The 141,540-nt window shown below is 33.6% G+C and overlaps 9 protein-coding genes across 9 annotated transcripts in view; 3 read left to right on the top strand and 6 right to left on the bottom strand.

The window, feature by feature from the left end:
* Positions 1-2,721: 2,721 nt before the first annotated feature.
* On the bottom strand, positions 2,722-15,053 carry LOC123657252 (sodium-dependent nutrient amino acid transporter 1-like). Its single transcript, XM_045592827.1, has 14 exons — positions 15,042-15,053; positions 13,815-13,910; positions 13,471-13,738; positions 10,156-10,369; positions 10,028-10,071; positions 7,674-7,821; positions 7,511-7,589; positions 7,026-7,129; positions 5,016-5,202; positions 4,234-4,410; positions 3,772-3,871; positions 3,512-3,691; positions 3,318-3,415; positions 2,722-2,895 (listed from the first exon to the last, which is right to left on the bottom strand). Exons 1-14 carry the CDS (start codon positions 15,051-15,053, stop codon positions 2,722-2,724), a joined length of 1,881 nt encoding a protein of 626 aa, XP_045448783.1.
* Positions 15,054-30,652: 15,599 nt separating this feature from the next.
* On the bottom strand, positions 30,653-43,714 carry LOC123657073 (sodium-dependent nutrient amino acid transporter 1-like). Its single transcript, XM_045592664.1, has 14 exons — positions 43,619-43,714; positions 37,919-38,059; positions 36,931-37,201; positions 36,573-36,786; positions 36,417-36,460; positions 35,955-36,102; positions 32,853-32,931; positions 32,185-32,288; positions 31,917-32,103; positions 31,658-31,834; positions 31,398-31,497; positions 31,116-31,295; positions 30,944-31,041; positions 30,653-30,826 (listed from the first exon to the last, which is right to left on the bottom strand). Exons 1-14 carry the CDS (start codon positions 43,619-43,621, stop codon positions 30,653-30,655), a joined length of 1,920 nt encoding a protein of 639 aa, XP_045448620.1. The 5' UTR covers positions 43,622-43,714.
* An 11,610-nt stretch (positions 43,715-55,324) lies between these two features.
* Positions 55,325-66,541, bottom strand: LOC123657250. The gene is made up of 12 exons (XM_045592824.1): positions 66,436-66,541; positions 66,018-66,356; positions 65,759-65,940; positions 64,224-64,610; positions 63,959-64,127; positions 63,232-63,395; positions 61,122-61,275; positions 59,924-60,075; positions 59,679-59,735; positions 56,985-57,069; positions 56,381-56,496; positions 55,325-55,492 (listed from the first exon to the last, which is right to left on the bottom strand). The coding sequence occupies exons 1-12, from the start codon at positions 66,539-66,541 to the stop codon at positions 55,325-55,327; spliced, it is 2,079 nt and encodes a 692-aa protein (XP_045448780.1).
* A 431-nt stretch (positions 66,542-66,972) lies between these two features.
* Positions 66,973-77,910, top strand: LOC123656816 (metallocarboxypeptidase A-like protein ARB_03789). The gene is made up of 8 exons (XM_045592438.1): positions 66,973-67,064; positions 67,140-67,369; positions 67,899-68,004; positions 69,171-69,382; positions 69,781-69,938; positions 70,674-70,793; positions 76,753-76,891; positions 77,801-77,910. The coding sequence occupies exons 1-8, from the start codon at positions 66,973-66,975 to the stop codon at positions 77,908-77,910; spliced, it is 1,167 nt and encodes a 388-aa protein (XP_045448394.1).
* A 618-nt stretch (positions 77,911-78,528) lies between these two features.
* LOC123657249 lies at positions 78,529-95,880 on the bottom strand. Its single transcript, XM_045592823.1, has 13 exons — positions 95,669-95,880; positions 95,378-95,588; positions 95,056-95,179; positions 94,851-94,957; positions 94,242-94,439; positions 92,266-92,472; positions 85,755-86,194; positions 85,594-85,608; positions 84,952-85,252; positions 84,358-84,597; positions 80,325-80,515; positions 79,704-79,842; positions 78,529-78,944 (listed from the first exon to the last, which is right to left on the bottom strand). The coding sequence occupies exons 1-13, from the start codon at positions 95,878-95,880 to the stop codon at positions 78,642-78,644; spliced, it is 2,688 nt and encodes an 895-aa protein (XP_045448779.1). The 3' UTR covers positions 78,529-78,641.
* A 1,776-nt stretch (positions 95,881-97,656) lies between these two features.
* LOC123657094 (nuclear distribution protein nudE-like 1-B) lies at positions 97,657-103,411 on the top strand. Its single transcript, XM_045592680.1, has 7 exons — positions 97,657-97,970; positions 98,057-98,210; positions 98,358-98,494; positions 98,614-98,750; positions 99,485-99,628; positions 100,076-100,158; positions 102,832-103,411. The coding sequence occupies exons 1-7, from the start codon at positions 97,897-97,899 to the stop codon at positions 102,940-102,942; spliced, it is 840 nt and encodes a 279-aa protein (XP_045448636.1). The 5' UTR covers positions 97,657-97,896; the 3' UTR covers positions 102,943-103,411.
* Positions 103,412-104,647: 1,236 nt separating this feature from the next.
* On the bottom strand, positions 104,648-108,206 carry LOC123656917 (phosphatidylinositol N-acetylglucosaminyltransferase subunit Q). Its single transcript, XM_045592530.1, has 7 exons — positions 107,504-108,206; positions 107,173-107,298; positions 106,958-107,093; positions 106,580-106,724; positions 105,808-106,000; positions 104,970-105,084; positions 104,648-104,866 (listed from the first exon to the last, which is right to left on the bottom strand). Exons 1-7 carry the CDS (start codon positions 108,059-108,061, stop codon positions 104,685-104,687), a joined length of 1,455 nt encoding a protein of 484 aa, XP_045448486.1. The 5' UTR covers positions 108,062-108,206; the 3' UTR covers positions 104,648-104,684.
* A 6,625-nt stretch (positions 108,207-114,831) lies between these two features.
* On the top strand, positions 114,832-121,941 carry LOC123657076 (putative RNA-binding protein Luc7-like 2). Its single transcript, XM_045592666.1, has 7 exons — positions 114,832-114,892; positions 114,981-115,075; positions 116,994-117,092; positions 117,295-117,513; positions 117,638-117,850; positions 119,435-119,625; positions 120,788-121,941. The coding sequence occupies exons 1-7, from the start codon at positions 114,832-114,834 to the stop codon at positions 120,921-120,923; spliced, it is 1,014 nt and encodes a 337-aa protein (XP_045448622.1). The 3' UTR covers positions 120,924-121,941.
* An 11,689-nt stretch (positions 121,942-133,630) lies between these two features.
* The window catches only part of LOC123657012 (protein PHTF1), a 14,929-nt gene continuing 7,019 nt past the window's right edge, over positions 133,631-141,540 (bottom strand). The window contains exons 9-14 of the mRNA XM_045592616.1: positions 139,274-139,452; positions 137,718-137,857; positions 137,229-137,457; positions 134,401-134,496; positions 134,078-134,320; positions 133,631-133,995 (exon numbers count right to left, since the gene is read on the bottom strand). Of these exons, the coding sequence (XP_045448572.1) occupies positions 133,846-133,995; positions 134,078-134,320; positions 134,401-134,496; positions 137,229-137,457; positions 137,718-137,857; positions 139,274-139,452 (1,037 nt within the window). The 3' untranslated portion in view covers positions 133,631-133,845. The remainder of the gene's footprint in view (positions 133,996-134,077; positions 134,321-134,400; positions 134,497-137,228; positions 137,458-137,717; positions 137,858-139,273; positions 139,453-141,540) is intronic.

Here is a 141,540-nt window from a genome sequence, read left to right as displayed (position 1 = left end):
TATCGCTTATGTTTTTTGGGAAAACACTAATAATTAACTTGTACGTGATAAGGTACTTATATACTTAAATAAATTAGGTGTGTAATATTAGGTATCATAAGCAGGCAACGAAATTAAATGTTTGAGGTTACTTGCGTATTTATTGAAACTAATGATCGCTCAGAGGTCGAAATTCGATCATAATTAAAAATTTTAACTAACGAAAACAAAAAAAAAAATGAAAATAAGGAACCTTTTTTTTTAATTTTCAATTTGACTATAGACTTTGACAATTAACAAAAGAGTATGATATACGTGTGTGTGTCAAATAAACGGTAGTGTGTAATGTTTATTTTATTATTTATTTATTTATTTATTCTTAATGTACACCGAAATATAGACATATAAAGAAAGATACAATACAAGATGTACAAAGGCGATCTTATCGCTAAAGAGCCTTTTCTTCCAGATAATCTTTGGGCACAGGGCACGATACAGTAGTAGTGGTTAGAAGTGTGCATATATTAAAGAAGAAAAATCAATAATAAATAACGTTAACCAAATTATTTACATATTTAATAATAAAAATACGAGGCATTATCAGACAAACGTAGATATAAACTACGATGTGATAGACTTACATAAACATAAAAAACTTATATATAAATATTTTAGTATATAATATATAATACATATTTACACACACACACACACATATATATATATATATATATAGTAAACTACAAACCACGACAGTTATGTCTTAATGAGCGACATATAAGACTTCTTAAGACGTTGCTTAAGGCAAGCTTGCGTTGTAGGTTGTCTTATTGAAAGCGGAAGCGAGTTCCACAGACGGACAGCATTAACAGTGACGAAATTGGAGTAGAAGGAGGTAAAATGAGAAGAATTTTACAGAAGCAAATTGGATTCATATCTAAGGGAACGTTAATGGGAATTGCAAAGAAACGTAAACCGTTATTTATAGTAATGAAGGATATAAGATTTAAAAAAAAACACAGTAGAGTAGAGTTAGTACGTGCGGCTATTCTTGCGAAGGCAAATTGGGAGCCACTTGAGTTTACTGCAAAAATGGGAGATGTTTTTTATTGATTTATTATATTTTCACGCATAATTAAAAAAAAATAGCATTCTGCACTCCATCTCCATATAAACTATAAGTGTGCGAAAATTAATACTACTCCGTCCACACAATTTTCTTAAAAAGAGGTACAAAGTCCTTGCTTCACGTATTAGTATACTGTAATGTAATATAAGTACGAATGTCTCCTGTCGACCTATACATTGTCTTGTTAGTAGCACTACACAACGTTTTTTATGCATTAAAGGGCGCTTAAATAGGGCATTTTTTTATGAAAGTTTCTAGGCGGATTGATTTAAGTAGGTAGTTGCCCATAGTCACCACGCTGGGCAGGCGGGTTGGTGACCACAGGGCTGGCTTTGTCGCACTGAAGACGCTTACCATTTTTAAGGTATTGTTTTATTTTATTTTTGATTATTTATATCGTTCACTGAAGGTGCGATTATAGGTGAAGTTAGTTGAAAGAGTTCTAGAATTTTGGAGAACAGTTTGCTCCTTTCCTTTTTACATCTGTCGTTGAGTGGCGTTTAATAAGACTGTATTATTCACGTGACAAATACAGTTATATATTGAACTATACGGCTTAAACAACAGAAACATGAAATTGATAAAATAATAGATCACTTTAACTTATTGCAACCCACTGCGTTTGCACAGTTTTGATCGGAGTTATAAAATTAAATAACATGTCTATAATATTTCTTATAAACAATACTAATAATATTCCATTTGTACTTATTGTCAATCTACAGTGAGTATAGTTTACATAACTATTTGTATCTCGGGTTAGGTGTAACGAATGTAATTAGTTAGTGATTAATAGATGGTATAATAAAACACTATCGGATGGAATTAATATCACAATATTTATTTCGAACTTATAAGTGTAATATTACTAGAATTAATATTTTTTGACTTAACAACGTCTAATAGATCGATGAACGCCGGTTGCTTGCACGAAAAAGGATGACTCATTTTCCCGTTACGCTCATTTTCCCGTTACGCTCATTGTCCCGTTGCGCTAATTGTATACTTGCCCCGCATCTATCTCTCTTCCATTCGATTGGCCTATGCGTCCGAGGAGATGTTTTGTTATGACGTTGTCACGTTAAACTATCGTCCGTAAACCAACTTTAGAGACAATCAATCTTTTTTATTATTTACAGATACATATATATTATATACATTATTTTTATGATAGGAGTTCCTTTATTATATGCCTGATGTGTCAGGCGCTAGAACGCTTCATTAGAATTTTGCAAAACTCGCTCAGAGTTTAGTGATAATCTAAATTCACTCAACACTTAAGGAACCCAACATTCACTGAAATTAACTTAGGGATCCGTTATGTCTGTTATAACAAAGGCAATTTTTTTTATTGTTAGACCAAGTCTAGCGTGTTGTTTTGATAATTTGAATACGGTGCCACATGAAAAACAATTTCTACTTTTTGTGGGTTTGACTTCAAGGGACTGGTTGCGTTGCCCAAGACTTCGTACAGAGCTTGCTTTAACATATTTAATAGATGCGCTTATATGGCTATAAATGCTATTTGTCCACAGATTAATTCAGACACGTTAACGTTTTTGAATAATCGCATATATTTAGTCTATATAAATACTACGCAAACAATACTAATACTACGCATGTCTTCTGTATCCACCACTCAAACTCAACAAAATGTGTTTAAACCAAGACGTTTTCATTTTCTGGCGCTCCATTTTAGCATTTTCTTTAAATAATATCCATTCACGTTTATGTTTTGCACTGCTTGGACCCCATGATGGTTTTGGTTTGAAAGATTTCTTGAGTATCTAGTAAGAGATAATAAAATGTAATTACAGTACAATATACGTCATACAAAGATAAACATAGAACCATTTTTTTTAATTTTTGAAGTTATACTTCTTTTGGCGCGTTAGGGAAAAATAATGCGAGTAAATTTTTACGTTGCGCGCGCACAGCGTCACAAAACAGCGGCACCTGAAGTTAGTTAGTCAACGAGGAAGAAGTTAGCAACGTGATGTTAGCTAGCCAATAAAGTATAATTTCTTACGTGCATACATAAGTACACACACAGTATTTTTTATCACAAACAAATCGGGTACTGTACTTTAGTGTGTCCAAACAAACTAAAGTTAATGCTGTAGCATTTACTTTAGTTACAATATACAACTATCTCATTTATTTATTTTCATATTATTTAATTTTACAACTAATACTTCGATAAACTTACATCTACAAAACTGCCAGCTGATCTGTATTTGTATATTGTTGCGAACATAAATATCGGAACTAGTACTATTCCACCGCATAAAATTAAGTAACCAGCAACTGTAAAAAAAATAAATAAATAATAAAACGTTAATTTTGAATGTCAAGCCTGCGAAGTTAATACTAACTGAAGCCAAGTTTGGTATAACTACATACCGTATCCCATAGTTGGATATATGTAGCCGTCTCCAAACACCAAAGCACCAAATGATGACAGAGCGTAAATGAATACAGTAATCATCAAAGCTGGCGTAATGAGGCCCCAGCAGCAACGCCAGTATATGGATGTCTTACGATTAGACATGTACTCAATGTCGAGGCAAAAGTTTTCAAGACCTGCAACAATAGATTTATAAATGTAGCTAATCGAAAAACTGACTATTTTATCAATAAGTATTTAATGAATTGATATTTACCGTAAATCCAGAACACGCCGAAAATTTGAACGATACCACAGAACAATGCAAAGAATGTTCCGCCGTAGTAGTCAACAATCTCTAATACGTACTGACCGCCCTAAAAATAACATAATATATCTATATTAAAATTAAAAAAAAAAAAAACTAATAATGTTTACGCATTAAGGTAAAACTATATAATAATTTAAACGCTGAATACTAATAACTGAATATAATTGCTCTTATGAAGTATTGAGAAGTAGGAATATCCGTAAATTTTCCGATTGATATTTACTGTTCACTGTAACTGTTATAACAGAAAATAATTATACAGTATGTATTATTTAAGTTCAATGAAAGAAAATTTTATTCGTTCAGTCGTTTGAATTGTAAATGAAAACGCAGAAAAGTAAATATATATTAAGTTATTGTTATTGATGTATAAAAAGTATCTATTTTTAAGGAATTTTTAATACTTACAGGTGTTACATAGACAAGGCCGAGGCCAAAACCGAATGTGCAACTGATTGCCGATATTATGATGGTCGGTACCCGAGGGAAAGCATCCAACAAGATAGTGTTGACAGCAGCTAATAGTGCCACAGCGGATCCTATTCCGAGAACCAACATCATCAAGAAGAAAAGAACTGAAAATAGCTGCAAACAATTTTTTTTTGTTTCAATTGTATGCAAAAACTTGTAGTTTTAGTACTTGACTGGTCTAAGCTATGATACATTTTTATTGTTCCTTATTAAATACAAATTTATCTTTAAAATGTTTCTACCCGTAAACTATAAATTCAAAAGTTGTAATTTATTCATTGAGCTAAAACATGTCTTAAAATCCTGTTTTCCTTCCTGATAAAATTTATCAGTAACAGATGTGCGAATTAAACTTCTGCCAACAATCCGTGAAAAAAGTCCTAAGGATATATCAAGAACAGCAAGAGGTTACTTTCAAAACTAGTCATCTCTATTTTTTCAACATTACACCGACGACAGCCGACAACACTTGAGAGTAAATTAATTTGTAATAAGCTATTGTTTTAAATAGGGATTAACTTAAAATTATGTTTGACAAATTTATATTTTGTTAGGATTGATTTAAAAGGAATTAAATGATACTCAGAAGAAGTGTCTAAAAATATGTTAGAAAAATAATTTTTGAATTGACCGCTTTTGAAAATTACCTCCTGATATTTCCTATATAGTGTTTGTGAATATTATTATATTGTAAGTGTATAATAGCTAAACAATTGTACCTGGGGTTGGAAAGTTTTAGCGATGGCATCAGGATACGAAATGAAAGCAAGACCAGTGCCGCCTGAACCAACTACTTCACCGACAGGTCTTTGCAGGACATGCGCTAAGTTGCCTAAGATGCCAAATATTGTGAAACCAGATAGTAAGCTGGTAAACGTGTCCAGAGTTGTTACGATCATAGCGTCCCTGGTAAAAATCATACGTAAGTAAATATATATGTATGTAATTACGAAAACAAAATATACTGTTATTTGAATTTAATAAAATAACTTTTATCAAGGATTTAATATTTGGTTTCAATTTGACTACATTTTTTAAATGTGTTGCCTTATAACTTTTACCAGATGTACCAATGTCAATGATTTATTTTTTTTACTGAAGAAACCTTTTTGATGCACGCTTGACTTGGGGATTAAAGTACTATTAGTACTATTAGTTGATGAATTTGTAACGCAAGTGTTTCGAAAAGTGTGATCGGGTGACTAAAACGGAAGTTGAGAGGGAGATATAAGTTAGTGAAGATAGAAAGAGAGAGAGAGAGAGAGTTACGTTTCGTATATTACTGTAGGAGCTAAAGAAGTTTAGTTTTTTTCGTTTTTTTTTAATGTGGATTTTGAGTTATCCCCAATAATACGTAATTAATTAACTGTTTTTTAGGCTACCTACGTTGATAATCTTCCCATTTTATTACTTGTCAGGATAGGAACCTTATCTAGGAGTACGCAATTAAGGTATATATGTATATCAAAATATTAATGAAGTCTAGGAAATCAACTAAGCATTGAATACGTCCGCAATCGATACTAATATTATAAATAGGTAAAGTTTCTACCTTTGTATATTTGTAGGAGGTAATCTTCGGAAATACTGATCCAATCATGAAAATTCTTTCACTAACAGAAAGCTACCCTATTCAGGAGTGATATAGGCTGTGATTTATTGTTATTGGACAAAGAATCAGTGACATATAATAGTATCTGTAAATCAAGTCGGAGAAATGCGGGAGAGATGAAATCTTTACTATATATTTGCATCGCAAAAATAATAATTAACGCCAAACGAAGTGGGTACGGGTCGGCTAGTCCTTCATAAAGTAATATAAAAAGTAGCAGAACTACGTTTTGTTTCTCTTTTTTGAAAAAAAAAAACAACAACGTGTGGCTTCGTGGGCTGCCGCGGTTAAGCTATTGCATAGCATTTTTTATCAACTTATGCAATTATAATTATTTATTTATTTTTTATTTATGCAGTATTTTTTTTCTTTGATATTAATTCAAGTTACACTTTTTGAGCATGGTGACCGATAAGAAAACAATTTTTTTTTCTTTTATTGAATAAATGAGAGTTAATATCGTTTAAAATACTTTTATTATCTTACAATACATGGAGCAGCTCGTCTCGATCTGTGTGAGCTTCGTACAGTCGTACCATATTAGATACCATACACGTTAAGCGAACGCTCGGCCGAGCTACAGGATAGGCGGAGTAGGAGCTGTTAGATTTTATTTTCTTTACGGAATTTCTTGATTCGGTCGCCGCGCTCAAAGCCCGCGATAAAAGCTATGCAATAGCTTAAAAATAGGAATTGCGTACCTACTCTTACAAGTAGATACTATTGAATTAGAGTATGCGTTTACAATGATAATAGTATGCGGGTTGTGCATTTCTTTTATACAACTAGATCGGCAAACAAGTGTACGGCTCACCCAATGCTAAGCTATTATCGTAGCCTATAGAAGCCTGCGACACCAAAAGCAGTGTTATTTAGCTATGATTTTCTGTAAAGTCGAGGTACTTGCCCAGTCAGGCTGCTCCAGGTTTTGAGCGGGATATTTCCTGCTGTGCCCTATCTTAGTAAAATTTATGTTTCTGCTATATGCGTGGTGTAAATAATACAACAAAATCAGTTCTAAATTTAAAAAAAAAGGTCTCTATGTTTATAATATTGATAATAAAATTAAATATTTGTGCAACGTGTAATAAAAATAAAAGAAACATTACTGACTTACCTGTAAACATTCTGTGTGAAACTATTATAAGACGAAAACATAAGGATTGGTCCTGTGCATACTGTGAGTGAAAAAAATACTTGTGTAACGGCTGAGTACCACACCTAAAATAAATATTTTAATTTAATAAATATTTACGGATTATTTTTATCATTGCATTTCAGTAAATTACAATCTGTATTTTCAAAACTTTAACGCAGTTTTAAAACAATTTAAGGGACTAGGGACGTAGCTCGCCCTTAAAAAATATGACAGCTAAATAATAATGATATCAAGCAGTGTTTTACTCCTGTGGCGAGAAAGGTGAGCAGAGCTCCTAGGGAGAATCGGGGTGGGGTCGACAAAGCGCTTGCTATGCCTTTGGTTTTGGTATGCTTTGGTATTGCAGGCGTGTATAAGCAACGGTAATCGCTAACCATTAGGTGAACCGTACGATTGTTTGCCGAACAAGTTGTAAAAAAAAACAAAATTATAAAACAACTTACACTAAGTTCAAGTAACATGTCCCATTGCGGTGTTATAAAGAATAGAATGCCGTCACCAGCTCCGGGAAGGATAGCTGTACTATAATAACAATAAAATAGCTCGTTTATTATTTTTATAAGTGCAACAACAATAAATAATAAAATATTAAAGGTATTCTTTTACGTTATCAGAAGAGTTGTCATGATCACATAAGGAAATATCGCCAGGAAGTAAGCTGCTTTTCCAGAACTTTTGACACCTCTGGATACAATTACGAAGATCACAAACCATGATGCTAGCAGACACAATGTTAAGTTCCACAAAGGTAATCCTAAAATACATAATTATAATTAATACTTTTTTATTATTTCTATTGATTTATGTTACTTATTTTATATTTGTTTTACAAAACATTTTTATCTTTTTTAGCTATAACCATCTGAATATGTAAAATAATGGTAATTTAATATAACCAAGGCTTGTGTATACATATGTTAAAATAAGTAAGAGAAGTTGTCATTTATTAAAAGAAGTGAAACTTTAATTATATAATTATGTAGAGCTATTTTAGATAAATTAGTATAAAAATGTCCAGAGAAAATTAATAAAAAAAAAACGGGATACTACGAATTAGTTTGATTAACAATGTAATGTAAATTGTAAAACTAATCTGATTTAGTGATATAAGGATAGAAGAATTTCGTTGTTTCGTGAATGTATGCAAATATATATAATAGAGGCATATCTCTTACTGATTCATTTGATAACTTAAATAAAAAAAAATTAAATACTTTGCCACAAAAAGCTAAAAATTTTGCACCAAATAATGTTTTTAGTACTTATATAATAATAACAAAACTTAGTGCTAAGCGTAGTCGCATTCAAGTTAGCAGATGAAAATAGTAGAACCAGGATCTCCTGTAGCTCTTGGGGGGATTGGGGATTGGGTCGGCAACGCGCTTGCGATGCTTCTGGTGTTGCAGGCGTCTATAATCTACGGTAATCGCTTACCATCACGTGAGCCGTACGCTTGTTTGCCGAACTAGTGATATAAAAAAAAGGATTAAATATAGCTTACACAAAATAATGTATTAGCTTTTGAGTCAATCTATACAATATATTATTACTTTCTTTTGTTATGTCTCGACACGAAAGCTATATAGGTACATGTATTATTTTAAAATACTAGCTGACTCGGCAAACGTTGTCTTGCCGCTAAACGTTATTTAAAAATAGGGGTTAGTGGTAGAAGGGTGAAAATTCAGTATTGTATGTATTTTTCAACGCCAAATCATAATAAAATAAAAAATAAATAATTTATCTAAAAATTAAAAAAATATATATTTAGGGGTAGACTACCCTTAACATTTGGGGGGATGAAAAATAGATGTTGTTCGATTCTCAGACCTACCCAATATGCACACAAAATTTCATGACAATCGGTCAAGCCGTTTCGGAGGAGTTTAACTACCCGAGTAGAAATTTTTTCGTCTTCCTTAGAAGGACCGGACCAGGCATGCCTGATCAGGACTAGATAAGGCATGTAACGCAGATGATTGGTCTGGACCTGATCAGGATGAGATGAGATTTCCTGATCTGGACCTGATCAGGAAATCTCATCTCATCCTGATCAGCGGGTTCGGTTCGGTCCTTTTAAAAAACACGAATGTATATTTTTGAAAAAATTGTTTAACAAAAAAAAAAGCGAATTGATATAAATATGTATTAACATAATTATTATAATATTTATTTCCGTTTATTTTTTCCAATGTATTATTTATTTATGTTTTTACTTTAAATATTAATTATTTTTATTTATTTTTATGTTATTAATTAATTATTATTATTAATTAAATTTTATTTATTAACTTCTAATGATTAACTACTAACTACTATTTCCTATTACTTACGACTGCTCCACTGTGTAGAAATGGACTCCCTGCTAGATTGTCCTGATAACTGTATATATACTAAGTGCGCTTAAAAACATTAATAGCGCGATTCAGGCTCAGTTCGCGTCATTTCTTTCAGGCCATCCTCATCTGGACCGGACCAGGTCCTGATCCAGTATGCCTTACCATACTTGGTAAGATTTTACATCAGGCTAGCCTTGTCTGGACCGGACCTGGTCCTGATCCAGTATGCCTTACCATACTTGATTATATTTTACATCAGGCTATCCTTGTCTGGACCGGACCTGGTCCTGATCCACTATGCCTTACCATACTTGATTATATTTTATATCAGGCTATCCTTGTCTCGACCGGACCTGGTCCTGATAAAGCTTCCCGGATCAGGCGTACCTTATCCTATCCTGATCCGGTCCAGATACATGATCTGGTTGAGCCTGACCTTTTTTCTACTCGGGTACAAACACCGCGACACGAGAATTTTATATATTAGATATTTTCGAACAAAATGGGTGGGTATAATATTCCATATTGCTGCTTGTTGATTTATTTCATACAAATCTAGTGACATCAGATTCTCTAAATGCATTGTACATGCTTATAATTTTAACTATTTTGTAAACTTACCCAGACCGTTTTCGATTCCATCTAATTGTTGAAGTACCGTGCGCCTAGAAAGAAAAAAATAATTCAACTTGCAGAAAAGAAAAAAGTGTATATTAACGATTTCATTAATAACTTTTTTATAAACTTACACAAAATATAACTCAGCACTACTGGTCGAATTCTCATTCATTACGATATTTTCCGTCATTCCAGAAGGCACGCAATTGACCCATTCGGGTTCACAAACAGACCAAGGCAATGTTGCATTGAAGCTCATTGAGAAAAAGTATAGACATAGTGCTATGATCGAGACATAGTAAGAAAGCACATATACACTCGCCAAAGTTTGCGCGTAACCAACACCTGAAATGTAAGAGAAGATGATATGATGTATATATAACAAGTGTTAAGGGTTTTGATTATATAGGTATTATCATTTCAATAGTGCTTCCGGTCTACCGCGATAAATTTTAACATTTTTTTCCATTTAAAATTTCTCTACAGCCTAATACAGTCTACTATTGGACATTGCCTCCACAAGTTCACGCCAAAAATGGGGTGAACTCATGTGTTTTGCCCATAGTCACCACGCTGGGCTGGCGGGTTGGAGACCGCAGGGCTGGCTTTGTTGCACCGAAGACGCGTTTGCTCGTTTTCGGACGTCATCGTCTTTAAACTTTAAATATAACTAAAAATAAAGTTTGATATATATTTATACCTAGGTCATAAATGATAACAAAATTAAATCTGTGATCGGATTTTAATACTTTTAATACCAGTGCCGAAATATTTTAAAATGGTAAAAAGTAAAAAAAAAAAAAAAAAAATAGAAAATGATGAAATCCATGAGGAAGTGGGTTGAAGTTGAAATCGGCTTATCACGATTTCCGGCAATACCAATAGTCCTACTGAAAATAGTTGTGTTTGCACTTTTTTCCCATAACCTCAAAATTTATCCAAAAAATTAAAAACTGAGTAACCTATTATTATAATTATAAAAAAAATCCAAACAAAATATTCGAACATTTATACAAATAAATAAAATTGGAGTGTGTTTGGAATATTAAAATACCGCTGTTTACCAAATGCATATACCACACGGTACATATACCAAAATAACATTTTTTACCATTTTTGTCTGTTTGTCTGTCTCGTTGTCTGTATGTCTTTGTATATTTGTGTATCGGTGGGAGATATCTGGTGTAGTAAGGAGTAACTTAGGCTACTTTTATTTTAGAAATTTATTTATTTTATAACTCTGCGAACTGAAAATTAACTTTTATGTTAAAATCCACGCGGACGAAGTTGCGAGCTCAGCCAGTTTCATTATAAAGAAAAACTCATACGGTTATGAAAATATCGATTGTAAGAACTACTGTTGACTTTTTCTTGTTTAATTACATTGAGCATTTTGTACATATATATTGCGTCCCAGATGATAACTGTCCATTTATTGGAGAGACTAAGCGACTTAACAATTGGGGATTCTGGGAGTGTCTCGAGCGCGTCTAAAAAACATCATGGGGGTAACCTTGCACCTTGTGAAGTACTCCAACCATATTTGAGCCATTTATATAGTGTCGAATGTCTAGGGCAACCGAATAGATGAATATAAAAATCGATTTTAGAAAAACTCGAGCGCTACAGATTATTCTTGATGATTCTTCATCTTGATGTTGTCGTCGTTCTGACCCAAAATCTAAAAACTGTGTGGAGGTATTTTCCTTGATCCGACGATCCCAACAAAAATTTTCCCTTCGTATGGTCACACCCACCATGTAAACTGGCAAATTAATATTATTACGTCATCAGAAATACGAATGGCGTATAAACTTACTATTAATTAATACGTGAAACAAAAACTTTGTACCCGTTTTTACGAAAACTGCGCGGACGGAGGAGTATGAAATTTCGCACACGTCGTATTTGACACACACACGCATATACATATACTATTTTGTATACACACTTATAATTCAAATTAATTATGGTCGAATTACGACTAATATCTTAGTCGCTCGACTACCTATTTCTTTGTAATTACACGCTCTACCCACCGCTAAAGGTCTTACATCATATAACATTTTTTTTATCATCTAATGTTCACAATCCAATAGGTTCCCCCCGGCCCTCGAGTATATCTATATTTAGCTTTTGACCTCCATTATCATTGATAATTTGACGAGAGTAAGCGAGCTTTTCAACGTAGGAGGTTGATACCATAGCTTTAAATAGAAGTTGTTACTAATTTATATTGAAAGGTGATATCATGAATATGTATGTAAATAGGACAAAATTTAAAAAATGATTCTTAATTTGATTTTATTTTTTTAATTTAATTTAATTTTGATTTTGATTTTAATTGTAATTTTGATGCTTATTTTTTTTAATTGTGATTTTTTAATTTTTTTTAATTTACTTGTTTCATAATGCCCGTATTGATTTTTGATTTTTCTTTATTGATTACTTTTATTTTCTCTCTCAATGGCTGTTAATCAATTTATGGTAATGTTTTTGGAACGAAGTTCCTTACGGCAGGCTTAACATTTGGCTGAGCGACCGAATTGAAAAAAATGTGATACTAAAACCGTAAGAAAAGTATATAACGGAAGTGACGTAATATCAGTCACACGACTGTATAATATGAGGTTTGTAAAACTTAAATATTACTAGTAAACTTTTTTAAAATTATTTATGTAATTTTATACTGTCGACAAAAATAAATAAAGACTTATGTTCTTTTATTTCACTTATAGTTTGAATTATTATTATTATTGTGTTTGATTTATTTTATTTTACAGTATTTGTTAAAATCTAAAATACAAAGTTTCCTAAATACTTTTATGTACTTAATTAAAAACCAAGCAACAAATTAAAAAAAAATCAAGAACTAGGAAATATAGAAGAAGAAGAAGAAGAAATATACTTTATTGTGCATATTACAAGCTAACATAACATACATCTTTAAAAATAAAATTTGCAAAACAATATTATGCACAAAGGCGGTCTTATCGCTAGGTAAGCGATTTCTTCCAGACAACCTTGGGGTAGAGGAGATTTTAAAATAAAAAGAGTAGGGTTATCAAAAGGCAAAACAGAAAATTAAAAACAAAGTAGATCCTACAATCTCATAATACAATAATATATAATAGGTATATATATTAAATAATATACAATAATAATAATAATAATATATATATATATATATATATATATATATATATTAAAAACATATAAAGAATTAAATACACAAATAAATACACACCTACAAGAACTAGGAAATATATATAAAATTCAACATATTTTTTTTCAATTTGTGTTGCCCTGTTTCGGAGGAGTTTTTTAACTAACATTGTGACACGAGAATTTTATATACAATATTATATGTTATATTTATGGGTTTATATTTACAGTCATATTACCACTATAACATACTTTATAGGGATAGTTGTGTTATTATTTACCTTTCATCGCAGGGGCCAACGCCCACACTTTGACTTGGTTTCTAGAACCGAACTGACCTAGTACAACTTCTGCGTAATACATGGGCTTTCCTATTAGTATTAGTACTACTAGGTATGGGATGAGAAAAGCTCCACCGCCGTTTTGATAAGCAACAAAGGGAAATCGCCATACATTGCCGAGACCCACGGATGTTGCTATACAGGACATGAGAAACTCCAGCTGATTACCCCACATAGCTCTTTTTGGTACTCCATCTTCGTTATCGTCCTGTGAAATGTAATTAATTATTTTTTAACGAAAGACAATATAATAAATCGGGCATAAAATTAGTTGTGGAAAGTACCATTTCTTCTGTCTTTTCTTGCATGGCTGTCTTCGTTGATGGCTCCGATGATTGAATTCCTAAATTTACTTCACCGTTTTTACTTTTAGAGTCAGTCTGAAAAAGTGAAATTAATTATTCAGATAAACGTATAGAGAGCATAACATAACGTTCTCCATTTTGAAGATGTAAGCAACTTGTAGCGTCAAAGCACATTGGTATAATTTTTATTTATGTTATGACCTAATAGAGATATCATCAGTTCAGCCCATAGTAGTCCACTGCTGGACATAGGCTTCAACAAGTTCGCGCTAAAAATGACGTGAACTCGTGTGTTTTGCCCAAAGTCACCACGCTGGGCAGGCGGGTTGGTGATCGCATGGCTAGCTTTATCGCACCGAAGACGCTGCCTCCCGTCTTAGGCCTGTGTGTTTCAAAGCCAGCAGTTAGGTGGTTATCCCGCCATCGGTCGGTGGGTGGTACAAGGTGGTAGTGGAACTGTGTTATCCATTTTTTGTATATGTGTATATGTGTAATTCATTTTTTTTATTTTATATTTTTGTGTAAGGGTTAAATTTTGTTGAATTTTATTTTACGTAAGCAGTGTTTGTTACCAATATTTTTTTATTTTTTTTATTTTTTTTTTATCCCTTAGTCGCCTCTTACGGTTACAACACCCACGGAAAGAGAGGGGTGTGTATATTCTTTACTGCCGTAACCACACAGCAGGTATATAAAGTAATATATAAAGATATATATGCAGTTATTAATTTTCATTTAAGGGGCACCCCTTGGAAATATCTTAAGCTTTAATGAAGATTTTCTTAGGATCCCGTGATAATCCCATACAAAGTGCCAACGGAACCTTAATACTAATCCGGTGTCTACCCACCCGATCATCTGTCACAAGTTTGAAATATATCTTTAGGATCGTATGGTTATAGCAACAAATAAAAACAAAAGAGAAATTACGCTTCAGCCTGTAACATTCCACTGCTGGGCGTAAGCCTCTTTCCCCATGTAGTATCAGAGCTCCACTATATATCCACCACGATGCTCCAAGGCGGGTTGGCGAATATATTCCCTATTATGAGTAATGATCGCTATCGAGTGTACATTATAATAACTAGGATCGACGGCTTAACGTGCTATCCGAGGCACGGTGGGGAGACCCACAAGGACTGCACAAACACCTAGATAGTCACTCGGCCGGAACGCGCAACCGCCACGCGCATAACGCCAACAAACCAGTGTTGTCATCGTTGCGCCAACGCGTCGTCAAAAAGAAATTAATTAAATTCTAAATCTCGTAGAAAATTGCAGTATCAAAAATATGACGATGTCCAGGAATCTTTGTGTGCTAGTGTGACATGAAATTGACGCATAAATTATTTGATATCATGATGAATGAAATTCTGTTATCCTTTATATGCGTGTGTTTTTTGATACGGTATATCTCATATAATAAAATTTGTTATTCGGTAATTATTTTTATATTATTTATAATTTACCATTATGTATCAAAGAAGCCAAATCACTCCCATCGTTCAAAAGATTAGTTAAAATACATTACCTTAATACTGAGAGCGATTCCAATTAAATTTATTTATTTATAAATTTTTATTATTATTATTTTTTTTTTTTTTTATTTATTTATGGCGAAATTGATTGTAACTGCTATGAGATACTGTTGTTATATTTATTAGTTTATTATATTATATTAATCAAATGTATATATGTGTATTGCTTATAAGTATTAATGTGTAGATATTTGTATGTAAGTTTATTACAATATAACTGCACCACCTACCCGATCCTCAAATAAATTGTATTCAATCCTATTTCGGGTTGTCTGAAAGAAATGGCTAACTAGCCATAAGACCGCCTCTTGTACTACACATTCTTAAGTTGTCTGTATTATTATTATTTTGTATTTGCATATTGTGGTGTACAATAAAGAGTAAATAATAATAATAATAATAATAATTTTTGATAGCACGATATGATTATGTATATTTCAAACTTTGTCATATCTTCATTTCTAACCACATGCTTTATTTTATTGTAATGAAACAACTTTTTCGGATTTTATCGCGGTTTAAATGTTGTTTCATTATAATGAGTGAATTTCGCGTAAACATTAGAACACATATACCTAGTTTATTGCTTGTTCAATCAAAGTATATGATGTGTGTTATCGAGTTAGTTGTAGTTCGGAAGAGTGGACCACAATCACCCTAACATGAGATTTTAAAGTTTTTAATATTACAAACAGACACTTCAATTTTATTTATTTGCATAGATTTGGATTTCTAGCAAAGTGATGTTTCAAAAGCAAGTTTATAAAGCTTTGGATCTATTTTTAACCGACTTCAAAAAAGGAGGAGGTTACTCAATTCGACCGTATATAAATATATATTTGTTTATGTATGTTTGGGGATAACTCCGTCGTTTATGAACCGATTTTGATAATTCTTTTTTTGTTGAAAAGGAGTCCCTAGTCTCCTATCATGATAAGGAAACCAGGGTCTGATGATGGGATCCCAAAGAAATCGAGGGAAACTCTCGAAAATCTGTATAACGTTTTACTGGGTGTACCGATTTTAATGATTTTTAATTTAATCGAAAGCCGATGTTTATCATGTGGTCACATTTTAATTTCATCGAGATCTGATTACAACTTTTGGAGTAATTTGATAAAGCGTTTTTACTTGACTATTTTTTCGTCTACCTACGTTGTTATTACTTGTCGATATAATTGAAATCGGTTTTTCTTCGTTTGACTGCAAACACAATTATTGTTATAAATGCTTAAATACCTCAAAATGCGAATAAATATAATATGCAATATAGGTTTATTACATGTTGTTTTTATAATCGCTTACTTGATAATATGTTTATTATTTGATTGACGGCCTTTAGCTTAGTCCGTTTATTACGTATTTACAGTGATCAGGGTTTCGATTTCAGAACCATTTACTCTGTTGAAAACTAACTGCCCTTGTGGAAAGTTAGAAAGAAGTTATTAAAACCTTGATTAAGAAATTTGTGCAGCTGTTAAGAGTTCTTTTTAGGTTATAAATATTTAAGTAGAATATTTGTGCGGTTTTTGAGTGTTCCCCACGGAATTCTTTAGTCTCCTATTCCGCGGACATCTTTAGTAAACTCTTAATAAGTTTATGAGAATGAAAATTAGGATCATGTTCAATATTGGTAATTTTGAAAAAATAAAAAAGGCTCTGTTTTTAACCGACTTCAAAAAAGAGGAGGTTACTCAATTCGACTGAATATATATATTTTTTAATGTAAATATGTTCGGGGATAATTTTGTCGTTTATGAACCGATGTTGATAATTCTGTTTTGTTGGAAAAGAGATACCCCAAGTTTGGTACGATGATAAGGAAACCAGGATTTGATGATGGAATCCCAGAGAAATCGAGGGAAACCCTCGAAAATAGTAGTTACGACTAGTGCGTTTGTTCATTTTTATCGTCTACTTATGTATTACTTATCGATGTAATTGAAGTAGGTTTTTTCGTTTGCGAGCAAATACAATTATGTCGACCGATGTCGAATTATGAGTAATGCAATGTAGGTAGATGAATACTAAATGATAATTGTAAATGACCATTAGAGATAACTCAAAAGTACTCATCAGATCTCTAAAATATTTAAATGGGACTGAGTTACAAGCACCACCTTTCGATTAAAAAAAAGATAAACGAAATCGGTCCATCTAGTAAAAAAAAAATCTGTAATGCATAAAAAAATACAGTCGAATTGACAAGCTTCTATAGCAGATCTTTATAATACGAGTATGATGTACGAGTATGTGTAAAAAACAATATTTTCTATGTTCGATGTTGGTAATTTTGATTTCGCGATATTTTGGTATATTTTATTTTTTACTATAATATGTCCACCACACTATGGATACTGTCCAATCTGGTATATTTTATTTTGTATTACATAACAATTTTACTACAGTACTTTATGCCATTATGTTTTGTCATTCCTTTTAATTTATCAAGTTGTTTATAGATATATAATTATGTATTTGTATGTATGACTGTATGTGTATATATTACCGTTACATAAAATTTGTGCGCCCCTTCCCACACTGCCTACGTTAGTCTTTTGCCCAAAGGTTACTTGGAAGAGATCGCTGCATTAACGATAAATCCGCCTTTTGCAACTGAAGCAACTTGATTTTCCTAATGTTAGGTATTGTTACAATCTTGTAAATAAATAAATGTGGGGAACTTACAACTTATTTATTTATGTTTTTATTTACATGTATTACACATATAGCAATCGCAAATAACTTTATATTAGCTATTAGTATTTCAGCCTATCACAGTCCACTGCTGGACACAGGCCTCCAACCACAAGTTCACGCTAAAAATAGAGCGAAGTCATGTGTTTTGCCCATAGTCACCACGCAGAGCAGGCGGGCTGGTGACTGCAGGGCTGGCTTTGTCGCACCGAAGACGCTGGTGCCCGTCATCGGCCTGTATATTTTTGAAAGCCAGCAGTTAGGTGGTTATCCCGCCATCGGTCGGCTTTATAAGTTCCAAGGTAAGTATATAATATATATTTATTTATTTATTATTCGCCAACCCGCATTGGAGCAGCGTGGTGAATTAAGCTCCGATTGACATTATATAAAGGAACGATCTCTTTATCGCGCATGATTGAGGTTTTGACAACCGTGATTTTATAGGCGTCTCAAAAACAGTATCTCATTGCATTTTAGTACTGATATTAAATAGCAAATAGCCTGAATAAGTAAATAATTTGTCATTATGCCAATGGATTCAATGAGTATATACCTACATATCTTTCGAGGCAACTTTGTTAATGGGTGTAATCTTAGTTAAGCCTTTGCGTGATAACTTTCAAAATATTAGCTGTAATCTATAATATTTGCTATATTGCTTATTTTATTTGTTTTATACATAAATTATTAGTTTCGTATTAAAAAAAATCAAAACAAAGATAAAAACAATTGTTAAATCGGTTAATTAACTACTTTTTACACAATTTTTATCTTAATATATCAAGTAATTTATTTTTAATGCACAACTATATATAATTATGTACCCTTATATGTTTGTAGATTGGGATAGTGTAAAAAGCTTTCTTTTATTATTTTTAATGTCTAAACTATTTTAGTTTTTATTTAGAACAAAAAATAGAGTTTAAATTTATATATAAAATTTTATACTAGGTACTTTGTGAGTTCACTACTGAAACATTTTTAGGAATTTTTTATGTGTGTGTTTAAATATAACCTACCAGAAAACCTACCCAGTTGAAATATTAAAGCATAAAGAAGTTTACTTGTGATTAATTATTATTTACCGATACGTATTAAAAAAATCTAAAGAATTTGTTGCATTAATAATTGAAACAAAAGTAAATTCCATTTAATAAAAAAAAACCGTATTAAAATATTCGTTTACTTTATTTCAATTTCAAGTTACGTACTTTATTAGAAATAGAAGTTAATATTAATTTTATGTTATTTTATTATAAAACTAGTTAAAACTTCCTACGACACTAACTAAAATAATTCTATTTATATTTATCTACTTTTGCACAATCCCGCACTTTGTTACTCATAATCTCCTTTTACCTGGGGTTGTCTGGAAGAGATTGCTTAAAGCAATAAGACCGCCTTTGCATGCTGTCATTGTAACTACTTTTTGTTTAATTTTATTTCTGTTCTGTTGTTTTTTTTTTTCTTCTTTTTTTTTTACTACGTAAAAGTGTTTGATTATATGTATGCAAGAAGTAATAAATAAATAAAAAAATAAATAAAATTTTTTACGTTATTTAAAAAATCTTACCATTTTGGCAAGACCAACGTCATGAACTGTATCGGTTTTCTGGCGCAGGTCTTAGCGATCCCATACAAGGCACTAACAACACTGAAGTGAAGCAACACGTTATTTCAAAGATAATATATAAGAATTCTTGATAGGAATCATTGTCTGTGTGACTTATTGGTTCAATATTTGCTAAAAGATATCTAGTACAATAAAATAAAACTACTCTGATAATATTAAACTTTTATCAACTATATTTACTACCTAGGTATGGGAAGTCATGTGTGAGTTATCTTCTACGTCTAAGAACGTTATGGAATGTACGCTTAAAGTTGTACTTATAAGGTAATTTACTATTACTGCCTTTCTTAATAAAGATTCATTCTATTTTTTTATAAAACTACTAACTAGCATAACACAAGTACGCGCTCTCGCGTCTGAGTGTCTGTCAATTCGCAATAACGTAAAAAGCGTTTAAACATATTTTAATCCGGAGATTATCGTGATACAATGAGATGGTAGATGTACTGGCGAAAGAAGCTTGTTCTGAGTCAATTCCCTAAAATACCTTGGTGCTACTTTAGAATTTAGATAGATAACCTTACATACTATCGCACACCTTACATATCGCAGTCCACTACTAGATATAGTCCTCCACAAGTTCGCGCCAAAAATTGACGTGAACTCATCTATGTTGCCCATAGTCACCACGCCGGGAAGACGGGTTGGTTACCCCTGTGCTGCCCGTCTTCGACCCGTGTATTTCAAAGACAGCAATTGGATGGTTATTCCGCCATCCGTCGGCTTTTTAAGTTCCAAGGTGGTAGTGGAACTGTGTTATCCCTTAGTCGTCTCTTACGACACCCACGTGTGGCTACGGCACTAAAGAATTTAGCCACCCCCTCTCTTCCCGTGGGTGTCGTAAGAGGCGACTAAGGGATAACAAGGTTCCACAACCATCTTGGAACCTAAGAAGCCGACCGATGGCGGGATAACCATCCAACTGCTGGCTTTGAAATACATAGGCCGAAGACGGGCAGCAGCGTCTTTGGTGCGACAAAGCCAGTACTGCGGTCACCAACCCTCCTGCCCAGCGTGGTGACTATGGGCAAAACACATGAGTTCACGTTATTATTGACGTAAACTTGTGGAGGCCTATGTCCAGCAGTGGACTGTATAGGCTGTAATGATGATGATTACATATAGTACGTTATCATACTAATAGTATATATATAACTCAACTTTACTAAATCAACTATCTTATGAGATCACTATTATACATAGAAAGCTATGAAATTACTTTTATAAATATAACAAAATGAAAAACAGTAGGTAACTTTTACTTATTTTATCTTCTATTTCTTATTAACTTTGTTAAATTGTGACGACATGTTATGTATGTATGTATGTAGGTATGTATGTATTTATATGTGTATGCATGTAAGTACGTATGCTATGTATGTAGATATTTTATGTATATATGTGTATGTATGAAGTATGTTTTTTTCTATATTTTTTGAGTAGGGAACAAAAATACATCATGTTTGCATGCATAATGTTGAATTTACAAATTATACAGATAATTGCTCTGCTACCTTTTCAATGCATATTATCCTATATCTAAAGGTTGTCTGGAAAAGATCGCTACTAAGCGATAAGACCGCCTTTGTACATTACTATCTCTATGTGTAAATAACTGTTTTATGTAAAAAAAAAACCGAGTGGTGTGCAATAAAGTATATTCTATTCTATTCTATTCTAACTTGCAATGTATGTATTCATTGCAAGTTAAATAAAAGCTTTTAAAAACGGAACAATTATAGTATTGTCTTACAATTAATATGACATAATTAAAAAAGACTTATATATAACTTTAATTATATATAACTTATACATACATATAAACACCCAAATTGAAGTAAAAAATTATCGAAATATGAAATTGATTAAGCGACATTGATAAATGTGTTACTGCAAAGAATTTATGATCCCATAAAATAATAAACAATGTAAGTACAAGTTATCAACGATTGTACGCAAATTTTTGAATTAAGAATCGCAGACAGACAAGATTTATTATATTATATATATTATATTATATATATTATATTATATATTTATATGATTACTTTAAGACATTTTAGACATTTGAAAAGAATCAGTTAGAGAAATAAAGCCTATAAGTATAATTAACTACAAATTCTCAAAGGAAAGTTAATCCTTGTCACGAAAACTACAAACACTTCAACATATTACAATTATGTTATATTTTCAAATTAATCAAATGTTTTTAAAAATCGTGAGGTAAATAATTAGTGAGAGAGAGGCAGAGGCAGTAAATTTGTGTTATTTTCCCAGTCTTTTTTCATTGGTTTTTGGTTTTAGTTCAGGATAACATCAGCAACAAAACAACCTCCAGTCTCTGACAGGATATTTACTCTAAAATTTTACACGCAACATTTATTTATTCAAACGAGATGTTGAGGAAGAGTTGAAAAAATTGGATAAAACAGAAAGTGCTAATCTTGTCAGTATTCCAACTATATTCATATATAGGTATGCAAATTCGTTAACTATTTCTTTAACTCTTTTAACAATTTAACATGTCCTTGAGCACAGGAATTTTCCCTGAAAAGTGGAAAAATCGCGGTTTGTACCATTAATTATTATTATTATCCTATATTTACTGTGTCTAAGGTTTTCGGAGTTTTGTTTGTAAATTATTTTTCATCTGGCATGACACAGTAGCAACAAGGTTTTACGAGTATGTCTGGTAGACCTACTTGCAACAATTTATTTTTGAATGTCATGCAAGCTTAAAGTAGTTAGTTAATATCCACCAAGAACGAATTTTGCGTACAAAAAAAAAAAATATTTTGAACTATGGTCACTACGTATTTCAGTGTGTGTTTATTTTATATTCTTATACACTTTCGTGCCATTAATATATTGTGCTAAGAATATTTTAAATTAAATAATTTTAAATTCTAGGTATACTTTTGGTACTATTAAGCCTTAGTACTTGGGTGACCGAGCTTAGCTCGGTATTTTTAGTAAATCGTGTGTTTTGCGAATTACATATTGATAAAATATGAAGAATATTTTTCGATTTTACCCACATAATAATAAAAAATATGAACTGTCTATTTAAATAAAAAGTTACTAATGCAATTAGAAAAAAAAAGAAAAAACAATAATCGATCTGGAAACATGAGGATTTGAACCGTGGTCTTTTCGGTCGATCGCGACCGGCCGATTTCCCACCTGAGCTATTACAACTTTATTGACAATTGCGAAATTTTATTTACCTTCGTATTCTAAAGATATTTTTAAAAATGAATCTTAGCTAGATCGATTTATCTCCCCCAAAATCCCCTACATATTACATTTCATGAAAATCGTTGGAGCCGTTTCCGAAATTCAGATTATATATATATATATATAATCTATATATACTATAATAATATATATACTAGCTGTGCCCGCGGCTTCGCCCGCGTTGAAATCAGTTTGTCACAAAGTTTTCCCGGCAAACTTCCAGTGAAACTCTCATCAAAATTAGCTTAGCCACTCCGTAAACCTTCCTCTTGAAGCCCGTATGAAAAACCGTTCTGTAGATTTTGAGGAAATCGATCACATACGCTTTTGGGGACTTTGTTTTATAATACACTAACTGTTGCCCGCGACTACGTCCACGTGGTTATGAAGATATGCATTACTATTAAGATGTTTAACGCAAATTATTTTTTTATTTCAGTCACTTGAAATACTTATCATTCTGAGTAACTTTTTCAAAGCCACAATTAAGTATAATTTAATAGCTATTTTTATAAAACCTCTCTATACACCACATTTTTAGTTTTATTTTAAGGCTGCAGTATAAATAACCTATCAGACGAACTTATAGCTGCTGTATATGTTTCATATAAACTATCAACCCCAATTAAACCTCCTTAGCGGTGGAATATCGCAAAATCCATTCTTAGCGGATGTCTAGTAGCTATACTCTACCTCCCTGCCAAATTTCATCTTATCCATCATGGATGGATGGACCATCCAGCGGTTTTTGAGTTCTCGTGATGAGTGAGTCAGTTAACTTTCTCTTTTATATATATAGATTACGATGCATTATTTGGACACTTCCTCACCATCTATAGAGCATACATTTTACTTTTAAAATGTTGCATATTTGCAGGATTAGACCTAATATAAGTCTTTACATCGTTTCGTACGACTATTCTATGAAGCCTGATTAAGAGCGAGCTCTGCGAGCAGTCTGATAATTCTAGCGCATGAAAGTCGAACCATAATGTTAAGATCAAAAAAATTAAACACAAGACAGAGAGAGACTATGCTTCATTTATTGTTACGGTATCGGAATCCATCTATGAGAAGTTAGGTCATCCAGAGGTCCAGAGGTGTAGTAAATAAACACCGAATTTTGTGAATTGATTTGGTTTAGAAAATCAACTAACAGAAAAATAGTGCAGCCCCTTTCGAAATTTATTATCAAAACGTGAGGGTCTTTGTACTAAGCTAAATAACTTTTGTAATAATATTGAGTCAATAAATTCCGATTTAATTATTATTGTTACGGAATCAGGATATAATTATTCTATAATGAACGCTGAGATAGTCCCACCCGGCTATCAGATACTAAGATGTGATCGAGCAGACGGAAGTAAGCTTGCTGGCGCGTTTCTCACACGGTTGCAGATGCGGCTCGTGACGACGTCGAATGACGTCAATATTGTTAGACGCAGGTAGACGAAAAAATAGTCAAGTAAATACGCATTATCAAAGATTACTCCAAAAGTTGTAATGAGATCTCAATGAAATTTAAATGTGACCACATGATAAACGTCGGCTTTCGATTAAATTAATAATCATCAAAATCAGTACACCCAATAAAAAGTTATGCGAATTTTCGAGAGTTTTCCTCGATTTCTCTAAGACCTCATCATCAGATCCTGGTTTCCATATCATGGTACCAAACTAGGGATATCTCCTTTCCAACAAAAAAAGAATTATCAAAATCGGTTCATAAAGGACGGAGTTATCCCCGAACATACATAAAAAAAAATATATGCCGTCAAATTGAGTAACCTCCTCCTTTTTTTGAAGTCGGAGAAAAAATATATTAATAGCGAATTCCTAAACTATTAGAATCGACTACAAAATGATAAAGTTACGGAGCCTGCCTTTTTGCGCATAAATTAGGAAGAAAAAAAATTAAATATAAAGTATCCCTCAAACTCAAGTGGCTCCCAATCCGTTTTCGCAGGAATTCTCATATCCTCTCGTTGTTATATTGTGTATTATTAATTAATAGACAATATAACAACGATATTATTAGTTAATTAATTTAATTTGTGTTTTATTCTCTATTTAAATTGAAATGGTCAGAATAATGTGACGTTATTAATTATTTGATTTTAATTAATTATATTTAATTTTAACTAATTATAGGGAATGATATTATAATATATTAATTAATTGTAAAGAATGACATTGTAATTTAGTCTTATCATAAAAGCCGACATTACAAATGATTGCAGGTATACTTTATTTATTATTATATAACTTGATAAAAAATTGATGTAAATGGTTTCCTTTTTCTCAAATTCTAAAATTTATTTTTAATTAGTACTATTGACGAAATCATCAAAAATCAGCCGTAAATAAGTTTTTTTTTTTCTTTTAATCTTCAATTATTTTTATTTTTGGTCATTAATTATTGTGAACACGTTGTGACATTTTGCAAATATTACGATTGTGAATTTAATTTTTTTATTATTATTTGATTTTATGAAATTTATAATAATTATGTATATCTATTGACATTTGGTTCTCTTAATTTTATAATGTATTATAGTTTATTCTGAGATTTTAGATATTTGTTCTTGTTGTTTATTGTTTTGTTACTAATCGAAAAACTACAGTTGTTCATGTATTGACTATGTTGCACTTTGGATCTTTTCTGTGTTCTCTATTTGTTATAATTATTATTACTGTTTTTTTTTTAATCATTGTCTTAAAGATCTAAGAAATTGTTAAATTATTAAGTTAGCCCAACTGTAAATTCTTTTTAATCTAGAATAATTTTATTGTACTAATATAATTAACAAATGCGACGTTTTGATACTTTGCTAACGTTATTGTACAATCATAATCAAATGTGACTAATTGTAAAAATATGTAGGTATTACTGTTTGATTGATTATTCGAGCGTCATTATTGTAAATGCTGTGCCCATCTGTAATTGCGGGTACACGAACATTTTAACATAATGTACGTACGCTAGATAGTTTGCTGTGTACCTTGCGTTGATGAGCCTTGAATAAATAAAATAAAATAAAAATAAAATAAAAATTATTCCATCGTGACACACCTCACTACCTCAAAGAACGCTTTTCGTTTCTCTGCGACACCCATGATCGATCTCATCGATCTGACTCAAATCTGCTTCTTAAGATTCCACATCACACTTCTTCGTTCTACGCCAACTCCTTTTCCGTAACAACTGTTAAACTCTGGAATTCTCTCCCTCTCTCTATAAGACAAGCTCAATCAGTCTTTAGCTTCAAAAAGTGTCTTAAGGCTCACTATCTGTCACTAAATTCGCCATGATTGTCTTTTTCACCTTTGGATCACACAAATATGTATAAATTATTTATATATATATATATATATATATATATATATATATATATATATATATATATATATGAGTATATGTGTATATTTGAATGTATGTAAGTGTGTAAGCATATGTATGTATGTGTATATGTATGTATAATTTTATAATCTATTGTGATGTATTCTTATTTCTATAACAATTATTTGTACACTTCCTAACCGCTTTTCTATGCGCTGTCCTATACCCAAAGGTTGTCTGGAAGAAATCGCTCTTTTAGCGATAAGACCACCTTTGTACATCTTCCTCTAATTATACTACTTTTGTTTTGTATCTTTTAATGGTGTGCAATAAAGAATATTATTATTATTATCCCTTTCAAATTCAGAGTGCAATAGAATTTGTGAAATATTTCTATTCGGTGTACAACTGATGAGTCTGTGAGAGAGTGAGACTGCGCGACTGCACGATGAACCGCAGGCTGGGAACGGCGTGGGAGACGCACGCTTGCACGTCGCTCATCTGCGCCTCGGTGACGTGAATACGGCTCTTACGCGTCTTAGGCCCAAGCGATCAGCGGGTCCTGATGGCATACCAGCATTCGTTATGAGAGACTGCCGCCCGGTGTTTGCGAAAACTCTACCACACGTCTTTCATTTGTTTTCATTTGTGTTACAAATATTCATATTTTCCAGAACGTTTTAAGGTTACGCGTGTCATTCCGATACCTAAACAAGCAGAAGGAACAACGATTGATTCGTTTAGTCCCGTGATGCTTCTATCTACACCAAAGATGTTCTAAGCAGTCATCCAGCGAAGTATACAGAGACAGGTGGCTTCGCAGCTGTGTGACGCTCAACATTGATTTTGAATTGCGCGAAGTACACCCATTAACGTAATCGATGCCATGACGTACGTGGTTCCTAATGTCGATGCAGATGAGGGTTTCAGGTAGATGCAGCCTTCTTTGATATCCGTAAAGCGTTCGATTTAGTTTATAACTACATTTTGCTGTCAAAGATGTCTAAAATTGGCTGTATACCTAAACTGCTTAAAATTATTTGCAAGTCATACGAAGGACAGAACGTGGAGTACATTGGATACCGTTCTGAGCCTTATTTCGTTAGTTCGGGAGTGAATCAAAGCGGAAACCAGGGCCGTTAAATTTTAAAATGATCTACCCGGAGCCGTAAACAGTCCAAGTATTTGCTTTTCGCAGATAACTTAAGCTGCTTCTTACAATTAAGGGAGAAGACTGTCAGTGTCTCCAGCAAGATATCAACCACGTAGTTGATTGGAGTAAAAGAAACAAATTGCAATATAATGTTGCTAAATGTTCCATAGTAATAATTAGAACAGCCAGGAAACTACTCCATAAAGAGATGGATAGCGCTTTAATAAATAAATAGGAATCAGTCCGTGATCTGTGAGTCGTGGTGTAAACTTAAATGCCAAATTGACATTCCGGAAGCATATCGAAATATATCCAAAAAAGCGTTCAAACGACTGGGGTTTGTAATTCGCAGTTCACTAACATCTAAGCAATTTCATTACAATATGACGCCCTTATAAGAAGTCAGCTTGAGTTTAATGAGACAGTATGGTTTCCACATGATGTCAAATACAGTATAACGTTGCAAAGTATCCAAAATAAGTTTACCCGGTTCCTTTACCATAGGCGTTATGCTATGTATGTATGTGTGTAATGTATGTTATGTATCCCTTGATGTATCCAAAATTGTTTGTGTTGGGTATGATTAGATACAACAAGTTTGAATCTAGGAGGGCCGGAGCTGGCTCTGTCAACTTATGTTTTAAAAGTCTTATTGATAATCCAGGTTTGTTGCAGTGGATAGGTTTGTGCGTACCCGATAGATATTTGCAACGGAGACGGAGACCGAGCTTGTTTGTTGTTGTTGAGCTGAGATTATAGAACATTTTTCTTGTTTATGAAGTGAGTTCACAAAATTGACTTAGTACATTATTTGCTATAAGTAATGAGTTGAATGTTTTTTTTTTAAATTAGTGTTACATTGTTTTCATTTTATAATTGTTGTTCATGTGTAGTTCATTCTATTCCTATTTATTTATCATCCTATATATTCATCTATTCCTATTTATTTATGTCGTTGATTTTCTGTGTTGATAGATATGAGTCATTGTGTTTTTTTTTTCTGTTTATTCTTTTTCTCTCTCACGAATTGGTTTCTGCATGTTGTGTTAGATGTACATAATAAATTTAAAATAAATGTGGTATCACCAAGATGGAAAATATATATATATAAGAAGTTTAATTCCTGAACTAAAAGTAAATAAAAAGTTGATTAAAGAGTATTTAAGCTGATAAGGATTTTTTTAATGTCACTAGTCGACAAACAAGCGTACGGCTCACCTGATTGTAAGAGATAATCTCTTCTCTCTCTCTCTCTCTTCTCTTCTCTTCTCTCTCCGTAGCTTATAGTATTATTTAGCTGTGTTCTCTGTAAGGTCGAAGTTCTACCCCAGTCGGGCTGCTCCATATTTTTATATATTAAGCAGGAAACATATACTGTATCAAGTACTGTACTGTGTGGCTACGGTACTAAAGAATATAGCCACCCCCTCTCTTCCCGTGGGTGTCGTAAGAGGCGACTAAGGGATAACACAGTTCCGCTACCACCTTGGAACTTAAAAAGTCGACCGGTGGCGGGATAATCATCCAACTGCTGGCTTTGGAATACACAGGCCGAAGACGGGCAGCAGCGTCTTCGGTGCGACAAAACCAACTCTGCGGTCACCAACCAGCCTGCCCAGCGTGGTGACTATGGGCAAAACAAATGAGGTCACGTTATTTTTGGCGTAAACTTGTGGAGGCCTATGTCCAGCAGTGGACTGTATAGGCTGTAATCATGATGTAATGATGATATACTGTATCCATCTAAATAGCAGTCCAATTACAGTATTGTAAGCGATCATTTTTAATTCATTTCGACCTTTTAAACAAATATCGTCATATTTCGAACAATTTAGCCAAAACCATATCAAATTATACACCTAAACCTTCTCATTAAAATATCTGTTAGTGGCAAATGCATAAAAATCCATTTAGTAGTTTTTTAATTCTATAGTAGTTTTTTAGAATTGCAAACAGACAGAGTGTCATGACGGAGAAATATGTTTTATAATATATGTTAAGGTAAGAAAGTAGGTATTATTATTATATCAAGAGATAAGGATTTCGCTTTTGTTCGCTTATATATTAAAATTGTAAGCTTATATAAAAAAGTGTATGTGCAATTCATACACGGCAGAAGTGAAACTTCTAAAATGTAGAAACTGATTGAAAACTCAGAAAAAGTAAAACAATATGAAAATCAAGTCATATTATACATTATGTCACACATTACAATAAATCTTATAAGTTATAATTATTATTGTATAAATAAAATTCTCGTGTCACAATGCTAGTTACCATACTCCTCCGAAATGGCTGGGCCGATTTTTTATGAAATTTTGTGTACATATCGGGTAGGTCTGCGAATCGACCAACATTTATTTCCTACTCCTAAGTTATAAGGAGGGAGGGGGGAATTAAGGGCGTTAATAACGTATATGGAAACAACGTTTGTGGTGTCAGCTAGTAATGTAAAAGGCTTGTGTTACAGTGAGCAAAAAGTAAATTAGACTAAATGAGACCAGAAAATCTTTAGTAAAATTATATTTCGTTTAATACATAAATCTTAATTAATTAGATTCTAGTAAGCCAGTTAATAAATGGCGATAAATACGTTTAAATCTTACTTTAGTACTTACTAGATACTACCTTGATAATATAATAAAGAGATACATCTTTATATATGATATTAATCTCTTTTGCGTTTTTGAAGAAACAATCATTTTGTTGTGGATTATATTTATTTCGAAAACATTAAGAAGTTATTAAGAGTGGGTAGTTAATTAAGTATTAAAAATCCAAAAGGTTTACAAGGTAACAAAAGGACACAAGTCTGTAACTCGTTTACTTTTTTTAAGAAAAGTAATTAAAAACTTAAAAAATTCTTGCCATGGAAACCTAGTTTTTGAATGGGTCGAAAATACTCGGGCATTTTAATATTTACACTTACAATATATTGCTTATGCAATATGAAATCATTAATTTTATGTTCGAGAAATAGTTTACTTAAACTTAATTTATATACTATATTTATATATATTTTATATATAATATAATAAACTTAATTCACCATTCATTATTAAATAATCATAATATTTTACAGCTATTCACAGATCAATCGCACGTCTTTACACATTTAATGTATTCGTATAATATTTCTGCTAAATTCTAATTTCTTTCCTATTTAGTAAAAAATTTACTAAAGTTTTGTTACTTAGCAAACAGTCCTATTATTACCTACACATTCCGTCTATATCCACCAGTCATAATTAGCCAAATATGCCTGGGCCACGACGTTCTCATTTGCTGTCGCTTCATCTTAGCAACTTCTTTGAATAACTTCCATTCGCTTCTAAGGCCTAATGGGCGCGGGCCCCATGAAGATTTTGGCCGGAATGATTTCTTGAGATTCTATGAAATACAGGTATATCAATAATGTTAAAAGGTATAAGTTATAAAAGAAGAACTTTTATGACACTTTTTCTATAGCAGTTATTTTATACATTGGGAAACAGATATTGTACTTACATCCCTCAAATTGCCAGCGTTTTTGTTTTGGTACATAGTCACAAATATAAATAATGGTAAAAGTACAACTCCGCTGGCCAATATTAAGTATCCAGAAACTGTAACAAATTGAATTATAAGATATAGCCTTGGGAAAGTTAAACTCAAAAGTATTCTTATCAATAAAACATACCGTAAGCCAAAACAGGATATATGTAATCTTCCCCAAATACCAAGGCTTCAACCGTTACCAGCGCGTAAATGAATACAATAATCATCATAGCTGGCGTAACGAAGCCCCAGCAGAACCGCCAATATATGGATGTTTTACGATTAGACATGAACTCAATATCAAGACAAATGTTTTCAAGACCTGTAATAATATAATCCTTCAGGTTTTGATCTGAGTGATACATTAAATTATTACATTATTAATTTATGTAATCGATTAACGTATAATTCTTCACATAATTACCATAAATCCAAAATAAGCCAACAATTTCTGTGATACCGCAGAATAATACTAAGAAAGTGCCAGCGTAATAATCAACCAATTCCAATATGTATTGACCACCCTAAAAAAAGTTAAAATTATCTAGTGGGTATTAGAATCGATGTATATTTAATATCCTAGTTTCTGTTCCCCTAGCTTCCGGAAATAAAATATAGATACTATACGAATATGTATTCGTCAAAATAGCCTGAAATTGCAATTGTAATATTTCAAATACTCACAGGAGTCATATAAACGAGGCCCATGCTAAAACCAACTGTGCAACTGCCTGCCGACATCACGATAGTTGGCACGCGGGGAAAAGCATCCAACAAAATAGTGTTGACAGAAGTTAACAGTGCCACGCCAGATCCTATTCCGAGAACCAACATCATCAAGAAGAAAAGAACTGAAAATAGCTGCAATATAACAAAAAATTTAAAGCAAATTTGTTTGATTTTAATACAACTAATAGGTATAACAAAATAATCTATTGCGTACCTGAGGTTGGAAAGTCTTAGCGATAGCGTCAGGATAAGAGATAAATGCAAGACCGGTGCCTCCTGATCCAACTACATCAGAGACAGGTTGTTGCAAGACATGCGCTAAATTGCCCAGGATACCAAAAATTGTTATACCAGAGAGCAAACTAGTGAACGTGTCCAAGGTTGTTATGATCATTGCATCCCTAGAGCAAAAATAAAAAATATTTAAGTATTTATTACACCTTAAGCTGTGCGTAAGTTTGCGTTTTTGTTTTTTTATTTACCTGTAAACATTTTGTTTGAACCCGTTATATGAAGAAAACATAATAATCGGTCCTGTACATACTGATAGCGAGAAAAACACTTGTGTAACGGCCGCATACCAAACCTAAAAAAATATAATAATTATCTATGTTATTTTACTACCTACACTTATTTCGTATACTTTATAAAAATAGTAATAAAATTGTATAAAATATTGAATTATAATAACATAATATAACTTATCAGCTAGTAGGCAGAATCACTTTCTTTAGATGTTAGTTATCTTTACTTAGTAGACCTTAACGCATACCTATACGATAGACCCTTAAGGAATAAAATAATAATGAATAATAATAAAGAAGGGTCCCACTTTCTTTACCTATTACTATCTATTTCGCATTTTATCAACATTCTAATCATAGACTATATATTTTGATTAGGCAATTAAAGTAGGTACCTATCTTAGCAGCTAAATTTATATTTTTGGCGCTGTAGCGTAGTGACGTAATCATACGAGTATTGTTAAATATTACCCAATGTAAAAAATTTAGTAAAATATTACTCTGTTTTACAATACTTTTATAGATAATACCAACATGTGACTAATTTTAACTTAATTATATTATAATTTTAAAAAATCTTAATTGTATTGATATTATGTATGTATATATTTAATAGTACAACTTACGCTAAGTTCAAGTAACTTTTCCCACTGCGGCGTTATGAAGAAAACAATACCGTCTCCAGCTCCGGGCAGAATAGCCGTGCTGTAAGAAAAAACAAAAATCATAAAATGAGACGATTAGCATAATTACATTATTCAAACGCTTACTGAACACAAAAATTTTAACTTAATTGCCCGTAAAAATGAAAAAAAAAAAAATTAAAACTTCTATTTTGTAATATGCATACATTTATGTAGGTATGTATTTCATCTATACTAATATTATAAAGCTGAAAAGTTTGTTTGTTTAAACGAGCTAATTACAGTAATCACTGGTTTGATTTTTTTTTTGTTTTTATATATATAGTTTTTTTTTTTAATAATAACCTATTTGTTTTTACTTTTTTTAATTTTGATTAGATAGGTGCTCCAGTTTGGTTGCTAAGCAATAAATAAAAGTGACATTTGCTCACAAACGTAAAGACCATCAGTGCTCAACATGTAAAATTTGTCAAATTTCTTTCGAAACTATTTGGTTAAATTGACACATTGTTTCTTTTAAAGATTCTTCTGCCCCAAAAAACCAGTCTACAATATAATTTTTTGTGTTGTTGTGTTGTGAGCAGGGTTCGCCAAACCGATTCATAAAGGTAACCGTTTGAAACGGTTACCGTATAAAATTAATTTATTAATTTTATATTATTATTTATTATTATTTATTTTATATTATTAATTTTATATTATTATTTATTATTATTTATTTTTTATTATTATTTTATTTTACTTTTTTTTAATTTTTTTTTATTTATTTTATTAATTTTATTAATTATTTAATTTAAATAATTTATTTTAAAAAAATAATAATAATAATAATAATAAATATAAATCTGTGAGCCATCGTTTAAAATGAAGAATCTGTAATGTTCCTTTGCTTTTATTGATAATGCTTGGTTTTTCATAAGACTGGCTTCTTTAACTATGAAAGTAATTAAGTTTTTTGTTTTGAATTATTCGTTATATGCAATATAAACATTAACGCGAAACAGAGATGAAAACTTGCTCGCGTCACGCCCGGGGCCTGTCGTCTATCACAAATAAATAAGTTTTAAGTAAAATCACGCAACACACGGGAGCGAATGAGATAGAGATATGGTGTACGTTCGGACCGCAATCCGAGCTAGCGCAGCGCAGCTACAAGAACGGGAATTGCCCGCTTAAACTTACGACGCGAACGTTATGCCTACTACCGGTTTATTTCGATACTGTATTACCGATATGAAAATAAAAATATATAATAAAAGCGACAATATTAATTTTCTTTAAACACCGTAACATTCTAATAACAAATACCACTTTTTTAACTCAATTTTCGACATCACAGCAGCTTATAATATACATTAAGTTGATGTACTACATTATTGGAACTGTTCATACAATGTTTTTTTTTTTCAACTAAAACAATCGTATTCTTAATCACTGTAACTTGAACAAAAACAGCTGTTCGTTTGATGTATTACAACGTGGTCAAGTCGTACTACAGAACGCAAAAAATAATCGTATGACAATTCACTTCATTACGGATGCGTCTTTATTTAATATCACTGGGCCACTTTAATTGCAACAAAATTGTAAAACGCTCTCATGAAAAGTTTACAAAATCAGATACAATTTTCTTTATATCAGGTATCGATTTGATCGTGGTTTGCACTACCTACCAGCATTATAGGGTATTTCCTAACTTCTTTTCGATCCTTTCACCAAGAAATATGCAATCGCTGAATCGTCTTATCTTTTTAAAGAAACTAATGTTTGTAATAATTAATATCTAGACTAATATTAAAATATGCTGGCATTTATTTCTAGATATGATAGGCTAGACTAAATATCTCATATATTAATGTTAAAAGGTAGTTTACAATAAATAATTATGCGAAACGCTCAATGAAAAACCGTTGTGAATGCTTTTAGACCTACTTATTTCGCGATCGTCGATAAACGAACCACTTTTTATTATTGAAATAAAAGGATGAAATTTATAAGATAATACGAAAATATTAATATTCGTTAAAATGTAATTAATAATGATTTCCGCACATTTTTATTTTATTGATTTTCTCAAACTCTATACTCACACAAAGTATAAAAACTATTCTGCGAGGGCGAATTTAATTGCTTTAAATTGACGTAAAGGTGTTGTTATTTCTTATATTATATTGTCTACTGTAGTAAAAAAGTACTTATTGAAGTAGACAGTAGACATTAATTCTTTTTTTTTTTTATTATTTAGAATATCAATAAGACGATTTATAAATCGACCACTCGGAAGAAAAGAGTTACAAATGATAAATATATGCAATAAAAGCACTTAAACACGACCTATGTAAATGATTGCTGATTTTTTTTATTGTAACTATACAATGATATACATATTGAAAAATACATATTGAATATAAAATCATTAGATCATTCAAACATCACGAAATGTCGAAAACCACTTGACGTAGAGATGAAAATTAGCATGGACGTAGTTATTAGCTAGTAGACGTCTAACAAGAACGGATTCCACAACAATTATAGGTATTTTTATACAATAGTAGGTACTATTTTAACACCTCTTTGTATATTATATAATATAATAAATTACTACGCGAACGATTTAATGAGCAACCGTTAAATACTGTAAAATATAAATAAAATTCTTATTATCTTTGTTAATTTAATTAGTAGATAATTTTATATATTTCATTATAATATTGTAATCAAATTTAATGCTGCAGTATCATTTCATTTAAATTTTAATATTACACCACTAATACGAATGTTTCGAAATACAATGCAGTATTCTTGCCAAGGCCACTGATAATACCTTGAAATATATGAAATATACGGATATCCGTAGATTTTTTTTAAGTGTAGGTATGCATAATAGACATTCTTAAAATCCTGCTAGATAAAGAATAGAAAATTGAACTATAAAATGATTTTTTTACAAGAAGAAAAGGGAAAAGTTTCAAGAACAAGTAAAGCCCTACTAGACAAAACGGATGAGGATTTCGCTGGATAAGTTAAATTGTATCAATTAATTTCACATTCTTTAAAAAAAATATAAAACAATATTTTTTATACCTTATTAGAAGAATGATCATTACGACGTAAGGAAAGATGGCAAGGAAATATGATGCTTTTCCTGAACTTTTAACACCTCTGGACACGATGACGAAGATTACAAACCATGATGCTAGCAGACATAGTGTCAAGTACCATAAAGGTGTACCTAAAAATGATCATTAATATTTTTAGTTAAATTCTTATTTCCTATACATAAAATAATAATAAAAAAAAAATATATCGTTTTATTTATTGAAGAATTGTGTTATGTCAGTATTTATTTACACTTTCGCACACCAATACAAGGTTTTAACAGTATTACAAATGATGTATAAAAATATATTTATTCGTTTTTGTTACAATGATAAAGGTTTATCATATAGTCGCAGAAAATATTGTTAGAAATTGAAATTTTAGTATCAGAATCTCTGTTTTTTCTTATAATTTGTGTGTGATAGTTTGCTTGTTTTCTAAACTTACCAAGACCATCTTCAATTCCATCAATTTGTTGAAGTACTGTGCGTCTATAAGAAAAATATTTATCTATATAAATATTTTTTTTAGCAAATAATAGTTGGTCAACAGTTGCAATTAATATACCTGAATATTAAACTCGTGAAATGATTGTTAACTTACACAAAATACAATTCGGCACTGGTAACAGAATCATTCGTTAGGGTAATATTTTCCGTCAATCCAGATGGTACACAATTTTCCCAGTGAGGTTCACAAACAGACCATGGTAACGTTGCAGTAAAGCTCATAGCTAAATAGTATAGACATAAGGCTACGATTGATACGTAGTAGGAAAGAATATATGCACAAGCCAATGACTGTGCGTAACCAACTCCTAAAATTAAGAATGTTTAGCGGTTAATATAATTTATTGTACTCGTATAGTAAAACAAAATTGTGGAAAAACATTTTTAATTTTTTTTTTTCTAAAGTCACTAAAAATTAATTTTTTGTGGTTTCTGGTCAAGGTATTATTTACCTTTCATTGCTGGAGCCATTGCCCACACTTTGACATTATTTCTAGAGCTGAATTGTCCTATTATTACTTCAGCGTAATACATGGGCTTTCCTATTAGTAATAGAACTATTATATATGGAATAAGGAAAGCTCCGCCGCCGTTTTGATAAGCAACAAAGGGAAATCGCCATACGTTGCCGAGACCCACGGATGTTGCTATACAGGACATGAGAAACTCGATTTGATTACCCCACACAGCTCTTACAGGTTCACTTTCTCCTAAATCATCTTTCTGTAAATGATAGAAACATAACATAATATACAATATACTTTATTGTACACCAAAACAGATATGAAGGTACATATCAGATTGATTTTAACAAAGTATCATAAGGTACAATGGGCGGCCTAAACGTGTAAATATACTACGTATATACTTACATAAACATAAAAAACTTATATATAAATATTTTAGTATATAATATATAATACACATTTACACACACACACACATATATATATATATATGTTTGTAGTTTACTATATATATATATATATATAGAAATATAGTGATAGGGGATTTCAAGAAGTAAGTTATCCTCATATCGAAGACTACGTTGAGAATCACTAACAAATTTAAAACATTGCTTTAGAAAAGCAGGCGCAAAAGGGTTTCGCTGGCTTTGAAACACACAGGCCGTAGACGAGCAGCAGCGTCTTTGGTGCGACAAAGCCAGCCCTGCGGTCACCAACCCACCTGCCCAGCGTGGTGACTATGGGCAACACACATGAGTTCACGCATTTTTGGCGCGAACTTGTGGAGGCCTATGTCCAGCAGTGGACTGCAATAGGCTGGAATGATGATGATAATGATGAAAAGGGTTAAATAGAATAAAGTAGGTTGAAAATATGCGTATTCCTGCGAAAGCAAATTGGGAATATATAGGTATGAATATTTTAAGATAAAGCAATTGTGCTGTAGGAAAACATCAATAATTGAAATATTTACCAATTTTTCCTTTTTTTCTTCTATGGGTGCTTTTGATGCCGGAGGCGGTATCGTTGGTTCACTGGTATAAGCATACTCTGGGGGTGGTTCCGTAGGAATGAATGCTGGGTTAACATTACCCATCGTAGTTTTGGGTTGAGCCTGGAAAAAATAAATGTGTCAGCTTGTCGAGTAGTTTTGCATAGAGAACTTCTAATCAAAGTTAGAGGCATATTTTGTTATTTTGTTTACTTTGATGAATGGGTAGCTACATTTCGATTGTTAATTTGTTACACGATGTTAATTGCAGCTGAATTATGAAGGCTTATTTTTAAATTAACTTTTAGCGTCTTGTTCTTACAATAAAATAATGAAATGTCGCTAACAGGAGGAGCTCAAGACAAAATGAGAAGGCTACTAAAAATAAGCGCGTAAAATATTATAAATCATGAGTTTAAAACAGGGCAAGTAAAACATTACTTTTAATAAAGAAATAGATTTTGCGTTAATATAACTTTAGTGTAGAGACAATTAAAAGAATTGAAAATGTCAACTACAAGGTATTAATAATTCGGATTTCTTATAATATAATAAGAAAAATTAAGGATTTTATTGTATATATTCAAAGCTCATCGTCAGATCGTTACCACGTTTCATCGGGTCCGTCCTGGTGAAATACATTAAAAATTTTTTTTTTATTAATAATCTATAAATTGTGCTCCGCGGTTTGACACCATGTTAATTTGAAGAGAGACAAGCCTACTGCTTTCCTCCGAAATCCAATTCGAAAACAATTTTACAATTTAAACCAGTAGTCCAAACTAAGCCAACAAATCGCGCGAAGCGAAAAATTGCACGATTTGTTGGCAACTTTATGTTAAAAAAAATCTAGCACTACCCGTGTCAGTCGCTGCAAAAAGCAAAGTACTTACATGATAATGAAAAACACACGTTGTTGGATAATCCAGTGGAAGTGGACTATGTAACAGAAAGGAAACCAACAAAGGCTTTCAAGTCACTACTTTCATGCGGGGTTATCAAAAGAATATAATCTAAAATATGCACTGTCACCATTTGTATTGCTGAAATATTATAAGACTAGAAATACCCGTGCGAATAAATAAGTATAATAATTGTCAACATGTTGACGTAGTTTCAAAATTAAGTCCGTCATATACCTATATAATTTTAATAATTAACGAATTTACAAAAACAAAAGAAAAAATCAAATTTTTAATTGTGGATGCCGGTAGAGCAAGCAATTGTCTATAAAATGATTTATGTGCAGTGATTATGAGATTTTTTCTAAAAAGAGAGGCAAACATCTTAACCTTAACATATTAATATATATGATAATTATATGTAATATTTATGGGTATAACACGTAATTCTATGATTGGTCAGGTTATTAGGTTATTTATATAGGTATATTAAATTTAAGATTTATCATAGTCGATAGATTTGTCTATATTAATTAAGTTTTGAAAGCAGATCTTATCCTCTGGATTTATTTTATCTAACTGTATAAATAAAAACCAATCACCGAAATATATGGATCCGCGAACAACAACCTGGAAATTTTTTTTTTATAGTTTTTTATTGTTGGACAAGGTTTGTATAATAGAAAATAAAAAAAAAGTCGATATATACGCAAAAAATGTGCGGTACGAAGATTGCCAGGTCAGTTAGTATTATATAGCTTACTCATATAAACATAGACATAGATATATAAAATACCGTTTTAACTAACAAAAAATCTAAATCTATACTCGTATGTTTTGTATTTTTTTTAAGTTCAAATTATGCAACAGCTGACGAATGACAGAACAGCTGATAGACAAAAATAACTTTAACAACGTTTTTACGTTTAGTACGACTTTTAATTCAAGTTTATCAATAAAGAAATTGTAATTTTAATACAATCGTTAGACATCATTAAATACTCTTAGAGGTTTTACAAATAAAATATAATTATAACACAATTTAAAAATAATATCCACGAATATGTTAGCTATAAAAAAAAACTTGTGTATTGTTTACTTATTTAATTACTTAATAATTATTTTTGTTTTTAATTTGTCTTACGTCCCGACTAGAAATAAGGTCAGGCTCAACCAGATCATGTATCTAGACCGGATCAGGATACAATGAGGCATGCCGGATCCGGCAAGCTCTATCAGGACCAGGTCTGGTCCAGACAAGGATAGCCTGATGTAAAATATAATCAAGTATGGTAAGGCATACTGGATCAGGATCCGGTCTGGTCCTGATCAGGATAGCTTGATGTAAAATATAATCAAGTATGGTAAGGCATACTGGATCAGGACCCTGTCCGGTCCAGATCAGGATAGCCTGATGTAAAATATAATCAAGTATGATAAGGCATACTGGATCAGGACCCGGTCCGGTCCAGATCAGGATAGCCTGAAAGAAATTACGCGAACTGAGCCTGAATCGCGCTAACAATGTTTTAAGCGCGCTTTGTATATGTATATACAGTTATCAGGACAGTCTAGCAGGGAGTCCATTTCTACACAGTGGAGCAGTCGTAAGTAATAGGAAATAGTTAATTATTAGAAGTTAATAAATAAAATTTAATTAATAATGATAATTAATTAATAACAAAAATAAATAAAAATAATTTATATTTAAAGTAAAAACATAAATAAATAATACATTGGAAAAAATAAACGGAAATAAATATCATAATAATTATGTTAAGCTACATTTATAATATCAATTCGCTTTTTTTTTTTGTTAAACATTTTTTTCAAATTCATGTTTTTTAAAAGGGCCGGGCCGAGCCGGCTGATCTCATCTCATCCTGATTAGATCCAGACTAATCATCTGCGTTACATGCCTTATCTAGTCCTGATCAGGCATGCCTGGTCCGGTCCTTCTAAGGAAGACGAAAAAATTTCTACTCGGAGTAATCAATGAAATATGCAGTTAAAAGATTTAGAAGGAATCTACATTTCAATAATTATATATTTAAGATCTATGTACACGTTGGCTGGTTTTGTAAGATCAAAATCGTGAAGAGCATTAAACTAGTTGACGTCTATGAGGAACATTGTCTTACGTCGTGATGTCAATGGCTTTATAGGCTGTATTAACAATTGACGATATATATGGGCAATTGTTATTGTTTTGAAATTACGTATACCTACTTCATAATACTTTACTATGTTAATTAGAATTTTCCTTAACACAGTTTTATGATACGTGATCAAAACATATTATTGTTTGCAACTTATTATGTCTCTAAAAAAATAAGAATTATACGCAGTTTACATTAAAATTGGAACAATATTTAGCTGTAAGTAATGTAGTAATCAAAATGTAGTTATCGCTGAATAATAAATATTTATCACGATTTTGTATTGATTGTGATGGGTTTATCTATCTAATAAAACAGAGCTGACCTTTACTTTATCGATGGTATTAAAATATGATATTTTCAATAAATATGTTTTTTTTTGTTTCGTACGCGTTAACACGCTTTAGCCTTGTATTATCCAACGGGTAGGCATAGGCTTCTTTCCCCATGTAGGAGAAGGATCAGAGCTTAATCCACCACGCTGCTCCAATTTGGGTTGGCGGATATATTACCTACCTACCAGGTTTCGTAACTAAAACACAATTTACGTAATGTATATCGCAAAGTTTCCGCGGTCACTAAAAATTTGGTATTTGCGTTGAATATATCACCTATAGATGATATTTGCGGCTTCACTTGCTATTATTTTGAAAGTCATAGCGGATTTTTTTTTAACATTTTTAAAAATATGTTAATCTTATTTATTATTAAATTATTACTAGGTGAATATGAAACTTAATAGTTTCTTGTTTTTTTTACAGTGGTACAAATCTATAAAGGTCACTGAAAATTAGCATTGGTCATTAAATACCCCTCCCGTATCTCGACATACGCTGAGTGACTTTCCTTTTTTGTTTAGGTACACTGATATGCAGACTCTATATTTCTATATCACTTCTTTTATATTTTTACTATAACAAAAAAATTATTTTATACAATCACAGTATTTGTATCAAGACTGTTATTTTTATTATTATCATTTTAAAGTTTACTCCTTAAGAAACTATATGATGCACGGTGTGAAAAAATATGCGCAGTGAAATGGTGTGAAACAACGAAATAGCAGTGACTCGGAGAGATACGCTTTACAGCGCTTATAGCTGTAGGAAGATATAGGAGTACGTAATAGTATACCAACATTTACTGTATCGAAAGGAATATAAAGCGTAGAAATATATTTTGCTTTTTGGGTGCTTTTGTTTTTATTAATTACAATTTGATCCATTTAATAGAACATTTTAGTTGCCACGGTAATCGTTTTTATGGTGTTAATTGCAGTCGTGTGTCGTTTCTGGCACACACGCTTATTTTATAGATATTTGTTTCATGTTAATTATATCCCACATGTTTCTGTAAGGGACGCGTGTGTCAAAAGTAATGAATATTTAATTCAGATAAATTATAGTAGGTACCTAATAATAATTTACTACAGCTAAAATGCATATAATTGTGTTTGCTCGCAAACGAAAAAAAAACCGACTTCAATTACATCGACGACTAATACAACGTAGACCCACGAAAAAATAGTCAAGTAACTACGCCTTATCAAAGATTACTCAAAAAGTAGTTATCAGATCTCAATAAAATTTATATGTGACCACATGACAAAGATCAGCTTTCGATTAAATTAAAAATTATTAAAATCGGTACACCCAGTAAAAAGTTATTGCGGATTTTCAAGAAGTTCCCTCGATTTCTCTAGGATCCCATCATCAGATCCTGGTTTCCTTATCATGGTACTAAATTAAGGATATCTTTTTTCCAACAAAAAAAGAATTATCAAAATCGGTACACCCAGTAAAAAGTTATTGCGGATTTTCGAGAGTTTCCCTCGATTTCTCTGGGATCCCATCATAAGATCCTGGTTTCCTTATCACGGTACTAAACTAGGAATATGTCCTCTCCAACAAAAAAAGAATTATCAAAATCGATACATCCAGTAGAAAGTTATGCGGTATAATACAACGTAGGTCGACGAAAAAAGCGTCAAGTAAAAACGCATTATTAGATATAACTCGAAAAGTAGTTGTTAGATTTCAAATAAATTTAAATGGGACCAATTGACACACACCACCTTTCGATTAAAACAAAAATTGTCGAAATCGGTCCACACGGTCAAAAGTTCTGATGTAACATACATTAAAAAAAAAATACAGTCGAATTCGAGAACCTCCTCCTTTTTTGGAAGTCGGTTAAAAATGCTCAATTAACGCATTTTCACATATGTATTATATAATATAGTATGCTATATAGATCGATAATGAAATAATTTTGTACATTCTTATATTTCATAACATCATGCTAATGTTTGAGGAGGTACTTTACTAAATTCTTTTAAAGCATGTGTGTACAGTCGAACTGAATGCCTTGATATGAAAAAAATTCGAAATTCATAATCGTAATGCTTAAGTGATTATTTTATTTGACACTACCATAAAAATAATTAGAATCGAAATGAATATAACCAAAATACTAAATGAATGCAATTTCTATTTATTTTGAAAAAGAAATTGTTTATGTTGGTGTATTTATAAACAATGTATATTCAAAATTAGCAATTTTCAAAGAAATAAATATAAAATAATATTTTTTTTAAATAAACATTTTTTTTTAATTCTTACCATTTTTTTGAGGTCAAGAATTCGACAGTGCTTCGAAATTCACTAGTTTCCATGCGCAAACGTTGGGAATGCTTCACGAACCACCAATAATATTAGAGTGAGGCGATGTTGCTCTACTCTTTGGTTTATGTTGTATTTCCTATCACTGACAGTTTGACTAATTAATTCCCCTCTGCAATCAACGTAGATCAATCAGTTTAAATAATTTTCAAATAGATAAGTACAGCCAAAATAAACATTAAAAAAAAATAGTTGTATACTTTACACGTGCTCAACGTTTAACTTATTATATGATATTCTTTTTTATGTTTTTATTTATATTTTCAATAAAAGAGTTATGTTACAAAAACAAACATTTTATATACATGTGTTCGACTTCTAACTGCGGTACTTCAAATGGGGGTTCTGTAAGTGCTATAGATCACGTTACACGGGATAAAAGAATTGTGTGGTTTTATGAAACCACAATGAAAGTGAAATTTTAGTGAATAAAAACATTTATAATAATTACACAGATCAAAACACACAAATACCTCGGAACAATTGCACGAATAAGCAAGAATATCACGGTCAGCTGATGCGAGCTATGGGTGCCGCCATATTGGCCCTGGCTGCCCTGCCATGTGCTTTTCACTTTATCCTTACTCCGCGGCCAGCTGTAACGCGACACGGTGCGACATGCGATAGATGAGCGAAAAATTTTGGGGTGATAGAAAGTAAAGTTTAAAAAATTCCTAGCACTTTTTTAAAATTTTATTCATCTTAATAGGGGTAGGGCAGGGATAGGGAAGGGATATTAAGATGAAGAATAATTATACGAGTTATACTGGCAACGTACTTCTGCATCACCATCCAATGCTATTTTTCTTAGCACTAAAAAACCGTCGATAAAGTGAAAGATAAACACTAACTGCCATATATAGTTAAATAATGAATTCTTCTTCTCGTAGAACGTTTTTATTGTATAATGTGGAACGAGTCAAAGTAGGCCGGCTATTTAAACAAAGTCAAATTTAAAAATGGGCTAGTAATTTTTTCCACAACGCACGTGATCTATTATTACACATAAAAAACTGCACGTTTGAAGGAACGAAGTTAAGAGTCGAACACCTTATTCATATACCTATAAAAAAATATTTTGCCTTTTATATTAGACACTTGTACTTGAATATCAAATTGTTCAATATTATCTTATTCCAACAACACAATACAACAATACAACAATAACAATATGAAAATTGTCTTTATAACAAACCATTAGTCACATAATAATTTCAATATTAAATTCGTACATAAAAGAAAATTATGTTCTTGCAGTTTTATTTACGTGATTTAAATGATGCAATTTATAATATCTGTATCGGGTGACTTTGTAAGACTTAAAGGTACAACTTGAGTGTAAAGTGAACGGTGTGGTGGTTTCCTTTAACATTACTTCAGTCTGTAATTGTTAGTAACATTTTAAAACTTAGAAACTAATGTTAGTACGACACAGTTACACAATTCGGTCTTTTATAAAGCTGCACTCACCGATACATCAGTGGCGAGTGCCACCGGTCAACAAACACATTCAGCATTCCGCTGGAGGAGCCATGGAATTCGTATGCGCCTCCGCAAACATGCGTGAGGCTCTGCACTACCGCGGCAACCCCATCAGAACCCTGAATGCGTTGTTGAACTGGACCCGTAGATCGCTGTATACTCGCTGCGTGTAGTCAGCCCAAAGACTGCAGGTGTAAAATGACTGACAGTATGCTTTAAAAAGCGTTAATTTGACTGGCTTCGTACACCTTGCAAATCTCCGAGCTAACATGTTGCATCGGACAGAAAGAGACCGACGTTGCCTCTTAATATCACTGTCATCCTTCTTCTTTTTTTTTATGTCACTAGGTCGGCGAACAAGCGTACGGCTCACCTGATGGTAAGCGATTACCGTAGCTTATAGACGCCTGCAATACCGAAATCATTGCAAGCGCGTTGCCGACCCAATCCACAATCCCCCCAGGAGCTCTGGTCACCTTACTCACCAACAGGTACACAATACTGCTTGGAAACAGTATTATTTTGCTGTGATCTTCTGTAAGGTCGAGGTACTACCCCAGTCGGGCTGGTCCATATTTTGAGCAGGAAATTCCTGCTGTGCCCTACCTCAGTGAAAATCATCCTTCAAACTGTCGGTAACACTGTGGTCCAGGTATTTAAATTTATTTACTCGGCACAGCGGTGTACCAACTCCGCCGTTGACGGTCCCAAGCCCGTATGTGAAAGGAGGAGGGTTGGCTGAAGAGAAGAGACCCTACCAGCCGTAAAAAAGGGTCAACAAGCCGAGAGTGCCTGCGCAAGCAACCGTGGGCAGTGCTGGCGCGGGCACTCCCGTAACACACACACACACATAAAATACTCACCTAGAACACCACATTCATACTACACAGATACACTCCCTCAGGCCCCCACACGCGCAAGAGCGTACATACTAAACATGCACCTACACACCTTCTACACTCAATAGACACCCACAACAAGGTTCAAACATAACACTTCTGCAGGGATGGTGTGGTCAAGTTCCTGCGGACCTTCCCTCGCAACAGTAAGCGAGGGTTGGCCTTAATTGACCACCTGCGTGTTTGTGCCGTGCGCGGGGACCCGTAAGGGGGGATGAAGGAATCCTGGTGGCTGAGCCGAAAGAGCGTCGGCTGTTGTACGTCTCCTAGGCAACACTCCACTTTGGTCTGGATTTCTCCTGACACGGGAGGCTGGAGACTAGCCACCTCCGGTCAATCGGCTGCGACGTCCCGTCAGAGGGCCGTCAGGCGAGAGCTCTGTCCCGTTGGGGGTGGACGACGGGTGGGACGGTGAAAATCATCTCGCCCAGCTCGGCCTGCTTCCTGGCGGGGTGGGGCTCTATATCCTGAGGTGACTTCTGGCGCTGACAGCGTCCCCACTTGAGGGCTCGAAGGAGGGTGGAAGCACTCTCAGGATGAATTTTTCTAACACTATTATGGCAAACAAGAATAAATTCAAAAAATCTAACACCAAGGCCGCACCGGGGGCGAACAACCCTGCTGGAGCGCCTACCACCAACCAACCGGCTGCACCTCAGGTTTCTAACCTGAGTGTTGCGCCAACTGATAAACCGGCTGCACCTCGGGCTCACAACCCGAGTGTTGCGCCAACCCAATTACCGGCTGCACCTCAGGTGCAGCACCTGAGTAGTGAAGCGGGTACTAGTACCATGGACCTCACTTCTCTGAAGGCAGCAATGCCGACAGCCACCCAACCCTGGCAGGAAGAATCTTGTTGGAACCTGGTGGCCGTTAAGAGGAGAGAGGTCAAAAAACATGACCAGGTGTCGGCTCGCAAGGGGAAGCGGGCTGCAGTCCGTGCGGAGGCGCGGCGAACGCGACGCCCGACTGACGACGGGAGTAGGCCGCTTGAAGCTGCCGAAGGGACCGAAAGGACCCACGCTGCCCCTGTCAGTGTTGCGCAGGTCCCTGGCGTAGCCGGGCCAGCTGCACCTGTGGGGGCACCCTCTGAAGTTGTGGCAACTGCTGCTGCCAGCGCCTCCAGAACCAAGCGAGCCAGACGCCGCAACAAGAATACGACGAAGGTTAGCCACGGGGAGCATCCGAGTCGGCCAAAACCCGCGAAGCGGGACCGACCGGATGACTCCCTTACACCTCAGGGTAGTGGCAAACGTCGTAAACCTACCCACACCACCGACTCCATCAGATACGCGGACGCGTTAAAGTCTAATGACTACTGTGTCGCAATCATGATGGAGCCTTACCATGACCTCTCGAAGGAGCAGGCTGAGGCCATTGAGAGGCGGTTGCAGGGGGTGATGGACGAAGAAATATTCTCGCCCAGCACTTCCGCAACACCCGTTGCTGCACCGCAGTTTAGGGGGAAAGCCTTCCATAGTGAGGGCACCCTTAAGATGTGGTGCAGGGACGATTTTGCCCTTCAGTGGCTTCGTCGCTCCATAGGGAGGATCACATCACCACGCGCGGGAACCAGGCTGGTTGTCAAAAGGCAGTCTGAAATCCCGCGGCGTGTCAAAGTGGGGCTCTTGATCCCGCAGGTGGACACGGAGGATACTCTGGATAAGATCCGCCTGCGGATCATGTGCCAGAACCCGCAGTTCCGCGTCTCCAACTGGGCGCTCTATAATGCGGTGCCAACGGAGGAGAAGAAATCCATGTACCTCCTCCTTGGCATCCCAGAGGATGACGCGGAAAAGCTGAGGGGAAGCGAGCGTAGAGTTTACTACAAGTTTGGTAACATCTACGCTCGCTTCCACGACGACCGCACTACCGCACTGCCGAATCTCGGAGCGGACGAGAAGGTCCTTAGTGACCCAGGCAGTGCAGACAACAAAATGGTGGAGGGACAGCCGGGCTCCAGTAAGGAGCCTGTCGTCGACACCGGCTCGTCCGAGGAGGGTCCCCAAATAGACCTGGGTGATCTCTCCAAGGACGAGCCAGGGGATCCTGACGACGCCATCCTGGAATCCAGCGATGATGGCGGTGCCAGCTCCTCCTAAATGCCTACTAACAATCACCCAAGCTAACCTCCAGCATAGCCAGACTGCGACGGCCAACTTACGCAGATTGCTGGAGGGCAAAACGAAGACCGTGGCCCTGATCCAAGAGCCGTGGATTAGGAAGGGGAGGATCTGCGGTCTAAGCAACATTGGAGGTAAGTTACTTCTAAATAATAACGTACACCACCCACGCACTTGTATCTATGCACACAAGGACGTGAACATCACCTTAATAACCGAGTTCTGTAGCAGAGATCTTACAACCGTCAGGCTCCAAAAAGAACCCTCTTCAGGCTTACCTGATGTGGTGATAGCATCTGCCTACCTGCCGGGTGATGCTGACATCCCCACCCCAGAGCTAGCCGCGCTTGCTGAGCACTGCGAGCGCCAGGGTCTGGAGCTCATTATATCCGCTGACTCCAATGCGCACCATGCGCTATGGGGCAGCAAGGACAACAACCAGCGAGGTGAGGACTTTGTTTCTTTTTTAATCGCAACTAACCTTAACATTATAAATAAAGGATCTGAACCAACTTTTGTAACTTCGAGATCCCAAACCATCATTGATCTAACTCTGGCGACAGAGCATGTGTCCGAATATATTTCAGATTGGCATGTGTCTGACGACGTGTCGTGCTCCGATCACCGGTGGATCAAATACAACCTAGAAATCACGCTGACGGCACCTAAACCCCGCCGTAACCCTCGGAAGATGGACCGCGGCAGGTATGAGCTTCTGACTGCGGAGAAACTCAAAGGTGTCGTACTACCCGATAACCATGAAGGCACGGAAGACATAGATAACCATATCAACCAGCTAACCGACTGCCTAATCACCAGCTTCGAACAAACATGCCCACTTTCATCGCCCAGCGCGCGACAGTTTCGTAGGGGGCACTGGTGGGGACCGGAGCTCGAGAAGCTACGACGCAGGGTGAGGAAGTTGTTCAACAGAGCAAAGAATACTCGTCTCGAACACCATTGGGACGCCTACAAGCAAGCCCAATATCACTACAAAAGGCGCATCAGAATGAGGAAGAAGGAGTGCTGGAGGCGCTTTTGTACCAATATTGAAACGAACAATCAGGCGAACAGAGTTAAGAATATAGTGTGCAGCGAGCCGGTGCACAGCCTGGGATGCCTGAAGAAACCGGATGGAACATATACCAAAACGGATCTGGAAACCTCAGAACTGTTAATAACTACACACTTCCCAGGATGCCAAATCGAAAGTAATGTGGCATGGGAGGAAGAGCCAAAGAAGACACCTGTAATGGTGGACTGGATCACCGCCAAGAAAATTGTCACACATGACAAAGTAATCTGGGCCATCAACAGTTTCCTTCCATATAAGTCGGCAGGGCTGGATAAGGTGTTTCCAGGTCTGCTAAGATGGAGCGATAGGAAGCTAATCGACCACCTCGTCTCTATATATAGGAGTTGCTTAGCATACTGCTACACTCCAAAGTTATGGAGGGAGGTTAAGGTAGTCTTCATACCCAAACCCGGCAAAGGAGACTACTCGCAACCAAAATCATTCAGACCTATTAGCCTTACCTCCTTTCTATTGAAAGTTCTGGAAAGGCTAATAGATCGGGAGCTGAGGAGCACAACTCTGGTTGAGCAACCTCTGAATCCCAACCAGCACGCCTATTCAATGGGCAAATCAACGGACTCTGCCCTACATAAGGTTATATCCTATATAGAGGGCAATCTCCACCACAAAATATCAACCCTAGGCGCCTTTATCGATATTGAAGGGGCCTTTGATAAAACTAAGTTCACCAGCATAAGCCGGGCCCTGACTAAGCGTGGGGTCAATAACACAATTGCCGGGTGGATTGACAGCATGCTTAGGTACAGGGCCATCCAATTCACTGTGAATGAAACAACCAGAGGCATTGTAGCGAGGGGGAGTCCGCAGGGGGGGGTCCTTTCCCCACTTCTGTGGAACATAGTGATCGACGAACTGATCACCTTGCTCAATGACCGCAGATTTCTCACAGTTGGCTATGCAGACGACTTAACTGTACTCGTCAGTGGACCATCTGAGAGGACAGTCTGCGACCAAATGAGGGCCGCACTAAAAGTCGTTGAACAGTGGTGTGTAGACCACGAACTAACAGTGAACCCCGCAAAGACGGAACTTGTGATGTTCACTAACAAACGGAATTTAGGGAACCTCAAACTCCCTAAATTATTTGGCACCAGTCTTGCCCTAACCAAGGAGGTCAAATATCTTGGAGTAATCCTGGATAGTAAACTTCTTTGGAACAGGCATCTAGACTCAAAAATCAACAAAGCCAGCATAATCCTCTGCCAATGCAAACGGCTCCTCGGCAAAAGCTGGGGCATATCACCTAAAATTACTCTATGGCTTTACAAAACCATTGTCAGGCCTATTATTACCTACGGTGCGGTTATCTGGTGGCAGAGAACAGAACTTATAACCGTTAAAAATAAGCTCCAGCGGTTTCACAGAATAGCGTGCTCTGCAATCACTGGCTGCATGCGTACCGCTCCCACAGCAGCTCTTGAGGTTATGCTTGACCTGGCACCGCTTGATCTGTTTATACAACAGGAGGCGGCTATGTCAGCTATCAGGCTGAAACACTTGGGCCTGTGGTGCAACCAGGAGGGTCCACACAACAAACTTTGGAGCAACCTTGTGAGCTATGAGCCACTACTTGCTGCTCCATGTGATAGGATTCCCAAACAACATATTTTTGAAAGGAAATACCATATACAACCATTTGAGGCTGTAAGAGACCAGTCCGGCATACGTGAGGTCCGCATCTACACGGACGGCTCCAAAATGGGGTCTGGTACCGGTGCTGGAGTGTACTCACAAGACCTTAATATCAATTTATCACTAACGCTGGGCCAACACAGTTCCATCTTTCAATGTGAATGTGTTGCGATAACCCATGCAGCCACCACCGTGCTGTCAAAAGGCATTAGGGATTACAAAATCCGTATTCTGTCGGACAGCATGGCTGTACTTAAAGCACTAGAGAGCAACTTGATCAACTCTAGTCTTATATACGAATGTCATCAAACCCTGGAAGTATTAGCCTCACATAATGAGGTAATACTACAGTGGATAAAAGGACATAGTGGATCACACGGTAACGACGCTGCCGACGAGCTTGCAAGACAGGGGTCCAATACAAAGGTTGCCGGCCCAACTATCTTAATGCCGCTACCTTTTGGACAACTGCGCTCGTGGGTAAGGCAACGTACACGTGCAAATCACAATGCCCTTTGGGCAAACCAAACCGGCTGTAGGCAGTCTAAATTGATACTCACGGAGGTATCACCGCAACTAGCGTGCCGACTGCTCAGTCTTAACCGTTTAGACATCCGAATAGTTGTTGGCACGATTACCGGCCATATGGCACTTAATCACCAACTATTCATCATGAATGCAACAGACAGCCCTCTATGCAGGGGCTGTCTGGCTGCTGAAGAAACAGCCGCCCACGTAATCCTGGAATGCGAGGGAGTGGCCACACACCGGGCTACCATCCTTAAGGGAATAAGGACGCTCCGAGAAGCCTGTGAACGCCCCAGGAGGCTTCTGAGCTTCTGGAAGGAGCTGGGCTGGCTGAACTAGTCATCCCACTTTTCACGCATAATGGACCACCTCTGTGTCTAAATGCGGAAAACCGAGCCCACTACAATACAATACAATACAGCGGTGTACCACAGAGCGAGACTACCGGTATCTCCAAATAGGTTTTAGAACTAGACTTGAATACCATAAGCTCATTTTTAACAGCATTGTACCTTAGCCCGTGAGCCACCGCATAGGATTCACATATTGCTAACAAATCCCGAAGAGCACCAATCGATGGGCTCAGCAGCACCATGTCATCCGCATAGCTGATATTGTTTATACAAACTCCATCAATGGTGGTACTGAGCTCACCGATCAGCCGGTTCATGTAGAGATTGAAGAGCCGGAGCGAACTCAACCCTCCCTGCCGCAACCCCCACTCCAACATGTATATGCCCGAGTATGCTCCAACCCACCTCACACAGTTTGTTTGGTTTTGATACCAGTGTGCAAATACAGCTATATTATTTCAGGTGGCAACGTGGTATCATTAGACAATTTATCCCATAGCACATCGTAAGATACAAGGTCAAATGCCTTTGACAGGTTAAAAAAACATGCAAAAACCGCCGTTTTTCTAGCTGTAGTACTGTACAGTTTGCTTGAGGCACAGTATGGCACTTTCCGTAGACAGCCCGGGCCTGAAACAAACTGAGAGCCATGGGGTTCAAAGTGTTTAGCCATCTGTTTGTCTAGCAAACTGGCAAGCACCTTAGCAATAACTGTAGCCGCTCATGTCCCAAGTCCATGTTTTAGACGTGGTTGCTTGGGACATGAGCGGCTTCGCGAACGATTATACTTTCGGGTATTTGAGCGTGAGCGTGAGCTATTGTGTTCTAACCGTGCCTTAAGTTGTGCTACTTGCTTTGCTAGTTCGCGTACCTGCTTAGCCAAGTCATCATATGAAGAAGATGAAGTATTAGAAGATGTACTTGCTACCTGCGGTGTTGATGGAGCAATTTCATGCACCTTGTCGGCCAATTCTGTCAGATTATCTAAAGGTAGATCTATCTGCGAAGCAATTACTGTTTGAATTGTCTCAGGTAATCGACTAGACCATAAAGTGGCTAAAAAATCTTTTGGTACTGATGGTCCTGCCAGTCCTTCGAGATAACGTAGGAACTGTGATGGCTTTCGGTCACCTAGCTCCTCGTGCATTAAAAGTTGTTTTACGCTTCTCTTTTGAGGCAGATAGGCGTTTAATAAGCTCAGTTTTGAGTAGTTAAGTATTTATCTGCAACGGGCGGATTAGTTATAACATCTTTAGCTTCAGCTGCATACTGGTGATCTAATTGAACCACCAAATAACAAAACTTAGTCTCGTCGGTTGTTATTCGATATAACGTAAACTGGCTTTCAACTCGAGCGATCCATAAAGTTGGTTTCCTCAGGCCAAAATGGCGGTACTTTAACGCCTACACGTAAAACATCCGTGCCGGCGTCAGCATCTTTGGATTAATCCTGATTCATATTTTTAATAGTAAAAAAAAATCTCGCTTACCGCTATCACTATGTCGCTACATCCAGCAGTTGACTGCGGTAGGCTGAAGTGTGTTGTGTGTGTGATTGGCATTTCTACTGACTTGACAGGACAGGAGGTCATTTTGCAAATTTGTTATGTCCAATTTTCCACAATTGCACTTACGACAGAATTTGAAAGTAATTGCCTGGTTTTTTTTTCAACAAAAATAATCTTAAAATATTTTGCATTCATATAATATCAGACTTAGTTTTAAAGTAAATAAATCAGATCCAATCCCTATTAACTGAAAAAAATCTAATGAAACAACTTTTTCGGATTTTATTGCGGTTTAATATTAACTTTTGATTCCCGACGTTTCCATGACCTCCCGTGACCATGGTTGCTGTAAAGTATCCGAAACGTCGGGAATCAAAAGTTAAATAATAAACCGCGATAAAATCCGAAAGAAGTTGTTTCATTAAATAAAAAAAATCTGTCAAAAAAAAATTAGAGAATGACTACATTTGAAAATTAGCTCATGAAAATAAAATATTTAAAATTTATTGCGTTACATACGCATTCATGACCTCCCGTGACCATGGTTGCTGTAAAGTATCCGAAACGTCGGGAATCAAAAGTTAAATAATAAACCGCGATAAAATCCGAAAGAAGTTGTTTCATTAAATAAAAAAAATCTGTCAAAAAAAATTAGAGAATGACTACATTTGAAAATTAGCTCATGAAAATAAAATATTTAAAATTTATTGCGTTACATACGCATTAAATTTTAAATATTTTATTTTCATGAGATATTTAGATTTGCAGATATTTTAACATTTCATTATCGTCAAATCGTCACATGTAAATTAAGGAACAAAATAACTTCTATTTAAAATTAATTTATAAAAATATGCAACTTTAAGTTGATTTTTTAATTTAATCATTAAGGTCGGCGTCATCGTCGTCATGCGTGGCTATCGAATAACGGGCGCGTGACAAAACCATGTACGTTCCTAAAACTGTACAAGTAGGTACTATCTATACTAATATTATATATATATATATATATATATATATATATATATATATATATATATAATTTGTTTATTATTTTGTTTAAACGGGCTAATCTCAGGAACAAGTTCGAATTTAAAAATTATTTTCGTGTTTGATAGACCAAATACCGAGGAAGGTTATTTTTCCCTTGCATTAACGGGTATAAAACCGCACGCTTATGAATTGGCCGATAATAGTATCTAATCGTCTAGTGTTATCGTTTTTGATTAAATTTTCTTTTAGATAAAATTGGTAATTTATTAGAGTTAAACTTCTTGTACAAAGATTAATTTTCGCAATTACTTTAATACCGATTTATTAATTTAATCTACCGTCCTGGCACATGTATATTAGGACCTTTCCCCTTACCGTATTGTACGTAACCATCTGTTAGAAGTTTTAAAGGGTGGTAGTAAAAGATCTATGTCATCGCATACTTTTAAGTAGAACTACAAAAAATGAATAATTTCGCCACATATTTTATTACATATATCAAAGGGATACGGCAGCGTTTTGGATAAAAGCTCACGAACGGCTTTCCGACTTTTTTCACGATTATATTTCAAACAATGATCCAAGACCTTGAAAAGCTATCTCTACACCCGAACCTTCTTCATGAATTACTCTGTCTATCGGTTAAAGCTGAATTAAGTTTTGCTTAATATTTTTTGAGTTTATCACAAAAGACAAATAGACAGGCACAGCCGGGGATTTTTTTTTATGATATGTAGGAAGTACAGACGAATATATTGTGAGGAAACAATGCATAATTATGTATGAAATTAAAAATAAATGAAACACGATATTAAGTAATAAACAATACGTTTTTATTAGCTAAATTATTTGGTGTTATTATCTAAACTCTACTATAATTAGCAATCATTTCTGTTCCGATAATTATTCCTGATTTCAAATCTAATAAATAAACATTAGGGTTTATCATCCTTTCCTATGACAAAATCAAAACACAAAATTGAACTAACTCTTAGTTCCTAGCTGTTACTCATACCGAATCAAGCACTCGTTTTAGACGTATCTTTGTATGATGAGTATAATCAAAATGGCACGTCGTTTTAGAGGCAAACGTGATAGTGCAGCCTTTGCTCTAGTAAGTGTGACTTGAGGTAGGACTGGTGATTCTATATTTTGTAAGAGCAAAGTATCAACAGCCGCATAAGCTTCGTGAACGACGCGCTGGAATAGTAAGTTAAATTTAGCGTACATAAATGAAAGTCCACCCATAAACCTGACAAAAAGCTTGTAAACGGCAGAAATGATGCAAGAACTGATATTGTAATGAAGTTTGCTTCTTTGTTATATTAATGGGATTTTGTTTACTTTAAAAATATTTGTTGTGTTTGTTTTTATCTTGGATAAATAAGAATTATGAAGCTATTTAAGGGAGGGTTCAACTTTTTTGCCTCTTATTATAATAATTGAGTTTGATCGCAAAAGAAAAAACTGACTTCAATCACATCGACTAATAATTCAATGTAATTAAATGAATAAATAGTCAAGTATACGGCTTATCAAAGATTACTCAAATAGTAGTCACCAAATCTCGATAAAATTTAAATGGAACTACAAAACAAGCATCAGCTTTCGATTAAAACAATAAACATCAAAACCGGTATCAATCAGTCAGTTCAGCCTATTGCAGTCCACTGCTGGACATAATCCTGCGCAAGTTCGCGCCAAATATTCCGGTTTTCGGCAATCCTTATTCAGCCTACACCGGCATTTTTACGTAGATCGTCGGTCCAGCGGGTCAGAGAACGCCCCACACTGTCCACATCATCAAAATCAGTATACCCAGTGAAAAGTTATGCCGTATAATAATATAACGCAGGTCGACGAAAAAATAGTAAAAGTAAATGCGCATTATAGATATAACTCGAAAAGTACTTGTTAGATCTAAAATAAACGGGATGAGATGGAATGGGACCACATGACACGCACCACCTTTCGATTAAAAAAAAATATCAAAATCGGTCCTTCCAGTCAAAAGTAACATACATAAAAATACAGTCGAATTGAGGACCTCCTCTTTTTTGGAATTCAGTTAACAAAACAACCTTTTACCTCAGTTGCAAGTTTTGAGTTTTGAGCATCATTGGGTCTGAACATCATAACGGTGTAAGTATTATCGATTCCTAAGTGGCCATCAACCCAATCTTCAATACCTCCAGCGTAGAGCGCTAGAATTTTTTTTTTAATGTATAATATTAATTTAATATTTTTATTAATATTATATAATTTTTAATAATATTTTTATAATTGACATTTGAGTGCTTTACCTTACGACATAATTTTATATTTATACAATAATTTGTGTTTTTAAAACAAATGTGCTTTCATATTCATTCGTTTAAGTTCTTAATATAAGTTATATGTACATTGACATAGTATGTCTCGATTGTACAATTGACAAAACATATTGACTCATATTTGGTTCTATAAGTAAGCTGCGTTAAATATTTATTGATTACTAGCTGTAGTACCCTGCGCGCGTTGCTACGCTTTTTTTTTAATTTTTTTACTAGTCGTACCAACTCAGAAACTTTTGTGGGCTCATGCACAACACTGCTGAAGATCATGACATGGTCAAATGCATAGTTTAGGATTCTATAAAGCATGTACAGAGAAATATTCATTTTCATATATATAGATAGATTAAGAAAGTTACGTAAAAATTCCGACGTCTGTCCAGCAACATATGGTCGACCGCTTATGCTGTAGGCAGCGGAAGCAGCTCGTGAAGCGCGTTGTCTCTATGAATAAATAAGAATAATGAAATATAATTTGTAAATCATCATCATCATTACAGCCTATACAGTCTACTGCTGGACATAGGCCTCCACAAGTTTACGCCAAAAATAACGTGAACTCATGTGTTTTGCCCATAGTCACCACGCTGGGCAGGCGGGTTGGTGACCGCAGGGCTGGCTTTGTCGCACCGAAGACGCTGCTGCCCGTCTTCGGCCTGTGTCTTTCAAAGCCAGCAGTTGGATGGTTATCCCGCCACCAGTCGGCTTTTTAAGTTCCAAGGTGGTAGCGGAACTGTGTTATCCCTTAGTCGCCTCTTACGACACCCACGGGAAGAGAGGGGGTGGCTATATTCTTTAGTACCGTAGCCACACAGTACACATGCATTTTGTAAATATTATATAAAAACTAGCTGAACCCGCAAACGATGTTTTGCCATATATGTTATTATTGTTATAAGGGGGCCCTTAATCCCCCCCCCCTTATTACTTAGAAGTATGAAAAATAGATGTTGGCCGATTTTTAGACCTACCTGATATGCACATAAAATTTCACAGAAATCGGTCCAGCCGTTTCAGAGGAGTACTGTAACTAACATTTCGACACGAGAATTTTATATATAAGCTATTATTTCTATGTATATATGTTACGCTCAAAGATCGAAAACGCTCATTGAGCGGAAAAATAGCTCACAACGCGATGTGGTCACAGTAAAACATCCACATAGCGAAATTCGTGTTATGGCTCTAATGAAAACGCGCACGACGCGTTGTGGCAATCAAAGAAAGACCAAATAGCGAAATTCGTGTCGTGGCTTACATGCTATTCGATCTCAACGCGTTGTGGCAATGAAGAAAAGCCATGACGCCTATGGAATACTATTTGATTACAACGCACACTACTTTCCGATATAGATCCTACTAGGCCTAGGCTGGAAACGTTTTAGTAGATGTCCTTAAGAAATATTTTTTATTTTATAAAATCACGGCATAACGTGTTTCTCATTATCAAATATATTAAGTAATAATTATATAAATTAAAATGAAACGATATTTATTATTTATTGAGATTACTTTATATTTAAAAAAATCAATGTATTAAGTAATAAATCACTGAACACAAAATATTCATATCATTTGTAAATTACTCATAATTCACATGAAATGATAAGGGTTTTAATTTTTTCATGACAATTAAAATTCTTTCAAGAAATAAAAATATTTAACACAAATGTTTATTGATCACCAATAAACAACAACAATGTACCTATATTAGAAATAACTATAATTGTGAAAAATAAGTATTTGATTGCTATTTATTTTTACATGAACTATTACTGTGGCATTTTGAGTTGCATTTTATATTCTTGGAGCGACACCTGCACTTTTTATCAATACAGTATCTTTTGCAGTGGCACATTATAAACCCTTGCTTACTTCCAGACGATAACATAGATGATGAGCGAAGTGTTAACTATGAAGTTGAGGGCACATCACAAATGTTAATAAAGTTGGTTTCAGAAAGTCTAAATTCATTACGTGCATAAAGTCTATCGAGTGTACCTTCCTTGTTTCCTAACTGGTAGAGACCTGATGGATTAATGCTCATAACAACACACATAACATTCCTGGGTGCTGCACGTCCTCTATCAACTTCAGGAACTGTAACTAAAACGTTAGTACCAATTTCAACACAGGGAAATTTCCTTTTTTATTCGTCATAATTAGCGCTGACATTAAAATTCATTCTCATAAACAGAAAAGAAATGAATAAAACTGATGTTTCAATGCGTCTTTGCACCCGAGCCGACACCTACAAATTACAACCTGTCCGTCGTGATATGGTTAACACAATGAATGCTCAGAACGCGTCATGGCTTTTCTTCATTGCCACAACGCGTTGAGATCGAATAGCATGTAAGCCACGACACGAATTTCGCTATTTGGTCTTTCTTTGATTGCCACAACGCGTCGTGCGCGTTTTCATTAGAGCCATAACACAAATTTCGCTATGTGGATGTTTTACTGTGACCACATCGCGTTGTGAGCTATTTTTCCGCTCAATGAGCGTTTTCGATCTTTGAGCGTAACATATATATAAATAGTTATTACAAGCGGCTGTTACATGTAACACAAACTTTAAGTTGTTTACCATAAGAACAGACGACCGTGTGTGTAAAAAAAAAGTACATTTTAGTGTTTTCAATTTAATGAGGGGCGTATAATTGGCAATTGTGTGCTTGTCACCGCTTTAATGAAGAGTAATAACATATGATGAAAGCTTCAAAATCTCAGGTATATTACAAGTTTTCAGAGACAAATTAAATAGAATGAACAGTAGTAAGCACAACTGTTTACGACAGTTTTTTTGGCGCAGATCCTTTATTTATATCAGGGTTTTTCAAATATGTAGCATCATAATATCATATAAGGATTATTACATGATTTTAAAAAGCTCCTCAGTTTTGCTATTTTAAATAAAATACATGATAACGTCGAAGTTGATCTATAACTAGATGTTGACAGAAAAGTATAATACAATCATTCCACTTCAATTTATAAGGCCTTAATTTGAATCATCCTTACATAATGTAATATAGATAAAGTGTACGTACATGAACATGGTCGAAAGCACGTCTCTTGTTCGTATGTGAGTGAGGATATAGAATTCCCTATAAAAATACATTTCAATTAATGACTTAAATACGAGTACTACAACAACTGAATTCATTTTTATAAAATTTCCCTACAACATATGTATAAGTGAGTTGCCTTACATTAATATATTTTAATTATGAAACTCCACAATATGTTGGTTTTGTTGGTTATAGTAAAAAAAAATGAAATAGTTGACCCTTACAAGGACTTCGCCTTCCTTAAATGCAATAAAAGAGTAGATAGGCGCTTGTTGTTCACGAAGAAAATGTGTCAGAGCATGGGTTTCTATTTCACTTAGCTGACGAGGACCGGCGTACAGAGCGCCACACGGGTGCTCCGCCCGTAACTCTTCCGCTGTATTCACACAAGTTAAAACTTACAGTTTACAAGGTTAGTAAAAGTTGTAACCCGCGGTTTTGATTTTATAAGTATTTAGAGACGATTTTTTCTTTTTTGGATTTTCACCATTAAATTATACTGAGTATATTATTTTATTATAACACTGGATATACTTAAAGACATGACAATTAATAGTTATATATCCATTAAAATACCAAACATCTACGTAGATAAATTTTATCTATTACATATCGGGTAATCTTTTGCCCGCTAGCGAACGAGATTAAAGAAGCACGTGCTTTTCGACGTCACGTTGGCGTCAGTGGTCACTGTAACTAACTAATACCCTAACGATTTTCATACCCACACATAAAAAAATGTATAGGCCATGGCTATAGTGTCGTTATCTGGGCGTTTTGTTTGTGTGTATTTTTGGATTCCCTATAGTATTTTTTATGGCTCTTTTAAGAGCAATATTGACTAAAAAAATTATATTAAAAATTATATTATCATTGAGCTTTATATAATTATCGAAGTATAATTATTACAATGAAACAACTTTTTGGGATTTTATTGCGATTTATTAAGTTTTTTAAATGCCCGACTGCAGGACGCCCGTGAAGTTACTGTAGACTATCCGAAACGTCGGGCATTAAAAAAAATTTAATAATCCGCGATAAAATCGGTATAAATAGGTATATCGGCTTAAGAGCAAAGTTGCAATAATTCAACAATTACCGTTATTCAACAAAGATTATCTACAGCAAAATGACTGTCTATAGATAGAAAAAAAAAAACAAAAATAAAAGTAGGTAAATCATTTTATAATTCGTTGAATTAAAACTGATTCGACAATACTTTTCTACGTATTGTTGACGTATTTAAACATGAATAACATAATATGTAAACAAAAAAATTAAGTTTGTGTATTTATAAGGTCTACGCTAGCTGATATCCATACAAATGTAACACCATTGATTTATGTAAAAATACAATAATTATTCAAGGTGAATTATTCTTTAGAGATAAAAACGTAGATAAAATATTTCTATAATCCTTACGAGGTATCCATTGGTACTCAAAATTACGATCGAGGTTCACACCATAACACGGTTGAATCGTGCATCGAAGTCCAAAATCTTCGCAGGCTCGACAAGAGTCGCGTCCTTTGCACGTGTCCCAAGACTGGCGTAAATTCTTAGACCATTCCGTTCTCTGACAAAAATCATAATAACGACAACGTAAATAAATAGAGTATCAAAATTTTAGTTAATGTTTTATTTTTACTATTAGTAAAAATAAAAGTAAAATACAACTACACACAACTTTCGAAAGTACATAAAATTGGTTAATTCTAACTTTTTGTGTTTGTTTTTGCCAGGACAAGATTTGTATTTTGTTAGAAAATTAAAAATAAAATCAATATATCACGAAAAAAGGTGGTAGGAAGTTTGTCCGATCAGTTATTTTAAAATAATTTTATTTAAAATTCGAATTTTAGTTGGCATACATAATAATAATGATTCATGTAAAACACGTACAACGATCCTTCTAATATAATAATAATATGATCTATTCAATCCTTAACACTAATATATCTACACAAAAACAAACACCCCTACAATTTATATAAATGATTGCAATGAAATATAACTATTAGTAGGTAAATAGTTTTATGGTAAATCAAAGATTTGTAATCTGTTTAATCACAATATAATATCGAAATATATGTATTATAATTCGTGTTTACGTAAATTCATACGTGTCACCGTATTGATTGGTATTTGAATTCTTATCAAAAAAACATTAAAAGAATATTAATACCGCGTCGTGAAATAAAACTTTTCCGCTACCGATAAATGAGAACTTGCAAACTTTTAACTAATTAAGAAGTTTGTGCAATTTTATTAACCGATTTAAAATCAAGCAATATTTTACCATATACCGCAGCAAATACGAAGGGTTAAGATTAGGTATGACTTTTATATATGTTTTTATATATGCACTAGCGACCCGCCCCGGCTTCGCACGGATGCAATGCTGATACTCAATATACTACAGAATGTCTTTATTTATAGTGTGAAGCTAGCTTCATCATCATCATCATTTCAGCCTATTACAGTCCACTGCTGGACATTTAGCCCATATAGGCCTCCACAAGTTCGTGCCAAAAAAATGGCGTAAACTCATGTGTTTTGCCCATAGTCACCACGCTGGGCAGACGGGTTGGTGACCACAGGGCTGGCTTTGTCGCACCGAAGACAATGCTGCCCGTCTTCGGCCTGTGTATTCAAAAACCAGCAGTTGGATGGCTATCCCGCCATCGGTCGGCTTTTCAAGTTCTAAGGTGGTAGTGGAACTGTGTTATGTCTTAGTCGCCTCTTACGACACCCACGGTAAGAGAGGGAAGAAGCTAGCTTATAGCATGGTTATTAACATAATAACAACAACTTTCAAATATGCGTCGTTAGATTACACGTTGTTACAGAATGCGTTGAAGAAATAAAGGTTCACTGCTCGTTCCCCGTAGGTGATAGTGTGATAATATGTAGCCTATATGTTGACCAGACTTCTTCATAATATTCGTGCCAAATTTGAAGTAAATCCATGCGGTACTTTTTGAGTTTATCCCGGACATACATACAGACAACAGAAGAAAATTCTAAAAACTTTATTTTTGGCTTCGGTATCGATTGCAGATCACACCCCAAGTATTATTTTAAAAAAATATTGAATGTACAGTTTTGACTTTCCTACCATTTTATTATATGTATATAGATTATCTTCACTTCAGCCTATCGCAGTCCACTGCTGGACATAGGCCTCCCCAAGTTCGCGCCACACATCCTGGTCTTCCACAATCCTCATAGATGATGTGAATGTATTAATTAACACGAACACATTTATTACACATTTTTGCCTAACTATATATAGATAGGTAGGTACATAGTTGTAAAGAAACCATAGTGTAAAGTAATTTGGAATGACAAAATTATTATTTTACACTAACAACTAAAATATATCTTTGTTCTATTTGTGCAAAAAAATTATACTTCTATACATCATAACAACAGATATGACATGATCTTTAGACGATTGATGGTTAAATGTTTTGTAAAAGTCATATTTCATAAAAAGAAGACGCCTTGAATTTCTATATACGTATCTCACATGAGGAAAAGTTATTGAGTAATCATATCCATCAGGATTAAAAACAGGAATAATCCAGAAACGAAATTTTGACAGGAGATCGGCGCGTGCTTCACTGCGTTCGATCAGTTGATATAAAACATACATCGCGGCCGTAACTGCGTGGTGATCTCTTCCTTGAATTCCTGTAATAAATATATCGTTATATTAAATAAGTTTCTGGAACATCCTTTTATTGTTAATCTAAGCCCCTACAACGCAAGATATCAAGCAAGTAGTTAATCAGACTGGTACTAAAATCTAGAATGTCTAGTAAAATACGATATAGGTAAGTAGAATAAAAGGCGGAGGAAAGTAATATCAAAATATTATTTTTGCAATATTCTATTATAATATTAAGCATTATAAAGTAATATCAATAATCGTGATTTACAAACCTATTATATCTGGACATTACTATTATTTTTGCTCAAAATTTAAAGCAGTCCGACTGGGGTAGTCCGGTGGGGTATCTCAACCTTACAGAAGATCACAGCCAAACAAGTAAACTAAGCTAAAGCCAACAAAGTAAGGTAGCTAGAGAGGGTCAGGATTAGGGTTGTTAACGTGCTTGTGGTTACGGTAACCAGTTACAGTTAAGGAGATTTTAGGGTTGATTAGCACCCTAATGGTATAAAAAATATTCGAAAGATACTAGGATATAAATTTTCAACATAAGCCATTTTATAAATAGTTTGATTTATAGTACCTGCAACAATCATAACTGTTTTTTTAGCAGAAATAATTTGTCCACTACTTGGATCATCAACTATCATCATGTATATTGGATTTTCCATAACTGTATAGTTTCCTTTAGTGATATCTAACCATTTAGCAACAGGGCTTTCTTCAGCCCAATGCTTTAATTGTATAACAATCTACAGAACACACACCAACAAAATAATGTAAACTTTCGTAAAAATTAGGAAGATTAAATATAACGAAAAATAGCTTCATAAAAATTTAAAAAATACCTCGTGTAGGGTTTGTGGTCTACTGAAAGTAAGAGGACTTGACCTCATAACACTACAAATTGGTCTTTTTCTTGTAGAGTTATTTGGTTTTGCGATTTCCGGTAAGGTCGCAACTCCAAAGATAGATTTAGCAGTAGTATTTAAAGTTACATTTTCTGATTCGTCTTCATCTAGGTAATCCTTGTCTATAACATCTGCTTCAGTAATATTACTAGTAAAGTCTGATGTGATAATACTTTCTGGCGTATTTTTTATGACTTTGGCAACATTAATATTTTCGACATTTCCTTGGGTTTTTGTGCACTCAACATCATCATCGTCATTATAAAATAAGTTATTATCAAATAGTTCATTTTCTTTTTCAAAACTTTTACTTGATACATCTGTCTTCTTATATATATTACTATTTATTTTGTCATCCACATACATTTTTCTAAAATTCCAATTTTTTTCTGTTCGATTGTGGGTTGTTGATGATGCACGATGGACGTCAATTTGATTGGATATAGTACTCTTTAAGTGTGTCAAATTATTATATAATTCTGATGTATAATCAAAAGAAAATAAGTTCATAAATTTAGACGTTCGGGTAGGCACCAAAGAAACAGGAGAAAACGTCCGTGTAGGCCGCTCTGTTGTTCTATGCAATATCTAAATGTCAAAATATATATATCATTTTTTTATAACTAAACAATACTTTCTTAATACATAAAAAAGTATGTAAAATAAATATAATTATCAATAAATATAATAATAATTGTGTTTGCTGGCAAACGAAAAAAAAAACCGACTTCATTTATATTGACAAGTAATACAACGTAGATAGACGAAAAAATAGTCAAGTAAATATGCATTATCAAAGATTACTCCAAAAGTTGTAATGAGATATCTCAATGAAATTAAAATGTGATCACATGGTAAATATCGGCGTTCGATTAAATTAAAAATCATCAAAATCGGTACACTCAATAAAAAGTTACGCGGATTTTCGAGAGTTTCCCTCGATTTCTCTGGGATCCCAACATCAGATCCTAGTTTCCTTATCATGGTACCACAGAAAGAAAGAAAAAGAAAATCGGTTCATAAACGAGGAAGCTATCCCCAAACATACATTAAAAAAAATTGAGTAATCTCCTCCTTTTTTGAAGTCGGTTAAAAATGTAACAGGTCGCAGTCTGTACATTTAAGATATACCTATGAGAAAAAATATTGGGACCATTACCAACGTAAATAACACCCAAAACATTGATTGTCAGAATTTTTGTCTGTTTGCCTGTTTGTCTGTGCTTTTGTGCACGCTAATCTCAGAAACGGCTTATCCAATTTAGATGTGGTTTTTATATTGTGTGTTTGTTTATATATTGTGGTACGCTTAACTTAATATTTAGTGTTTGTTTAATGTAAATCGGTTCATAAATAAGTAAGTTATACCAATTTAAAGAATCACATTGCACAAAGTCCACGCGAACGAAGTCGCGAGAACAGCTAGTAATCTATAAAAATAGTACTATATTAAATTTATTTTAATAGCTTACAAAATTGTCAACCGTGCGTGGGGTGAGGGGACCAATGGTTTTACGACGTGTGAAGGATACTGGCGCTATTGGTGCAAATTGTCGTGCTACAAGAGTTTGAGACCTTGATAAAAATTGAGGGCTTTCTGGTGGATTCATATCACGATTTAAATGTCGCCCAGAACTGTGTTTTATTTCAATGCCTATGAAAATAAAAAACATAATTACGTACTTACGTATATTTACATTATTTCAGTTACGTATTTAATAAAATGATTACCTTTAGGTCTTACTGGTGGTACTAAATTAGTTAAAGATTTGATTGGTACTTGTACTATTTTTTCATCGACTTGTGTTATAGAACGAGTGGTCGGAGGTACAAAACGAGTATACTCATTAGAATTATCAATAATGAGTTCTGTAGTTGGAGATGGTATTGCAACCCCACCAACTATTATATTTTCTTGAATTTCAGTAAATGGTTGGATATTTACTGCCGTAAATATGTTTCTAGCTGTAGATATATCATCTTCTAAAACTTTTACGATGAATTCTTGTGTACTCTCTGGATTAGCGTACCATCGTGTATATTCTGAATGTGCACGTTTACGACGAAAATCTATAAAGAAATATAAAAAAAATCTATAAAAATAATCCGGCAATATTTTCATTTACAATACAATTTTACTCAATCTTACATGATATTGTACAAATGTGACAAGAGTCATCTTCTGTTTTATTAACCTTTAAACTAAACAACGTTTCTGTAAAGCCGAATATTATCAAAAATATACCGAAATTCATTATAAGAAAAAATAACTCGTCCTTCTGTCATATTTTGACATTATAAGCTATTATACTGACAGAAAAAATATCAGAAAAAGAATAATTGTTATAAATTTCTAAATTAATGTGACCACGATTTGTCTACATAATATAAGATTGGAACTTAAATTACGTTAACTCATTTTTTTGAAACTATATTTAGGTATTTTATATCATACTTACAAAAATTATTTTATTCAAAAGGGATTCAAATAAAACGCTTATAAAGATAAAAACCAGACAATGTTTTCAGATACCGTATTTGAAATTCTCATTTTATGACACTAAAAAAAAGTTGTGACAGAAATGTTTTCGCATAGAAAGTAAATAAAAACAATTTCCGTCCGTAATAGTTATATGGCAAATAATTTAATAAAATATTTTTGCTACAAATTACAATAGAATTTACTATGTTTTTGCATATAAAAGTGTATTTCGTCGGATTTATATATTTTTTGGGTGTTTTGTTCATGATTTTATTTCCACCTCGAAACTTTGAACAGTATGTTAAAAAATTATTCTTATATTATCAATGTTTGCAATTTAATTAACAAAATCATTTGCTATATACACCTAGATCAGGAACAAAAATGAGAAGAGTTAGAAGCATCGGCAATGTCTTAAAATATAAGAAGTATATTGATTACGAGACTATGTTGGATGTAGTACAGCATATGACTACAGAGGATCCTGAAATGGTAGACGTAGTGAACTTGAGACCTAACACAGCTGCTAATAACAGTCTTATAGCTCTCGAATTACACAGCGACGTTCATAGCAAGAAACCTGGAATACTTGTAATTGGAAGTAATACTTTTGTAATTATTAAATATGCTCATAGCTACCTACATGCCATTAAATTAATTATACAGATAACTCATATCTATTCGTTGTATATATATCATTTAAAAAAATCTTAATTCTGATAAAATAATAATTCCATAAAGTATTCTATGATATACGTATATGCCTATAAATAACTATATGTAGATACGTAAGTGTAATTACTTAAATAACTAAAAGATTTAAATGTAAAGAAAGTCTAAGCGGCTTCAATCAAAGAAATAGAAAAATAAATAAGTGCAAGTTTTTTTATAATCTTACTTACGTAACTTGATCTCGATTCATCACTTGCGAATCGAATAAAGTTATCTTTTACGGGTTTGAGGATTAATATTAAAGTTACATACCTAAGTACGTACTCAATATTTACGTATTTTTTTTTATCAGTATGTTATAAATCCATATTTTTTCAAATGTATACGTCTAATGCACGCATTGTGACATATTTTTTTGTATACGAAAGTATGTAAATACTCATTTAAAAATATTTTAGCTATCAATGGAATGGTGTGGGGCGGATCAAACACTGTACTCGAATTAGCTGAAAAGCTTCTTTACGACACGAATTATCAAACGCCATTTTTTAATGACTATGACTGGTAAAATAATACAATTTTAAATATATCTAAAAAAGTAGAGGTCAAATAGGTATAGGTATTTTAGTATTATCATGTATATTCAACCAGATTCGGTATAGATTAATGTATTTAAAAAGAAATTATACCTATCCGTTTAATAAAAATGTAAGCACCTTAAATAATTCATTGTATCATAGTTGAAACATTGTCAAGTTCAATAAAAATTATAAACCTTCAAGAAGAAGAAGAAGTTCAACTTTTTGGTTCAATAGCATTTTATGGTGCTAAAATAACTTGATGATTTTAAACATTTTTGAATATCATATCAAAAATTGACCGCTCCAGCGGGGTTCGAACCCGCGTCTCCGACTGACCGTGTCGGCGCTCTAGCCAATTAAGCTATGGAACGATGTACCCGCTAGATCGAAATTTTTGATATGATGATTTTATTTTCGGTTTAAGCGAACCGTGGCGCCGTCTATAGTGAGTTCTTTACAGAAACCCGTAACTATTCAAAGTTTCATATTACAATGAAAATCTTTGACACGAGACGACACCATGCTATTTTTAATATGTACGATTTTACTTTTGTGTTACCCACACATTAGGAATTCTAAACATTTTTGAATATCATATCAAAAATTGACCGCTCCAGCGGGGTACGAACCCGCGTCTCCGACTGACCGTGTCGGCAGATGGCCGTGGCACAGATGATTTTGCCAATGTTATGAAGAATAATTCAACAATAAAAATTATATAACGTTGTTCTATATACCTATATTATATTACTATAGGGGCAACTAAAGAAGTTTTACTTCAGTCATGTGGTCTAAAACACACTTGGTTTTTTTTTTCGAAAGCTGGTGCTTGTCGTCTAGTTCCATTTAATTTGAGTGAGATCTGATGAGTGGTTTTTGAGTTATGCTTAATAATACGTATTTAAGTACTATTTTTTTAGACTACCTACGTCGATAATCTTCCCATTTTATGACTTGTCAGTATAGGAACCAGTCTAACAAGTGTGCTTTAGACCACACGACTGAAGTAATTCAGACTTCATCTTCAGTCGTGTGATCTAAAGAACAGCCTTTTTTTTCCAGACAAAACATTTATTTTAATGTGGTTGAGTACTCAGTAAGTTCTTGTTTTACGTATCAATTTTTACTAATAGTTTGTAACACTTTAAGGTATCTTATACCGATTGCGAATCCAGACGCACTCAACTTTACGACAAGTCTTCGCGAATATACTTCAGTAGATGCTACAGAATGGTCACGTAACGTTTCCGCTAGGTCTAAAACCAAGCCTTCAGAATGGCACAAAAATATTGACGAAGAAACTGGAGGACAACAGTGTTTTGGAACAAATATTAATAGAAATTTTGCGTATCATTGGCAAGGTAAAACATATTGTTTTCTAAAAACATATTAATCTTAGACGTTTATCTACTTTTCATATGCATATGTGTATATAAATATAAAGCGAATAACATAAGAAAGGTATTTGTTACACCTTTTATCTAATGATGTCATTCTTACAATTAAAAAAATGACGAATAGCGATGGTACAAGTTTTAATTTCAACTTTAAAATGTCTAGCGTCTGTAGTTCGGGAAAGAAGTCGTTTATTGCGTATAATAATTAAAAGTACACGTGATTAACGTGAAATTTATTGCCGTTCAATTTAAATATTGATAAGCTTATATTATCTCCATTGTTAATAACACTAATATAAAATTATCATATCATTATTTTACGCGCATTATAACAGCTATAAAATCAATTCTTTCTATTCCAGACGACGTTTACAAAACGCCTGCGCTTTGTTCACAGTACTACCCAGGTGCAAAGCCTTTTTCAACTGCAGAAGCACGAGCAATAAGGAAATATGTTCACAATCTGGCTGATATCGTTCATTTGGCGATACATTTGCATGCCAGTTTCGTACCTAAAAAAGTAGTATATCGGTCCATTACTTTTAAAATTTATCAAATTTATTTTATCTATAATTTACCTACTTGCTAGTTGCTATTTTACTTCTTTGATGACGATGTTAATAGATACGACTGCCCGTAATATAGGTACAGTAACTGTGTTACTTTAGTTTAGCATGCTTAGTATGAGTTGATTCTTTAAAACGTACGGCCATAAATTTTGAGATTGAGGAGATATTATACGGTATAATAGTAGGAAAATTCAGTGAAATAAATAGTGTTAACTGCGAAGACATCTTAAAATTATACAGAAACAATCTACTTATTTAGTTTCAGGTGACAACATAACTTATTTCTATAGTAATTCCCTTATACAGGTTAGGTACATTCGGTATTATACATTGGTAATATACCTATATTAAGTTATGTTTAGCTATGTTTAACTAGGTGGAATGCCTGGTTTAGTATAACAGAGGTAGGTAATTAGAATCTCATACAATATATTACAAATATCTACCTAAGTATTTGAATTTAATATTGGTATTATTAGAATAGGCTGTATTGAGAATCATAAACTTTTTTATACGTTATTGTTCACATCATCTCGTTATTTTTATGTAAGTTTTAACTGCTAATCCTTTATGACATTTACATCGCATGCGTTGTGAAAGAGGATATAGGCTTACGAAGAAAAGTATTGAAATCTTAAATACTTATGAATAGCTTAAATTATTACAAAAATTCGTTTCATATACAGGAATTTATTTTGTACCCATGGCGATATACCTCACGTCAGCCGAGCAACTTTCAAACGTTACAAGAGATTGGAGAATATGCAGCAAGGCAAGCAAGGCTTCCCGATGGTAGACTTTACGAGGTTAATATTAGTATTATGAAATCAGTTGCAACATAAATAAATAGTTAAACGCATAAAGCCCCAGACATATAATACGTACCTACTTACACAAATTACCAGAACAAATAATATCTTTATCTTATTTTTACTAATACCTAAGTGCAAAATTATTACTTTAACATATTATTATTAACTAACGCATTGGGCTTGCTGTAATGTTAGTTTTAAGTTTTTTATGCATAAATAAATAAGTAAAAAAATAAATAAGCGGGAATCGAAACTTAGCATAACACCCAAATTTATTTTACCGCCACGCCAACCTGTCACATTCTTATTACATATAAATAAATAAAACAATATAATAATAAAAAAACGAAAATTAAGGAAAACTGGTATATCAACCTACAATAAATATAGGCTAAAAATATAGGCTATATTTTATTTCGTCCGCCTTATTTTTTCAAATTCAAAAATTGGCTAGAATTTTTTTTTCATGCAGAACGTGATCTATTAGGCACACCTATAGAACGCTCTATTTGAGTGAGTCTACCAACGTATAAACACAAAATCACTATTCATTCTCTCGTCAAAAACCGCTGAATGAAAGGTGAAATGTGAAAGGGAGGTGATTTGTAGTTAGTTGACCACTAAGTTAGTTGACACGAACTTTTCGATGGCCGGATTATTCGAGGGGTCTAAAAGCTCTCACAAGTTTGTACGACAGTCCTTCTTTTTTGTGATATGAGCTTAAAATTTGGCAGAGAGATATAGTTAGACATCAATTAAGGACAGATTGTGAAAAATTATACCTCTAAGGGGGGGGGGGGGGTAGGTGTTATAAGTTTGTATGACAAGTCCACCCTTTATTTTAGTTTGTATATAGATATCATTAATATATACCTATCTTTTATGTTAATTTCATCATACAATTTAAGTTTTGGACTACTCGGCTAAGATCTAGACTAGGTAAAACCGAATTAGAAAAACCGAATTATGGGGTTTTGGGTGTGGAGGGTGGAGGGTGTAGGGGAATCTATACAAGGTAACACTGTCACACCTCAAAACCCCATGGTTATGGAGATATCCATGGTTAAAGTTTTGAGGTTAGAAGAAGAATTTAAAGCTATTATAATACCTTTGAGCTCGTACTGTTTGCATTGTGTGACAAATCGACACTTTTAAACAAAATAACGCGTCAGACATAATATTCTAATAAAATTAGTAACATTGCGTGCTAGAATGTAGGTTTAGAAATTCGAAAAATACCCAAAACCGAATCGGAGCACCCCACTGTCCACGTGGTCTTGGTCTGTCCTACCCCTAGAGTGTTTTCTTTGTGCCGCGGAGGCGCGGAGGGAGGGATAACCATGGGTTCTGAGGTGTGACAGTGGTACCAGGGGTAGCGTTCCCCACCTTCTCCCCCCCCCCTTCCCCCCACGGTCCCCCGAAATTCGGTTTTACCTAATCTAAAGCTTTACCGACTACTCATTCAGCGTACGTATTTCAGCATTTGTGGACAATCTACCCTCAAAGAGGTGAGATAGGTTGGCTGAAACTTTAAATGGAAAGTTCGTAACTTTTGAAACTGTAAACATCAAATTTTAATTCTGGGCTAAATACAGGTTAAAAATTAGTGAATGTGTTTTAGTTTTTGTGAAAACTCTAACCTTAAATGGTTAAAATATAGTGGAATCAAATCTGTGTGGAATTCTGTCGTTTCTGGAGATAGAAGCTTAAATTCGAAGTCTTTCGACTCTTGGAGGCTCCTTCTATATTTGCAGGGCGCGGACGTAGGTTATACTCGCACTCTTTACAATATTAGAAAGAGATTATAACAAAATTGTAACGTCCACCAAACACGTGGATGCGTGCGCGCTCTTCGGCGTTCCGATCAAGTCTATCGTGTGGCGGAGGGAGTAACTCAGAGCAGTGCCTAAGACTTGCGACCCAGGTGTAGGTTTAGGAGATCCCCTTTGAGATGTACATCAACGCTCACCTTCACTGCTCGAGCTATACGCCCCCTAGCCAAATTAATCGTAATAGGTAACAATTAATTCGTTTGCACAAATTAATTATTGAATGAGTCTAGGTTAAGCTACTAGCAGGATATAACAAGTGTATCGTGCCAAGCCAGAGCCAAGACTGCCTTAGCGGCGGTTGCACTGTTCGTTTTATACACGTCAGAATAACTCGAGTAATATAATGAGTGAGGGTAGTTGACTATCGAACGATGTGCATCTGTTGTTTATAAATTCCTTGCTAATTGCGTACGACAGTGCTATTGCTGACAAATGTATTTCCTTAGGCTTTTGATCACAAAAACATAAATGTTTTTCAGCATTTTTTATGACCGAAAATCATTTACGTCAAAATCATTGACAATTTGTATGAAAGTGCGCCTTATTTTGACATAGGCCTTTATTTCTGGATGTTTTTTTTTATGTCATTAGGTCGGCAAACAAGCGTACGGCTCACCTGATGGTAAGCGATTACCGTAGCTTATAGACGCCTGCAACACCAGAAGCATTGCAAGCGCGTTGACGACCCAATCCCCAATGCCCCCAGGAGCTCTGGTCACCTTACTCACCAACAGGAACACAATACTGCTTGAAAACAGTATTGTTTTGCTGTGATCTTCTGTAAGGTCGAGGTACTACCCCAGTCGGGCTGCTCCATATTTTGAGCAGGAAATTCCTGCTGTGCCCTACCTCAGTAATTCCTGCTGTGCCCTACCTCAGTAATTCCTGCTGTGCCCTACCTCAGTAATTCCTGCTGTGCCCTACCTCAGTAAATTCCTGCTGTGCCCTACCTCAGTAAATATAAGTATAACTTTAAATATTATTTTAACCATTATTCTTCGATATTAATGTAATTTTTACGCCTCATATATCTTCAATGTTTTCCTCTCAAGTCTGTAAGACAAATCTATTTTTTGCACGTCTGTCTATGAAGCGTGATCAAGACAGAGCTCTGCGAGCAGTCTGGTAGGTTTAGCGTACGATAAATGAGTCATAAATTTTGTAAACAAAAACCCATGCCGAACAGGAATCAAACCCGCAAACCATCAGTATTTTAGGCGACTATACACACCAATACACCAGAGCGGTTGTTAATGAAAATTTTAAAAATAATAATAATGTTTTAAATGTAAAAAACACACCTATTTCGTATCTTCACAAAATCGACGAATAGGTTTTACTAGCGCTTATGGCTACTGTTGACAACCATTTAGTACTTAAGTAATATTAGTCAAAAGTGTATAAATTTGCATGCAACCCACATTGGAGCAGCGTGGTGGATTAAGCTCTGACCCTACTCCTACATGGGGAAAGAGGCCTAGGCCCAGCAATGGGATATTACAAGCTGAAGCGAAGCGTGTGTAAATTTAAGTAAAGATATAGAACAAACTTTTTAACTTTATCATGTAAAACGTAATTTACAAACACTTAATTCAATTACCAATACTGAGGACATCATTGCACAAATATTATTACGAAGCATTATCGTACGCGATAAATCTTAATGATAAGCTAATCGACATTAATATTAATCAACCCATATAGAATTAATAAGTTCAAGACCGTTGTAAATCATAAATTAAATGTAATCAAAATATTTAAAAATTGTGCTATTATGATGTATCAAATATTGACACGTTGGCATTAACGCTCAGAGCACTGGTTTGTGGCTGTTGCGCTGGCGGTTGCGGGTTTGATTTCCGCACACCACAAACATTTGTATTGGCCCTACAGATGTTTGTTGTGGTCTGGGTGTGTGCAGTCGTTGTGCGTCTCTCCACCGTGCCTCAAAGAGCACGTGAAGCCGTCCATCCCGGTTGTTATCATGTACGACTGATAGCGATCGTAACTCATAGTAGGGATTGTATCCGCCAGCCTGCATCGGAGCAGCGTGTAGGATTAATGTCTGATCCTTCTACATGAGGAAAGAGGCCTATGCCCAAAAGTGAGATATTACAGGCTGAAGCGAAATACACTTAGGTCCTATCTCACCGGTTAATGATAAATACATCACACGTAGGTATAACATAATTTATGACATATTTTTTCTTCTTCACCATCAAACTCCATATTATCTGTAAGATATTTCCATTTGAAGTCCTTGTATTTAATCACTACAGCTGTCTTTTAAGTTTATTAGCTAGGGTTTTACTTCCAGCTGATAAAACTTTTTAGTTTTTAGTTTTTTTAAACGGTTTTATTTAGCTCACCCCGTTTGTTTTATTTTTTATTTATTATTTATTCTTGGGTCAAATTTAGTAATTCAAATTTCACCCTCTTCCTGTCAACCGATTAATCTGAAATTTTGTATACACTTTGGATTTTGGTGACAATACAACTAAGTTTATTCATTATCATTATAAATTCAAGATGGCCGCCGCTACAAAATGGCGGATAATTTATGTTTTATTAATCCCATCAATATGGGTATCAAATGAAAGGGCTCAACAAGCAGAATACAATATACTATAAAAAATTGAAATCCAAGATGGCGGCCGCTACAAAATGGCGGATAACGTAGGTTTTATCAATCCCATCAATATGGGTATCAAATGAAAGGACTCAACAAGCAGAATACAATATACTATAAAAAATTGAAATACAAGATGGCGGCCGCTACAAAATGGCGGATAACGTAGGTTTTATCGATCCCATCAATATGGGTATCAAATGAAAGTGCTCAACCAGTATAATCAATGTACTGTATAAAATTAAAATCCAAGATGGCGGCCTCTACAAAATGGCGGATAGCTTAGGTTTTATCAATCCCATCAACATGGGTATCAAATGAAAGGTCTCGACAAGTAGAATACAATTTACTATGCAAAATTGAAATCTAAGCTGGCCGCCGCTACCAAATGTCTGATAACAATTTTTTATCAATCCCACCAATATGGGTATCAAATAAAAGGGCTTGACAAGAAGAATACAGTGCACTATACAACCTCAATATTTAAGATGGGCCTTGCAACAATGAAGCACTAAATGAAATAAACAGAATGCGAAATAAAAACTAAAAACTAGAAAATAAAAATAGGTAAAAAAACTTTTTAAGTTAAACGGTTTTATGTTAAACATACATTGCAATGTTTAAGATAAATGTACTAAAAACCAAAAAATAATAAAATAGATACAGTCGTGAGAATTATAAACATATGCATAGACTAGACTAAAATAAAACCGTGGGGCACGTCAATTGTCTACAAATTATCGACTTAATGTGCGATAGAAGAATCGTTTAATTCGTCGTTAAAATAGGCAGTTGGCCCGCAGACGGTGAGGAAATTACTTACTATTTTCTTGCTCATGGAAATTCCAATAGTTATACACTCCATGTAAATAAAAGAGATGTTTCAACTAGTTTATCGTTGGACATTCACACTGCTGGCTGGCGAGGAATCGTTTCACTGCTCGTAGTTTGTCTTTAATCGACAAAACATATGATAAAAGTACTACTCGCTCACCACTATGAAACCCTAAAACTCGCTTATAATCGAGCTTGCTAGCTTGTTTCCACATTCTAGCCCTACTTATCACACGTCCATCGTTGTCGGTTGAACAACTGCCTAATTATAGTGTAACATTACAAAACAAACATTTTAATCAACGATTGTAGACAATTGACGTGCCCCACGGTTTTATTTTAGTCTAGTCTATGCATATGTTTATAATTCCCACGACTGTATCTATTTTATTATTTTTTGGTTTTTAGTACATTTATCTTAAACATTGCAATGTATGTTTAACATAAAACCGTTTAACTTAAAAAGTTTTTTTACCTATTTTTATTTAATTTTAACTACTCCGGTGAAATAGGCTTTAGTTTAGTTTATCTATCTATTTTTATATCTATACAATTTTGTTTGTCTCTTAATTTACTCGCTTGAATAAAGAGACTTCAGATGCAAGTGTATCTTACAAAGCTTACGATTAATATGAAAATTTTCTATTTAATTTGTAAGGTGCATCAAGGCAGCAGTGACGCGCGGGTCGCTGGTTCATTAAGTGATTACATCTCAGGAGTGATTGGCACAGACTTGGTATTTGTAGTGAAACCTTATCACGAAAAGTTTCCTAATTATACGGATACTGTTTCACTAGGTTAGTTTCCCCCTAACATGATTAATATTCCTTTTTTTTTAATTTCATTCAAACCTATTCGTTACTGAATTGACGCAATTATAAAATTGATTAAAAATAATTTAAAAAATGGCTTGACCGATTCTCATGAAATTTTGTGTGCATATTGAGTAGGTCTGAGAATCGAACAACATCTATTTTTCATCCCTCAAAATGTTAAGGGTAGTCCACGCCTAATATTTTTTTTTTTTAGTTTTTTTTTATAATACAACATTAAAAAATACATACAACCCTGAATTTTTAACCCTCTACCACCAACCCCTATTTTTAATAGCGTTTAGCGGCAAAACAACGATTGCCAGGTCAGCTAGTATACCTATAGATTTAATGTAAGTAGAAACTTAATAAACCCTTTATAAAAATGAAGCTGTTATAAGTGAATTGCAGACGTTTTCAAGCTTTATTTAGATCTTTCAAATGAAAGCGAAACCACCAGCCCCTATTTAAAATATCCCAACGGATAAATTCCGGTATTTTAACGCGTTTTGAGACTTCTTATCGTTTGTAATTTTCATGACGACAAAAAAAACAAGCTCTATTGAAGCGTTATGGTCTTTTTTTCGGCGAATTTCATTACAAATTACTTGATAATTATTTAGATTTTAGATACTTCTCATCAATCAAAATACTTATTATCATATTATTTTATCGATATCGAACTTATGTAGATGAATTAGATTTTCTTTTAAAATGGTAAATTTTATGATAATATTTTCCTTTAACATTGAGCACGAAATGGATTATAAACTAATTTTATCCTTGTGAACTCAACAGATCACGATTATAACTCAAAATCGTTAGTTTTAATTCATGTATTGTATAAATATGCTACTGAGTAATTATTTACACTATTATTTTTATTTCTTTCAGAAACCTATGTTCAGAAATCTATTTCGGCTATTCTTAGTTTAGTCCGAGGCTGGCGAAGTAATACTAAACAAAATACTCTTTCATTTTTTGGTAAAGACGTTGAATTTTGAGTCTCAATAAATAATAGTATTTGGAATAAAATACACATAATGATATTCCTACTACTGGCTTTCTTTTCTTTTTTAGAATTTAGACCCGTAACTATATAAGTTTGAAATATATAAATATATAATATAATATATAATAAATCTTTAAATTATCGTTTTACTATGTGGTTAAGATGTTCCCTAAGTGTACTACTCATTTTGTTTCTTTAACTCTTATTACTAACAATACTAAAACTTGATTGTAGAATCAAGGCCAAGCTCACTGATACAGATAATTTCCTATCGAATCCGTGGATCTGGATCCTAATCAAACCATATTAGTATCTATACGTATACGCAGATATGCATATTTAATAATCCAGCAACACCTATCCTAAGCTAGCATAATGTTGTAAGCGACACAATTCGAAATATTTCGATTAAAACTTAAATGACGTTAATTAAACCAAGAATGACTAGTAATGGTTATATGGAAAATAACTCATTGCTATTGTCAACTGCATTACTAAAGTCAAAATTGCATGAAATATGTACATTTTTTAAAATTTCTACAACCTTACGATCCAGTGCGAAATCGAAATATTAAATCTGAATTCTGAGAAATGAAATAAAAAAAGCTCATTGTTTTTCGCAACACTTTTATAACACTTTGGGTTCTAAAAATAAACAACATATTTAGACAAATATAAAATGAGCAATATAATAAATAAGTCATATACAGGATATAGCTAATATCATCTGTTAATCGGTGATGGAATGACATTTTTCCTTAAAATAGACTCGTCGATGTCCCAGTCCGTGGACATATTGTTGAGGGATTTCAACAATAGCTCCTGCGTCGCATTGTCTTCACCGAGATCTGTGACGTGAAGTAGGTTCATGTACAATGAGACTTGTTGCAAATGCTGCAGTCTTTTTAATAATGCAGTCTTGAGATCCTGGACGTCGGTTCGGCGCCAATACTTCAAATTTCTACCAATCACACTTTCTATGTGATTTCTCATGTCTTTCAAACAGGCTCGCTTCTCCATCATGGTCTGAAATAAAATATTAAAAAGACAAATCAAGACAAGGTGTTATTGAAAAATATATATAATTAAAAATTGATAGTTTTCTTAAGTAGACAATTTGATATAAAAACAAAATTATTGTACTATTAAGAAAATAGTAAAGGCGGAAAATAATAACGTATATGTAGTACGTAATACGTATAGCGTCCTCCTGGAGAGAGTCTGCAAAGCGCTCGTAATACTTCCGGCACTACAGGCGTCCATAGGTTACGGTATCCGCTTACTATCAGGCGAAACGTAGTCTTGTTTGTCGTCTTTATAGTATTAAATCAAAAGCGTTATCACTCAGAGGTAGGAATATGACACCTAAGGTAGGACACAGCAGGAAATATCCTGCTCAAATCTCGAGCAGCCCCACATTACAGAAGATAATACTGCTTTTAAGGAGTGTTGTGTTCCTGTGGTGGTTGAGGTGACAGAGTTTCACCCCCTTTCCCCCTCTCGATTTAGGGATAGGGCGGCAACGCGCTTGCGATGTTTCTGATGTTGCAGCCGTCTATAGGCTACGGTAATCGCACGCAGGTGAGCCGTATGCTTGTTTAGCGACCTAGTTGTATAAAAAAAACGAGTGTGTTTGAGACCACACGACTGAAGTAAAACTTTCTATTTTCACTAACTACCTCTCAATTTCCGCTCGCCTCACCCGACCACGCTTTTGTTTCGTTCGCTCTCGTCACGCATTCACCAGCTTACTCCTCAAGTCCAGCAATAAGATATAAGAGTTACCCGTGGGTGCGCGCAGAGCGCGAGGCGCACGCGCAGCTGGTGCGGCGCGCGCAGCGAGCGCAGCGCCAGCGCCAGCAGCGCGCCGCCCGACACGCGCTCGCCGCCCGGCAGCGCGCGGCTCTCCGCCTCCGCCGCGCCGCTGCGCGCACACGGCCCCGCGTTACGTTACGTACCACACACATACTGGCGGACGCGCCGCCGCCTCGGCGGTCGGCTCCGGCACAATTGCATTTATAAAACCAGGTAACACAAACTAATATCTTATATATATATATATATATATATATATATATATATATATATATATATATATATATATATATATATATATATATCGTCAATTTTGCTATCTTAACGACGTCGCTGATAAAAATAGTCTTATGGTCAGACCAGTATCGAAACCGGACAGAGATGAAATATTGGAGAAGTATTATTTGGTACGTTAAAATTTTTTTGATTGTTACTAGGCAAATGTGCCGTTTTTCTAGAACTAAAAATAATTATTGTTTTGTTTATTTGACTCGATTCCGATGCGACTCAGTTTGTAATGTAATTAATATGACGTCGCGAGCCGTACGGGCAGCGCGCCGCGCCGGTGTCGCCCACGACATAAGGCCTCACCGTCCGGCGGAGAAGACGAGCAGCGCGGGGTAGCGGGTCGCGGTGTAGTGCCAGGGCAGGTCGTGGCGCAGCGCGTCAAGGCGCGCGGCGCGGGCGCGCACGCCGCACGCGCGCAGCACGCGCGCCGCCGCCGCCAGCGCCGCCGACACGCGCGCCGCGCACGCGCCGCCGCACAGCGCCACCAGCGCCGTCTGCGCACACCGGATTGTCTTCTTATTTATTTGATAAATAAATAATAATATATAAATAAACGCTTCACACTCGATAGCCCCCAGTAGGATTTTCGGAAACACATAATACACACCCGCATATTTCATTACAAGTGTGAAAAGGCTGTCATTGCAAAGAGTTCCGACAAATGTCTACCCGAGCTGAGGCGCAGCCAAAGGCGAGGGTTGACAGTCGGAACAAGTTGCAATGACGGTTCCGCACGTGTACTGAACGACTATTTTTAATACAGTTGCGAAAAAATGAAGCAATTCAATAAAGAAAATTTCTGAAAAATGGCGCCAACCGTAGAATATAAGCAGAGTTTTTTTTTCTTCACCCATTCTGGTAGGCAAAGGGAATTATGCCCATACAGCCAAGTCTTCAGTAGAAGTTTTTTATTGATATGAAATGAAAATGAAATTTAATGAGATGAAATGAAATGAAACCTAACCAAACTCATTCAATCAAATTATTAAATCTGATATTGAAAGTTAGTAGCTTCTTTTTAGAAATATATGTATTTGCATGAATCATAAAAACTTTTATGATTTTTTTTAGTAGAAACTTCATGGTTAGTTTTTCTTTTTAATAGACATTATTTTGACAGTTGGGAAAGAAAACGCACGAGTTCGGGAAAGGTAAAAAAAAAAACAGGAGTATGTAAGGTCTGTTTTTTTGGAAGTGTCCTAATTGGTAAACAAATATGGCGTACTTATGACCACAGACAATTAGAGTATAGTGTAGCTTAGTGAAGTGACACAAAGAGCAAATGAATGAACAATATCAATAAGCCATAGACAAAGTAAAATTAATTTTACATCGAAATATTTAATGATACCATATTGCTGAAATTATTTCAAAAACTAATAATATATTAAATAATTTTGTTAATAATTAGTAAAGGTATAAAATTACGAAAAAAAAAAATCGAACATCTTTATATAATGAATTACGAATGACAGGGGTTTGTTTACCAAATAGGACTATTCCAAAAAAAACGGAATATATAGTAAAGTGACACAAAGAGCAAATGAATGAACAATATTAGTAAGACATAGACGAATATAAAATTCATTTTATGTTCAAATATTGAACGCTAGCATATTGCTAAAATTATTTCAAAACCTAATAATATATTGAATATTTTTGCTAAGAATTAGTAGAGGTACAGAATTACGAAAAAAAATATTAATCGAGCATCGAGCATAAAAGGCAACAAAGGGGACTGTCCATTTTGGCCCAAGGTGAACAGAATTCATACAAAAAAACAAATATACCAATAATTTTCATAAATTAAATCATGTTTATTCGTGAATTGCAGTTTTATCAATATAAACTGATGAAAAGCTTATTTAATAAGTATTTTAATTCATTAATTATATACTTCTAGTTTATTTTCGGTTGGTGATTTGATTACAACACGTTGCCAGTCTTAAACAAACAATTATTATTAACGAACAATCGATTTTAAAATATTTTTAAATCAATTATTTGTTAAAATCGATTAAAAGTATTGTTAAATCGAATTAATAAGAAAAAAGTCTAAAAAAAGTCTATAAAAGTGTATTTAGTAAAAAAACATTTAACTTTGGTGAAAAATAAACTATTTTAGAAACATTGTTATTGACTAAATAAAAAAGCAAGCAATTAATTATATTAAATTCGATTATCGATTTAATCGATTTATTTGTTTATTGAAAATATTATTTATTATGGCAACCCTAAACTACAGACTTTTGCTTCATACATTCATTTGACTTCGATGTTGCTTTCATGGTGATATTGCAACCTACTGTAAGGTTTTCCGTCAACCGAGAATTCATCACTACTGCGACGTAAAATACACAGTAGGCATATTCATAAGTAGGAAAATATATTTTGTATTTATTTTATATGTAAACAATAAAGGTCAGGCAGAGAAGCCATAAAAAAATATTATTGCAACTGCATGGTTGGTCGACGGACAGTAGGTTGTTGTGGCCATGTCATGAAATTATTTGGTTTTTGGGCTGAAAAAGATTTCAAGATTTTATAAATCTACCTGCCTAGTTTTTAGATAACATTCTGTTAACGTACGAATCCGATTAGTAAAACAAAAATAACAAAACAATGATTTTTTATTTCAGAAACCTTCTTGTAATTATCCACAAAAAAACAAAAAATGAAACACCTGGATACAAAACTATATCATTTTTCTAATTCATACTTGTTAGTACTACTAACTTAATATATAATTATTATTCTCAGTGACTGTCCACTCGGGGCCGAAACCCCCATACAAAGTGGACAGTCCCCTATATATTTCGTTTATGTGATATGGTCGGTAAAAAAAAAAGCCAAAAATAAAATTTACAACAAAATAAAGGGGCCGCCTGTGTCTAAAAAAAGTCGACCCTATTAATATTATTGTCACATTACTTGTATTTAATATGAATAAAAAACCTTGCGCCGGCGGCACACTCTCTCTAACATCTAAAAAAAGGACTAATAACATTGTACACCACGAAGCTCTCATTGGGTAATCTTAAGTCTCATCCTAAAGTCTCAAAATTTTTTCCTGTGAACTACAGTAAACGTTTATGCCGTTGCTATGTGGTATACTTTAATATTATGTGGGATAGTATTAAAAATGTTCAGGATGAAATTGATATTCAGAAATATTCATAATATAAAATAAAACCTTTACAATGAACACTTTACCATAAATGATTGACATTTGCAATATTTTGTAAGCATTTTTTTTGTGCGCTCAACATAAAAAAAAGAAGAAAAAAAAAACAATTAATAACAAAATACAAATAAATAACAAATCGCTTTACTGTAATATTATTTAACAACTTATAATTCGTGAAATTTTAAAATATAGTTAAAGAACATGGCCTATTTTATCGCTCATGCTGTTCATTCACTTATACTCATTCACTTCTAAAAATATTATGACCACATCCCTATTTGCCTTATAAAAAAAAGATATTGAAATGTCATATTCGAAAATATTAGTTATCTGTACTCTCGGAATTCGTATTTTGTAGTTTTTATGTGTTTAAAATGATAAATTGATATTTGTTTTTAGTGAAATAAATAGTAAATGGAGTTTTACAAATGTCCGTAAGCTAATATGTTGTGAAAGTGAGTGATAAATGCGGAAAAAACGTGAATTACGATTGACAGCGGTTTGTTTACCAATTAGGACTCTTCCAAAAAAACAAGATATAATAGCCCACATCCCGAACGCTATACGTCCCTGCAATACGCCACTTTTTGAGCAACTGTATTAAAAAAATCATTTTGGTATTAGATTTTTTTTACGTGGAACGTGATCTATAGCACCTACAGAACCATCCATTTTAAGGAACACAGTAAGGAGTTAAACATCCTATATAAATAAAGCGCTAAATGTTTAACAATTTTCTAATACTTCGTACAACGTTCTTACGACATGAAAAGTTAAGAAAATTGTACAATTTTAGAGTACGTAACGATTATTTTAACTTCACCCATTTAACGGTTTGTAAGACAGAGCAATGTCTACCGGATCAGCGAGTCATAATAATTGTTATGCTCTAGTAAAAGTTGTTATTTTGATGTTATAAATAGACGCGTTTAATTTATAATTTAATCTTTTTTTATATGTACCTCATTTTATAATTGAATCTATTTTTTTATATGTATGCTCATTTTAATTTAATCAAAGTTGAATGTCTATTTCCAATCCTTTCCCTTGAAAGTAAAAGTTTTTGTAGCGATAAATTATGTAATAAAAAAAGAAATCACAAAAAATACACTATAAAATTTAGTTAAAAGATTAAAAATCTTAACTTACCGTTCCTGGAGTCTTAACAAATTTTTTGAAAGTACGAGTGGTGAGGTCAGTTATATGAACCGTTGTTGTATTTCTATCTTCCTCCTGCGTGTTGCCAGTTGCACCAAAGAAATGTGTATTTTTCGCATCCTCCACGTACGAGCGTAGAGTGCGCTTCAAATTCTTCTTTGTGAAATTATAAATAAAGTCTCTCAGTGATTTGGCACTGTAATCCTCTTTCATGACGTATTGACTTTCGTACTGAAAATGTATTAAAAGTTCCACTTCACTTCAATGCTCAAAATTTTATGCTCTTTATTGACTTTTATGGTCTGAATCCCAACTTTACCATTTGTGTTAGGGTACATGGTATTATTACAACTTAATGATATTAACTGTCAAAATAAACTATTATTATAGAATCGAGCGCCACCTAAAATACTTTTTTTGTGGATCCATAACGCGTTGAGGTTTGTTTGCATCAACTAAATACCGGTGCTATACTTACAGACTTAAATATTATTACACTTTCCTTAAAAATATTAGCATCTTCAAATATAGTGTACAATCCTTCTCAATGTTTTTAAATAGTAGATTATTTAAATATTTACTTACCTTACTGTCTAAAATTACTACAGCAGTCATATTAGTTTTATTTTTAATATCAATACCAAGAGCCTCTGCAAAATGATAGTTTAAAACACTATCAATTGCCATCATATATAATGTACTATTTGCTTGACACGCAAGACCATGTAAATGAGTTATATTTCCGCTTGTTACTCTTGAGGGGGAAACAGGAGGACTCAATTTGTTGGCAAATTTCATTAATCGGCAAAAGTGTTTAACATTATCTTGCATAAGATTTTCAGCAGACAAGGGATCATCTTCATATGGTAACATTGTGGTTTCTACTCTAAAAAAATATTGGATATTAGTTATGATTCAGCCCTTTAACATATCATTGCTGGGCATACGTCTCTTTCTCAATGTAGGAGAAGGATTGGAGCTTAATCCACCACGCTGTTACACTGTGGGTTGGTGGATATATTCCGTACTACGAGTGATGATCGCTATCAGTTGTCTATGATAGCAAATCTATGGTATTATTGTATCTATGATAGTATTGAAGTTTATTTTATACCAATTGTTGTATGTATTTGTACAAATATTTTTGTCTGGTTTTGGTATTAGACCTGATGGCACGGAGAGTGTGTAAGGCCATAAGCCTGGTACTCATAGTAAACACCTAATTACCTCATCATATTATTACTCCAAGTAATTAAATCGATAATTGTTAAGCTCAGACAACCGTTATTTTACACAGGACATGAGACGAATGTTCAGTAATGGGATACATACAGGCTGTTTTAATTTATTAATGTTACATAATATTTACATTCAATCAAGTAACTTACTCTTCTTCCTCAGTATCATTTAACTGATCTTCCATCGAATGACACCTCTCATATGTTTCATAGAAACTTTTTTCAGCAGGTAAAGATTTACTTAACCCGCATTGCTCCAGGAAGCCTAACATAGACCACATGTTATTATTGGAACTGTCAAATGTCTTTGAGGTCAATCTATTGTTTAAAAAATTAAATATTCCACTCTTTTTATTCTTTTGCGTCATATTATTCCATAGATACTTATTTTGAGATATAAAAAGCTCTCTTTTAGATAAGGGACTGAGTTTTTTAACTGGGTTTTTGAATTTATATTCTCGGCAGAATTTCAAAAAATTCTTTTGCTGATATAGCAACCTTTGTACTTGTTGTAGTTTTATTAATTCTGCAGTCCATTGATTACTTTCATTATTTTTACAATTATAATACTCCATTGCTACTTCTCGCAACTGAAAGATATAAAAGAAAAACAAAAATAATAGCACTCCACAGTAACACTAGATTAAAAAAACTACCGGTACTTTGAATCGACTTTTTTTACAACTTTTTACAGTACGGCTCGGCGCAAACGGGCCATCGACCACAGCCACCGGTGGCTGTCGCGCGCTACCGCCACAGTGTCAAAAGCGAGCGACAGCCACTGGTGTTCGGAAGCCGCCACATTTATAACCCGCTCTTTGTATTTCGTTTTGATTTACAACGCGTTTGTTTTCGTAAGATGTTCGTTAGTTTTGTGAGTTTGTTATTTTTTACGATTACGGTGTTGCGTTTTGAGAAACTGTAAATATAATAAAGTTTAGTCATTATTTTAGTATAATTCGCCATGATCATTTTCACCTTTGGATGACATAATTAAGTATGAATTGTTTATATTTATATATGAGTATGTATGTGTGTAAGCATTTGTATGTATGTACATATGTATGTATAATTTTATAATCTATTGTGATGTATTCTAATTTCTATAACAATTATTTGTTCACTTCCTAACCGCTTTTCTATGCGCTGTCCTATACCCAAAGGTTGTCTGGAAGAAATCGGTCTTTTAGCGATAAGACCGCCTTTGTACATCTTCCTCTAATTATACTACTTTTGTTTGTATATTTTAATGGTGTAAAAGAATATTATTATTATTATTATAATTAACTAAAACGCCACAACAAGAACAAATGTGGAATTATTTTATCGTGGTGGATGAAATTGCAAATAAAGCGGAATGTAAATATTGTAAAAAGGTAGGTACTTTCATTTGAAACTACTATATCGAATTTAAAAAATCATATAAAACCAAAACTAAAATATGATAATCGATATATTGTAACATAATAGGAAAAAAGTATATTATCAAAACCATAAACATTTTATTGATAAAACTTGAGTTACCCGAAGCGAAGCGAGAGCAGGCCGCTAGTATTAAATAATTTATAATATGTACCTAACACATAACAGCGATGTTTAACAACCAAATCATACCGAGAACGGTATCGGTCGATAGCACCCTTCTCGAAGTTGTTCAGGATTATGTTTACCTAGGCCATACCATCCAACTGGACCGCAACAACTTCGAGAAGGAGGCCGATAGGAGGATTCTGTTGGGCTGGGCGGCATTTGAAAGGCTTCGTCGAGTCTTCACTTCGAAGATTCCGCAATGCTTGAAGACAAATGTCTTTGAACAATTTGTCCTGCCTGCGTTAACATACGGAGCCGAAATGTGGCAATTAACGAAGGGACTGGTTCACAAGTTTAAAGTCACTCAACGCGCAATGGAACGGGCTATGCTTGGGGTTTCACTCAAAGATAGAATTAGAAATGAGACTATTCGCGAGAGAACGAAAGTAACTGACATAGGTCACAAAATTAGCAAGTTGGAGTGGCAGTGGGCTGGTCATTTGTGTTGCAGGACCGATGGCCGTCGGAGCAGACATGTCCTGGAGTAGAGACCGCGTCTTGGCAAACGCAGTGTAGGACGTCCTCCGGCCCGCTGGACCGACGATCTACGTAAGATTGCCGGTGTAGGCTGGACGGAGGATTGCGGAAAACCGGGATGGCTGGCGCGAACTTGGGAGGACTGATTTAACAGCGAGTATCGCGTCGTTATAATATTATACTAATATATTATAACATAAAAAATAATAGGCGTTTTAGAAGTAGCGTAACGTAATAACGTATTTTTAAAATATCGCCGTTGCTAACACCTCTAGTGACGTCTCATAGTGACGCGTAGAACGCGTAGAGTCATTAGGGGTAACCGTGCGCAGTGGGTAAGTGAGCGCACTGTGTATATCTTTGGAAGGAGGTGCGCGGGAGGGGTGGTTTGTTTGGGTGAAACAAGGACGCTGGAGTGTCAAACTAGTTGAGACATGACATTGCGCAGCGTGACGTTTTATTTACTTCTTATCCGTTTTTAACTAAATTTATCAGTTTCATTGTTAATTTTTGGAAACTCGTGTCGCGTCTTAGTTTTAAATCCAGTAAAGGTAAGTCATATTTTGCATGATAATAAGCATATTCTTGTAGATTTGTGAAAAAGAATATTGAAGTTATGTTCGCTGCCAAAATCCTTTATGAACAGTTATTTGTATTTTGGCTTCCTGGGGTAAGTGTGCGCGGGTAAGTGTGCGCACGCGCGGCATAACGCCTTAGTTGATTAACAGATAAAATTCTAATTACACCTCTTAAAGGTGCTTATGTATTTTGATTTTTTAATGTTGCAGATTTTATCATAATGCCGTGAACATATATTAGGAATAAACGTGAACTAGCACCAGTGACAGAACAACAACTTGCTAGGGCTAAAGAACTTATCCGAAATGGACAAAACAAACGAGTTCCTGCTGCTGCCATAGGTATAAGTGAATCCAGTTTGCGCAAGAGGCTTAAACTGGATAAGCCCGCATACTCAATGAATCGTTTTATGTCAACAATCAACAGTGAACAAGAGAAAGAGTTTGTCGTTCATTGTAAGAAAATTGATGAAAGATTTTTTGGATATACCATAAATGATTTAAGGAGATTGGCATATGAATAATACGCTTCTGCGAATAGTATCGACAACAGATTTGATCATCATCATCATCATCATCATTCCAGCCTATTGCAGTCCACTGCTGGACATTGGCCTCCACAAGTTCGCGCCACAAATGCGCGTTTTGCATGTGTGCTGCCCATAGTCACCACGCTGGGCAGGCGGATTGGTGACCGCAGGGCTGGCTTTGTCGCACCTAAGACGCTGCTGCCCGTCTTCGGCCTGTGTGTTTCAAAGCCAGCGGTTAGATGGTTATCCCGCCATCGGTCGGCTTCTTAAGTTCCAAGGTGGTAGTGGAACCTTGTTATCCCTTAGTCGCCTCTTACGATACCCAAAGGAAGAGAGGGGCTAGCTATATTCTTTGGAGCCGTAGCCACACAGCACACAGATTTAATTATTCTTCAAAAATGGCAAGGCGTGACTGGGTTGTATGTTTATTAAAACGCCACTGTCCACTTTGTCAAGAAAAATACAAAGATCCACCAACAGAGGAATGGATCAAATGTAATGCTTGTAATGAATTGTGGCACGAACAGTGCACTGCTTATGAAAGAGGCGTTTTTGAATGTGATAATTGTATTGAAAATTAATAATGTTCGAGTATTGTAGGTTTTAAGAAAAAATATATTGATACTCTTCACTAAATAAGTACTGGCTGTGGCAACAATCTTGATTTCCAAAAATTTAATAATAAGAAATAATAGTCGTTTGTTTTGTTAGCGACCTTTATTTAGTGAAAAATAAATGTTACGTTATAAGGTTTAACGTTACTGAACTCTGTGATTAAGATAAATAATTATGATTGATCTCGAAAAAATATTCTAAATTAAATTACCTTGCGACTGAAAATGCAGACTGAATTAATAATAGGATCTTCCAGAAAATATTGTCACCATTTTTTTTTTTTTGTAATTGTTTGTGTGTTTTACTGCAGAATGCGTTTCCTTACCCCATACGCGTTCACTTACCCCATAGTGATGCGCACAGTTACCCGCAATATGGGTCAAGTGAACGCATTCCGATTTTTTCTCTTTAAATGTTTATTGCAAAAAGAATTACTTTAAATTTGTTTAATTTTTAATTTCCATTTATAGACTAATAAATACTCTTTTTAAAGATAAACTTTATATTTCTTTATCTTTAATATTTAAGACACAGTATCGTATAAAAGGCAAAAGTGCGCACAGTTGCCCCGAATGACTCTAACGGTTAAATGCACGCGGGGTGGAGCAGTGCCGCCACCGGCTACACGTGTGCGGCGCTTCTATGCAAAATGTATGAAAAAGTATGTTAAGTCACTGTCGCTGGCCACCGGTGGCTGTAGACGGTGGCCGTTTGCGCCGATGCTAAAAGATTTTTAGCATGTGTCTGTTTAAAGTATGCTTATGCTCATAATTATTGTCTTTACTCGTAAACGAAAACAACCGATTTTTAAGTTTCATCTACAAGTAATATAACATATATAATCACGCCTCTTTCCCGTAGGGGTAGGCAGGAGACCACTTCTTTCCACTTGCTACAAGTAAAATATAATATACCGGGTGATTTTGAAAGCGTTTTGGAAACGAAAATTTTGAATTATTTATCAATAACAGAACCTATATATAACGTTAATTTAATAATATATGTATTTTTTTTTTCATCAAAGTCGATATTCATATCGTTTACAGATAAAAAGTGAGAACCAGTAGTAGCGCTACACGGTAGGTAGATTCTAAAAATAGAAATACTATACGTTTTAATAGCGAGTCACAAAATCGTATTAGCCAATAAAAACAAAGCTACCGTGTTGCGCCGGAGTCGACCAATGACGGCGTTGCTCACTTGTCCTTGTAATCGTCGGCGTCCCGCGTCCCTGGCTTTCAGTCGGTCAGTAATACCATAGCGGTACATGCGTAAACAAGGTCAAGGACGTTTAAATTATTATTCGCCGGAGTTTGAAGATGTTCTTGAGTACTTCGAGCGCGATCCCCGGCGGAGGACAAGGATGGCAGCAAGAGAATTCGATGTTAGCCAACACTTCGTATGGAAGATATTACGTACACAAGGATTACACCCGTATCATTTTCGTAAGGCTCACGTAATAAACAACGCACCGGAAAGAATCGCCTTTTGCCAGTGGTTGTTAAATAATACAAACGACAACATACTCTGGACGGACGAGTCACTGTTTACTCAAGTGGGACTATACAATGTGCACAATGAGCATTACTGGGCTCTAATTAACCCCCACTTGATACGAGAAAACCATCACCAGGTTTGTTTCAGTGTGAACGTGTAGGCCGGTATTATTAACGACCAACTAATAGGGCCTATTTTTATTGAAGGTCATCTAACCGGCAATTCGTACTTAGAGATGTTAAGGAGAGTAATATCTGAGTTAGTAGACGATGTACCTGGACAGTGAGTTTAGTGATAGGTGGATAGGTCGAGGAGGGCCTGTGTCTTGGCCACCTGGAAGTCCTGACTTAACGCCCCTGGATTTTTTCTTGTGATCGGAAATAAAAAGTTATACACGTCAGTCAATATGAAACCTGTGATGATTTACGCATTGCGATAGTGGACGCTTTTGATAAAGTGAAAAGTGATCAAGACACATTAAGAAAATTAAAAGACAATAGTATTAAACGCGTACGTTTGTGTATTGAACGCAGCGGACTCCATTTTGAGCAGTTGCTTCGATACAGAGAAGTGTAAATAGTGTAAATAAACTGTTAATAGGTATGTAAGTTAATTATTCTGTAGAAAACTCCGATTTTGTAAATACGCCTGAAGTTTATACCTACAGTCCGTTTATAAATTGATTTGTTGTGAAAAGAACAATCGTGGTTAATAATCGAAAAGAAGTTTAAATAAAATAGGTATTTCTGACGGTCCTAAGCCCGTGTAAAGTATGAAGGACAAACGAGTCTATCTACGTAAGTACTCGCTAGCTTGCGCCTATAGGTATACTTTTATCAACCGAAACGCGCACGGACGTGTTTCATTCATATAAAATAATGAATGAATGATCAGTGCCTTACTACTTTCTAAGTCGATCGAATAAAAATGAATATTAAAATTGAAACTTTTTTTTAGTCAACATTACAATTGATTTATCCATTTTTATATGTACTATAGATGATTCCAAAGTAAAATATTTCGTTTCCAAAACGGTTATAAAATCACCGTGTATATTTGTCGAAAAAAAATATATAATTTAATATGTCAACTAAATACTCATTAGATCTTGATGATGGCACCACATAATAAGTACCAGCTTTCAATTAGAAAAATAATCTTTAAAATCGGTAGACTTAGTTAAAAATTATGAGAAAGCACCCAAAAAACAGTCGAATGGAGAACCTCCTCATTTTTCTTTTTGAAATTGGATTAAAAAAGCCATTGATAATTTGTTAAAATACCGTTTTTGGCAATCTGTGTTTAATAGAAAATTAGGTTTTAAAAACAGTGGAATGAATAATTTTTTTTTTTCATATAAAAATGACCACTTACCAGTGCATATGATGGTAACTGTTCATAAAGAGGATTTAATGGTGTAAACAGAATCAATATTGGTTTGCCGTCAGCATACCTCTCGAAACTGTAACTCTTCTGCCACAATGGTATGATTCTAGTGACTGGTTGAACAAAGTTTTGCAACACCCAGTGCATTATGTATGTGTCATTCCATGACAGATTATTATCTTCTGGTTTGTAGTCCTATAATAGGAAAAAGGAAATATATTTTTAAAACAGTAATAGGATTTAGCAAAAAAATAATAGTAATACTGTAAAGTATATAATTATGTAATTATGTATGTATATGCTCATTGCTCAAAATAATAGTCTAACTCTCTACTAAACTACTCAGAACAATAATATCATCTGTGTATAATTGAGTTAAGTTAAATCTTTACGGCATCTAAGAAAGAATTGTTTTAATGTGCCAGATGGCACTGGAAAGACGTTTCTTGAAAATTTTATACTTGCTGAGATAAGATAATCGAGGACGATAGCGATAGCAATTGCTTCGTCAGAAATTGCTGCGACTCTCTTAAAGAGTCATAGAGCACATAAAGAGGCCGCTGACTGAACCTTAAAAGATCTTAGAAACTCCTCTGCTCTCATAGGTGGGATTACTTTTGTATTTGCTGGAGATTTCTGATAGACTGTTCCCGTCATTAACAGAGGTAAGCGAGTAGATGTGATCAGAGCATACTTGAAATCATGTCCCTTATGGACTTCTCTATTGACAATTAAAAATTGCGGACGAATATGAGAGCTCATCTTCATGGTATTATAGAGAGTGATTTTTGTGAGAACAACAACTGCTAAAACTTGGTGAACGAATTTGTCCTACTCCAAATTTAAGCAGAAAGTGTGACATCCTTCTGGATGAGTCTTTAGATCAAATAGTCCATAATTTAGTAATTTTACTAGATGCAGTATACCTAAACATCGAGAATTTGTGCTACAAGGTCTTTCATTAGCTGTGTTCTAGGGCAATAGTGTCACCTAGGAATGTAATACTGTCAACTAAATAAATAACAAATTATTCAAAAAGTCCCAGGCCAAATAAAAAATTACAAATTGGTAGACATCGTCACTAATATCGATGAAGCAGTATTATCTACAGCAATATTTAAATTCACTAAACCCTTGCTGGACTGCCACCACACGAATTGACATCAAGCTTGATCATGCTTTTAAGAAATGTAAGCCTCCGAGCATGTGCAATAGGACGAGGCTGACTATCGAGAAATTAAAGGGCAATATAATGGTAATGACCATAATCACCAGCTCAGCAGCTGATCAACTAGCTCATATACCGAGGATGGCGATGATCCCAACTAATCTGTCAATCCCATTTAAACTGCTCCAATTTCCGGTAAAAACATCTTTCGTGTTAACTATTAACAAGCCCCAAGGACAAAACTTCGAATAAATAGCGATCTACCTTAGAGAAGAATGTTTTACTCATGGCCATCTGTATGTTGACCTATCACTGGTTTTAGCTCCTGAAAATCTATTTGGGCTATGGTGGACACCATGTAGTCGACAGACAATTGTTCCATTGGTTCCGCGGGGGATACCACATGATCGCAAGCTAGAGTCAACTAAAATATATGTCTTGGGAAAATATGTCAGATAGTGTAAGGAAAAAGTACATAAGTTATTTATGAATGCATATGGTAGTAAAATAAAAACTTATCAATTAGAATATTGAGTGGGTGAAGCACTTTTAAGATAGCTCCATGGACTAAATAAGTGTGGCCCAACTGGTGACTCACATGGCGTTCAACATGTTAAAAAAAAATTAAACTCATTGAATAATAATATGCAAACTTTTTCATAATGTGGCTTATTTTAGTAAGACCCAAAACAAAAAGAAGATTTATAATTTTAAATTTTTTTGTTAACTACCTGTGTTAAGCCGAGGATCTGCTAGCACTCTTATCATTTAAACTTTCAACTAATAGCTGACTTACCTTAGTATCATTCCACAGCATTAATCTTACATTTGGAACTCTTTCAACTCCTAAATCCATTGCCAAATCCTTCGATGTAACTACAGCAAAGCATATTTCACCGACAATATCGAACTCACGAGACTTGAGAGCAACATTGTACCATACATTGTAATATCTTGAAGTATCAGTAAATGGAGTAAATCCCAATGCAACAGTCTGTAAAGTAAATAAGTGGATATATTTATACTAGCTGTACCCGTGACTTCGTTCGCGTAGAATTTAACAAAAAAGTTATTGTTCGCAGTTTGCAGTTATAAAAAAAAATACATTTCTAAAATAAAAGTAGCCTAAGTTACTTTTTATTGTATCAGTTATCTGCCAGGGAAAGTCCCGTCAGATAGACAAAAATTGTAAATAATGTTAATTTGGTATATGTACCATGTATACACCCACATGCATTTGGTAAAAAGTGGTTATTTTAATATTACAAATAGATACTCCAATTTTATATATTTGTATAGATGTATAGATTTGTAATCATATTAACAAAGAAGATAATTTTGGTGATAGCATAATAAAACTAATTAATTAGTCTTGTTTTCACTTGCATAATAAATATTAACTTACGTCACATGTCGACAATAAGTAAACTAGATCTTCTGTATTAGAAACTTTTTCAAGAGGTCTCATTAGCAACTCCAAAAACTTGACCATACTTTCAGCATTTCTTGGTCCTATAAAATATGTGTCATTGTGTTATACATACCCATAATAGTATGTTATGTACTGTAATGTTATGTAAAATAATAAAAAACTAAATTTTTTAATCAACCTTTGTATAAGACACCTCTTGAAGTGACAGTGTAGGCCATTAGTATAGGCCATGATGGAATTTTATTATGCTGTAATCTACATTCACTACCAGGATTCCAGCAGTTAATAGCCGAAAAATGTACCTGTAAAATTGTAAAATCATTCTTTACTTCAAGATTAGTTTTCTTACAGTACATAATGAATACAAAATTAAATATATCCCATGAAAAAATATAAAAATAATCACAAAAGTAATAAATCATATTTAAAAAGGTAAAATAGTATAATTTTTTTTAAATTATACATATATTTTCAGTTATTTAGTGAAATGTTATACTTACTCTATCTCTTAAAATATTTGCCGCTTTGTCAAATTCACCTCGAACATATTGTGACTCTGCATCCCATGGAGCATAATACATTACAAATGATAAATCCTCTAAATTAATAGTAGCCAGTGCATTGCTTAACTGACCCTTATGCCAATCTTTCACAACGGAGTCAGAGTCAAAGAATCTCACAGCCTGAGGAAATTTTGATACTTTGGAAGGTCTGAAACATTAGTTTGATTATGATACAAAATATTATCTGGTAAATTTATCAATGGTACATTTTAAGATTTCAATACTCACGTATTGTGCAGAGCTCCGTAGGTTGTTAGAGCTAGAGCGATGCAAAACACAACTTCTTTGATGAGCATGTTGAGGGTTAACTCCCTATTATTACTTTGTAATGCCACTTGAGAGCTTTCAGCGGATTCTCGCTCATCGCTAGCAGGACTCGATTTACCTCGATTTAATGACGTGACCTGTGATATATCTTCAGTGTCCGCCGTTGGAAACATTACACGTCATTCACAAACCAAAAATCTACTAAAGTTTTAATAACTCTTACAAAATGCATTATATCTTGTAATTTAATTTTAAGATTTGTAAATGTTTACTTAAGTGTTTACTCATATTATTTAAAGCTTAAACATAGTTACTTCTTTCTCGTATGTAACTTTTTCAGTTCTTTTTTATCATGTAAAAATCAATGTATATTGACATTTAAATGCCAAGGTGACTGATTACCATTACAGTGACATACTGACGATGACAACTAATAAATGATTCTTTGGGTGCGTTCCACTACACGACCACAACGATTGTAAAGCAGGGCTTGTTACCGATACCAATTACCATTATAAAGTACCTGTAAATAGCGTTAATTTTAACAGATACCTTTTTTACCATTAAAACTTTTAATGGTAATTCGCTAACGAAAACGTTTTTTAACGTTAAATTTTACCGTTAAATAGGATTTTAACGATACTGATAACGTTACCTCTAATATCACGAATTAACGAAATTTTTATCGATAACTCTACGACGTTACCGCTCCGTGCAGAAAATCTTCGACTGGACGCGCTGACCTCCCCGCGCCGCTCAATGCGGATTGATAAGAGCGGCAACAGCGCGTAGCATTAGATTTGATTAAAATTGTGCGATTGAACAAAAATAAATAAAAGTAGGCACGACCATCAATGAAAAAATACCTGTATAATTTTTTCATGAATAAATTATTATTATTGTACTGGAATTCAGTTGCTAATTAAAACAACTTATTCAGAGATATTGAAATATAATAAATAAAATTGTGTTTACTCGCTAACGAAAGAAAAAACCAACTTAACATTGACAAGTAAAATAACATTTATAGACGAAAAATTGTCATGTAAATTCGCATTATTAGATATAACTCGAAAAGTACTTGATCAAATCTAAATCGGACTATGTAACAAGTACCACCTTTTGATTAAAAAAAGAATTATCGTAATCGGTCCACCCAATAAAAATAAATTATGGAATAACACACATTACAAAAAATTCAATCGAATTGAGAATATCTTATTTTTTTCAAGTTTGTTAAAAATAATAATACACAACGAACAGCTTATTTCATATTCCATCATAGTTTTGATCATTGTTTTAAAAATAGATCACATATGTGCACACTAAACAAACATTATATGGCGTATTCTGTAATAATTCAAAAACCAATAAAGAACATTACAAATCTAATCTGTCTCTTTCATACATTATACGAGCGTAATAATTTCGTTACCTATAACGTTAACAGTAGCAATTAACAGTAACGGTATAGATAAATAACGTTAAAAATAACGTTAAATGAGTTTTTACCGGTAAAAAATATAACGGTAAAATGTGTGAAAAATAACGTTATCTAAAGTATCGTTACTCCAAAAATAACGTTATGCCGACCTTGACAAATTAACGATACCGAATTTTTAACGGTATTCCAAGCCCTATTGTAAAGCCCTTTCTAACGTTCCACCTACATAATAAACAATGACAAATATTGTGTTCAATAATTGATATAAAAACTACCCTATCTCCCAAGTTGAACCAAATCACAGATGCTTACAAAATTTGATAAAAATTGGCTGAGCAGTTTCGGAGTTTATCGCCCACATATATCGTGCCATGAAATTGATAAATATATATAGTAACTCTATCTAACGCGACTAATATATAGTGACGTGCATGGTCATCGTATTTAATTTGATAATTAATATTCAAAGTAAAAGCATAGACAAATTTCTCAAACCTTATTACTTTAGAATTGTTAATCTGTATTCGGCTTGTTTTGAAGGACTGCGTTAAGGAAGTTGTGTCACAATTTGCGTTTCAAGTTATATTATAATGCCTGATTAGTATTAATATAACAAAAGAAACTCTTTTAATTCTAACGACTATTTAGAATCAAACTTCATATACCCTATGTCAAAATCTAGTTCTAAATCGTTGATTCTTAGAAAGCTGTAGACAGTATACCATCAAAATTTACTCTTTAAAACATGGAATCTTCTAAACATCTAGACGAGGATTCAGTGGAATATTGGAGAGAACAAGCAAAACACTACGAACAGAAGTATAGTTTTCAGTTGACAACCTAAATATTTGTACCGTTGCTAACAGAATGTAATTGTATTTAATATTGATTTTGCTTGTCTCTAGGGCAAGAGAAATACAACAGGAATTAGATGAATACACAGAAAATTCGGCTCAGCTTGAAAAAGAATTAGAAACATCATTAGAACAAGTCGAAAAACAAAATAGAGATTTGGAGCAAAAGAATGAAAGGCTTCTGAATAAAATTGATGACCTTAAGGTATGCCATAAATCTGTGTCAATCATATATTTATTTCGATGAGATCATTCGTTCAGTTGGTTTTTGTTTATCACTGGTTTTTGTATTGAATATTATGAATTATATAATTATGTACCCATATAACTGTTTATAACTCTATTGTTTTAGACCAAACTAGACAGAAGTCAACATGAAACAAGTGCATTGGAGAACGAATTAAAAGCTCTCAACATAGAAAAGGAAAAACAAGCAATATATATAAGAGAGCTAGAACAAAAAAATGATGATTTGGAGAGAGGTCAAAGGTAATGAAAAAATATATTTTTTTTGTAGTTTTTTATCAGACAAATCATTCTACTATAAGTTACCTAAGATAATTTTACTACATATTAGAGTTCTAATATTCAGAGTATTTTAATTTTAGAATCATATCGGAATCAGTATCTTGTATAGAAACCTTATTAAATCAAGCATATGAACGCAATGCCGTTTTGGAAAGTGAAGTTGATGAAATGGAGACTTTGAGGGTGAAACTGCAGAGAGCAACAGATGAGGCCAGAGGTTATAGTTTCTATATTATTATTGTTTAAGGAATTGTGCCATTTAAATACAGTTGACATAGTTCTCAAATCCATTTATTGATTATTATTTTATGGTAACAAAGCATAAATCAATAAACAAATACAACATAAAAAATATTTCTAACTTTGTGACTTGGTAGCAATTGAGATTTGTATATAAAGAAAACTGACAGAACAAGATGTAAGCAGTAGTAGTTCAGTTTTTATAGTTAAAAACGCTAAAAATATTGATTGATGTACATAAATATATGTAGTAGGCATTTATGTGTATAAATTACATTTGTACATTTTAACAGTAGTTACATTTTAGCTTTATCTGTGAATATAATAACTTTTTTCTTTATATTTTTTTTAAGATAGGCCCATTAAGCAGCAAGCATTATATGGAAATCATTTATAATGAAATATGCTTTTAACTTATAAATATATTTGTGATATAAAAAAAAAATCAAGATCTAGATTATTAATTCAGTATGCTTCAAATAGTTCTCACATAATATGTACACAGATGCTGTTGTTGATTCTTTGTCAGTTTTTGTTATTCATTTTTAATGAAAAAATTTAATGGTATTAAGATACTGTATTTGGAAAACTTTGAATTGTTTTTATTTTTAGATTTACAAATATTATGTAAAATTTGTAAAAATACAAGACAATGTAAAAATTAAAACAAAACTATGTAGATAAAGTAGTATATGATCATACTTTTTCCAGATCTCAAACAAGAATTAAAAGTAATAGAAAAAATCCCAATATTAAAAAAAGAAGACTCCAGTACAAATGAAAATATATGTAATGGCCACTCAACCAGGTCACAAGTTGAAATTGAAACACAAACTTCTATAACATCACCAAGGCGTAAGTTTGTTGATAAATTTTTCTTCTTTTTTGTATGAAATAGTAAGTTTCAAAATTATCACTATTGATAAAAAAAAAACATATTTATATACTAATCATTTATGGCAACGTCGCCTTGAATGCCGATGGTTGCAAATTCAATTCCTGCTTAGGGCAGATATTTGTATTTATAGAAATATTTGTTTCTGGTACGGCTATGTATGTCCTTCTTTTTATCACAGACATTTTGTGATGGCAATTATTGCTCATAGCACGAAATTTACATCATACCTGGACAACCTGCAGTAGAGCAATGTGTCTGTGTCAACTTCTGTATGTATAAAGAGGCTCATGTCCAGCAGTGAAATGTTATAATACCGAATCAAAGCATTTTCATAAGATTTCATCAGTTTTATTAATTTTCCTTACTTAGATTATATTAGAGAATATATATACATTTTATGACAGGTGAAGTTAATGGAAATGCAATGACACCATCTTCCCGAGTATCTGCTATAAACATAGTCGGAGACCTGCTTCGGAAAGTAGGGGTAAGTCATATAAATCTTATTTCAATTGTACTTAGAATTATACTTTTCTGTATAATTATATTAGCAGTAGTTAGTTTGGGTATAGTTAAAGTACAGTAGCTTTTTGTTATACTTAGTAGGTATATAGTAAAATTAGTGTATTTATTGTAAGTAAACTTTAAAAAGCAATAAAGTTTAATAAATAAATCTCTAATATCATAACATTATATATTTACGTATTTATATTTTTTTATAAATACTGTTATTTATTGTATGTTTTATAATTTTATAATATTTATAAAATTTTGAAGTCATATAAAATATTATATGACTTCAATTATTTTTATAATCTTATACTATTAAAGGAGCAATTCTTGTTAATATTTATGGTATGTATCTTTATGCTGTCAAATAACAATTTAAATATAATTAATTATTTTTTATTTTAATATTTTTTAATTATATGTATTTTAAAATATATGTAGCACTATCAATAAAATTACTTAATTATTCATTAATATAATATTTAGTTGTGATATAAACAAAATGCTAGATGAAATAAAAAAATTGTAAATAATATATAAATACGATTGAAATTTGAAATATCTTTTATTTAGACATGAAGTGATAGAATGTACATACTTTAGGATTGAATTAGTTAAAATTATTTTTGTTACTTTTACTTAGTTTGTATTTATATAGCTTCTAACATGACTAGTTCTATATAACACTAGTAAAATACAATTTAAAGTAATTTAATTCACAATGCCTTATTAGTTAATTGTTATTTATTAAATTTTATTGTTAGCAGAATTAGTTATGTTAGATAGTTACTACTAGTTTCGTGCATGGATTTATTTTGCATGATTTGCTTGTATTTTGTAGTGTGCACGTTTGTTGCTTACAGCTTGAAAGATTTCTTTGCCGTGAATGTGGTAAGGTCAAATGTTCGTGTAATTTGGCGACGAATGCTGTTCAAGCAGAGCAAAATAATTCGCAGTTGGACAATAACATACAAGCCGAAACCGCTAAAGATAATAAACATGAATTGGACGATTCTATAGAATATCGTAAACCCGAGTTTAAACGCCAAAATTCAAGATCTGACCAATCGAAGAGCTTTCAAAAACCTTTGCCTCTTTCAACACAAAGATCCTCAGATCAACCTTTCGAAAGGTCATACGAAAATGGAAAATTGCGGAGGTCCTTTATCGTTAGGTCTAGAGAAGGTCTCGAGAATTTTCTTAATTTTACATCGACGAGAAAAGGACAGGAACAAAATAAAGAAAAGCAAATCTTGCGACAACACTTTTAGTGATTCTGGAAGTTATTTCTTAGTTAGGTTCTAAATGGCCATACAATAAGGGTTGCTAACACATATATCTGGACAATAAACAAAAATTAGTATATTAATTTAATAATAAATGTATTTTTCTTATTATACAGTCAGCTTTAGCAACACCTGTAAGTATTTTCTTTAATACTTCTTAAAAAGCATGTTTTCCATATTAGCGAAAACTTAGCAGACCATTAAAATTATTTATTATAAAATAGATTTAAATTATTTCTTAAATAAATAATTATATTATTTGTGCAATACATTTAATAAATTAATTTAACCTAAATCGAGAAGATATAATGAAGCAACCCTTATTGCTAGATATAGGGTCTGTTTCACCGCTTGTGAATAATGCTATCTGACAGATGATGGTATCAAGTGGATACAAGTTTATGATATATTATTTTTTATCACCATCAAATTCCACTATATTTGTGGTATATTTCTATTCGTATTCACGATTGTGAATCTAAGAATTAAAGTTTCTTAACTGTAGCGACACAGTTCTTATTGGCCTATTCTACCTGTTAAAGTCTATTCATAACTTATTAGCAGGATAACACTTATCCATAACTGGTGAAACAGGCAAATAAAATAATATCTTATTAATGTTACTATTTCGTGTAATATATAATTTAGGCAAGTATTGTAGAATTTAGTTGTAATTATTGTATGATTGAAATTAGTACAAATTATCCGATTTTTAATACAATTACCACTAATATAGTTTAACACAATGGTGCAATTAATATGTTGGAAAGTATTTACTTTCAAGAGAATATTTTTCCATTACGTTGTTGAATATGTATGTATTATGTACAATTTGTAAAATTTCGCGGGTCGGTTTCGACATATAGTTTAATCTTGTCGTAAATCTAAATCATCTCACGATTCATTCTTAAATCGTAATTAATAGTATATAGTTAACGTTACTAGTTCACTCTTTTATTTTTGTAGTGAGAGATCTAAATCAAAGTCTCTCATGTCGTACTCAGTCTGATCATGTAAGGTCGCGACTGGAATGGGATTGAGCTGAAACTTGAATATTACCAATTGTATAAATACAATTCTCATCAAGTTACAAATAATTTACCATATTGAGAATGGACCGTTAAAGAGATTGTATAGTGTAAACGAATCGTTCCTATATTCAAAAAACGAATCGTTGTTTGAATATTGGAAACGGACTTTGTCTCTACTTTTAGTCATGTGCCTAAACTGTAGTTTTTATGTATATATGTTTGGCTTTTTTTCGTTATCTTGTCTCGCATCACAATAAGGTGGAGGAAACGCACACAATTACTTTATCACTTACTAATATTAACACCATTCATGTTCAATTTTCTCCATTATAGGCTTTGGAATCAAAGTTAGCGTCGTGTCGTGGTACAGTTAGACCTAAAGAGCACTCACCAAATCCAACCTCCGACGTGAATAAGGACTACAGGTGTGTACTCAAGAACTAAGACTAGCCGACAGTCATACCGCGACTCTCGTTAGCTTTTATAGTAAACACATACTTAAACGAAAACAACATTGCTTCATGTCCATTTAATCTCCACGTATATCATCTAATGTACTGTGATCGGAATCACATTTTCCTAATATTACTAATATCTGTGATGAAAAGAGGATAGTTTAGGAAAAACTTAATGATTTTGGCCTACCCACCGGAGACGAAGTGACACGGCACACACTGCCTTTCACCATGCACTGCGTTTCTCTTAGATTACGAAAAATTGGATTTAACGCATAACAGACATTAATGAAATACCAACCTATAAAATGTTACGTCTCGAGTCTCACGATAGGCTTAATAATGCTATACCCGACAATGAGTGGTTTGATTTAATAAAAATAACAGTCTGAACGAACAAACAATTTTCGATGTAGGTGAAGCCCATAAATTAAAATTTTTCGTATTTATCATTACCAGTAGTATGAATATTTATATATTTTTGAGTATTTTTATTTATTTTTTTGTAAATAATAAATGTAAAGTTAAATATGGAATCGTTAATATTAAAAATTTTATCGACTTTTTAACATTTATAGTGTTTTATAATATTAAATTAATATGCTCATATGTATATGTATATATATATATTGCTAATAATGTTTAACGTGTTTGTCTAGTTGTTTTTTCTTGATTTTTGTTTAAAGATTAGATTATTTAGCGTAATTCTAAAAAAAAAAAAACAGTTCAGGAGAATTACTTTTTCTACATCAAACTGTGACTAACATAACAATATTGCATATGATACTATGAATTTATCTTTGGGAAATTGTAGCAATGTGTTTTAGCGTTTGTTTTTTTATGTTTGTGGATTAGTATAAAAATAGAATTAGTTAACTACTAGTAAGACTTAGAAAACATTTGTACCAAAAGTGATTACATTCCTTGCCTGCTTTTGAAAAAATATTGAATTCAAGGTACTTACACATCTATAGGTGGTTAGGTACCTATCAAACATTTTAATGTTTAAATGATTCATTTACAACAGCTCTAAACTTTGGAATGTGTGGTACAAATGTTAAAAAAACTAACAATCTTGCCCTAGGAAATAATTAAATGTGTTTAATGTTGTACAAAATCACATTAGTATATTTTTTATACTTTTTCGATGTTTGTAAATGTGCTCAATAAGCCTCTTGAAATATAAATCTTCTAAGTCTTAATTATAGACAATATACAACCCATTAAACCAGTTAGTTCTGTGTAACATGTTTATCAATACATAGTGCTTAAAACTTGTTTTAATTTGGAAAATGATCTTTTAAATCGTATTTAAAAAAGTCTGTGAAACTACCCTCAGAGCAATTAGATAATTAATAAGAAATATCTCAAATAAAAAGGTATCTCTTGTAAAATATTTATATATAAAAAATAATGTTTGTGCAGTAGTTCTTGTAATTACAGCTATAATTATAGCCATTGTGACGTACATGAGCAAAATGTCCATGTTAGCCGTGTATATGTCGAAAATTGTTTGAGTGGGTTGACTTGGCCTTCTTACTATAAATATCTTGAATAAGATGTAAATTGTTATTTAATAATTATATGATAGTTGCCCGATCTGCTGCATATAGTTTAAGTAACTAAGCATTTATACATTCACAAGTGTGGTGACCATATAATTTTTATTTTTGTGCGCAATAAAAAATAATACGTCAAGGCAATTTTGTTTTATTTTATACATTCAATCACCTATATAATCTGTTTTCCTGTAAAAATACTTGAAACTATATTACTCCATTCCACATGTTTCGATACATGGACTGGTGGTCTAAAATTCTTCATGATGTCTTGGAAGGATTTGTTAAATAACTTTACTTTGAGAACCAGTTGTGATTTCTTTTTATTTTTCATCTCTTCAATAAAAATATTTCCTGTAAAATATTTCTTATTAATTTTAAATTGATAAAATTCTTATTACTTATAAGATTTCCAATAAAGCATTAAAATGTATATATTTTTAAGAAAATGTTTTACCTGCTAGTTTAGGAGACTGTGTTAGCCAAAGGACTATTATATAAAGAGGAAGTATTTGTATTGTGTATATAATTTTTGCTAAAATATACTGCACCGAGAGAGACAAAACTCGAAACTGAAAAAGAAAAATTAAAGTTATTTATGGTTATTTTTAAATAACTGAATTTCACTTCAGATTTTCGTTCTTCTGTTTAGTATATTAACCGCTCTGGTATAGTGGCGCGAGTAGTCACCTAAAACACCGACGGTTTAAGGGTTCGATTCCCGCTCGGGATGGATATTTGTATTTGTACAAGTATTTCTTTCCGGTTTTGTTTACTGACCTTGTAGGCCTCTTTTTCCCATGTAGTAGAAGGATTAGAGCTTAATCCACAACGCTGCTCCAATTCGGGTCGGCGGGTATATTACCTACTCGACTAACGATCGCTATCAGGTGTATATGATAATTAACCGGGACCGACGGCTTAACGTGCACTCCGATGCACGGTGGGGAGACCCACAAGGACTGCACAAACACCCAGACCACGGCAAACATCTGTATGGCCAGTACAAATGTTTGTCATGTGCGGGGATCGAACCCGCAACTGCCAACATAACAGCCATAAACCAGTGCTGTGTACCGTTAATGCAATAGGCCATTTTCTTTTATAGAGTAAAACATTCTCTTTCAATATACATTTCAGTTTTATAGTAAATATTTCATTTTGAAAAAAAAAATGTTTTGTACATTTTTCACTTTTATTAAGTACTAAAATTGTGAGATGTTTCTCAATGCAACTGAAATATTTAGCTGCATAATAAAACAAAAATAACAATAAGTAACATGCTTATAGCTTACCATCGTAAAAACTATGTAGTACATAACAGTTGTTGGAAGTAATAAAAGCAATATTGTAAATGCAACTGTCCCAACAAATAATTCTTGATTTGAATATTCACAGGAATCTATGCCACCTCTTAGCGGATTATACTTTCTACCAACAAACAATCTCAACAAGGCTATTAAGCCAGATATTTGTATGTTAAACAATCTGAAACATTTACTCTAAAATATAAAGATCTACTCTGGTCCTACAATATATCATGCTTTCCATCTTCTTCTATCATCTGCTATCTGGGCAATGACTTTATTTACCAACATTATTTTTCATGCAGTTTATTTACACTTTCTTATGTCTATTTCTACCTACAAGTTTATATTAATATCTAACCATCTTTTTGTCACATTGTAGTCTTATCATATATATGTTTATATATATATATATATATATATTTTTTTTTTTTTTAAATTAAATATTTACACAATACACACACGGTCGTCTGTTCCTAAAGTAAGCAACTTAATGCTTGTGTTATAGGTAACAGCCAACAGGTATTGTATATTTGTTTTTTCGATAAACATACTTATAAATAATACATATATGAATATATAAATAATAATAATATATTACACCGACTCGGGGTGGGAATCGAACCCACAATCGCAGGAGCAGAAAGCAGTATCACTAAAAACTGCGCCCACGGGCTAGTCAAAATTGAGTTTACCTTAATAATAAAACTTATAAATTACAATTACTGTTGTAGAGAATAAAAGAAAAAAAATACATTACCTAGCTGCATATACATAGATACAGTATGAGTGGAATGTGGCCAAACAAATCATGTCAGATATTACCGCTGCTTGAAAGGTGAAGCCTAAATAACCCAGATATTGATATAAATTCAATACAATGTCCAATTTTTCACCAGACACATCTGTAATATTCCATATTTGTCAGTAATTTGCCATCACAGTACATTTAAATTGTTTTCAATGAGTGCAATTTAATCCCAAGTTGCTAATTATAAAAAGATTTTTATTTTAAGGTGAAATACTACAAACTCGTAAGGCTTTCTGTAGTTAATATTTAGTCTTGCAAAAGATAAGCAAAATTTTGTTTACACACTGTTGCATTAAATTTTATTTTATTAATGTATCTTGAGCTTACCAATAAACAGCCACCACAATTCAACATGATACAAAAAATATTTTCCTAACATTTTATTAAAGGCATTATTTAATTTTAGACCAGCAGGAGCACCCATAAGCCATTTAAGTAATGAGTACATTAAGTTTACTAATTTCTGTAAAAAAATATTTATTTAAAGAATTAAAATAATGCTTAAGATAATTTTGTTCTCATTATAAGTTATCATCATGTACCTCCAAAAAGCCCATCAGTATATTACCGAGGTATTTTTTATCTGGAATGAGCAATTGTAGGATTAAATATCCGAGAATTATATCCACTAGTATAGCAAGTATTAAGTTTCCTTGTTTTATCGAAACCTAAAACAGAAATGTCTTACATTTTTTTTACATAAAGGTTAAGTGGTTTAAATTAATCCAGTTACAATATTTTCTCTCTGATTAAAAATAACGATGTTCTCTTTTGAAGTAAGTTAAAAACTCAAATTTTTTCTCGTATATGATATACCTACTAGTTATATAAAATTATTTCATATCAATTAAATGTTAAATTAAAGTAGCTTACCCGTCTTTTATTCCTTACTGTACTTAAAAGCCATCTTACTAAATAAATGTAGTTATGCACATGCTGTACAAACATGGAAGAAGTGAACCAATTGCTATTTGTAAAAGCAGGCTCATCACATATATTTCTAGAATAGTCACCGAGATCTTTATGGATCAAAGTTTGTAACGTTGAAAAGTAATCTTCACTAGCACTTATTGTTTCCGAGTTACACAGTTTATTGTAATCATATAACATTATGATACAGTCAGTGTTAGTTTTCTTTTTACCATTTATAACTAAACATTTTATCTCAGGAAGATCATTTTTATTTATTATTAAATAGCTTTCACTTCTCTTATATTTATTTTCAGATAAATTATCAGTTCTGTATCCATAAATAACCGTCTTACTGACATGTTTTAGAGGTATAATTTTTGGATTAATTTCATATGTGGTAATGAAGATTGTTATACAATTTTTATCAGCAACTTTAATATAGCCTTTAAAGAAAACATCCGTGTTGGTTTGGGGTAAGCCAGGTAATAGAATTCTTACAAGTTCGGGCATCTCATGCATTTATTTTGCTTCCACAAAGAATTTTATTCTCATCACTACTTCAGTTTGGTATTATTAACGCGATAAGTAAGTTTTATGTGAAACTTTACCAAAAAGCGAAACGGTATTTACGTATGAAATGTTTTAATTTCTAAAACAAAATAAGAACATGTATATATGATATATATGATAACAACAGTTTTGACATTTATTGAGACTAGGGTTGTCAAGATAAAAATAACGTCAAACGGGGTGAATAGGCACGAATTCGAAATTCACACTATACATTTTCTATATTATCGATAAAAATGTAAGCAAATATTATAACTATTTTTATTATTTAAAAAAATATATAGTTTTGGTTTTTTATTTGAAAAGTGCTACATCAAGATAATAAGAAAATTTTAATCTGACTTGATTATCTAAATTCATAGTCAGTTCGGTTTTTTTTAACCTATTTTTAATATATTTTTTAATATACTAAATTTATTATGTTTCATTCTATTATCAGCTCGGTATCATCTTCTACTAGTAGTACATAATAGTAAGTACAATAATTTAATATTCATTACAATAATTTTGCTAGGTCGCTGCTTGCTCAAGTATGAAGGAGAATTGGAATTATATGTGTTCGATACTTACGCGAGTAAGTGAATTATTGTCGCAGGTTAGGGTACGGTGTCAACGACCGCTTACGTGCTTAACGACTGATCCGTTCACCATATGCGTGAGCTTTTTATCGTTTCTTGATAGATTTTTGGAGCGTGTAGAGTGCCTGAGCCTTAGCGAAATGTTTTATGTTTAAATGTCAAAATTAGAAAGAACTATAGGCTCAAAATGTTTATTAAATTTAAATGTTATTAATGTTAATGAATGTTAATGAGCGCATCCGATTAAAAATGAAATGAATGAATGAAATGAGTCGATCAAAGTAGCTCGTCTATTTAGACAAAGGTAAATTTAAAAATAGGCTACGATTTATTTCACGTGGAACGTGATCTAAAATACCTACAGAATCTCCCATTCGAAGCACGCTGTTTGGAGTAAAATACTTTGTATATCTTGAGAATAAAATCATTATTCGTATTTTCTTAGACCAATTTTATGTGTCATTTACATAATTTTCTCTGTTAATATTTTAAACATTTTTAAGTTTTATTTATCTTTTGTACTTTTTCCGTCGATAGTGTGGAAGAACTGTTTTTATTTAACCGGTAATTTCTTTAATCTGTAATTTCCTTGGTATTCTATCATCCATGGACAATTGAGAAAAAAGCGCGGGAACTTTGAAGTGAAAAGGCGGTCTTTTTTTTTCAAAAATATTTTATTAATTTTATAATTCATTCACTGGAGTTTTTTATAAATAAATACTTATAAATTAATCAAGAGATGGGGAGAAGTAAGAAAAGGAAAAAGAAGGAGGAAGGTAACGCTGAGGACGACTCGTTGAGCTCCGACTCCGAGTCCATAAAATCTGTTGAGCTAACAGACGCCGAAAGGTATGCCCCGTTTCGGGTAGCCGATTACGTGCGGCACTACCCTGAGAACGGGGGTAATTTTGACTATATTGTATTCCTGGAGAGTACAGAGGCTGACAAGCCAATCGGAACAAGAGACATGATGACACTCGCTAATAGCATAAAAAAATATAATAAAGGCGTGAAACAACTAAAACGCATTAATAAAAGTAAAGTTGGAGTTATCTTTGATAGACCTGCTTTTGCTAACGCGGTCTTAGGCAACAAAAAATATCTTGATGGGTACAAACTTAAAGCTTCCCTTCCGGCTGCCGCTACAGAGGTCACTGGGGTAATTTCTCATGTGCCTATAGAATTATCCAATAAAGAAATATATTCAGCTCTAACTAGCACGAAAAATATTATATCTATACGTAGATTTATGCGACGTGTAAGAGAAAATGGAGAAATAAAATTAATCCCCACAAAAACAATTTCTATAACCTTTTCCTGTCCCAATTTACCAGATAGTGTGGACCTCAACAGCTGGCGGTTCGAAGTACGGCAGTACATCCCGCCAGTAAAGCAGTGTCTAAAGTGTTTAAGATATGGTCATATTGCAAAATTCTGTAAAAATTCACAAAGATGCAGCATTTGTGGCGAAGGTCACAATTTTAAAGATTGTCAGACTCCTTATACTGCAGCCAGTTGCTGTCACTGCTCTGGCAATCACATTGCCATATCCCCTGCATGCCCTGTTAAAAAAGAAAAAATCCAGCTTAACAGAGATAAATTTCAGAAAAAAAGCTTTGTTGATGTTTTAAACAGCTCTCACTTTCCATCATTAAACAAAACTGATCAGTTCTTATCTCTTTTAAATTCCGAAATAATACTCAAATCTATTACAGAAGCTTTAGTAAAACTTATAACACTAAACAAAAATAATGAAATACCTATCTCTTCCCAAAATATTAAAAATGTCCTGCAAGATACATTAAAAAAGGTTACTAATAAATAATTTGTACTTTATGGATACTTTAAATATTGTGCAATGGAATGCTCAGAGTATTCTACACAATCAACATATTTTTAATTATTTCCTTTTGGACAAAAATATTCACATTGCGTTAATTTGTGAGACTTGGTTAAAGCCTTGTCAAAAATTTAAGATACGTCATTACAATGTAATTCGTCTTGATTCAGGAAACACCCACAATGGCGTAGCCATATTAATACATAGCTCTATTTCTTATTCTAAAATTGATACTTTTTATGATGACTCCATTCAAAATGTTGTTGTTCGTATAAAATACTCTAGCAACAAAGAACTTACTATCATAAGCTTTTACAGTCCAACTAATTGCAATCCTGCTTTTTCTAAATCTAAACTAGACAGGTTAATTAAAAGTTTACCAGAACCAATCTTCCTAGCAGGAGATTTTAATGGCCTAAACTCAGCCTGGGGCTGTTCTACTTCTAATTGTCGAGGCAAAGACATTTTAGAGTCTATCAATAACAATAATTTGGTTATACTTAATGACGGAAGTATGACCACTGTTGGTTCGCACATATGGAGACAGAATGCTCTTGACTTAACCATAGTATCACCTTCATTGGCTCTAGAGTGTGACTGGTCAGTACATGACGATCCCTTAGGCAGCTACCACTTTCCTGTAATCACAAAAATTTTACTTAATAACAATCATTACAATGCCACTCCTATTCCCAATAGTAGCTCACTACCCTGCTTCCCTAACCTGAACAACGTTGATTGGAACATTTATAATTTAAATGTCCAACTATTGCTCACTGAATTTTCTCTTGATACACAAGACCCCCTTCATAACTACACAAAATTTACAGATATTTTACACTCAGCACTGTGGAAATCATCTTCTATTTCTAAGCACTCTTTGGTTAATACAGCTTTATCTTCATGCTCTCCTTCTAACTTAAATAAAAAAAAAAAACTTCTTCCTTGGTGGAATTTCAATTGCACCAAAGCCGTATTAAATAGCAAAAACGCTTATTTGACTTTTAAATCTGATCCCACTGAGGCTAATTACATTAATTTTAAAAGACTACAAGCCACCAAAAAATATATTATCAGAAATGAGAGAAGAAACAGTTGGATAAAACTTTGTGAACAATTTAACAGATCGACTCCTATATCAGTCATTTGGACGTATATGCGAAAATTTAACAAAAGCTATTCTCCACCTTCCCATAACAACTCTGACTATTCTTGGATCTTTGATTTTCTCAAAAAATATACTCCAGATACTGTAGAGCCAGCCTTTAATCTTAATTCTTTCTGCCATATTCTTCCTAATCAAAATTTTATTATAAAATCTTTTACCATTGTCGAATTAAATTCTGCTATTTCATCCAGAAAAGACTCTACACCTGGCCTTGACTACATTTCATATAAAATGCTTAAACACCTGTCTTCTCAATCTAAACTAATTTTATTAAATATCCTGAATCTTCTTTGGGAGCATAATCTTATTCCTATGGATTGGAAGGTTGATTGTTTAGTACCTATCTTAAAACCCAACAAGGACAAGTTTAACTTTGATTCATATAGACCTATAGCATTGACTTCTTGCATGGGAAAAATATTTGAACAACTTTTAAAACAAAGATTGGAACATTTCATAGAGTCTAATCATATTTTACCTTCTAATCAGTTTGGTTTTAGAAGAGGCAGGTCTTCAAGGGAGAGCATTGCTCACTTACATCTTGATATTTATAATGCTATACAATCAAAGCAAGCTCTCGCTGGAGTTTTCTTCGATGTAGTTGGAGCCTTTAATAATGTTAACCATCATATTCTATCCACGGAATTAGCTGCGATTGGTTTACCTGTAAAAGTTATACAATGGATTTTTAATTTTTTGCACAGTAGGAAGGTATTTGTTAAGTATAATAATAGACTTATTGGTCCAAGGCTTTCTCATAAAGGTACATGTCAAGGTAGCATTTTGAGTCCATTGATTTTCACACTTTATATACATAGATTAAACTTAATTCTAGGCTCTCATATATACAATTTACAGTTTGCTGATGATTTGGTAGTCTATTGTTCTAGTAATAATATAACTACCCTAAATCTTAAGTTAAACGAAGCTTTAGTTAAATTAAATTCTTATTTTAATTATCTTGCATTGGACATTAGCTTTGAAAAGTCTAAAGTCATAGTTTTTAATAAAGTAGGGTCTGAAAGAATTAAAATAAACTATAATAATATATCTCTTCTTATCACAAATGAAGTTAAATTTTTAGGTGTTATATTCATGAATAACTTATCATGGAACAAATATGTAGACCACATAGTTGATAGAGCTCTTAAGGCTCTTAATATTTTAAAGTCTCTTGCAAAAACATATTGGGGTTCTGATCCAAAAATCCTTCTTACCCTATATAAATCTCTTGTACGCAGTCATTTTGAATATGGATTTCTATGTTTTTCTGCTAATGACAAGTTGGTTAACAAATTAAATATTATTCAAAATCACAGCCTGAGACTTATCACTGGCGCCATGAAAACAACCCCAATTAATTCGTTACAGGTCGAGTGCAACATTTCCCCTTTACACCTTAGATTTAAATATTTGAAATACTGTTTTTTGCTAAAACTGTTTTCCATTAGTAATCATCCTCTAATTAAAAAGCTTAATTACTTACATAGTAAATATCCTGTAAATGCTCCATTAACTTCTAATAACCCATTTATTCTCTTCGAATATTCATTCATGTTAAATCTAAATAACCAACACAAAATACACAGTTCTAGCAATTGGATGTGTTACGAAAAGGAGTTTGACTGTCTTATTAATCAAATCGATATTATTATTGACCATAAGCTAAAAGAGCGCCAGGAAGTTTACAACCTCATAGCACAATACTCTGATAAGTTCAAACAAATTTACACAGATGGATCAAAAAATGATATAAATGTTTCCATGGCCTATTATGTACCTCATCTGAAGTTTGGCCAAGGCGTCAGATTGAAAAAGGAGATATCAATATTTACAGCTGAAGCTCTAGCAATTACTGCTGCCCTAGACTTCATTAAAAAACAAACTAATCAATATTGGCTGATCATTACTGACAGTATGAGCGTTCTAAAGGCTTTAGATAATTATCAATTCAGTGCTAATACAAACTTCATCATTTTAGAAATAAGACATCTCCTTTATCAACTATCCAGAAGAAACTACAACATCAAATTATTGTGGACACCTTCACATATAGGAGTAAGGGGAAATGAACATGTGGACTTTCTGGCACGTTCAATTGTTGACAGTGACAGCGGCAGCCCTGTTGATGAGAATGTTGCCGTACCATACACTGATCTATTAGTTGCTATTAAATCAAAAATCCTATCTGATTGGCGTGATCTTTGGCGACAAACCTTGTTAAGAAAAGGATCTTGGTATGCTCAGATAAATCAAGATATTGGAAAAAGTCCTTGGTTTACTAAATCGCATCAACATAGAAGCAGAAAATATTATACAATACTATGCCGCTTGAGATTTGGACATTGCAGATTTAATGCACATTTGAATCGTATGCGTATCATCTCATCGCCCGTTTGCCCACATTGCACCAACAACTCTACACAGTCTTTAGATCACATATTTTTTGAATGCTCCGCTTTTAATCTGGAACGCCTCTTATTTATAGCCAACTTGTTATCAACTTCTGGACCAAAAAATGTCCCGCGCAATACACAAGATTTATTGACTAATTTGGATAACTATACTAGTATATTTGAATTTATTTGCAATACTATCAATGATATTTGAAACAGGATCAGGACCTTCATTCATCGGATGTGAAATTTTATTTTGATATTTCAGGCTTCGGCCTATTACAGACTTGGTTTCGACCTCGCCTATCACTTATAGACAAAGAAGAGTAGACGAAAATATGAAATTTCAGACTTGGTTTCGGCCTTACTCTACCAGTCATCGAATCAGAAGAACAATAAAGTTACTTCAGACTTGGCTCCGGCCTTTTGATATATCAGAACGAAACTTACAAATTCAGACTAGGCTGTATGGATTATAGTCCTTTGCCTTTCCCTATTGGGGATAAATTTTAAAACAACCATGGACAATTTACGACAATCGAAGTCGAACGCCATTTTCTAATTTATCAGTCTTTTTCTCAGGTCGTTTCCCTTGTTGGTCGAGTCGTGGTGCTTAAAATTTCATATCATTCCATTTGAATTTGATTTACTTTAAACTTATAATAATATTTGCTCACCTATGATCAGAAGGCTAATTATTTATTAATTCCGGAGTAAGAAACGACTAATACGTGACCATGTCTGCTCACGAGCAAATGAGGGCGATGTTAGATCAATTGATGGGCACTGCTCGAAATGGTACTGTTGTTATATATGTAAATAAATATCTGTTTAGTTGTAAGTATATTACTACCATTTATTAACATTTATAATTTTATAATTTCAGGTGAAACCGATAGGCACGGTGTTAAATTTTATGATGATACGGTATGCAAATCGTTTTTACTGCAGTGCTGTCCACATGAAATTTTATCATCGACCGTAAGTTTTCATTTATTTCATTTGAAGGTTCTTTGGCATCTTGAATATCTGAGATTAATATATTTTTAAGTACACTTCGAATACTCGGTGTGCAAATGTCGTAAGCAAGCAAGCAAAGATACTTGATATGTTTCCTTTTATCTCAGAAATTCTGTTATGGGTTTTGCTCTTTTTCTAATCATATATGTTGGGATATTATAGTCTTTTTTTTATTTTATGAAATAGAACTACGTTTAAATGAATTCATATCCCAACATTTGTGAGTCCAAACTATCATATCTTGTATTATAATCTGTAGTCCTAGGACGAAATTACATCAGAGTGGCATTAACTGTGGTGAAATATGCTTTTCAGAAAATGCCCAACACTAGTCTTTATTGTTCATCACAATACTTAACAGATGAGGGATAGATTGTAAGAGTTAGGCTGTTCTGTAAGTACCAAGATGTACGTATAACATTTCTAGTTAGCTGATTGTACTCTTACTGCTATGCAGGAATTTATTTAATTAAACTCTCTCTCAAGCTTTAAAAATAATTAATTTGATCCTCGGTTTCTAATGCTGCTTTGGTGAGTACATGTAAAAGTTATACAAAAAAATTTAAGCTGGGGAGAACTATTTGCTGATTGATTGTAACTACATTGGGTACGTACCATGCTGTTTACGTGGCTAGATAAAAACAATAGAGAAGATGCATGAATCAATTGTAACAAAAAAAAAAGTGTCAAGTTAGGAAAATATCAAATAACTATTTAAACAACATTTATAATTGTATTTCTGTTTGTAGCTCTGGATACAAAGGTTAATTTTATATATCATATATATGGTATGTTTGTTAAGTTATTATTCTGCACAAAAAGCAAAAATACTTGCAATCTTCCCCTTATACACATTTCTGTTATGTATTTCTTTTAATGTTCTGCTTCAACTGTATTTTATTTGGTGTATAAGGTTTTATTTTATGGTATAGTTTTATGGGTTCATATTTTTAATTTATAATTTGATTACTCTTCGCTAACTAATTAAATCAAAAATTTGAAATCTAAATGTTATATATTTAAATTTAAAAGTTTTAAAGTCAATGATAATTACAAAAGGACTGAATTTTTTTTTTAAATCTATGATTCAAATGCGTTTTCAAATGTTTTGTGCCAGTTTGTTATGAAAATTGTTGTTTATGCATATTGAGATTGTTTAAAGGCCGGTTAGGTTTGTCGAGAGGGTGTTGCCAGATGATTGTAAGTATTATAAGTATGGCAAATATATATGGGCCGGTGATACAGGATGAGCTGTGTTGGTGATATTGTATGTATTTCTTGCAACAATTTATTTCAATTATTTTTGGGGTTAATTTTGAATGTCTTTTTCATACTGTTTACATGTAATATGCACATCAAATGCTGTCAAAGTCATAATAGAAATATTTCTTAAGATCATTTAAAGGTGGGATATTTAGTCTTGCCCTTCTCAAAAGTACATTTTAAATGATTTTGTCGTGACACAGGCGCTAGTGTAAACAGAAATGTTTTAAAGTATTAAAAAAAAAAAAAAAAAAAAAACAGTATATTCAAATAGTTTTTTTTTAATGTATGTCTAAAAATTATTGATATTGTGTTTATGATGTGATGTTCACATTAAAGTTTGGGAATCTATGAAATCAGTCACACAGTCAACAGTTTCTAAATTTGTAAATAAATTCTGAAAAACAGATTTACAGTATACTTTTATACTGTTGTTTGTGACATTCTAAAAATCATAAATTTTATATTCACATCAAATTTTATTTAATTTATCAACAACTTTGTTTTCAAATAAATTCTCATATCCCATTATTGTTATAAAACATATTTAATGTCTTCTAATCAACTAATTTTATCGTTTTGCTTACTTTTCATGTTCTTGTTATTTTAATTGCAGCGAATGGATTTAGGTGAGTGTCCTAAAATACATGATCTGGCTCTCCGTGCGGACTATGAGTTAGCTTCGAAAACCAAAGACTATTTCTATGACATAGATGTAAGTATACAATTAATAATTGTCATTTATTTACTTGACAAAATTAATTTGTATTTGTTTGAATAATTTGTGCTGAAGTACTATATAAATAAAATAAAAATAAAATAAAATAATGCTTATAAATTTTAATTAATACATAGCTTGAAAATAATTCATATTTAACTGTCAAATATTCTAAAGACCATACTGTTTTATATCAAAGGCCACAGAACATTTAGAGGCATTCATCGCCGATTGTGATCGTCGGACAACTGCAGCTAAGCAGAGACTTGCGGAGACACAGGAGGAATTGTCAGCAGAAGTGACTGAGAAGGCCAATGCCGTTCATGAATTAGCAGAACAAATAGGTCAGAAATTGGCTCGAGCTGAAGCCCTCGGGGAGGAGGGAATGGTAGAAGAAAGTGTCAAACTCTTGGGAGAGGTATGGCGTGTATTCTGATATAAAAGTTTTTAAAGCTAAAATAGGTCAATGGTTATAAATCTAGTGTATATGGGTCTGGAGGTTACATTGCCGAAGTTTAATACTTATTAATTCCTCTTTTTAGATAGAAGAACTTCGTAAGAAGAAAGCAGTAGCAGAACAAGAGTACCGTAATTCCATGCCGGCGTCGTCGTATCAACAACAGAAACTACGAGTTTGCGAGGTCTGCTCCGCCTACCTCGGCATACACGACAACGACCGTCGGCTAGCCGATCATTTTGGAGGAAAATTGCATTTAGGTTTCATCACAATCCGTGAAAAACTGGCCGAGCTTAAGGTGAGTTTCATCAAAAGATATGCCGTATTTTTCATTAAGGACTCGCGCGTGCGCCTTAGCCTTTCTCTATGTAATTTACATTGTCGTGCGTAGGTAAAAGTGGGTAAAATTTCATTGTTTTTGTAAAATTGTGAAGCCATTACATTTTTTTATGATTATAGTTAGTTATAGTAGTAAAACTTTAAATTCAATTTTTTCCCATTCTTGGTTTTAATCGACTTCCAAAAAAGGAGGAGGTTCTCAATTCGACAGTATTTTTTTTATGTATGTGACTTCAGAACTTTTGACTGGGTGGACCGATTTTGACAAAAAAATTTTTAATCGAAAGGTGGTGTCTGTCATTTGGTTCCATTTAAATTTATTTGAGATCTTACAACTGCTTTTCGAGATATATCTAATAATGCGTTTTTACTTGACGCTTTTTTCGTCGACCTACGTTGTATTATATACCGCATAACTTTTTACTGGATGTACCGATTTTGAAAATTCCTTTTTTGTTGGAAAGGAGGTATCCCTAGTTTGGTACCATTATAAAGAAACCAGGATTTGAGGATGGGATCTCAGAGAAATCGAGAACAACTCTCGAAAACCCGCAATAACTTTCTATTGGATGTACCGATTTTGATAATTCTTTTTGATCACATTTGTCAATTTTATCGAAATCTGATAACTACTTTTTGAGTAATCTTTGGTAACGCGTAGTTACTTGACTATTTTTTCGTCGATCTACGTTGTATTACTCGTCGATGTAATTGAAGTCGGTTTTTTTTCCTTTGCGAGCAAACACAATTATTAAAGTTTACTGCCTTTTATCCAAGCACAGTTCACTTATTACATATATCTAGCTTATTAATTTTGAGGTTGCCCAACTAAGGAAGTATCTCAATCGAGAACATGGCTAAAATGATACTGCTTTTAAGTATTGTTGTGTTCCTGTGTTAAGTAAGGCTAGAGCTCCTGCGGAAGTGTATAGGCATCGGTTGGGACTTAGAGCTTAGATGGTATGTCTCAAGTACCAACCGTATGCAGACGATCAAAATTGATCAACAAGTGGGTAAAGGATCCGGATTCTCGAATGGCGGGGTCAGATTACACCATACGTCCTTATCTCCATCGCTCGGTCAGAAGGCGGCAGGAGGTCTTGACTTTCTGGGTGATATAGGTACTTACCGGACATGGCCGTTTCAGTCAGTACCTGCATTAAACAGCTAGGAGGGAAGCTATGCCTGCTTGCAACGAGTGTGGTCCTCCGATGGATATGGCGTTACTAGAAGAATGCGCCGCTTGGGGACTCCAGCGCCAGGATTTCGTAGCCATTGTAGACGGACACCTTTCGCTGTCGAGCGTCGTCTGCTCCAGGCATTTCCCAGCATCAAAAAAAAAAAAAGATACCCAGAGCTCTGAGGAAGGGAGCCAACCTCACTTAACTCCTTAGGTTAGATTCGGCGATTCGCTTGCAACGGTGCTCGTTTTACAGGCATTTATCGGTTACGGTATTTTAGCTTACCACCGGGCGGACTCTATGTGCTCGTTTACCACCTTTATAGTATAAAAAACCTAGTTAAAATTTTACGCCGGTTGCAGAAAACGGTGGAGAAGCGTCGCGAGGAGCGCGGGGCGTCCGAGCGGGAGCTGCGCGGCGGGCGGCGGCACTACGTGGGCGGGCGCGAGCTGGACCGCCGCGCGCGCCGCCACCGCGAGAGCACGCGCGAGCGCGAGCGCGACCGCGACCGCGGCCGGGAGCGCGAGCGCGCCGAGCGCGAGCGCGAGCGCAGGTCGGCCGGCCATTCGTTTGTTTGTTTCGACTGGTTACCAGTCTATATTGTCGAGCCGAAGGCAGAAAACTTGAGCGAGTTATCGCATTTCGACACCAACAATTTATACTACGCCAATTCGATTTTTCGATAAGTTTGTTTTTTTAATGCGAACTTGATAAAATGTGTTTTTATATGTAATAAAAAAAAATTGTGAAATTGCAATGAATAAATTAACTATTAAAGATACCAAATTTCAAAAAGGTTTCTTAATTAATATAAAAGTTATCACGTTTTTCCCTTTTATAAGCCTCTATTGTAAAGTTCACTTTTAAGAGTTAGCTTAGTATACATTGCTGGTGTCGATTTGTTTCTCTTGACTACAGACATTTACATTTGTATGTAGGCTGTAGCTGTTTGTGTTGTAAGATGTAGGTATAAATGTCCCGCCACACAAATGTGCAGATTACATGTACAAGCTTTTTCAAAACATGTGTTTCATTGTCATGATTTTTCTTTTCAACTAAGCATTTTATTCATCTTGAATTATGAAAAAGATACAAATGAAAATACAGCAGTGCCTTGTGATTTTAAATTAATGTTTTGGCTAAAATCTACATACATATGTTACATATAACTTTTATTCGTAATTGTTCTTGTTAATATTATATTGATTAAACTCAGTAAAATATACAGGTTGTTCGACTTCTAATTACGTTCCTTCTATTCGGGGCTTCTGTAGGTGTAATGGATCATGTTCTACGAGAAAAATAAAAACCTAGCCAATTTTTAAATTAGATGAGCTACTTTGATAGACTCGTTTCGTATGATACCTTACGTAAGCGCTTAAGCACGGTTATAATTTAACAGGAGAAACAATCTACAAGACAAAGAATTCGTTCTTTAGTTGTATGCGACAGTCAATATTAATATTTCACTTTATCGACGTTTTTTAGGAATTAAAAAAAAAATTATTGGTTGGTTATGCAGAAGTACGTTACCAGAATAGTTTTATAAAACAAAGTAAAATTTTAAAAATACTTTTTTTCCACGTGGAATGTGATCTAGAACAGCTACAGTACCACCCCCCATATGAAGGAACGTAGTTAGGAGTCAAGCACTATATAGCTAATTGTCTATAGTAAAATAACATTTATTTGAATAGCATATCTGTTAATTACAGACGTAGTCGTTCACGCAGCAAGAGCAAGCGGGAGGGTTCTCGCGAGAAGTCACGCGGTCGAGACAGAGATCGCGAACGCGATCACCGTCGTAGCAGATCTCATCGCTCTTCGTCGCGCGAGCGGAGACGCGACTGATTGCGACCTGTCAGACATGTCAAAATCCAGGGTCCAGTTATCATAATTTAAGAGCCCCAAGTGTCTGGTCGTCTGAAATCCTTTTGTTGTTTTTTACATGTGTAGAATTTGTTTATATATGGGGCGCTTAGAGGAAAATTGATTCGAATTCATTTTAAAAATAGAGCTTTAAGTTAAAATTAGCAAATCCCTTTTTTTTTCTATATAGGTATTGACAAAAAGTTTACCTTACTTTAATAAAAAATAGATATGCAATAAAATGTATTTAAAGGAAAATACTTTTTTGGTGATTAAAAAATATATTACAGAACTATTATATTAATCCTGGGATTTTAGAAAAGAAACCGAATCTGAGCCTGGGCTAAAAGGCATAATAAATCAAAATATATAAATAATACGCAAAAAAAAAACATTCATAAATATTAATTTTTTTGTATTTCGTAATTTGATGAATAACAGCCAAGAGAATAAAAACAGTTTTTGAAAAGTGAAAATAGCAGGAGATTATTATGACATAGCTATGCAATTAAACATTCATAGTTTGAGTTTTTAACAAGACAATATTTTGCTTAAATTATTTGATTTATCATCATAGTCTAGGATCCCGGGTCCATTTTTGCACTTGATTACTATCAAGCTAATTTTCCGTAACTAGCCTCATTTTGATGAGACACTCAAAACTCTCGATTGTGGGAGGTAATAGGGGTAGCGGGGATAAAATATGTTGAGTTGATGATTCTCAAAAATGTATTACTAACTAGGTTTTTTTTGTTAAATCTGATGATAATTATCTAAATTACTCGATAAATTATTTGTCCTACAAAGTGTTGGTTTGTTCAAAACATTTTGTCCCCTCCTTCAACATGTATGTAATATTATATAGTTAATATTTATATAATTTAACAGTCATATTGTCCTACAAATTGCTTGGTACGTTATTCCGGTTCCTACGCTCAGAAATTGTTAATACCTCAAGACAACTTTTCTCATTACAAACAGTAGAAAAAATATTACATAATGGGTTAGTGTGTTTTCTGACCAAACGAAACAATGTTCTACAAGAAAACAGGTATGTATCACTAGTCTGACAAGAATTGTCATTTTTTTGACTTCCTATACAGTGAAAACATCTTTTTTAAAATTTAAATAACTTTATTTTTTAGTAAAATAGGTACAAAAATTTGTGTATATATATGTTGCAGTCAAAACTCTTAACCAGTCAATAGCACTATTGACTAGCAAAATCAGTCAGAAGTACTTTTGACCGTTTGCTTTAGTCAATAATACTTTTGACTAAAATAACAGTTAAAAGTACTTTTGCCCAATGGAGCTGGTTAAAAGTACTTTTGACTAAATGATTCCGTCAAAAGTGGTTTTGACTGGTTGTATCAGTCAAAACTCTTAAAAATTTAAGGTGGTCAATAAAAATAACGAAAAACGCACATATAAACTTTTATATTACTCATTATTAGTGGAGAACGTGCTGATATTAGAACAAAAATGAGTGACTACGAAAAGAAAGAAGGCTTTTTGCAAAGAATTTTAGCGATGGAAGATATGAAAGATAGTCATTTCAATATGATGACAAAAGAAAAATTTGAAAAGTTTGCAATGGATGTGGAAGACGCAAAATTTAATGAAAAGGAAACACCATTACAGTACAGTAGACTACAACGCTTCAACACATTGAAGTTTGTGGTATAAAAAAATTAGTTACAAACACAGAACCTGTCAAATATTTTTGCCGGCTGAGGAAATCTACGACATTATTGATGCTGCTCATATTTCTATAGGGCATGGTGGTCGCGATAGACTTAAGAATGAAACGGCAAAAAAGTACGCTAATTTTACAAAAGAAATGATTAATGTATATTTATCAATGTGCGAAGTATGCCAAAGGAAGAAAAACAAGAAAAGGATGGGCCAGGTTTAGAAACCGATCCTGCACACTGAAATGAACAGCCGCTGCCAAGTCGATCTGATTGACATGCAGTCGCAAGAAGATCGCGGGCATAAATTTATTATGGTTTATCAGGATCATTTGACTAAATTTATTCACATTCGAGTTAATAGTGCTTTTGACTGACGCTTTTTTGCAGTTAAAACTACTTTTGACGGAGAGCGTCAGTCAAAAGTATTTTTAACCGCGAATTTGCAGTCAAAAGTACTAATAACCAATAATTTTCAGTCAAAACCACTTTTGACCAACTTGTTCAGTCAAAAGTACTTTTGACTGATTTCGCTAGTCAATAGTACTTTTGACTGGTTAAGAGTTCTGACTGCAACATATATAACACAAATTAATATTCATCAGATTCATCTGATAAATCTTCACTATCTTTGCTACTAACATCGCTGTTATCTTCATTTTTCTCATTCGTAATATCTGACTCTATAATAACATTAATAAATTAAGAAAAATTATATACCCGTATATGACGCATTGGTGCAGCGGTCATAGCACTGGCTATTGCGCTGGCGGGCTGTTTCGGGACCCCCAACACAGGAGAAAATCCTACTGGGGGTCGCTGAGTGTGAAGTGTCTATTTATTATTAATTATAATAATGAATAATCTATCAATAAATAATAATAGTATGAATACCTTGTATGTCAATATAATATATAATTCTTCAAAAGATGGACTTCAGTTATTGTCCATCTAAAATATTTTGGCAATTTTTCCGTGGGGCACTGCATGTGTGCATAAACCATATATAGTAGATGAACGCAGCTCTTGTAATTTGTTGTACCTATTCTTGTTTTATTGGTGGCAAATTTAAACTTACTTTTTTATTTTTAATGTATTTATACACTCACATATACACACAGACATTACATACATACCTGTCCCCACACCTACAGACACACGTATGAAGGAGGGGACTCTGATCAAACCATACATTTTGTAGGACAAATATTTTTTTTTAATAGTTTAGATAATTATCATCTGATTTAACCAAAAATATCCAATTAGTAATACATTTTTGAGACTCACCAACTCAACATATTTTATCCCCGCTACCTCAATTATCTACCACAATCGAGTGTTTTCGTACAGGAAATTGTTGGGCGTCTCATCAAAATGAAGCTGCTCACAGAAAATTATCTTCATAAGTAGTCAAGTACAAAAATAGACCCAGGATCCTAGACTATTACTAATAAGTAATGACATATGACTGGTATCTGAATATAAAATCGATTTGGTAAATAACTATATTATGTACAAATTGATCACTCTTCCGTTGAGCGTCTCATTTAAAATATAAGAATGCTAAACTTAAAGGTAATTTCATTGACTTACGCATAAATGGACCGTACGTTTCTCCTAGTAACGGCGACTTGTAGCGATCACTAATATAATATAATTTGCACAGCATATTTATAACTTATTTGTCCTAAATGTTTTGGATTAAATCTTTATTGTTAAGCCTTAAATGAAGCAACTTTTTCAAGAGTTGTCGAATATCATTGACAAAGTTGACAAGTTTATGTAAAAATATAAAGTTCTTCCATGCTAGAGACCTGGGTACTTGGCTATGCTTCAAGATTTTAATTTAACTTTTCTTAGTCTATGTATTTTTAATAGTTAAAATACTATGACAATTTCAAAAGAAGAATTAACTGTGATAAGTCTTTAACATCAAATACTTTAAATAGCGTGTCAATGACCTTGATTCAGATTTCAGAGTATGTAAAGATTTTTGCCTTACTTAATAAATATTCAATAAAGCATTGTTATGAAATCAAGAGTCATAGAAATTGCAATTATATGAATTACAGTCAGAAGCTTTTATTATTTGTTCAGACCATAAGGAGTATAATTTAAATAACTTATGAAGATCATATAATTGTTTTTGGAATGGGTTCCAATATTAATATATATATAATGTTGTAGGTTCCATGAATATTATATGGATTGTATTGAATTTAACGCCTTACTCTGGATTATGTAATAGAAAAAAAATACTTATTGAGTAGGTTTAACTACATACAGTATACAAAGTATGATAATTAAATAACATGTTTTACCATTTTATCATTGCTAGACTAGTCCAGAATAATGCTGAAATAAGTGTAAGGTTTTATATTTGATAGTGTAATAAATTAAATTTTGTCTTGTAGCTACTTTTACGAAAAATTAACTAGACACAATATGCTTGAATTTATTTTTTTCTTTCTTTGATTTATTTCTTCTTGCTTTCATGCAAAATAAAAATTAAAAACTTATATCACAACAATATATTACAATGTTTACATAGCCATTTTTTTGCAAAGCTATGTTAATAGATTGCCACTACATCTCTGACCATTAAATCGAATTTCATTTTTAAGAATGGAAATGTTTTACTTAATTTTTAACCGTCGCGGTAATTCACATACAAAAATAATAAAAAAATTAATGTCTGTACTAGTTATTAATTTAAGTAGGTAGCATCACATGGTTTAGAAGAATTCATTAGTATTGATTTGTGTAAACTTCTAAAAGGTAACTTATTAGTTTTAGTCTTTAAACTGCGTGGTGAATAAGGAATTGAAACGTCAATACTGATCATTTTGTAGTTTTTTGTTATCCTATACAAAAAGACCTATTTAACTGCGTTTTTGTTTTAATATGTAACAATACAACTAGATATTATTGTTTGCAGTTAAAATTACATTATAGCAGTTGTATATATTGTCTCTTTTATGTAACTGTATTTTGACTTTCACAAATCTGTACACAGTATCCCATCATAAAAAATACACATCGACCTTTGGAAAGAGAAAATCTGCTAATTTAAACTTCGTGAAGCGTTGCCTCTGACGCGCATGACCTACGTGACGTATGACTATCAGTAATTCAGTATTTCATGTGACTGATCTGATAGTGTAAGATCAATATGTTGAAATCCGTACGAAATATTTTCGTAACTCTTCATACTACTATATATATTTTGTCAATCGGAAAATAAGCAAGGTTCATGGACTCTAACTCGCTACAAAATCGAAATAAGCCGATAGCCTCTTTGCAAAGCTCGGATGTGCATTATTTATGACTGGGTACTACTATAAATACTTTATTTTACTTTGGACTTTTGTGTCAAAAATATTTTCTGGTTTTAATTCTATGTCTATATCTTAAAGTTTAAAGAGGGGTCCCTAATTTTAAAATTTTGTTAAAATAAAATATGTAATGTAAGTAATTTTTGTTTTATTAACCAATATTTATTTCTATAAATGGTGGACTTGGTGAATTGACATAACATGATTTAGCTACCGTGTTTTAAAATGACAATATGTTTCAGCTACCATATTTTCCATACCATATTTTCTGTAACACAATAATAGAGATTCTGATAATAGAAAGAGATTAACATCAGCCATTTTGAATATGAAAAATAACGTTTTAAAATTTACATAAATTTTAAAATTTGCTTATTTTTAAATAAAATACAAGCTACACCCTTAATCTCTCTTTCATAATTTTAGTATTCACTTATAATCTAGTTTTTATAGGTAACACGATAATAAAGATTAAAAGAACATAAGCACCAGCACACAATTTACATAACTAAGCATAAAATAAAGGACCCCGCACAATTTGTATGGAAAATGGCTCTCGGCTAAATTGGCTGAAATTTTGCATAGGGGTAGCTTTCAACATGCTGATCGAAAGTCTCAAGGGGCACAAACCCCCAAGTTCAACCCACGACCCTCTACAGCCCCCCAAACCCCCAAAATGCACTTTACAATAATCGACTGCAGTTTTGCGAAGAAATAGGCACCAACATGCTTAACATAATTCTAAACTATACCCCCTCAAAATAGACCCCTGACCACCTACAGATCAACCCCCCACTCCCACCAACCCTTATTTTACTTAGCTTAAGTTTTTAAAAGAGATGAATATCAACATGCTGGTCGAAATTCTCAATCAACACCCCCCCCCCCCCCTAAAATCAACCCTGACCCCCCACACAAACCCCCAATCACCCTAAAATTGAGTAAAGACTCGTGAATGTAGTAGATGATGAAAATATTCAGAAACAAGAAAAAGATGATGATGAAGAAGTCATTCTGGACTATTATTGCACCTGCCAGAGTGGAGCACGTACGCTAGGTACTTGCGCGCATGTTGCTAGCGTCTTATGGTATTTAGGATACGCCCGACACCAACAACATATTAAATATCCAGATGAATCTTTACTTCATACTACTCTAGATGCTGCACATCGTGAAGTACAAAATCTTAATATCGAAATAATTAACGATTTAGAAGGGGTGGGGGGGTTATAAAGGGTTAGGTATTGGGGGTATGAGATGGAACCGTGGGGGTCTGTGCACGATTTGCAGTGGGTTTGTTCACTGAGATTTTTGACTGGCATTTTGATATCCATCTCTTTCAAAAACTTAAGCTAATTAAAATAAGGGTTGGTGGGGGTGGGGGGTTGAGCTGTAGGTAGTCGGGGGTCTATTTTGAGGGGGTATAGTTTAGAATTATGTTAAGCATGTTGGTGCCTATCTCTTCGCAAAACTGCAGTCGATTATTGTAAAGTGCATTTTGGTGGTTTAGGTGGTTGTAGAGGGTCGTGGGTTGAACTTGGGGGTTTGTGCCCCTTGAGACTTTCGATCAGCATGTTGAAAGCTACCCCTATGCAAGATTTCTGCCAATTTAGCCGAGAGCCATTTTCCATACAAATTGTGCGGGGTCCTTTGATCAAACAATACATTTTCTTTTATGTAACCTATTAAAAGAGAATTAATAAAATAAAAAAAACGATAACATTTTTAATTACACTTTTTAGAATTTGCATACTTTATTGACTATTAAAATCCATTTTTCTAAATGAAGACTTAATGTAACATAAGCTATTATAATATACTCGTAATGATGTTGATTTCATTGACTTTCAAAAGCCACTCGATTCTGCAAGCTTAGTTAGACGTTCAATTATAAATAATGGTGTTACTGATTTTGAACACTGAAACTTAATTGACGACACAAACAATAAAAAATGTTTAGTAGTTTAATTGTTTCGATTTATTAGTTCCATATATTTTTTAAACGGTTTTATTTAGCTCACCCCGTTTGTTTTATTATTTTTTCTTTATTTATTCTTGGGTCAAATTTAGTAATTCAAATTTCACCCTCTTCCTGTCAACCGATTAATCTGAAATTTTGTATACACTTTGGATTTTGGTGACAATACAATTATGTTTATTCATTATCATTATAAATTCAAGATGGCCGCCGCTACAAAATGGCGGATAATTTATGTTTTATTAATCCCATCAATATGGGTATCAAATGAAAGGGCTCAACAAGCAGAATACAATATACTATAAAAAAATTGAAATCCAAGATGGCGGCCCCTACAAAATGGCGGATAACGTAGGTTTTATCGATTCCATCAATATGGGTATCAAATGAAAGGGCTCAACAAGCAGAATACAATATACTATAAAAAGTTGAAATACAAGATGGCGGCCACTACAAAATGGCGGATAAGGTAGGTTTTATCGATCCCATCAATATGGGTATCAAATGAAAGTGCTCAACCAGTATAATCAATGTACTATATAAAATTAAAATCCAAGATGGCGACCTCTACAAAATGGCGGATAACTTAGGTTTTATCAATCCCATCAACATTTGTATCAAATGAAAGGTCTCAACAAGTAGAATACAATTTACTATGCAAAATTGAAATCTAAGCTGGCCGCCGCTACCAAATGTCTGATAACAATTTTTTATCAATCCCACCAATATGGGTATCAAATAAAAGGGCTTGACAAGAAGAATACAGTGCACTATACAACCTCAATATTTAAGATGGGCCTTGCAATAATGAAGCACTAAATGAATTAAACAGAATGCGAAATAAAAACTAAAAACTAGAAAATAAAAATAGGTAAAAAAACTTTTTAAGTTAAACGGTTTTATGTTAAACATACATTGCAATGTTTAAGATAAATGTACTAAAAACTAAAAAATAATAAAATAGATACAGTCGTGGGAATTATAAACATATGCATAGACTAGACTAAAATAAAACCGTGGGGCACGTCAATTGTCTACAAATTATCGACTTAATGTGCGATAGAAGAATCGTTTAATTCGTCGTTAAAATAGGCAGTTGGCCCGCAGACGGTGAGGAAATTACTTACTATTTTCTTGCTCATGAAAATTCCAATAGTTATACACTCCATGTAAATAAAAGAGATGTTTCAACTAGTTTATCGTTGGACATTCACACTGCTGGCTGGCGAGGAATCGTTTCACTGCTCGTAGTTTGTCTTTAATCGACAAAACATATGATAAAAGTACTACTCGCTCACCACTATGAAACCCTAAAACTCGCTTATAATCGAGCTTGCTAGCTTGTTTCCACATTCTAGCCCTACTTATCACACGTCCATCGTTGTCGGTTGAACAACTGCCTAATTATAGTGTAACATTACAAAACAAACATTTTAATCAACGATTGTAGACAATTGACGTGCCCCACGGTTTTATTTTAGTCTAGTCTATGCATATGTTTATAATTCCCACGACTGTATCTATTTTATTATTTTTTAGTTTTTAGTACATTTATCTTAAACATTGCAATGTATGTTTAACATAAAACCGTTTAACTTAAAAAGTTTTTTTACCTATTTTTATTTCTGATGATACCATCTTTTGTAAAATCATTTATACGAGAACGCCAAACATTTTAAAATGAGTATGATTATAGGAACGTTGGAAAATATTCTAAAATTTATTAACGATTTCCGTGAATTGATTTATTTAAAAATAATATCACAAAACATTCATTATTTAATGCAATCTAAAAAAAATAATTGTTTTAAGTCATTCTGTATAATTTTCAAAGTATTCCAAACGGCTTTCATCTAAACATTTTTTTAGTAAATAATAAAATACAATGGTTATGTATTATTAATATTTTAGTTTCGCATTATTGATATATAATATTTTTACAACACTTGAGATCAAATTTAAAACTTTTTAAAATTCTACTGACCACAATATTACTTAATAAATATTGGATTATTTTATTCTTACTGAGCTATATAACATTTTATGTATATAATTTACCTACAGATGTTTCGAAACATGTGTCCTTCCGTTTAGGAGCATATAGAGATACAGGTAGGCATACCATAGACGAAATTATAAGTGAAAAGATTAAAATTTTAGAAAATACAGCTCAGTACTAAGTAATTGATTTCGTATCTTTATATAGCCGTAAATGGAAGGGCACATATTTCGAAACACGTATATTTTAGCACACAGTCTAAGATATTACAAATTTTGATACAAAAGTATCCTTTTGACTACATTTGTTAGTAAGATCATTTGTTAAAATAGACTACAATGTGAGAAATATATAAGAGGCAAGAAATTAAAACTTAACTAGCCAATGTAATTATTATGCAGATCAATTTAATATTATTTTTAATTTCTTTGGATTATTTTAATTTAATATTTTTGGGAGGTGTCTTCACGAAAGAGAAATAAAATATTATGCTTTTTAAGGTTTTCTATTCGGGGGGGGGGGGGGGGGGCAATAGGACCTTGTTAATAAAACTCCTTTCTCCATACACACGCAGTAGTCGCAAGCAGATGGGACAATCGTGTGAGGTTTTGTAGGATATAATGAGCATCTATTCAAATATTGTATTATAAATCTAATGTGTTTGTTTGTGTGAACGCGACAATATCAAGATCTACGGGTTCGAATTGAAAAAATCTTTTTGTGTAGGATAGCCCATTTACACAGAAGTTAATTCATATCGCGATAGCGCTATTCTGGAGAGATTTCGAACTATTATTTATTTATTTTCGTCGTTTCCCGCTGGATTTACAAGACGATTCTGCTAAAATCTACTTTCCATACCGTAAAGGGAGACATCGTGTCAAAATTAAGTAAGTGTTGTTAAACTGGAGTCCTTCCGTTAAACTGGGATATCAGATTCGATATTATAACCTACATGTAAAGTATGATTACCCTAATACTAGTAAAATTAATTAAATTAAATAATTAATATTTGTAAAATTACCAGATGTTTATACTCGCTGAATTAAAACAAGATGGCTACGATACACACCTAAGCTACACGCACATACGTAGCTATACACTAGGGTAACAAGGTTATACACGTAATGTTTTATAACCATATAAAGAATTATATCGGAATATATTGTTCATTTATTGATATTTTTGAACTAAATTGATTTTTGGCAGAACAATAGAGTCAAAGGTCTCAATTGAAATATTTCTTCTTGGATGAAATATTGACGAATGATAATATTGTGTTTGCAGGCAAATGAAGAAAAACCGACTTCAATTATATCGACAAGTAATACAACGTAGGTAGACGAAAAAATAGTAAAGTAAATAAGCATTATCAAAGATTACTCCAAAAGTTGTAATCAGATCTTGATTAAATTTAAATGTGACCACATGATAAACATTGGCTTTCGATTAAATTAAAAATCATTAAAATCGGTACACCCAGTAAAAAGTTATGCGGATTTTCGAGAGTTTCCCTCGATTTCTCTGGGATCCCATCATCAGATCCTGGTTTCCTTATCATGGTACCAAACTAGAGATATCTCCTTTCCACCAAAAAAGGAATTATCAAAATCGGTTCATAAACGACGGAGTTATCCCTGAACATCCATAAAAAAAAAATATATATATATATATAATTATATACGTTCGAATTGAGTAACCTCTTTTTTTTGAAGTCGGTTAAAAGAAATCTATATTCCTGACGTATCTCGTAAAAAAAATATGTGCGTGTACTAATGTACACACGTCAGAAGTGAAACGTCTTTTTAACGTTATTTTTCGAAAAATGATCTTTTATATGCAACTTTACAGAAATTGGTTATTAAAGTTAAATTAGATAAAGTTATTAGACAAAAGGCTTTTATTATGATAGACATGAATACTAATAATACAATTATTTCAAAAGATGGCGCGTAACGGAAAAATGTGACGCGTAACCGAAAAATGTGACGGTAAATTTTTTTCCAACGCCGATAAAGAAGTTTCACTTCAAAAGCGTGTGTGGCAGCTCTGACGTACGACTGGAGTTACTCATTCATGTCGATAGGATCAGAAATAGGCACAATAAAGGCTTAATAGTCTAACTAAGAAAAAGATTAATACCATATATAATGGTAAATAAACGAATCAAGTCAAAAACGCCATCTACCGGAACCCAATAGGATTACGAGAAACGTAACGAGGTCATTCGTTCAGTAGATTTTACTCCTCATATTTTTTTCATACCGGGGCCTTATATGAAAATCGATTCTTAAGGAATTAACTCCAAAAGTTGTAAAACGGTAAGGGCAAAGAAGAAAAAGTTCCTAATAATATATTAGGTATATATATTTTTATACTGCGTGATGGAGTTAAGGAAACAATAAATAAATAATAAGATAGAAGGATAAATATTGTCTTAATGCCTATTCCACAAAAGTAACTAAACTTTCATTATTACTAAATGAAATAATAAATATGATCAATAATAATAATAATAAATTTTACAATCAAACGAATCAAACTCCGTCTCTTAGTGTGTAGGTATGTTTCACAATATTAATATAGATATTTTTGTTTCTAATTGTTACATTTATGATACGTACTTACATTTCGCTTCAAATAAAAACAAAAAGGAACGTCAAACGCGTGATAACGTCGTAATAATTGAATGTGATTATTATTTCTTATCTTTTGATTTACTTAAAATATTGTAATCGAAGAACTGTAGTCTGTCGTTGAGACCAAGAATAGAGATAGCCAAAGATTTTTTTTTTAAATTATTTACACTATTGATTATCGACTAAATAGCGGAGTCAAATAAAAATTTGAAATATGTATAACATCGATGTAAATGTTTATTGAGCTAAACTAAACCACCTTTTTATTACGAAATACTGTAAAATGAAAAATATTGAAATTGACTGAAAAATAGGCACTGCATCATCTTAAAAATATGACTTTCAAACTGTCGGTTTCTTTGAGTTTCGTGTCAATGACCGGGTCACTTGAGTATTACAGTTAAGTCGGCTATTTATACCCTCTTTACCCATGACCTATCAACTTTTTTTTTTAATTTGTCGATTTTGAAAGTACCTAGTAATAAGCTGTAAAACTTACTCCTGCTTAATTTCTGTTTGATATACCAACATGTATCTCTATGTACCTTAACGGAAGGACTTGAGTTTAATAACACGTATATTGTTGTCAATACTTAGTAGAGCAGCGTGATGAATTCAGTTCAACGACTTCTTTACGCGAGATATTTCTCAGTTAGAGACTGTTTCAGTATAAGGCATTAACAGGCAAATTATTATAAATTCTACAACCCTGCGGTAATGACAAAGTGGAATTGAGGAGCCTTCCGCCATTGGATCATTAATATCTACCAATCAACACTGGTAAATATAAATATATAATAGATAGAGAGGGAACCTACGGATGCGAGTCCATCTCGCACTTTGCATGTATATTAATATACTACATCAGAAATTTGTAAGATCCTACAAGTCTACAACTAATTGAATACTATGGCAATGAGTTAATATTGGCAAAATTAGCTAGGCCCTTAAAGTTATAATAAATTTTTAATTCAGTCCTACTTAATATTTGAGTTGTTTATAATAAATATCGATAATAGCTTCGAAATAATTTTTTAAAACATAAAATCACCTTCATTTTTTTAATTTACTTAACCTAATTGCAATTGTCTTTTGTGACACTTAAATTAACTAATATAGGTACATTATCTGAACTGAAGAAAAGTGTGTAAAGCGAACAGACTACAATAAATATATTCATAAACTAAGACAGCGTCTTATATATTTTTTCGCTTTTACGTTATACTGTACCTAAGTATTTCTGCTCTGTGTATTTACTACCATTATTTTATTTTGATTTTGTGTAGTTTTAATTTAAACCCTAGCATTTCAGACAATACTCCAGATAGTGCCGATAATATTACAACCTTTGTTATCGTGTACAAATAGTGATTGGCACATATACCAGATATTTTAAAAGGCGAATCAAGCTCCTGAAAGAACAAAATAAAAACATGTAAAATGAGTATAGACATATGTATTTTAAATTATTTACGTTCACTTTTATTGTTTTACCTTAAGTAGGTCCGCAGCTAGTTTTAGCACATTGTTAGCGACCGTGAGTTGTTCCTTGCTCTCTGGTCGCTGTTCGATTGCTAAATGGAGGTTTATTTGTTCAGTGAGTATTGCGGAGAGACATCCACGATATTTGCGATTTACATTACTTCCCAAAGTAAGGAGACGTAGTAGATAAATGCCAAGGCAACAACTCCAAACCATAGCTTCAAGCAGCCAGCCTCTTTCCAAAGTAACCGAATCCTAAAATCATATATTAATAAGCTGAGACTTCTTTTTATAATTGTAATTTCTACATTACAATTTACTAATAAAGAACTTACTCTTAATAGTTGAGCGCTAACACAGGCAAGTAAGATAAGAGTAAGCATAAACGCAGCCGACACGATGACATCTACTGAACGTTGGGGTCCTCGTCGCTGAAATATATTACTTTATAAATAAATATATGCATTTGATAAAGAGCTATATTTGGAAGGTAAATAGATAACTTTACAAATTTAGGTAGTTAAGACCACATACCTAAATTATTCTAGGTTAATTATTTTTTAAAGCTTCGAATATTTTTTCCACAAGCTATAAGACTTTAAGAGTTTCTTCTTACTTTAAGTGAGCATGCACTGTTCAAAATATGAAAATGTTTTTTTATAAATTATAATACCATTGTAAAGAACGTTTTCAACAGTTGTAACATTTTGCAAATTGAGCTCTATATAATGTGTAAATGGTGCAAGGTAAGTTACAGGGGACATTACAGATAAAATAAGCAACAACTTGAAAATCTTCCGAATATGATATTTCGATTTCACGTCTGTTAATATCGTGAGGATTCGGAAATGTGACATTTTGTTATAATTTTGATCTCTGAAACTTGCTGCGCTGATGCGACGATTAGTTCTTATGATCAACATTGTAATATCTTTGTTCTTTTCGAAATGCACATAATACCAAGAATTTGGTACTGGGTTATTAATTAAAACAATCTAGTAAGTCCATAAGACTTCTGAGGCGTTGATTTAAAAATGAATAATATATTATCTTCAAATTTTCAATTTCAAGAGAAAAACTCGAGTTATTATATAATGGAAACAACATATTATGCTGATAATAAGTTGCAATACATAGATGTACAAAGGTAATTAACGCTGACTACTAAATTTAGCATTGGAAACAATTCTACTAATCACATTTAGAATTATTCTGATTAAAAACGTTCAAACATGGAACAATGCTATTACAGTTTGCGTTCATTCAATGCAAATAAAAATAACATTCCTGCATATTAATAAAAATTACAATGAAACATTTTCTAATTTTTTTTTTTAAATTTAATTAAAAACGTAAATATAAATATAGATAAAACATTAATATACTTATATTGGAAACCTGATTTTATTTTAGACGATTTAAAAAAAAAAGTTTATTGACAGCATGTTTTAAAACATTTAACAATAATATTAATGTATGACACAAATACGGCTATCAATAAACGAATATCTTTATTACCAGTCGTTGTTTCCTTATTATAATGTGTATTTTTAGCCTCACATGGTTGCTACATATTTTCAAATTTCTCAGTTCTCCGTAGTCCTCATCCAGCCCCTACTGGCGATTTTACGTAGATTATCGGTCCAGCGTGCCGGAGGGCGTCCCACACAGCGTTTGCCTACACGCTGTCTCCACTCAAGGATACATCTGCTCCAACGGCCATCGGTCCTGCGATAGAAATGACCAGTCCACTGCCACTTCAACTTGCTTATTTTACAGGCTATGTCGGTTACTTTCCGAGTGGTCCGATTTTCGATTCGCCAAGTTCCTGTACTGCCCCTTTGGCATTGAAGAATGGCATAACAACGTTATAAAAAGCCAGAGTAGTGCCATATATGGCCTTTGTCCTCAAACATCGACTTCATCGTCAGAGACTGACGGTGACATAGGACGGTGCATATACCTGTATAACTTTCAGGAAGTACTTGTCAGTGAGATTAAGTATTAAGTACCCTACCCGAGTCGATATACTGCTGACTTCTACAACGTCATGTGGATCAAAAAACGCCACTTTGGGATAGCCCATCACCTTCACGGAAGTAAAACAAGTTCCCGGAGTCCAGGATCACAGTGTGATTGCCCTTTCTTCAGACTTCAGATAACCCTAGTATACTCCAGTTAATACAACTTAGTTCCACTTCGAGTTTGGAGAGGTGATAGTCCAGCAGCAGAGTGCGACCATTGTACGTAGCCAGTAGAAGCATCGCAAACGCGTTACAGACCCTCTCCCCGACCCTCCCCATGAGCTCTGCCTACCATTTTGCTAACACAGGAACACAATACTGCTTGAAAGCAGTATTATTTAGTTGTAATGTTCTGAAAGGTCGAGGTACTTCCCTAGGCTTGCTACTCCAGATTTTAAGCAGGATATTTCTTGCTGTGTCCTAATTCAGTATGTTGTATTCTGCCTTACCTCTACAGCAAGCTTTTAATAAAGTCATATTAAATATATCGATGAATTATTAAGATTTCAAATGAAAACTTGTGAAACAATTTACAAACCTTTATGTAACTCAAATTTGATCAAGACAAGAAAATAAATGTATAATTACAAAAAAAAAAAAAAATTTGAAGTCCTCAAGGCCATTATCAAAAATGATAAAACTGTTGACATTGACCCCTTCCAACGTTAACATGAGATTTAAAAAAAAAACATAAAGTAAAAAGATGATATAACATAAAAGATGTTCACTAAAAATCCCGATGGTATTGATACAAAATTCTAAAATATTGTAAAATCTACATGGGTACTAACATAGCATCCATGCCAATAGCCTTTTTCGATAAATTAGTTATCTAACACTAACATACTTTTTTATTCAAAGCATAGTTCTTGTGATGTGAACGCGTACATCCAAACAGACTCATCAGTTTTACGACATTATTTTAGATTAATAATGTTACCTTAAATATTTATTTGACCTTTTAACCGTAGGCATATTCATTTTCATTTTCATTTTTATATGTGCGAATAAAGCAATATAAAACTTTGAATGTAAATGAAAAAAAAAAAAAAAAAAAAAAAAACTAAATGCGCTCTCTTTTACCATCTACTATATTATCATGTACTCTTATATACTCTAAAGAGATGAAAATAACTTACCCTTAAATAAGACCTTGTAGACAGCCACGTCTTTATGTTCCTAACAGTGTTGAGCCTGAAGTGCGGCAGTTCAGATTTCCTCGCCCTTCTAGCAGATGTCAGATGTGAGAACAATTTCGCGTAGAGGAATCTTTGTTTATAGGCACGTTCTGCCACAGCGAGGAGGAAAAACACGAGACCGCTCAGTGCGAACCGTAGGATGCTTGATAGCACGTTTGACGTTACTTCCCTGAATTGAGTAATGAAAGCAAATAATATAAGCAAAATGAAGAAAATAATATTAAACGTTTGTTTGTTGTTGTTGTACTTCATTTATCATTTTTAAGTAAAATAAATGTGTTGTAAAGTATAATTTTAGGTAATATTTTATAACTTTAAAAAAAAAATTGTTTTAAAACGAGCTGACCCAACATTCATTCATTAAATCTTAATTTGGCTTAGTATACAAAAAAATAATATTGAATTGTTATTACTAAAATTAATGCTTACCATTTATTATCACCAAACGCTCCATTGAAGATGCAGTACACAGAGCTTTGAGTATAGTTAACAAGAACAGATGGTATGTAGCTTATAAGAGATACTGTTTGCAGTTCTTCTTCGCTTCTATTATCCTGCTCTATAGCTACCTGTAAATACAATTTTTACTTGCTGTAAATTAAATGTCTAAGTAGAGTACTCTTTTTATAATACTAAACTAAATGATACTGAAGTTGAATTACTGCACAAGTATTTTTGTTTATTTAATGATTTCAAATAGTAGTACCTATTTATTTATGTTTATAGCACCATTACACCATTAAACAACCAATTGAAAGTTAATGGTCATTTGACGCTGGTAATGGATATTTAATTGTCCAAAATTTTACGTGACTTTAGGTAATAAAGCGCAGGGACATTTATAGGTCTCAAGAATCTGGAAAGATGCTTCTGACTTTTGGTCAGTAATATTGTCGAGCAAATAATTAAATATAATTAAACAACTTTTTCGGATTTTGTCGCGGTTTATTATTAAGTTTTTTAAATGCCCGACATTTCAGATACTTTACAGCAACCAGTCACGGGAGGAGCGACTGATGAGGAAAATAAATCTTGAACCTGTAGTTTAAGTTAAGTTTTTTTCCTTTTAAGCTTTATTCTTATGTGATTTTTATATGTTACTGTGTGAAATAAAGTTATTTATTATTATTATCATTTAAGTCGAAATCGAATCTCAGAAAAATTTCTACTACTAACTTAGTAGGAAATAGGAGGATCTTATTTCCTGCTTTACCATATTACCTGCATTACCTAAGGTACGGTAAAGCAAGAAGTAAATATATTGCAAAAAAATTTGAGCAGTTCGACTGGGAAGTTTTTCAACCTTACAGAAAATGACAGTTAAATAATACTGTAAGTGGTGTTATGTTCCTGTTGTGAGAAGGTAGCCAACCATAGCTCCTTGGTGTGTGTGTGTATGCATGTGTGAGGCGCGCGGCGGGCGCCACGAGCGCCACGAGCGCGGCGAGCGCGAGCCCCGCCCAGGCGCAGCCCTCCGCCACCATGGCCCGCTCAGTGTGTGTGTGTGTGTGTCTGTGTGTGTGTGTGTGTGTGTGTGTGTGTGTGTGTGTGTGTGTGCGTGTGCGTGTGTGCGGTACCTGCACGAGGCGCGCGGCGGGCGCCACGAGCGCCACGAGCGCGGCGAGCGCGAGGCCCGCCCAGGCGCAGCCCTCCGCCACCATGGCCCGCTCAGTGTGTGTGTGTGTGTGTGTGTGTGTGTGTGTGTGTGTGTGCGTGTGCGTGTGTGCGTGTGTGCGTGTGCGTGTGTGCGTGTGCGTGTGTGTGCGGTACCTGCACGAGGCGCGCGGCGGGCGCCACGAGCGCCACGAGCGCGGCGAGCGCGAGGCCCGCCCAGGCGCAGCCCTCCGCCACCATGGCCCGCTCAGTGTGTGTGTGTGTGTGTGTGTGTGTGTGTGTGTGTGTGTGTGTGTGTGCGTGTGCGTGTGTGCGTGTGTGCGTGTGCGTGTGTGCGTGTGCGTGTGTGCGTGTGCGTGTGTGTGCGGTACCTGCACGAGGCGCGCGGCGGGCGCCACGAGCGCCACGAGCGCGGCGAGCGCGAGCCCCGCCCAGGCGCAGCCCTCCGCCGCCATGGCCCGCTCGGCGCGCGCCACCACGCACCAGCTGATGTCTACCGCCGACAGCTCCGCGCGCAGCGTCGACCCGCGCTCCCACATCGTGCACTTCACTGACCACCACGCACACGTTATACCATCACCCTTATGATATTTACATCTAAATCGGCCTCAGAGGGTTGTCCATTAATCACGTGAAGTCGAAAGGGGAAGAAGAGGAGGAAGGTGTCAGGAAAAATCACGAAATATCAACGGGATTATACTTTCCAAAACAAGAAACTACCAACAGACTCCTTGCCACCCTAATGTCTCTAGGAATTTGTGTCACAATTTTTAATTTTCCAAAAATGTAATCAGATTATACCTTATATTGATGATTATGATTGTGATGTGAACAAAAATAAATTTAAAAAATGTGGTGTCATGGGACACCAGGTAGGAACGAAGTTCCTTCGGATAGTATACAGGATGAAGATGACAATACAACGATAACTTTGACATCGTATATGTAATGATATTTCAAGCCCACATACAAAAAATCAATAAAATACATCCATAATAAGTATAGTAAGTTTAGCCACAAAATATTATTTTTCATTTTTAAAAATTACTACGTGTTGTATAACATTAATAAACGGTCACCAGCAGGTTAAGAGCCATTTCACAAAAATTGGTAACAATCCGCGAAATTGTAATTTTTTGACGTCGTTAATCTCAGTGTTGGATGCAATAATGTAATTTATATTCTTGAAATAGAATAGAGCAACCTTTGTTGTAGTAGACAGTCAGATCAGAATTTTGATTTATATTATGTGTATAAAATTATTAACCTTTTCATCAGCCTCCTCCCTGGGTAAACGGTCGTAATGTATACTTTGAAGTCCTACTTTTCAATAACCTCTACGTTGAAACCATTTTAAAAAAATATCGTAATAAGTAAGATAAGTAAGATAATTTTGTTAAGGACTATCACAGATTTTTATTCCAGTTGTATCTCTATTAATCGATATAAAAATTTAAAGTTACGAATATTTTCCAAATAAGTACAATTTTAAAAGCGATATTTTTCTTAGAAAACTAAGAAATTTTAACGAACTATCTTCATCAAAGTAAACTTACATCATTAAGGAATACAAAAAAAAAAAAAATTAAAGATGTACTCATTTTTAATACATTTTATATTAAATAATAAAAAGATAGTATATATTACCACGCATCAAGCCCAGTAAATCAGTCGAGCGCTAGCGCTCTTAGAGGTAAGCTCCACGCCAAATTCTGCGCAAGCCGTCTCTTTCGCTCACACGCGCCAAGCGCCTGTTGTTATAGCGGATAAACCGCATTTGATACTTTCATAATAAAATATAAATAAAATAAACATATTACGAAAATGATTGTAAAATAATATAATGATAATTTCTATAAACAAATGTATAATTTAATTTTCTTTTCTCACATTATCAATACAAATAGGCATTTCAATCTGTTTGTGTCATTTGTGTCATTGAGTTAAATAATGTATTTGCTCGCAAACGAAAAAAACTGACTTCAATTACATCGACAAGTAATCCAACGTAGATAGACGAAAAAATAGTCAAGTAAATATGCGTTATCAAAAATAACTCAAAAAGTTGTTAAAAATCGTCAAAATCGGTATATACGGTATAATCGGTATAAATTTATGCGCTATAATACAACATAGGTCGACGAAAAAATAGTCAAGTAAAAACGCATTATTATATATAACTCGAAAAGTAGTTGTTAGATCTCAAATAAATTCAAGTGGGACCAAATGACACACACCCCACCTTTCGATTAAATTTTTTTTGTCGAAGTCAGTCCACCCAGTCAAAAGTTCTGAAGTAACATATATAAAAAAATACAGTCGAATTGAGAACCTCCTCCTTTTTTGGAAGTCGGTTAAGAAAAATTAAAACCGCCAAAATTGATTGGTCTACTTTCATCCAAAACTATGCAACTTACATTAACACACATATTTTCTGTGGCATAATAAAATGCTATTTTATTCATACCGTAAATATTATATTCATTCGTAAACTGAAAAAACTAAATCAATTAAAAAAAAAAAAATGTTTCATAAAATTGATTTTTTATTTTTATTTTAAATTTATTGACTGTTGGTATATAACATACTTGAAATTTTTAACAAATTAATTATGTAAAAAACATTTTATACCACAGTT

The sequence above is a fragment of the Melitaea cinxia genome, chromosome 10 (assembly GCF_905220565.1).
Source record: "Melitaea cinxia chromosome 10, ilMelCinx1.1, whole genome shotgun sequence".
Classification (NCBI taxonomy): Eukaryota; Metazoa; Arthropoda; class Insecta; order Lepidoptera; family Nymphalidae; genus Melitaea; species Melitaea cinxia.
This window is presented reverse-complemented; position numbering and strand designations above follow the sequence as displayed.

Excerpts from the sequence above, each read along its gene's own strand:
- LOC123657252 (XM_045592827.1), bottom strand. Across the intron at positions 10,072-10,155 it reads AGTGCTGAGTTATATTTTGT|GCGCACGGTACTTCAACAAT; the intron begins GTAAGTTTATAA and ends TTTTCTTTCTAG. Across the intron at positions 4,411-5,015 it reads CTAAAACTTTCCAACCCCAG|CTATTTTCAGTTCTTTTCTT; the intron begins GTACAATTGTTT and ends AATTGTTTGCAG.
- LOC123657073 (XM_045592664.1), bottom strand. Across the intron at positions 36,461-36,572 it reads AGTGCCGAATTGTATTTTGT|ACGCACAGTACTTCAACAAA; the intron begins GTAAGTTAACAA and ends TTTTTCTTATAG. Across the intron at positions 32,289-32,852 it reads AAAAGTTACTTGAACTTAGC|GTTTGGTATGCGGCCGTTAC; the intron begins GTAAGTTGTACT and ends ATATTTTTTTAG.
- LOC123657250 (XM_045592824.1), bottom strand. The coding sequence starts at position 66,541 with ATGAATTTCGGTATATTTTTGATAATATTCGGCTTTACAGAAACGTTG. Across the intron at positions 63,396-63,958 it reads AACAGTTATGATTGTTGCAG|GAATTCAAGGAAGAGATCAC; the intron begins GTACTATAAATC and ends TATTTATTACAG. Across the intron at positions 61,276-63,231 it reads ACTCAATAACTTTTCCTCAT|AGAACGGAATGGTCTAAGAA; the intron begins GTGAGATACGTA and ends GATTTTTGTCAG.
- LOC123656816 (XM_045592438.1), top strand. The coding sequence starts at position 66,973 with ATGTTTTTGCATATAAAAGTGTATTTCGTCGGATTTATATATTTTTTG. Across the intron at positions 69,939-70,673 it reads CCAGTTTCGTACCTAAAAAA|GAATTTATTTTGTACCCATG; the intron begins GTAGTATATCGG and ends TTTCATATACAG. Across the intron at positions 76,892-77,800 it reads TACGGATACTGTTTCACTAG|AAACCTATGTTCAGAAATCT; the intron begins GTTAGTTTCCCC and ends TATTTCTTTCAG.
- LOC123657249 (XM_045592823.1), bottom strand. The coding sequence starts at position 95,880 with ATGTTTCCAACGGCGGACACTGAAGATATATCACAGGTCACGTCATTA. Across the intron at positions 92,473-94,241 it reads TGCTGTGGAATGATACTAAG|GACTACAAACCAGAAGATAA; the intron begins GTAAGTCAGCTA and ends TTCCTATTATAG. Across the intron at positions 78,945-79,703 it reads CGCTCTGCGCGCACCCACGG|ACCATGATGGAGAAGCGAGC; the intron begins GTAACTCTTATA and ends ATTTTATTTCAG.
- LOC123657094 (XM_045592680.1), top strand. The coding sequence starts at position 97,897 with ATGGAATCTTCTAAACATCTAGACGAGGATTCAGTGGAATATTGGAGA. Across the intron at positions 98,495-98,613 it reads GATTTGGAGAGAGGTCAAAG|AATCATATCGGAATCAGTAT; the intron begins GTAATGAAAAAA and ends TTTTAATTTTAG. Across the intron at positions 98,751-99,484 it reads AGCAACAGATGAGGCCAGAG|ATCTCAAACAAGAATTAAAA; the intron begins GTTATAGTTTCT and ends TACTTTTTCCAG.
- LOC123656917 (XM_045592530.1), bottom strand. The coding sequence starts at position 108,061 with ATGCATGAGATGCCCGAACTTGTAAGAATTCTATTACCTGGCTTACCC. Across the intron at positions 106,001-106,579 it reads ATCTATGTATATGCAGCTAG|ATTGTTTAACATACAAATAT; the intron begins GTAATGTATTTT and ends TAAATGTTTCAG. Across the intron at positions 105,085-105,807 it reads ACTACATAGTTTTTACGATG|TTTCGAGTTTTGTCTCTCTC; the intron begins GTAAGCTATAAG and ends TTTCTTTTTCAG.
- LOC123657076 (XM_045592666.1), top strand. The coding sequence starts at position 114,832 with ATGTCTGCTCACGAGCAAATGAGGGCGATGTTAGATCAATTGATGGGC. Across the intron at positions 117,514-117,637 it reads GTGTCAAACTCTTGGGAGAG|ATAGAAGAACTTCGTAAGAA; the intron begins GTATGGCGTGTA and ends TCCTCTTTTTAG. Across the intron at positions 119,626-120,787 it reads GAGCGCGAGCGCGAGCGCAG|ACGTAGTCGTTCACGCAGCA; the intron begins GTCGGCCGGCCA and ends TGTTAATTACAG.